Source organism: Lissotriton vulgaris, chromosome 2_1 (genome assembly GCF_964263255.1).
Source record: "Lissotriton vulgaris chromosome 2_1, aLisVul1.2, whole genome shotgun sequence".
Taxonomy (NCBI): Eukaryota; Metazoa; Chordata; class Amphibia; order Caudata; family Salamandridae; genus Lissotriton; species Lissotriton vulgaris.
This window is the reverse complement of record NC_141687.1, coordinates 106,679,580-106,823,758: the sequence shown is the minus strand read 5'-3', so window position 1 is coordinate 106,823,758 and position 144,179 is coordinate 106,679,580.

Sequence of the window (144,179 nt, the reverse complement as noted above, 5' to 3'; positions counted from 1 at the left end):
GCCACAGTGGCGGACGCATCCCGCATTTTTGACATTGCGGCGGGCGTTGCTGAAAGCACCGCCCACCGCAATGCCAAAAATGGATGTACCATGTTACAACGCATACCATTACAACTACCTACTATTACAACGCGACCATTACAACGCATACCATTACAACGCATAGCGCTTTGAGGTGCTGGATAGTGGTAAGTATAATTTACAATTCTAACTCCAGTCCCCGTGGACACTAGGGAAGGTTTTGGATAGTAAATTATACTTATTCCCTATCCTAGAGCGCCCCCCAGCGCAATGCGTTGTAATGGTATGCGTTGTAAAAGTTGCGTTGTAATAGTAGGTAGTTGTAAAAGTTGCGTTGTAACAGGTGTATACCGCCAAAAATTCATGTTGTGCTTTTCAATGCACAATGTGACAGGCACCGCGGGGTGCCTGCAACATTGTACATTGAAATGCACGGGGGTACCATAGGTTCCCCCAATGTGCACACACCACCCCCCAGAGTCCCTAGGGGCCCGCAACGGGCCCCAGCAAGAGATTCCTGCATGCCTTTCTGTGGCAGCAATGCCATGTTCCCGCCCACATCTTAATATGGCTGGTGGTGTCTAACAGACTTGTTGACCGGGCGGAAAAGCAGCAGACGGTCTTTCCTTCCGCCGCGTGAAGGACTGGGTTATTTAAGACCCAGCGGTGCCAGGGGACAACACCTGAAACCTTCGTGGGTAACCTGCTCCGGCGTACAAGTGACAGAGACACGGGACACTTCCTTCGGCGTCAAAGATTCGAGCTTTATTCACTGCAGGGAACACAGAAGTCACGGCAAGTACAACGCGTGCTACTTGTGGAGACTGCTTCGAATTGCTACAAGTGGGTCGCTCCTTTTATACAAGTTTCTTCCATAGGGTTACATGGCACACAAAGGTTTATGGCTTGGTTCCCATAGTTATCCCCGAGAGGGGTCGCTTTGGTCACTTTGATACATTCAAGGTCCGGAACATAAGTGCGGAAACATTTGGCGGTTCCCAACTGCAGAAACCCATCTTCCCACCATTAGTACATTCCATTCAGCAATAAAACAGATCGAAGAAGGAACAAGGACAGGTGCGGAGGAAGATGGAGACAGTGGGGAATTGGAAAGGGTGTAATAGAGGAGGTGTCGGGGAAACACGAGCTACAGGCATCAAAGGGACGTGCCTAATGAGATGCACGGCTGAGACAATAAACCGGCACGGCAAGATGAGCCTCGAGCGGGGCCATTTGCCTTACAGTATCATCCCCCTCGTCATAAAGACATTTTCAAAGAACATGTGTCTTCCGTAGATATCTTGGGAATCCCAGGGTCGCGAAGCGGACAACGTCCGTTCGCTGGCTACTTGAGGGCAAGAGACAAAATGGATGCCATATCTAAGATGGAACCCGTGGGTACAGATAGAATAACCCACGTAACAGACGAACGGTTTAGGTTAGCACAGCGAAACTGCATATACCCACTAAGCTCGTCATTTGCGGTTCATAGATACCAGACTCGACCATATTCGTGCGAGTCGAAAACACCACTTACAATTGTCACGGAACCTCAGACGCTCCTTTTGCCCTCATGTAGGCAAGCACTAGTCGGAATCATACTCGATATTCATCAGACCATCTAGATGTTGCTGTAACATAGCTCTGTCCAATCGAGCTTCTTTGGTAACAGGCGGCTGTCTTATACACGTTGTAGCACAGAGGCCACATAAGGCAGGACCACACTGCACGCAAAGGCAACACGTGAACAGGAATGCCACAACAACTCCGATAATCATCAGAATCTTCCAACCCCAAGTCGACATCAGGCCCCAAAACCACCCAAGTAGCGTCCAATCCCCTACGTCCACGTGTATGGACTCAGAGATCTTATGCAACTTTGAGATGGCTTGATAGACGGTCGGAGCGTTATCTGGAATGAAAATACAGCAGCTCGAATGGATCACCTTGCATACCCCACCTCGATCTGCTAAGATCACGTCTAAAACCATACGGTTTTGTAACGTCATAAGTCTATCCGCCTGCAGTTCTGTGGTAATATTACCAAGGGCACTGGCAGTAATATTAGCTGTCGATTCTACCACTCGAGTCAATTGCCTCAGGTTCCTACTATTAACCATAGGCCCCCAGTATCCTCTTCGCTAATTACGCCTCTCACAACTCTAGTCTTGTGATAGTCTGCATCTACAGTGAACGTCGGAGGCAACAGAGTTGCGATAAAACATGAGCCCGCAAAGTCGGAGGGCAACCATGCATACGCACGATCATGGCAGACAAAGTATGTACCCTTGGCAGCCAGAAACACAGGGGATGAGATCATCGGCAGAATGTAATTCTCAGTGCAGGCACTCGCTCCGAGTCGAGCTTTCGATCTTCGGCCACAACCCATTAAACAAAAATTACCAATGTGGGGTACGACCCATATCGGAGGTGAGCTTTTAAGCTGTTTATCACTCGTGAGCGCACTATATTCAACCTTACTCAGGACCCTATAGGCTTGTACCTCTTCCTCCGGAATGAGCGACGGCTCATAGATATCCCTATCTAAGTCTTCTATCGCTATAGACAAAGGCTTGTGATACGAGCCAGGGCCAGAGTAGGGAGAACGTGGCTCTCGACTGGGGTAAGAATCTAGTGCGCTTCGAAACATTGTTTGAAATGCTCGAGCGGAACCCTGGGAACTGTACGGTAAAACCAGATATGGAATTCCCCTATCCGTGGTATGTGGCATCAACCCACACACCCAACAATTAGTAGTATTAACCACTAACTGGTGCTGGTGAAGGAGCTGGATAAAGGAATTATTACGGAATTCTACACGTCTAGCCTGCTCGTGTTCGGGTAAGATATGAAAAGAATGAGGGGATGCAGTGGAGGTAAGTTTAGGATCAGAAGTAGGAGTAGGTATGGCAGAAGGTAAGAAGTACGACATCATATAGTACACCCCACCCGCCAATAATGCAGAAACAGTCAAAAGCAATACAGATGTCTGAAACATAAAACATTTCGTACGGCTAAGTTGTTGTAGCTCAAATCTTTGTGCCTGTGCTTTTTCCAAGTCCATCAGCTTTGAAAACGCCATCCCCTATGACCGTCCGCAACGTTTCTTGACGCACTTCGTTCTGTGTAGCAATAGTCAATCCCTAGGAGTTCCCAGGAACCGACGGTCTTTAACCTAGCATCAAGACCTACTAACCAGAAGGAAGTACGCGCGCGGCCCTACGTCCTTTATTTACAACATATATGCAAATGTCTCTCAGCTATGGAAGCAAAAATACATAGAAAAGGAACCTTCAACATATACAAAAATAATTGCAATGATACAAGTGTTCAGACTGATCGAGGAAAACGGGATAATGCAATTGCCAAGGGGCAAAACAAAACTTTATTTGTCCTTAGTGCTGAATCGCAAAAAGTATCGAGTTTTCCCAGGACGTGTCTGTTCATCAAACAAAGGATCCGTTGAAGAAACAGAGTTTTGTTGATCAGTCGAATGTTCTGGTCTCGAATCTTTTGATGACAAATGTTCAACAGTATCTTTCTGCTGCACTGGGGATTCTCCGACAGGTTGTGCGTCGCTGAAAGGTACAAACGCCGGCAATCCTTCGGATTCAGCTGAAGCAATGCCCCTCCTCACCCACGAGTCTGCCGGTAACGGAATAGGAACTTTCTTCGTATGGGTGGCATGCACCCAATTTTTCCGGCCCTCTAAACGAACGGCAGTTCTCGTGGCAAGGAGGACCTGGTAGGGTCCGGTGAACCTGGGCTCCAAGTTCTTCTTACGAGCAAAATTTCTGGTGACCACCCAGTCTCCGGGCTGGAGCTGGTGGCCTGGACCCTCCGTCTGCGTCGGCAATGCTTCGTAAACCTGTTGGTGAATTAACCTCAGTTTAGCAGTCAGATCATGAAGATAGTCAATCAACATTGGGTACTCAAGATCGCGGAACACACCTGGTCTAGGGACCCCCCACACATTCGCAGGGCGACCGAACACTATTTCATAGGGACTAAGCCCTACTCGGGAGTGTACGGTTGCCCTTGTTGACAGTAAAGCTAAGGGTAAAGCGTCAGGCCACGAAAACCAGTCGTAGCCTGAATCTTCACTAGTTTTAGTTTAAGGGTGCCGTTATACCCTTCAACCAAACCAGCTGACTGGGGATGATTGGCGCTGTGGAATTTTTGATTAATTCCGAGGCCTTTGCACACACTCTTCATCACACTCCCCACAAACTCACTTCCGTTATCAGACCATACAACCCGAGGCATTCCGTACCGAGGAAAGTATTCCTTTAGTAGGATTTTTGCCGTTGACAAAGCAGTGTTGTCCTTGAGAGGATAGGCTTCAATCCATCGGGAGAATGCGCAAACCACAACTAAAACGTATTTCAGGTTATTGCATCGCTCCATATGGATGAAGTCTAATTGAATCACCTCAAAGGGACACGAAGGGGGAGCAAAACTACCAGGAGGAGTTGGGGTTCCCTTACCAGGATTGTACAACATACATACCATACAATTCTTAACCAAACGCTCAGCACATTTCGTGATACCATCATTCTTCCACACAGGGGACAGCAACTTGCAAATACCTTTCACGCTAATATGTGCTAACCCATGTGCCATTGTCACAATAGCCAGCACATACGCATCTGGCAACATCCATCTCTTATGTTCCGACAAGTCTACCCAACAACCATTCGCATCCAACTTTCCCGTACTTTCATTCCACTTCTTCTTTTCAGTCTCGGTGGCTTCATTTTGTATCGCCTTCACACTCTCGATAGTGTCCTCACACATACTAGTCTCCGCAGGCCACCTAACCGAACTTGCCACATACATTCGAGTGCTAAGGTTCCGGGCAGTCTCCTTAGCAGTCTCGTCTGCAAACGCATTACCGCGTTCAACATCATCCGCCACCTTACGATGCGCACTACATTTAACAATCGCTACCTGCTTAGGCAACGTGAGTGCATCCAAAAGATCATTCACAAGCTGGCCATGCTGAATCTTCGTACCATGCGACGTCATAAAACCTCTCTCTCTCCACAATCGTCCAAAACTATGGGCGACGCCAAACGCATATTGACTGTCGGTAAACACATTCACACGTTTCCCTTTTGCTAACACACACGCTCTAGTAAGCGCAATCAGTTCCGCAGCCTGGGCAGAATTCTGATTCAATCTTGCAGCTTCAACAACAGTATTCAACGTCACAACAGCATACGCAGTGGTGACATCGCCATTCGGCAATTTAAAACACGAGCCATCCACATACAACGTTCCATCTGGATCTTCTAAAGGGGTGTTTTTAAGGTCCACTCGACCTTTTGTTTCCTTTTCGGTCCTCAAATAACAGTCATGTTCTGTTATTTCACCTGACTCTGTACTAATTGGTAACAAGGTTGCCGGGTTCAGAACATTGCAACGTTTTATCTGAATATGACTTGCCAGCAGCGTCAACTCGTACCCAGACAACCTCGCACTCGTCAAGTGCTGAGTTTTCGTACGATTCAAAAGAGTATCGACTGCATGCGGAACCATCACCGTAAGCATATTGTCCATGACCAATCCTGCTGATTGTCGGATGGACACCGCAGCTGCCGCTGTTGCTCTCAGGCAACTCGGCAATGCTCTAGCTACCGGGTCCAAGGTCGAGGAAAAATATGCACATGGACGTTGCTTACCACCAAAAGGTTGCGTTAAGACACTCAAAGCACAACCTTCCCTCTCGTGAACATATAATGTGAACGGCTTACTATAGTCAGGAGTACCTAACACAGGAGCCGAACACAATGAATCACGTAATTCAGAAAAACTCTTCTGACATTCCTCCGTCCATGGTAAAGGAGTTGAAACATCCTTGCACGTAAGAGCCACCAATGGTTTTGCTAGCAATGAAAAATTCGGGATCCACTGTCTGCAGTACGACGTGATACCTAGAAAGGCACGCACATCTCTTTGTGTTGTTGGCACAGTCATTCGCGCAATTGCTGCAATTCTCTCTGGGGTCAACCGCCTTCCCTCCTTTGACAATAAGTGACCTAGATAGGTTACTTCTTGACAACAATATTGGAGTTTAGAAGGTGACACCTTGTGATGTAAGTCACAGAGATGTTGCAGCAACGACACCGTAGCAATTTTGCAAATGTCCTGAGTTTCCGCAGCTACCAATAAGTCATCGACATATTGGATTAAGGCCGCACCAGCCGGCAACGTAAACGCATCCAGTTGACCCTTCAAGGCTTGACTGTAAATCGATGGACTCTCACAGTAGCCTTGAGGAGCGCGTTTAAACCGGAAGCTGCGTCCACCAAGAGAGAAACCGAAAAGGTCTCTGCTCTCTTCCGCAATCGGGATACTGAAGAACGCATTCTTCAGATCGATCACCGAAAACCAAGACGCAGAAGCTGGAATCAGAGTCAGTAGCGCTGTGATGTCAGGCACAACAGGAAACTGAGGAATCACAATTTTATTTACCTCCCGTAAATCGATAACAAAACGATAAACAGGTGGTTTCGAAGGATCAGTACGTTTTAAAATAGGCAGTACGGGGCTGTTGCACACGTTTCCCCGAGTCTCTTCAATAACGTCTTTGTCGATCAAATCATAGATGATCGCTAACAATGCTCGTTCACCATCAAGAGAGATACGATACTGGGGAATACGTGGCAATCGCACATTGGATTTCAACTGAACAACATAAGGGGAGATGTCAAGCAGGCCCACATCATTGGGACCTGTTGCCCATAGAGATGCAGGAAGAGAACTCAATTCCGGTGGAAGCTTGTCGAGAGACAAGTACATAGGAGAGACAACCCTCTCTCCTAACGTAAGCCTTACACCCGCAGGAGAACAATACAGAGTTGCGTACAAACGTTTTAGCAAATCCAGACCCAAGAGATTTTCACCACAACCAGTAGTCAAAATCAACGGAGCTTCAAGCTCACGTGGCCCAATTGTAAGAGGCAAAGGGCGTGAAACTGTATTGCTAACGGGGGCGCCAGAGAATCCAACGGAAACATTTGTTAAGCCAGACAAAGGTGCGCCAGGGAGTTTCGAATGCATAATGGACCTTTTCGCTGCACCAGTGTCCAACAGAAAAGGCTCAACGACGCCCGATGTAGCAACTGCGACGTAAGGCCCTCTCTGATCAACCGGAACTGATACCACTCCCTCTCCTTGTCTATGGCTGTCCTAGTAATTACTGTCGTCAGTTCCCTGATCGACGTAATAATCGTCTACATTGTACTGCGCAGATCGTCCTTGCGATGATCCACGTTGATCGAAACAATTATTAGAATTTGATGAGTTGTCTGAGCGGTCATTTTGAGCACCACGACCTCTACCACGTGATGTCTGCTGAGAACCACCACGACCTCCTTTAGATGAGTTACCGCTATTACGATCGTTTAGGACAGGACAATTGAATTTTAAATGACCCTCCTGTCTACAATAGGCACACTGATTGTACCCTAACGAAGATCTTTGAGAAGAGGAGTCATTTTGAGATTGTGATCGCTTAGACTGCGACTGTGATCTATTTTGCTGTGAGGCATTCTGATTCGAACGCGGAGGATACGCTTGCTGTAACAACACTTTAGTTTTAAGTTCTTTCGTCTTTTTATCAGCGCGGTCGTTCTCCTCTTTCTCTCTATTCTCATAATACTGTGCTGTAGCCAATATTTGAGCCGAGGTAGAAACGGCCCACGCACTTTCAGAGTTTTTCAACTTACTGCCCAAATCAGGCAACAAGTTAGAGACAAATTTATCCACGAACAACCGTTGACCACCCTCAGTGCCCATATCCTGCCCACTATGATCGATGAATGCCTCCTCAAATCTCGTAAAGAAGTCGGAGACACTCTCATCCTTTTTCTGCTTACAAGCTGACAATTTGTCCCAATTCACCCTCGTAGCCGGCATAAGAGTTTTCATTAGTGTAATTATTCTCTGAGGGAGAGCAGCAATCAACTGTTCGGGTTTAGCACCACCAGTTTGCAACCCATCCGCCGCTATAAGGGCAGCCCAATCACCGCCTAATTCGTTAGGATGGTTTTCCTGACGAATCTTAGCCCATACCGGTTGCGGTACTACATTGCCAAACAGCATATCAATATCGGCAAGATTCATTATCGTAGCGTCTACGAGCTGTGACAATTCCTTATAATACCCTGCAGGATTTTTGCAAGGGTCAGGCAAAGACTGCTTCACCTGTAACACTTCCGATCGTTTCCATGGGAGATGTATCCATACTCTCTGGAAGTGCGCCACAATCGGTGGCTGAGCTTGAGGGTTAGCTGGCATCCATACTGGAGGGACTTCCCGCATGGGAAACTGGCTGGATGCATCTAACTGTCTCTCAACGTCCTCAACAAACAAGGCTTGAGGTATAGGAGTGGGACGGAAAGATAACAACCGCTCAACAGCACGTCGAACGTTGGTATCCACTATCAGTCCGTTCGAGAACTGAAGCTGTAGATCAGACAAAGCGGTCAACACCTCGTCAGGTGCATCGGCCGATATCTGATCGCCCAAAACTTTGCACATTTCTTCGAAAACAAATCTTTGTGTCGGTACATTGAATTGACAGAACGTATCAAGTACAACACATGGAGGATTTCTAAGAGGATGCGTCATCCAACCCATCGCCATGTTGTACAGCGAAGCGCGTTCCCTATTACCGGGAAGCTGACTACGTCTCTGAGGACCATCTGAACCGGCGGACCCAAAGACAGGTCCAAGAGAATGAAAGAAGTTAGCCGCAAACGGAGAAGTACGACTACGAGTAGCTGAAGAAGTATAGCACAAGGGACTAACAAGAGAAGGAGTAGAAACAGAAGTAACAACAGGAGAGCAGGAACAGTAGCGGGAGCAGGAGTATGCGGAAGTGGAGGAGCAGTGGGAATAGCAGCAGGCAAAGGAGCAGGAACAGTCGGAAGAACGGGTGCAGGTTGAGGAACAGGCTGAAGAACAGGTGGAGGAACAGGTACAGGGGGAACCACTGGAGCGGCGGTACCCTGTACATACGGAGGTGGCGATTTCAGAAGATAAGACATTAGAGGATCCTCAACTGGTTCTTCCTTCTTATCCGACTCCGTAGGCAAAGCAGGATAGCATTTATCTATGGACATACGCTGTAGCCTATCAAACACTTCCTTTTCCTTATCCTCCTTATCACGCTGAAACTGCTCTGCTTTCTTTACAATGGTAGCAACACCATCTCTCTGATTACGTTTAGTCTGTCTGATCTCTTTCTGTCGGGCTTCTTTACGCCACAACCGAAAGGCATCAAACATGGCCGGCCTTGACTTCTTCGCAAATAACTTAGCCTCTAGATTATCTAAGATTGGAGTCTCAAAGCTACCATGAGGTGGCCAACTAAGGACACCATCCTTCTTAGTATACCGAATCCAATAGTCATTAAAAGTAATCGGGCCTAGCCCATGCTTACTGTAGAGCTCATAAGTGGGAGTTCCAACCGGAGGTATCGGACACGAGTCCTCCAGTCGGGAATCCGTACCACAACGTCTGAAACAACTAAACTAAGCAAAGTACAGCGACCAGGCATCTTGCACACTAGCCCTGTTTCACAAACTTCAAGGGTTACGGGACTTACCAAGTCCCAGCAAAGAGCAAAACCCCTCGGTTTTTGGCGTCTGCAGTCGTCAAATATCACAACAAAGTACCAAGAACCACAAATGCAATGGAACCATGCAACAACTAAGTAACCACAACCAAGAACTCTGGGAGCGACCCACAAATACTTAACTCAAAGATCGATGGCGTCACCAGGAAGGCCCGTCAATCGTCTCGCTATACCAAGGTCTACGCCAGGCGCCAAAACAGGTCTACAGTCAGGGCAGCAGTCCGTCGCAGCCGTCAGGAGGCGGGAATCTTCGCGGGAAAAGTCTTCGGGCCACTTATTTCGACAACAGGATCGATGAAGCGGAGTGCACCTTCCCTCGGAGATTTCACACGAAGTTCCTCACGATCGTCAGGCTTGGACCGGTACCACTGATGCAGCCCCACGTTGGGCGCCAACTGAAGGACTGGGTTATTTAAGACCCAGCGGTGCCAGGGGACAACACCTGAAACCTTCGTGGGTAACCTGCTCCGGTGTACAAGTGACAGAGACACGGGACACTTCCTTCGGCGTCAAAGATTCGAGCTTTATTTACTGCAGGGAACACAGAAGTCACGGCAAGTACAACGCGTGCTACTTGTGGAGACTGCTTCGAATTGCTACAAGTGGGTCGCTCCTTTTATACAAGTTTCTTCCATAGGGTTACATGGCACACAAAGGTTTATGGCTTGGTTCCCATAGTTATCCCAGAGAGGGGTCGCTTTGGTCACTTTGATACATTCAAGGTCCGGAACATAAGTGCGGAAACATTTGGCGGTTCCTAACTGCAGAAACCCATCTTCCCACCATTAGTACATTCCATTCAGCAATAAAACAGATCGAAGAAGGAACAAGGACAGGTGCGGAGGAAGATGGAGACAGTGGGGAATTGGAAAGGGTGTAAAAGAGGAGGTGTCGGGGAAACACGAGCTACAGGCATCAAAGGGACGTGCCTAATGAGATGCACGGCTGAGACAATAAACCGGCACGGCAAGATGAGCCTCAAGCGGGGCCATTTGCCTTACAGTATCATCCCCCTCGTCATAAAGACATTTTCAAAGAACATGTGTCTTCCGTAGATATCTTGGGAATCCCAGGGTCGCGAAGCGGACAACGTCCGTTCGCTGGCTACTTGAGGGCAAGAGACAAAATGGATGCCATATCTAAGATGGAACCCGTGGGTACAGATAGAATAACTCACGTAACAGACGAACGGTTTAGGTTAGCACAGCGAAACTGCATATACCCACTAAACTCGTCATTTGCGGTTCATAGATGCCAGACTCGACCATATTCGTGCGAGTCGAAAACACCACTTACAATTGTCACGGAACCTCACGCGGACCCCCAAGCCATAGGAATATGGCGGGGGGTCTTTGCAGCAAGGATGGCGGGCGCATCGCCCCCGCCAGGCCGGCGGTGGCTCACGCCGACCCGGCGGGGGCGATCCGCCTGCCATCCTAATGGGGCCCCAAATTATTTACAAAGATATTTAGGATTCAAAAATGTTGTACTTACCTCTTTGTAGATATGAATTCGATATTTTGTCACTCGATATTTTCTCATCGATATTCTGGCAGCTCGATATTATGCTCCTCGATATTGTGTCAGTGATCCAACTTTCAGCTGGTGGGTGTGTGTGAGAAACTGGGTTGTTGGTTGATGAGGGTGAGATCCCTGCTCAATCAACAGCCACTGTCTCTGTCAGGGTAAAACACAAAAGTCACCAAATTAAACTGTGCTTAACCCTCTGGAAGTGTGCACAAATTCAGTCATGTTTAGCTTAGAGGCTAAGCATAAACTATTCATGCAGCACACAACCAGTAATGAAGTAAAACACAACACAATTAAAACCCCAAACCAATGTAGAATATGGAGCAAGTTTAATCAATAAAATGATACCAACACAACAAGAATCAGATCAGATCATGTTTTACATTTTAGGTAGCTATGGCGCTTAAAGCACAAGTGCCACTCATGGTCATCTGGTCATGTTAGAGCGAAGAAAGTAACATGTTCAAGCCGACCAATGTGAAGTATGGAATGGATACTGGGATGAGGTTAGTCCTGCTGTAAAAGTTACCTTCTCAAAGTCCGGTGCAAAGATTTCTGTTTACAGTGGAGGAGACCGTGATGAGCAGGGAGAGCGTTGTGGGTGGTCATCACTGTATAGTGAAGAGCAGGCCAGTTGTTAGAGATGTTCGTCGCCGTAGTGCAATGATCTGGTCAATCAGGTATTGAGGATGATCATTGCTGGAGCTTTGCATTTGTGGTCACCGTGAGCTGTCATTGCTGTAGCACAAAGTGTAGACCTCAAGATTCCGTGTGTCGCTGGGAGTCATGAAGAGGTGGATTCACCTAAACTTTCTGTTGGAGGTCATCATGGGCAGCAAAGTTATGCTGCAAACAGGGCCAAAACTACAGGATTTCACCTTTCTTCACAGTAGCAGTTCAACTGATGCCAGCAAAGGATTCAGGACCTGGGTAGGCGCATCTTGGGAATCAGGAACTCATTCCAGCAGAAATCAGAGAGGTCTAGTTGCAGATCCAGGCAGGTCCAGTGCAGCAGTTTAGATGGGCAGTTTTAGGGTGGCTCTGGAGCTTGTTGTGTCGCTGTGGCTGAGACAGATCAGCCAGCTAACCCTTGGGGTCACTCGGGAAGCCTTGGATGAAGGGAGCAGGTCCAGTCTCCCTTCCCAGAGAACAGGTCAGCTCCCAAGCATGAGGGCAGCCCGCTGGGGGTCAAGCAGACCTCAGGCAGGAAGACAATTCTCTGGTGAGAGTAAGGCATTCCTCTGCAGAACAAGACAGGCCACAAGCAGAAGGACAATCCTCTGGGGATCAAGGTAGTCCTTCTTCTTTAATGTCCACGGGTCAGGAGTGTACTGATGAGGTACTCTGGAAATATTTATATCTGGTGCCAGCCTTCGAAGCAGGAGATTCCTTATACTACCCCGAGGTGAAAAAGACTAAAGTAACGTTCATTTGTGTGAGCTGGAGGCAAGTGCCTTTGTAGTATAAGTGGGGCAAGACAGAGCTCTGCACCCTCGCTGTCCTGGCAGGTTGGACCACCCTGTCCGCACTGATTTCTCTTTTGTGTCACCATATGGAAGGAATACAAACATTCCAACAACAGAGCTCTTCACAGTCATTTGACTCAGGACACTGCAGAAGGCACAAATGGTTAGGACAAGAAGATGGCAACTTCCTAAAAGTGGCATGTTCAGAAGTGTGAATTAAAATCAATCTTTACTATTGAAGAGGATTTTGAAATACAATTTATTTGAGTGCAAATATCATATCTCTCTGCCCCAATCAAAAGTTAAAACTAATTAACTGTAATAATTGTTAGTCAATGGGAGAGATAGGCCTTAGAGTAGTGTATAAGGACTTTAGGAGTGTTTCACTACCAGGACATGTAAAACTTAAGCCCACATGTCCTACATTTTAATTACATGCCACCCTGCGCTTTGAGCCTTTAGGGCCTCCCTTAGGCGTGACCCTATATCTATTGAATAGGGAAGGTTTAATCTTCGCAAAAGGTTTGTTTTGCCTGGGCAAAATGGTAGTGCAAATCTGTACAACAGGTTACAGTGGCAGGCTTGAGACATGTTTTAAAATGCTACTTTAGCGGGTGGAACAATGAGTGAAGCCAGCCCAGTAGTATAATTTAATTTACATGCTCTGTGTACATGCAGTGCAATTTTCTAGAGTTGTGTAAGTAAATCAAATGTGCCAGTTAGGTGTAGGCCAGTGTTATCATGTTTGAAGAAGAGAGCGCAAGCACTTTAGAAAAGGTTAGCAGTGGTAAAATATACGGTGTCCGAATGGCAACAAAAAATAATTTGTCAAAACCACTCTAAGGATGTCCGGTCTAACACCGAAGTTACAACTCCGTTATTTTGTGCCGTGCACCTCTGTCACCTTGCAATCAGCACAAGGTTCCCTTGCAGTTGTAAGCAATAACACACTGTTGGACTTGGCCCTCTCTTCAGCCACAAACTTTTTGACTGCACACCTCCCATTTTTTAGAATTTGCTATTGTTGACCATAACCCTGTGGACTTTACTACTGCTAACCTGTGCTAAAGAGCTTTTGCTCACTCCCTAAAATATGGTAACATATCCTTGGATGTTATTGCCATATTTAATGTATTTTTGAGTCCCTAGTAAAGTGATATACCTTATACTCGTGGCATATAAATTAAATGCTACTTGTGGGCCTGCAGCAGTTATTGGACCACCCACTTAAGTAGCCCTTTGAAACATGTCTCAGGCCAGTCATTGCAGTCAGCCAGTAGTTTTAAATTGCCAATTTGACTTGGCAAAATAACCCCCTTGTCAGGTCTAAAACTCCATATTTATTTCATATGTCATTCCTAAGCTAGTCCCTAAGCAGCCCACAGGATGTGGTACATTGTGTTTAAAAGGTTGGACATGTACTTTTAAGCTGTACATGTCTTGGTAGTGCAAAATTCACAAATGTGTTTGTCACTCCTGTGAGGCCTACCTCTCCTATAGGATAACATCAGATTTACTCATTGCATTTAAAACATGCTAGATTTTGATTGGGACAAAATGCAGAAATAGGTTCTGCATTGGGAGCAGATAGGAAAGTCAAGTTTGGTGTCTGAGGAATTGTAAATTAAAATCTTCGACAATGGTAAAATCAGATTTTAAGTCACAATTCAGAAAATGCCACTTTTAAAAAACTGGCATTTTTTTTGTCCTAACCATTTATATGCCACATAATTACACTGCGCTCAACGCAACATACACTCCAAATACCACCCAGTGCCACATAATTACACGCCACATAATTACACTACACTCAATGTAACATACACTCCAAATACCACTCAGTGCCACATAATTATACGCCACATATTTACACTGCACTCTATGCAACATACACTCCAAATACCACTCAGTGCCACATAATTATACGCTACATAATTACAATGCACTCAATGCAACATACACTCCAGAAAATACCAGTCAGTGCCACATAATTACATGCCACACAAGTACACTCTACTGAATACAACATACACTCCACACAATACCACTCAGTGCCACATAATTATATGCTACATAATTACACTATACTCAATACAACATACACTCCAAATACCATTCAGTGCCACATAGTTACATGCCACATAATTACACTTCACTCAATGCAACATACACTCCAAATATCACTCAGTGCCACATAATTACACGCCACATAATTACACTGCACTCAATACAACATACACTCCAAATTCCACTCAGTGCCACATAGTTACACGCCGATCCATTTTTCCTTTCACTCACTTACCCACCCTTTCACGTTAAAATATGAGGCTTTGTCCGCTGAGCTGCAGACAGAGGATCACCATCAAGAACCCCCCCTGAAGCTGCTAGAGCAAAGGGTTCATGAATGTCAAACAGATGAGACAAAGTAAACTATTGCTTACTCTGCACTCAATGCATCAGACAATCCAAATACCACTAAGATCACGCACTAGTTCTCCGTGCATGATATGTACTCCATGCGAAGTCAAAAACCCACGCTCTTTCCAGAGTAGGCCAAAATCATGCGCTACTGCGAAGGTGTACCGGCTGTCTGTGTAGATGTTCACACATAAGCCAGCACTCAATTCGCAGGCTCTTGTCAAGGCTATTAGCTCCGCTGCTTGGGCCGATTTCTGTGGTATTCGTGCTGTTTCTACCACTATCTTTAGTGTCGTGATCGCATATGCTGCAGAAGTTGTACCATCTGACAGCCTTTAACACGATCCATCAACCCACAGTTCCCCATCCACATCTGGAAGTGGCGTATCCTGTAAGTCGACACGACCCTTTGTTTGCTCTTCGGTCAGGAAAACACAATCATGGTGTTCTTCCTCCTGGCCCTCAGCAACCGGATACGGCAATAGGGTGGCAGGGTTCAGGGTAGCACATCTCTTTAGTGTGATGTGTGGCGCCAACAGTGTGAGCTCATATCCTGTTAAACGTGCACTCGTCTTCGTTTGATTTAACAAAGCATCTACCGCATGGGGAACTAACACCAACAATTTGTGTGACAAAACTATTCCCTCACTCTGCCGTATAGCCACTGCTGTTGCTGCAACTGCTCAAAAACACCCAGGTAATCCTCGTGCCACAGGATCAAGTATTGCCGAAAAGTATGCGCAGGGCCTCTGCTTATCCCCGTGTGCCTGCACTAACACCGACAATGCACAGCCATCTTTCTCGTGTACGTACAACGTGAAAATCTTTGTGTAATCTGGTGTACCTAACACTGGTGCAGAACAAAGGGCTTGTCTCAATTGTTCAAAAGCAGTCTGACATTAATTTGTCCATTCAAGGGGCATTGGTGTGGTTTTGGACTATAATGCTAACAAAGGTTTTATAATGTGTGAAAACCCCATTATCCACTGTCTACAAAAGGACGTTAAACCTATGAAGGCACGCACATCTCTCTGAGTACGGGGGGACTGGTGTATCTAAAATTGCTTGAATTCGATCAGATGTTAATGCACGTCCCTCCTTAGACAAAAAATGACCGAGGTAGGTCACCTTTGGTCTACAATATTGTAATTTTTTCCTAGACACTTTGTGATTGTTCTGAGCAAGAAAGGAGAGCAAAGCAAGAGTACTCTCCTCACACTGTGCATATGTGTCTGCAGCCAGTAAAATATCATCAACATACTGGATAAGAGCTACTCCAAACTGCAAATCGAAAGAATCAAGCTGTCTTTTTAAAGCCTGGCTATAGATGCTAGGACTTTCTGTATAGCCTTGAGGAACTCGGCAAAATCTATTCGATTTATTATTAAATGTGAAGCCAAATAGATATCTACTATCGGGATGGATGGGAATGGAAAAGAAAGCATTTTTAAGGTCAATTACAGAAAACGTGGTAGCAGTGGGGGGGACCAAAGTAAGTAAGGTGGTGATATCAGACACCACCGGGTACTGGGGCACTACAATTTTGTTGATTTCCCTCAGATCAAAAATTAATCGATAGACTTTGTCATCAGTGTCTTTCTTTAGGATTGGAAGAATCGGGCTATTACAGACATTGTAGGGAACTTCCTCCACTACTCCTGCAATAATCAAATCCTGAACAATGTGCGTCAGGGCAATTTCACCTTCCCTAGATATTTTATACTGGGGTACACGTGGCAAGGACACTCCCTCCTTAACAGTTATTCGAATAAGCGGGATGAGCATCTGTCCCACATCCGTGTCTGATGTAGCCCATAACGTGTGTGGGAGAGAGGCTAATGCTTTAATTTCTTGCATAGTGCATAGTCTTCCTACATCCGGATAATTGTCATTCAAAATAACCTGCACTCCTTCAGGAGCGCAGCGTATTGTTGCTCGAAATATGTAAGCAAATCTATGCCCATAATATTGTCTGGGGTATTCGGCGACAATAAGAATGGGCACGGGCCAAAGAATCTGTCAATATAAAACGTAAGAGGTTGTGACAGTGGGCTAGGAGAGGGTGTTCCATCGAACCCTATGCATGTAATCGTTTTGCCAGACAGGGGAGCCCTTGGAACCAAGTTTTTAGACAGAGCACTACGAGTAGCTCCTGTATCAACCAAAAACTGATCAGTAGAACCCGCTGATACATATGGACCTCTTTGATCTACTGGCACTTCAACAGATTCCACACCCCATCCTACGCAATCCTATGCGTGCACATAGTCCTGAGACTCCACGTTCTCACCCTCCGATATCTGGTACTGATTCCGTCGATCAAAAGTATTATGATCGTCCTGACCACGACCCCTCGCCTCAAACCTACCACGATCACTTGCTCCACCTCTCGCTCCCGAATAACTATTCCGTGTCCTTCCACCTCCTCGACCACGCTGATTACGTTGTTCACGAATCACTGGACAATCTGAAGCCCAATGTCCAAACTCTTTACAGTATGCACATTTATCCTCAGCAATGTCGGTACGACCATAAGACGTACCATACCCTCCTCCCCTGCCTCTATCATTCCCTCTTGGCTGCGTAGCACGAACCTGGGCCAACATCACCTTTGTTTTTAACTCCTTCTTATCAATACTTTCTTTAGCCTCGAATTCCTGTCGCTCGTAATACTGAGCCATAGTCAACACGGACGCAGGGGTCGCTGTGGTCCAGGAACTTTCACTAGTTTTCAAAGTTTTGCAATCTCCGGCAGGAGATTAGCCACATACTTATCAACAAACAAATGCCTACCCGTATCATCCGTTAATAATTGCCCGCTGTAATCATGAAACGCTTCTTCGAAACGTGAAAAGAAGTCAGATACCGACTCATCCTGTTTCTGTTTGCAGGAGGCTAACATAGTCCAATCAATCTTTTTAGGGGGAACAAGCATTTTTAATTTATTCAAAATAGCTGTTGGGAGATCTAGAATTAATTGGCAAGGCTTACATGCAGGCTCCCTATCTAAATCAGCTTGGGCTATAGCTTTCCAATCCGCTCCCAAAATCGCTTGGTCATCAAACTTACGAATCGCTCTCCACATATCGGGGGGCAGTATTAACCCAAAGAAAAGATCGATATCAACTAACGTCATAACACATGAAGAAATAGCCCCCTCCACTCCTTCATAGAAAGCTGTCGGATTTTTACGGGGATCAGGTAAAGCATTTTTCAATGCCATAACATCTGCCCTATTCCAAGGCGTATACACCCAATTAAATATGAAATACCCTTTTGCATCCCGGACGATTTATCATCACTGGTACCTTGCCCATTAGGGGGAACATACAAAGGTGCGGCTTCACGCATAGGCATAACATGAACTGTAGAACGCTTATCTGTTCCAAACATAGAACACTGTTTGGATGACTCCGTCGACCCAGGCGCAGGCACGTCTGCTGCTTTTTGTGCTTCCCGCAATCTGGGCGCCTCATCCCGTAGGTGGACCAATCGTCGGAAAAACTCATCCGCATCTGTAATAACAAATAAACCTTTACTCATATTCTCATGATGGACTGATATATCCTTAGGCTCTAAATCGGTTGAATATTTCCTAAATCGTTCTACAACTTCATCTCCGAGAGCGCTTAAAAAATACAACTGTTCTCGTTCTGACCACTTACTCATTTCATTTTTAATCTCGGACATAGTTATTTTGTTCAAATTAAGTTTGCGAGCAAAACTGCGCAACTCCGCAGCTACACCAGCACTTAACCTCATACTCTTACTCCCGTACTCCTCTTTGTCCGAGTCCTCGTCCGGGGCCGTAGGCGAAACGTACGGAGGTGGGCACCGATCTAGTAATGAAAAATCATCAACCTCATTAGTAAGGACAGGATAAAGCAGACGCCGAATAGGAAATTGACCACTCGTTTGCAAATTACGTTCCCGTGCCTCCCTCTCTTTCTTTTCCTGCAACTCCTTCTCCTCCAGCTGTAAAGCCTTATCTCGAGCAGACTTACGCTGCTCTTTTTCCGCCAAGGCTATTTCACACTTCATTCGTTCACACACTGCTTTCTCCCACATTTGTACACAATCAAACATATCTTGTCTAGACCTGCGCTGAAACAAACATTGCTCCACAAACGGAACCTTTCGTAAATCAAACGACCCATGTAGTGGCCATTGCAACTCGGGATCAGATCTGGTGTACTTATTCCATAATTTACTGTAAAATATAGGGGGAAGGCCGAATTTTACGTACATCTCCCGATTGGGAGTCCCCTCTGGGGGAGCCGGCTGAGATTCATTTAATCAATATGTGGTACCATTTCCAAGACAGCACATTCCTCGAAGTGTGCTTAAAACAGGCATGTTCAAAAAGTATCACGGAAACGTGATACCACAAAAATGGCACTTAATATACTTCACACAAATGTGCCGTTCAAACACAAACAAATTTAGAGAAATATCTCTACATGCCTGCCTATGTGAAGTGCACTGCACATATAGTTCAAATCATAGGATCAAATGTTAGCTAACTCAAAACATATTCATAGAACCACAGTAAGCGTCCGTAGACTACCTTACCAATCACAAGCTTACCAAATTCTCAGATATCCAGATTCCAACTGCCAAGGTCTTTGATCAAATCAGCCAAACCGGCACTGTACGACAACTCGAACGAACAGGATCTCAGTCGAGGACCGGCGCCACCTGGAAGGTCAGATCAGAAGGAAAGGAAGAAAACACCGTGGGTGCCAAGACTCGGGTCACTCAGTGGCAGCGTACGCGTCCATGGCGAGTTTCCAATTCTTCGTCACAACCTCTCCTTCGGGCATCCGAGTCGCCGATGAGTCCCTTCGTGGTCGCCAATTTGTGGTATTGGGTTCTCCAGGCCTACATACTCCATAGAATACCCTCTACACCATACCAGATGTTGGCACGGAAACTAGAAAATGCAAAAGACAAGTTTATTAAGACCCCATGGGGTGGTGGTACATTCCTACAGCACCCTTCGGTAATGCAAGAAGTATCACACCGAACATCGGTGTAAATCCTTCTTTTATACAGTTTACAGTAATAAAAATGTAGGCGGAATACAATTACAGAGTTTTAGGTACATATATGGTCATTTTTGGAACACAGCCAACTCATGGGAGGAGCTATAACACCACTGGTCAGTTTGGCGAAACATTCCTAAGTGATGACTGTTCAATCTAAACTGCGCATGTGTGAGCTTGACCAATACTAAAAATAGCCTGTTGCTGGGCAAACTCGAGTGGTCAGTGGTACAGAGGAAGGACAAAAGGGCATGCTGACCACGAGGCAGCGCATTCATCTAAAATGGCTGCCGACACATACAAAATGGCTTCCGACAACCATAGTCAAGTTAAGGGGAAATACTTGTAGCAAAGCTTAACGCTAACCCGATCACCGTCAAATTACGACAACTCAGTGCAACATAGTTACATGCCACATAATTACACTGCACTCAATGCAACATACACTCCAAATACCACTCAGTGCCACATAATTACACACAATATAATTACATTCTACTGAATGCAACACACACTCCACACAATAACACTCAGGGCCTCATATTTATATGCTAAATATTTACACTGCACTCAATGCAACATACACTCCAAACAATAGAACTCAGTGCCACATAATCACACGTCACACAATTACACTCTACTGAATACAACATACACTCCAGACAATACCACTCAGTGCCACATAATTATATGCTACATAATTACACTGGCTCAACGCAACATACACTCCAAATACCACTCAGTGCCACATAATTACACGTCACATATTACACTGCACTCAATGCAACATACACTTCAAATACCACTCAGTGCCACATAATTACCCACCACATAATTACACAGGACTCAATGCAACATACACTCCAAATACCACTCAGTGCCACATAGTTACATACCACATAATTACACTGCACTCAATGCAACATACACTCCAAATACCACTCAGTGCCACATAATTACACGCCACATGATTACACTGCACTCAATGCAACATACCGTCCAAATACCACTCAGTGCCACATACCACTCAGTTACATGCCACATAATTACACTGCACTCAATGCAACATACCCTCCAAATACCACTCAAGCTACATAATTACATGCCACATATTTACACTCTACTGCATGCAACACACACTCCACACAATTCCACTCAGTGCCACATAATTATATGCTTCCTAATTACACTGCACTCAATCCAAACAATACCAGTTAGTGCCACATAATTACATGCCACACAATTACACTCTACTGAATAAAACATACACTCCACACAATACTACTCAGTGCCACATAATTATATGCTACATAATTACACTGCGCTCAACGCAACATACACTCCAAATACCACTCAGTGCCACATAATTAAACACCACATATTACACTGCACTCAATGCAACATACACTCCAAATACCACTCAGTGCCACATAATTACACACCACATATTTACACTGCACTCTATGCAACATACACTCCAAATACCACTCAGTGTCACCTAATTACATGCCACATAATTACACTGCACTCAATGCAACATACACTCCAAATACCACTCAGTGCCTCATATTTACACCCCACATAATTACATTGAACTCAATGCAACATACACTCCAAATCCCACTCAGTGCCACATAGTTACCCGCCACATAATTGCACAGCACTCAATGCAACATACTCTCCAAATACCACTCAGTGCCACATAGTTACTTGCCACATATTTACAATGCACTCAATGCAATATACACTCCAAATACTACTCAGTGCCACATAATTACACACCACATAATTACATTGCACTAAATGCAACATACACTCCAAATCCCACTCAGTGCCACATAGTTACACCTCCCATAATTACACAGCACTCAATGCAACATACACTCTAAATACCACTCAGTGCCACATAGTTACATGCCACATAATTAAAATGCGCTCAATGTAACACACACTCCAAATACCACTCAGTGCCACATAATTACATGCCACATGATTACACTGCACTCAATGCAACATACACTCCAAATACCAATCAGTGCCACATAATTACATGCCACACAATTACACTCTACTGAATACAACATACACTCCACACAATACCACTAAGTGCCACATATTTATATGCTACATAATGACACTGCGCTCAACGCAACATACACTCCAAATACCACCCAGTGCCACATAATTACACACCACATAATTACACTACACTCGATGTAACATACACTCCAAATACCACTCAGTTGCCACATAATTACACGCCACATATTTACACTGCCCTCTATGCAACATACACTCCAAATACCACTCAGAGCCATATAATGACACGCCACATAATACCACTGCACTCAATGCAACATACACTCCAAATACCACTCAGTGCCACATAGTTAAACCCCACATAATTACACAGCACTCAATGCAACATACACTCCAAATACCACTCAGTGCCACATAGTTACATGCCACATAATTACAATGCACTCAATGCAACATACACTCCTAATCCCACTCAGTGCCACATAATCACACGCCACATGATTACACTGGACTCAATGCAACATACACTCCAAATACCACTCAGTGCCACATAATTACACGCCACATAATTACACTCTATTGAATGCAACACACCCTCCACACAATACCACTCAGTGCCACATAATTATATGCTACATAAATACAATGCACTCAATGCAACATACACTTGAAATACCATTCAGTGCCATATAGTTACATGCCACATAATTACACTGCACTCAATGCAACATACACTCCAAATACCACTCAGTGCCACATAATTACACGCCACATAATTACACTGCACTCAATGCAACATACACTCGAAATACCATTCAGTGCCACATAGTTACATGCCACATAATTACACTGCACTCAATGCAACATACACTCCAAATACCACTCAGAGCCATATAATGACACGCCACATAATACCACTGCACTCAATGCAACATACACTCCAAATACCCCTCAGTGCCACATAATTACACACCACATAATTACATTGCACTCAATGCAACATACACTCCAAATACCACTCAGTGCCACATAGTTACACCCCACATAATTACACAGCACTCAATGCAACATACACTCCAAATACCACTCAGTGCCACATAGTTACATGCCACATAATTACAATGCACTCAATGCAACATACACTCCTAATCCCACTCAGTGCCACATAATCACACGCCACATGATTACACTGCACTCAATGCAACATACACTCCAAATACCACTCAGTGCCACATAATTACACACCACATAATTACACTCTATTGAATGCAACACACCCTCCACACAATACCACTCAGTGCCACATAATTTTATGCAACATAAATACAATGCACTCAATGCAACATACACTCGAATTACCACTCAGTGCAACATAGTTACACGCCACATAATTACACTGCACTCAAAGCAACATACACTCCAAATACCACTCAGTGCCACATAATTACGCGCCACATAATTACACTGCACTCAATGCAACATACACTCCAAATACCACTCAGTGCTACATAATTACACACCACATAATTACACTCTACTCAATGCAACACACACTCCACACAATACCACTCAGTGCCGCATAATTATATGCTACATATTTACACTGCACTCAATGCAACATACACTCCAAACAATACCACTCAGTGCTACATAATTACAAGCGACACTCTACTGAATACAACAGACACTCCCCATAATACCAATCAGTGCCACATAATTACACGCCACATAATTACACTTTACTCAATGCAACATAAATACACTCCACATAATACCACTCAGTGCCATATAATTACACGCCTCATACTTACACTCTACTCAATGCAACATAAATACATTCTACATAATACCACACAGTGCCACATACTTATATGCTACATAATTACACTGCACTCAATGTAAGATACACTCCAAGTACCACATCTGAGCCGCATAATTGCACACCACATAATTACACTCTACTGAATGCAACAAACATTCCACACAATACCATTCAGTGCCACATAATTATATGCTACACAATTACACTGCGCTTAATGCAAAATGCACTCCACACCATGACACAATTTTACTAACCATATTTCAAAGAACACCACAGTTCCAGGCCACACAATTCAACTCCACACATTTCCAATACACACCACATAATTACACACCGAACAACATATTTCAACTCCAAAACGCCACAATCCACAACGTACCTCTAATCCACACCACAGAGTGTCACCATGTGAGCACCAAACATCATTCACCACCACCATTTTGCATCAGTGCACCACCAAAGCATCATATCAGTCTGCCTTTGGATTCTGGCATCTGTTGATTCTCCCCTAGTGTCAGTCCGCTGCTTTTGTTCTAATTAAATTACTGTTTTCAAACATCCAATTCCCCGTTATTTATGTCCCACTCCCCCATAACAACAAAATTATAACAAACATGCAAGAGAACAGGCAGGAAGTAGGTGCCAGCAGTGCAAGCACAAAAAAGTAGAAGACAATTTTTATGTTAAAATTCTTTTTTTAATCAGGTTTTTCAGTTGCATATAATGTTGCCTTTGTTTGTATAAAGGTAACAAAAATGCTTAACACTTTTTATTATACGTTTTTAACATAATGCACAGCAGCCACAATGCTCTACAACATAGCCAAAAGCTATGGCTAAACACATAAGGTCCCAAAGGTGGGACCTATTGGCTATGCCATCGCTTGTTTTTGTTAGGCATGGGGAGATTAAATGATTTGCCCAGAATCACAGGATGTGTTTAGTGTCATTACCAAGTTATCCAGGTCCGAGGTCAAGCGCCCTAGCCGTTAGGCCAACTTTCTGCTCTATGTCTGCTCTTTCTCACACTGGATAAACTGAATTAAATGGCGAACAAGGGGATCATTTGCAATACTTATTTTACTTCGTAAACGGCGTGTATGTGTCTATTGAATACATTGCACTGAATCAAACTGTGAGAATAAAGCAAAATCAACTATTTTAAAGGCATAAGAGGACACAAAACAAATAGAGGAACAAATAAAAGAACAATGATGTCACATGCAGCTTGTATATATTATGTTCCAAACAAGATTATATGGACTGTTTTAAGGGGTAAAAGAAAAGCAATGCACACTCATCTGTACTGTGTGCAGGTTATACATAATGTTTTACGGACCATTGTTTGACAGATGTGTGACAAATCTACGCTTGCTTTGAGACTAGTCCATAGAATGAATTGTTAGGACCTTGAATATGTCCCCTTGTTGGTTGATTTATGAAGTTGTGGAATCTTTGTCACTGTTTCGGCTCTTAGGGGTCTATTAGTATAGTGGGTGGATCCGGTGGTGGCGATCTGCCCGCCAATTCACACCGCCCGCCTCCCATTTTCCTCCTGCAATTTTACGATGGCGGGGACCGTCTGCCGGTTTTCCGCCCGTCGATAAGTTTACCGGGCGGAAAAGGGGCTGAACATGGTGGCGGTGTCTACAAGACGCCACCATCCATATTATTATGCAGGCGGAGATGTGGCTTTCCATGGTGGAGTGTCTGCATGTGGGGGCCCGTTGCGGGCTCCCGGTGTGTTGGGGGTGGGAGGTGCACATGGGGGGTACCTATGGTACCCCCTGAATTTGCATGCACAATGTGACAGGCGCAGCATGGTGTCTTCCACATTGTGCATGCAAATGCACAACATGCCCTTTTTACATTGTGGCGGGAGCTGCTGAAAGCACCGCCTGCCGCAATGTACAAAATGCGGGATGCACCCACCAGTGTGGCAGGCGCATCCTAATCTGCATCACAGGACCGCCACACATATGGCGGGCGGTCCCTTTTGCCATTACGGTGGCGGGCGGACTTTGTCCACCCATCATCGTAATAGACCCCTTGGTGTACTAAATAAGCAAGGCCATCCTCAGGACTGATTGCAGATGGGGTGAGTTGAAGAATCGTACTTATGTTCATCCTCCTCAGAAAGGTTGGCCAATGATTGTTTAATTGTATTGATTGTAAGGCCAAGCAGTTAAAAGTCCCTTGACAATTGCTACAAAATATGCCTTGCTTGGTTACCGGATTGCTGCAAAAATGTAAATCAAGTACAGTGGCTCAAAGTTCTTGTTGCAATATAATGCTGTCCACCCACACACAGAGCTCCACCTTGTTCCTAAATTCCACTAAGTTCCTCACTGTGACTGCATATGTCGCAACCATCCTCCATGGCATGAGATGTATTTGCATTCCTCTTTATTTGCCTTTTTTTCTCAAAAACATGAAGAATACATCATTATATACAAATACATTTTGAGTAGGTGGATAGTAAATGACAAAGGCCATGATTTACAAAGATTTTAAATCTGCACAGCCTCGTCGTTAAATCCATGTTGGAAATTACCACTTTATCTTGCGTTGTAGAGAAATTACATGGACGGAGCTTTGTCGTTCCCATTAATCCACTCAGGTACTTTGACACAAACCCATAATTACTAAAGTCAGTAAACAGGGGTTTGCACCAAAATGGTGTGCATACCCAAGGATTGGGTAATGAGGAGAAATAACTTTAGGTTTCCTTGTTACTTCTTCTTTACAGTTGTGCTGCGTTCCGCAGCACCCATGCAAAGAGCAATAGGCATCTTAGAATATAGAATAGTTTTTGTGCAGAAATGTATCCCCTCCTCCACCAAAACTATTCTGACCACAACCTTGGTGTAATGGTGCAGAGGTTGCAGCATTGGCACCAGGCTGCCATAAGTGTGGCAGTGCTATCAGGTGAGCAACGCTCATAGGGCTCAAAGGGCTTCAGCCTCCCCACCCCGACGTGTGTGTCAGCTGGGCTGAGATAGCTTCCCGGGCACACACACAGACAGTTTTTGAGCTGCTGTAGGCTGGCTGGTCTGCAGAGCCGGACTGGTTTTCTATTATCACCGTCTATCGCTGGTTTACATCGCTGTGTTAGCGGCGTATTAGCAACGCTTTGCATAGAGGCGATGTCAAATCCAGCAGTAGACGGCGATAAGCAGTAATATCGTGTGAAATCCTGCGAAGATCATGCATCGCTAATGTAAACCTTGATAATAGGCATGTGTGTACTTAACCATTTAATCCACCTCTCATTCACATGATGCCTAAGTCAAGTTTCAAACAGATGTTAGATTCCTGAGATAAACTCGCTTAGCGCAAGTTTTCCTATCGCTTTGCGGGACTGGGCCTGCATTGTGAATAGGTCGAAGTCGTGTTTGGGACTGTTACCATGAAGTTTAGGTGAGGAACGCCTACTTTGCATGTCATTAGCGATAAATATTGCTGACATGCAAAGTAGAAAAAAAATGGCAGGACTCCCAAGGAAGCAAGCGCTAATGCATGTTAGCGAGTCCTTGTAAATAGTGCGTTGGAAAATTTGCCGCTTTTTCTGCGAATGTCGCCAAAAAAGCTGCGAAGAATCTCTTGATAATATGCCCCACAATTTGATATAAAAAGAGCAGAAACAACCACCCTTCTATTGCCTAGGTAGACAATTGATGACTGCATGATTGTATATGGCACATGAACAGTGTCAAAAGGAGGCGCGAACAACCGGGCGTTTGTGCCTTTGTGCACACCAGGGATAGCACAATAAGCCATCTCGGGACTCTGCGGTGATGTGCGCCGAGTGTTCAGACGGCGGAGGGTTGTCACGTCAGGCGTCACAGCTCAGACAAGGCAATTTTTCAAGCAGTGATGGTGTCGCGCGGCGTCCATTAGCGCCAGCAGGCACAACAAGTAGGGACGCGCATCAGTATTCCAGTGGCAGGCCCGCCATGACTCACAAAACACATGCTGAGCTAATTGCAGTCTCTGGCGAGAGGCAGACGGGAGAAATGCAGAATGAGGCAGATTGCAGGCGGATAATCCCGCGCTAATAGCTGAAAAAGCACCGTGGCCAGAAATGAGAGAGAATCAACCCAGAGAGTCGCGGCTTCACTTCAAATGTCCCACGGATCCCTTTGTGCTGCCAGGTTTCTGAGCACTGAAATCAAATGATGCCTATCTGACAAGAGTCTTAAGCTGCACACGTTTGATCTGAAAGACCTCACAGACAAAGACAGCGCGTTATTCATAAATTGCTGTGTAATGTTCAGGATTTGTGAGTCAGCGATTAGCTCGGGTTAGTTTTAGTGTGAGGGAAGGCCCAGAGTTGTCCACACCAAAATAAACAATAATGCAGCCTGTTTTTCTGATTTTTTTTTCATGTAATTGTATGTGTGCTCTTCTTGGAGCTTTATGGCTAAGAATATTCTTTTCTGCATTATAAATGCCTTGTTTTGTCTGAAATTAGCATTTCTATGAAAGATATTAGTTGTTCCTATCAGCCACTTAATGAGCCCTCAATTTGTGTGCAGGTCACACCAGTTGCCAGCAGCTAACTTTCAGAACCATCTTGCCAGCATTTTTAATGGAACACCGAATTCTGTACTCTCTTGTGCTAACCAAAAGTTTCAGAAAAATATTGTTAACCTTTTTGTTTCCCTTTTCGGTCTTTGAATGATCTAATCCAATCCATTTCCGACTCAGAGAAGGGCCCGCTGTGGAATAAACTTACCATGCAGCTATATGGCGCGGTGGCAAAGAATGACAAACACTTCATTGTCCTTCAACTTGGGAGAGGAACACTAGTGTAAGGTAGTTGCTATCTCCAGAAATAATGTTCATGGCCTCAAGTGTGTTGATCTCAGTAGACTATCAATTAAGGGGAGGTTTAGGGGCTAATTTAGCATAAATTGGTTGGCTCTTCAGGTTTAAAGTGGCCTCGTTCGAACTCCCCAAATGAGGACCAACTAAAATACACAAGATCTACGTGCTGGAAGATTATCTAAAGAAACATTGTTATTTTTATTACACATGTAAATATCTCCACAGAACAATTAAAAAATACAAATAATGACTGTTCTAAAATCAACAACTTAATACAGAATGCACTAATAACAAATAAAATTTGACTTTTACATTTACAATTATGACCCGCATAATTGGAAAGACAGACAGAAAAATGTAAAACATAATATTTGTTCAATACAGCATGTACATTCAAAGTCCTATGTCTTCACTATAGTCATATACAATGAAGTAATCTGCATTGAGACACAAGTGCTGGAGTCTTGAATTGTACTTTTGAAAGTGCGTAGACGCGTTTCGATGGATACAATAATTTAAACCATCTTTGTCAAGACCTATGATACTCTGTCATGTCGGGGGGTCAATGGATATTATACCCTAAAACAAATATATATATACAATTAGTATGATACAATTGTTATACAAACAAACAATTTAATCATCCCCTTTGTTCTCATTTCCTAGATGGATACCCTATCCATATGCTAATATTCTAGTGGGTTTAGAGGACAGGATTCGAGACACATATATGCATTGATGCTGGATGTCCCTATATAGTTCCTTACATAGGTTTATCTATATGCACTCCTATTTACACTGGTTATCAATTATAAAAAAACATATATTATTAAAATGTTTCCCCCATACTTATATTAATACTTTATGTGGGGGGAGACATCATACCTAGAATTGGTCACTATCTCAAACTAAGAATTACATTTAACAATTGCTTACCCTTGGTACTACTGCACCTCTTAGTGAGAGAAAGTGGATTTCAGGTAACGTTAACATTTTTGGCCGTTCAAGTGGCTCTCTCTATCTTGTGAGGCGCTGAAACGATATTAAAAGAAAATGATCTTTTAGAAGAGAACCAACCTAATTGATAATTGGCTACTCCTTCCTCCCAGGCTCTTTTTATGATGATAGATCGCGTCAATGCGAAAAATAAGGGCCAACAGTATAACAGACCTGTTGGATATAATTATGCCACAAATCGCACATATACGTCCTATTGCGGGGATCAATCAATAAAAGGGCTTCCGCTGTGTTACTTCCTATTAAGGGCATTCACAACCTCACGGATCTATTGAGGGAATATGGATACTATAAGATTTATGTCTACAACCTAAGCTGTATCTACAGATCTAATAACAAATAACCTAAACGTTCTACATGAAAAACTGCAGCTGGATAAAAGTCCCCCCGTAAATACCGATTCGGTAAATACTGAATCTTACCGATTCAGTAATGTTTACTGATTTTTTTTGCTACATAGCATTTACTGATTCTAAAATATCGAATCGGTAAAATGCGGTATTTTAGAACCTGTAAATGTACTTTACCTACATCTGTCCCCTTGTGATTTTAGGCAAATCGGCTAGTCTCCCTTTACTTTATAAAAATAAGTTTGACCTTGTGTAATATAACCTATTGCTCGTGTAAAGCTCCAACGCCCTTGGGCTGAGTGTCCACTATATAAAACAGGACGCCTTGTTTTTTTCTCACTTGCTGACACCACTGTTTGGCAGATGTAATCATTAAGTATCACATATAAAGTTACTGCAAGGGAAGAATTCATTCTCCGCAGACAGTCATTAAGACCCTGGTAGAAGGATCCTAAGTCTGCAACTGTCCGGGTTCACTCAGTCATACAGTGCAGTTATTAGCAATACTACGACAGGGGTATAGCGTAAGACAATTGACTGCACTACGTCCACTATCTCCTGGTATAGTTACGTTTGTGGGTGCCAGAAACCTGAAGCCACATACCCCTAGGCTTCCAAAGCTAATGCCCAAAGGCACTTTTTGCAATACAACACAATGGTTCAGCACACCATAGAATATACAATAACAATATTAATCAAATTAATGATATCAGTAGGCCATAGAATTTTCCTGAAGAAGTCCTTTGGACGAAACGCGTTGGCTACTTGTGTGTGAAGATTTTGGAATAAAAGCAAGAAAGAAAATTCTATGGCCTACTGATATCAGTAATTTGATTAACTCACATCGCTCAACCTAAACCCTCCCGCCCTCTCCTCGGACCCAAACCAAGCTGACACCAAACTCAAACAATGGATCACTTACAGCGTTGAAGAATTAGCACCCTTGAAAAACCACCAAACCAAACAGGGTAGCAAAACGGCCCCCTGGTTCAACGACGACCTTAAGAAATCCAAGAAACTTTACCGTACTCTCGAGAAAACATGGAGAAAAAACCCAACCACTGACAACTTGGCCACCTTTAAGAACGCCACCCGCAAACACCACCAACTGATCCGTTCCACCAAGAAATCAGCACTCAAGGATCGACTAAACAACAACGCCCATAACAGCAAGGAACTATTCAACATCGTCAAAGAATTCACCAACCCCACAGCAGCCTCAAACGACATTACTCCCTCCCAAGACCTCTGCGACTCATTATCCTCCTTCTTCTACAACAAAATTGCCGACATACATAACAGCTTCGAGAGCATTTCCAAAGAACAATCCTCTCCACCCACCTCCGAACCTATACCGCCCTCCAACAACCTCAACGCCTGGAACACAATCACCACCGAAGACACCATCCACCTAATGAACTCCATCCATTCTGGCTCGCCAACCGACCCCTGTCCCCATCACATCTTCAACAAAGCAGACTCCATCATCGCATCCCATCTCCGTGATGTCATCAACTGCTCCTTCAACTCCGCTACCTTCCCAGAAAGCTGGAAACACGCCAAACTCAGCGCCCTCCTGAAAAAACCCACAGCAGACCCTTCTGAACTTAAGAACTACCGCCCCATTTCCCTCCTCCCATTCCCTGCCAAAGTCATTGAGAAAGCCGTTAATAGCCAGCTCGCCGCCTTCCTTGAATCCAACAACTTCCTCGACCCATCACAGTCCGGCTTTCGAGCCAAACACAGCACCGAAACCGCCCTCATTGCAGCAACAGACGACATCCGAACACTACTGGACAACAGAGAAACAGTGGCCCTCATCCTACTCGACCTCGCCGCCGCCTTCGACACAGTTTGCCATAGCACCCTCATACAACGCCTCAGCAACATCGGCTTACAAGGAAAAGCCCTTGACTGGATCATCTCATTCCTCGCCGGGAGAACCAAAAGAGTCCGACTTCCCCCATTCAAATCAGAGGCCACCGAAGTCATCTGCGGAGTACCACAAGGATCTTCACTCAGTCCCACCCTCTTCAACGTTTACATGAGTCCACTCGCATCCATTGCGCGTCAACATAACCTTAACATCATCTCCTACGCCGATGACACCCAGCTGATCCTCTCCCTCACCAAAGACCCTAACACCGCCAAAACCAATCTTCACGAAGGCATGAAAGAAATAGCCGAATGGATGAAAAACAGCCGCCTAAAACTTAATTCAGACAAAACGGTAGTCCTCATCCTAGGATCATCCCCCTCTGCCTGGGACGACTCATGGTGGACCTCGGCTCTGGGCACAGCACCCATACCCACAGACCACGCACGTAACCTCGGCTTCATTCTGGACTCCTCACTTTCGATGACCAGACAAGTCAACGCCGTCTCATCCTCCTGCTTCAACGTACTTCGCATGCTCAAAAAAATCTTCAGTTGGATCCCCTCCGAGACAAGAAAGACTGTCACCCACGCACTGGTCACGAGTCGACTGGACTATGGAAACACCCTCTATGCCGAAATCACAGCCAAACTACAAAAAAAACTCCAACGTATCCAAAACGCATCAGCGAGACTCATATTGGACATCCCTTGCCAAGATCACATTACCGGTCACTTGAAAGACCTCCACTGGCTTCCCGTCAACAAGAGAATAACGTGCCGTCTCCTCACTCACGCACACAAGGCCCTCTACAAAATAGGACTCGAATGCCCCAACACTCGACTGTCCTTCTACACACCCACCCGCCAACTAAGATCCTCCAATCAAGCCCTCGCCGCAGTTCCGCGCATCCAAAGATCCACCATGGGAGGAAGATCCTTCTCCTACTTGGTGGCCAAACCCTGGAATTCACTCCCCACTCACCTCCGCCTTACTCAGAACCACATATCCTTCAGAAAAGAACTTAAAACCTGGCTATTCGATAAATAATGAACCCCCTCCCTTAGCGCCTTGAGACCCTCTGGGTGAGTAGTGCGCTATATAAATTCCTGAACTTGAACTTGAACTTAATATTGTTACTGTATATTGTATGGTGTGCTGAACCATTGTGTTGTAATACAGTGCAGTTATACCTGCATGCAAACACACAGATCTGACTGTACTGCCACCTTGTTCTAGCATACTGTTGGTGTGTTCCATCACTCTTAAAGTTACAATCGTTCTCTATAGCTCGGTATTCCCTGAGAGGAAACACCACTGGGAAAATATTTGAACAGTTAAACCAATTAAAATGAATATGGCTGCCCCTCCATTTTGAGTTTTAGTGTATGCTAACTGGTACCATGTGTTACCCATGTATAGAATATCAATGTTTTATATTTGGTGGAACTCCATGCAAATTACAATATATGGATAGAATTGTTTTTGAAGTTGTGTTTTAGCACAGATTTGTTGAGAATGTTTTAAGGTTTGGGGAGTCAGAAAGTAGAGACAAATGAATGGTTTTGTCAGGGATTTATCCCAAAAAGAGTTGTCAAACCTAATTTGACGATTACCAAGAAACTGAACTCTAAATTATCACTGCATCATGTTGATAACTTGGTTCAGAATACACTGGATAGTAAGGCTATGTATGTTCCTATACTGTTCCAGAAGTGGCCAGTAAGGGCCGGATTTAGAAATAGGCAGCCAGGTGCTTCATCCTAGGCTTGACTGACATCCGCAGTACAGTGGGATAAAATGCACTTGTAATAAAGTGGGTGGGATATCTGTTGGAGTAGCCATCCACCAAGCTATAGATTGAGTCCTAAAACTAGATGTGCTCATATCCTTAACGCCCTTTCCTAGGTGTTTTCCAACACTATAAATGTCAAACCTCTTCCAATCTAGGCACAGCCACATCTTTTACCATCTCCCTGTTTTCCTGAAAGAATTTCAAAAACTTTGTAGATGTTTCCACCCAATGAAGCTAAATCAACCTCTTTATTAGACAACAGCGATTGATTTATCCCTAACCTCATATAAATCAAGTGCGTCTAATACTGAAGAGAGATCCTGGAGTTGTGAACAGGCACATGTGTTAGAGTAGGGCTCAGACAAAGAATGGCAAGTGATTCAGATGGTCCATGGTGGGTGCTTTGTGAGTTGGGAGGGTAGTGGTCGAGTAGTCATTTGCATCTTCTCATGGATGAGAAAGCACTTGATTTATATGAGGTTGGGAATACATCAATCACTGTAATTAACAGATGTGGTAAAGTCCACATTTCCTGCTAAATTTTGGCAAGTCAAACCTACAGGGTAAAATACCTGGTAAATACCAGGACAAGCAGATTTTAGATTAGAATGTAATAAAACCAATGTTTTATTTTCCATTTTAGGGTTAAAGTCGTAACAGGTACTTTGAATTCCACCTGTTAAATTTCCCAGCTTGAGAATATTGTTTTATAACTGTCCGATAAATATTGCCTGCAGTCACCTGCACTTGTAATCGAGGCCTAAGTATCATTTTCACTTAAAACATCAGGTTATAGGAGACTTGTATGAGTAAAAAAATGCAGGTATGTTAACTCATACTCATATATATATTCTCGCAGAGCTGGTGTGAGAGAAGGACACATCATCTAGATGGAGCAAGGGAGTTGAGTCGAGTGCAAATGGGAATACTGGGGCATATTATCAAGGACCGGTGTTAAAATTATCACTGTTTTATCGTCAGGAAACTGCCGATAAGACTGCGATAATGGGCTTGATAATATGCCCTTGTTAATTCCCATAGAAGCCCTTTTTCCAATGTTAACATGGGCTTCTATGGGAATTAACAAGGGCGTATTATCAAGCCCATTATTGCCGTTTTATCTGTAGTTTTCTGCCGATAAAACAGCGTTCATTTTAACACCGGTCCTTGATAATATGCCCCGTAGTACCAAAGGAGAAGGAGCAAAGGGACTGGGGAACAGCGTCAGTGCTGGTGGGGTGAGTGTTGGGGAGGGGGTGGGTTTACAGCCATTCTATGGTGGCTTGAAAATTCCAAAATCCAGTCTTTGTGTTATTGAGTGTTATAGTGTGAAACGAGCAATGCTTAAGGCTCCTTTTCAGAAGTCCAATGCATGAAAGTGGCAGCGATACTGAAACGTTGAAATGCATAGAGTTAGTCGAGCCACTGACAGCTCTGCCAGGCTCTAACTAGAGTCCTGGCTCTGGCTCAGCTCGAGGTCCTCTTGCTTTCTCGAGCCCAAAATGACCCGAGCTTTCATGTGGTTTCTGCCTGCAAAGACATTTGAAAATCATGAAAAATAAAGCATAAACCTTTGATGGTCACTGAGGGAAAAGAATAGCCATCTAGTGGCTGAAATTTCAAATGTAAAAATAGAAAACCCAAATTCACTCCTGGCTTCTCTGCTTGACTAAATTGTTTATTTATTTATTTATTTATTTTATTTATTTAGGAAGTTTTCTATAGCGCTGTCAAAACCCGGAGGTAGCAGAGCGCTTTACAGTAATAGAATGACAAAAATCTGTATAAACATATACATAACATAAACATAAACATAAACATAACATATCTAAGGTATAAGCATTCAATGAGTGACATGGTAGGCGGAACATGGGTGAGTTGCCGAGCTTCTTTGGTTATGGGATTCACTGTAGTCACATAGTTCAGGGGTTGCTTGCTGACCCCGGTTTTCCACAGCCAAGGGAGCGGATCAGGAACAAGGATTTGAGTTGCCTTTTGAATTCCACAAAAGAAAGGATAGTTCTGATGTGCGGGGGGATGGAGTTCCAGATTTTGGGGGCATTTCCAGTGAAAGAGCAGGCCGCTGTTCTTTTCTTTCTAGTTTTGGGTAGGATGAGCAGGAAGGAGTTAGAGCTTCTCAGATTCCTGGCTTGACCTGCTTTTTTGAGTTTATTTCCCAGGTATTCGGGTTTGCCAGTATGGAGGGCTTTGTGGGTTAGGCAGGCCGTTCTGAAGTTGCTACGCATTTCTACTGGGAGCCATTTGAGTTCTGGGGAGATGTGATCCGATTTTTTGATGCCGGTAATCATTCTAGCTGCAGCATGTAGTGTTGTTTTGATCGGTGCCAAGTTCGATTTCGGGATGCCTGTTAGGATTGCGTTCCCATAGTCTAGTCTTGACAGTACCAGAGATTGAGTGGCCAGTTTGAGATCCTTGTTAGGAATGTAGGGTTTGATCTTGTTCAACAATCTGAGGTTAAAGAAAGCACCTTTGGCTGCATTCTTGATGTGTTTTACCATGTTTAGTTTGGGGTCTATGATGATGCCAAGAGATTTAACAGAGTCGGCTAGAGTAAGATTTCCTTTAAGCGCATCGATTGCTTTTAGCCATTCGGTGATTTGAGGGTTGTCTTCCTTGTTCGAGATGAGGAGTGTCTCAGTTTTGTCTGGATTCAGTTTCAAGTGATTGTTTGTCAGCCATTGTTGAACATCTTTCAGGATATCATTTAGTCTATGTATGTCATTGAGAGAGGAAGTTTCCAGATAGATTTGTGTATCGTCCGCGTAGAGGTGAAAGCGGATGTTGGCTTTTCTGAGTAGCTTGGAAAGTGGTTCCATATAGATGTTAAAAAGCTTTGCGAGAGCACCGAACCTTGGGGGATGCCCTTATTGACCTGTTGGATTTCAGAGGTGAAATTCTTGATTTTTATTATTTGTTTTCGGTTGTGTATGAATGAGGAGAACCATTTGAGAACTACTTCGCCGAGGCCAGCTCTTTCTTGAAGAGCCTTGGTGAGGAGTTTGATGTCCACCATATCGAATGCTGCAGAAAAGTCAAGGAGAATGAGGAGGCAACATTTGTCTGAATCCAGAGATCCGTGAATATCGTCTATGATGTTCAGCATCACTGTTTCTGTGCTGCATCCTTGTCTGAAGCCAGACTGGAGGGGATCTAGGAGATTGATGTTGTCCAGATGATGAGTTAGTTGCAGGAGTACACAGCGTTCCAATGTTTTGGCTGGTAGAGGGAGGTTAGATATTGGTCTGAAGTTGTTCTGGTCTGTTGAGTCAAGACCTGTTTTTTTCAGCAGGGGGGTAACTTGCCCAATTTTTAGGCAGTCAGGGACCACTCCGTTTTTTAGGGAGCTGTTAATGATGTTGCCCCATATAGTTGCAAGAGAGTGTTTCATTTTCATGATTAGTGAGGGATGAATGGGGTCAGAGATATGAGCTGATGGTTTGGAGGACGAGATCAGCAAGATTATTTCTGTGTCTGGGACGGGGCGGAAGCTAAGCCAGTGGGTGCTCAAAGAGCCGGGAGAGAGAGCCTGATGTGCAGCCGAACTGGTCTTCTTGGGGTGTGAATTGTTGGGGTCAAGTGAAAGTTCAATTTTTGTGATCTTTTCTTTGAAGAAGTGGGCAAAATTGTCGGCAAGATCTTGGGACACTAGCACAGAAGAAGACAGTGGTTTGGACGTTTGTTGCCTGATGATGCTGTAAAGCTCCTTCGGTCTATTTTTGGCTTTGACCAGTACCTCGCGGAAGAAGCTGGATTTTTTGTTTTTGATGTGGTTGTTGTATTTCCTTCGGGCAGCTTTCAGTTGATCACAAAGGATGGCCGTTGGGTTGTTTCTCCACTTTCTTTCCTTGGCTCTTAGAGTTCTCCTTTCTGCGTTGAGGTCAGCGTTGAACCACGTTCTGGAAGGGATAACTCTGCTTCTTTTGAGCTTTAGTGGCGTAAGTTTGACGAGTATGGACACTAGCTCGGAGTTGTAGGGGAGAGACTTCCAGATAACGCCGAAGCAGAGGAATTAAATTGCCCAGCCGTCTTGCCAGCGGGGTGATTGTTGCCATCGCTGGGAGCACGCCGGGGAGAGCTTCATCAGGGCATCTGGTCCCCCCCGCTGCCGCCTACAAACTGCGGCCGCCACGCGGGGTGACTACAGCCCACACAATCCATCCAGGCACCGCCCATTGACGCTACCACCGGCGCCCGGAGGTGCACAAAAAGAGCGAAGCTCCGCTAAGAAGCGGGAGAGACTTCCAGATAACGCCGAAGCAGAGGAATTAAATTGCCCAGCCGTCTTGCCAGCGGGGTGATTGTTGCCATCGCTGGGAGCATGCCGGGGAGAGCTGCATCAGGGCATCTGGTCCCCCCCGCTGCCGCCTACAAACCGCGGCTGCCGAGCGGGGGGACTACAGCCCCCAGAATCCTTCCAGGCCCCGCCCATTGACGCTACCACTCGCGCCCGGAGGCGCACAGAAAGAGCGAAGCTCCTCCCGCTTCGTGGGACACGCGCGGGACGGTGCCGGGCTGAGCCCGGGCAGAGGGCGGGCCGTCTGTGCCGTCAGTAGCCGAAGGAGGCCGGGCTTGGCCCACTCCCTAAATCTCATGCTCATTTAAAGATCGCTCTGCAGGACATTTTAAAAACTGTGAGTAATCATCCTCACCTTATATAATGTCTTTGAGTCCCATTAAAGGAGTTGTGCCCTCGAAAAGAGGAGGGTGTAGGAGAACACTTGATAGCTATTTTTTAAGGGCAGATAAAGACGTGCATGTTGTAAAAGAGTCTATGTTGGCAGAACGTCGGGCAGAGCGGCGACGCTCAGTGGAGTCTATTAAAAATAAACACTCGTCCCTGGGTCTAGTGCAGTCTGCTAGCTCATTGTCCACGAGCCACCATTCTGACATAGAGGTCTCGGACACTGCATGCAGTGATAGCATCCCACTGCTCTTGAGGGATACTATCGCTTTCTCACTCCTTGAAGGGTCTAATGAGGAAACGCCTATAATCATCCCTCCCTCTCCTCGTAATGTGAGCATAGTAGCCGAGGTCCTAGTTGATTTACAGGTACCTGTAGTAGAGGTCATACAAAACAAGGTCATAAGCGCTAATCGATCCTGAGCAAAAGGCTCACCACCTAGAAAAAGGAGAAGGATGGGGAAAGTCTCATCAAATAAAAAGGTCAGCCATGCTGACTTTGGCAAATCTTCCGATAATAACCTGTCACATTCAGTCATACCTTCTGGTTCGGTTATTTTAGAACAGGGCACCACATCAGAGATATCTAGTACCGGGATAGTGGGAACCCTTGAACAGCTGCTTAGATCCTTTACACTACCACTGATCGAGGGATTAAAGAGAATTGAAACCTGGCTAGGGATCTTAGAACAGGTAATAGGCAAAAATACACGGCTAATTGAGAGCATGGCTAAGTCTGCCCAAGCGCCCCCAGTTGCTTTAATAGCTGTAGTACCATCTTCTACGGGTATAGCTCAAAAAGATACAAAAGTTAATAATTTAACTACAGCCTAACCCCAGAAGCAGCCGCCTTCTAATATCCACAGCATCCTACTAAAAATAAGGTCAGTAAGCCGCAGGGTGGGGAGAAACAACCACATTCAGCTAAGGGTCTAACTAAACTGGGGAGTAAAAGTCCAGGTAGGGCGGTAAAACCCATGAGGTGTCCAGATCTACCTCCAGAAGCTATTCCGTTGGTGGTGGTTTTAAGGGGAGTCCCCATTCAAGAAGAGGGTAAGAGAGAAGGATACTTCCAACTAAAAAATAAAGTCACATATTGGCTTAACCAAAACCGACCCTTACCCCCTAATATAAACGGCGAAATCCTTCATGTGCCCCCTGGATGGGTAACCGAAAAAAGGACATCAAGGGGGACATCATTATAATTAACTTTAGGGACCCCAGAGCAGTTACACACATTCTAGAATGGCCCCCCGAGCATGGCACCAGCCCTTTAATAGCCTGCGAGTTGACCTACTTTAACCTAAGACCCTCCACGCTTCCTATAGTCAATCCCAGACCCCTAATGGATAACTGGGACTATCGTCCCGTTGCTCTTAGAAATCGCTACGAGGCCTGGAGGGTGTGGACTGACTTCACCTTAAGGGCACTGATTTGGTCAGAGGCAAGAGCGTGATTGACTCACTCCACTCTAACTCCGAGCAGAATCCTATTTACAATAGTCTGGAGCCCCCTCCCAATAACCCTCTGTCAGAAATTATAGCTACTGACCAGTTGGAGAATTGCCCCCGGGATATATGGTCACCGTCTGTTGCTGCTTCTGCCTCTGCACAGAATTCATCCTGTGTGCAGATTACCACAAAGCACATTGGGACCGAGGGTCGTAAGAGTAAGGAACACCATACCGATTATGTAATGGTAGACAGTAAAGGAATGCAGGATAAGTTACTAGCTCCACCGATTACAAAAGGCAAACAGACAGGGATAGGTATAAGGGTTTCCTTCTGGAACATAGATCCGTGCAAAGACCAATAATTGCATCTGGGTAGAATTTATCAAATATATAGACATTTTGTGCCTTCAAGAGACTTGGTCCCATGAGGAAATCCATCTAGATGGTTTCATAACCTACCATGTGCCTGCAGATCCCTCAAGTCACGGGAGGTGTAAGGGGGGGCTTTGTGTATATGTGTCTAATCTTCTTGAGATAGTAACAATTGGCATGGTGCGATCGTGCAGCCAATACCAAATTGTTGTAATACAAGTCTCCCCTAAGGTGCAGATAACCATTGTTAATATGTATAACAGTTCAGACAAGGGTAAAGTAAATGAAATAGTACACTCCATTAATGTGGCGATCAGGAATATTGCGGCTAAATCAGGGATGTATTCGATCCTTATCTGGGGAGGCGACTTGAATCATAATCTTTGCCAACACTTCCAGAGTGGATGTGGTGACTACGCTGAAGTCGAAACTGAGTTTCAACCAAACTTTGCCCACCATAACAGGGGCGACGCGCTCAATGAGATGATGGCTACCCACAACTTGGGCTTTGCCAACTTGCTTTGTGTACCCCCAGTGGAGTTCAGCCCCACTTTTGTGGGAAGAGGTCACAGTACTTTGATCGATTTTATAACAATCTCTAATTCCTATGCAACCTGGTTCGCAGACTTTGCAACCAACATTATTGGAATTAGTGACCATCTCCCGCTCAGCTTTAGAATTTTACTTCCTAAGGAAAAAGATTGTTCACTGGTGGAAAGGCTGGCTTGGACCACTGGTTGCACATTGGCTAGTCAAAATGGTTACGCCTTGAGATGGGCATAATTCAATCCTGAGGTAATTAACTCAAAAATTATAGAGCAAGCTATAGTACCTATTACTAAATGTTTGCATGATGAGGTCTCATATCTGGACATGTTAGACTCTTTTGCCGACATAACCAGGATAATACAAGTAAATCTTCTGCGACCCACAAGAAAGAAGAAACCTGGCACTATCAGGTGGTTTGACGCGTCCGGCACAAAGACTAATTTACAACTGTTAAAGGCACTGCATAAAACCCCAAGAAATAAGGCAGATATAATAAGGTGCAGGAAGGAATATAATCTAGCAAGGAAGGCACGTAAACTTGGGTGAATTTACACGAAGCCTCAAAAAAAAGGGATACTTCCGCGTTCTGGGCAGCAGTCCGGGCACCGTTTTTTAACCCAGGAGACCTGGCAAAAATTGAAGTGGCAATACCCGAAAAGTCCTGGATTATCTTTTTCTCAGAAGTATACAATCCGGGGGTGGTAAACAATATTGTGGACACCGGGGCATTGATAGGGAGGAATCAGGATAGCTTTTCCCCCATGTCCTTATCTATTACTGCCAAAGAAATCACAGAGGTTATTAATCAAAGCAAGGGAGGTAAAGCCCCGGGGGCGGATGGTATACCCATCGATTTATTCAAATTTAAGAATGAGTTATGGTCCCCGCTCCTTACACGTGTGCTTGAGGCCAGTTGCAATCTGGGTTTTATTGACACATGGTCAGATTCAATAATTATTCCTATTTTCAAAAAGGGCGACTGAAATAACCCTTCCTGCTATCGCCCTATATCGCTCCTGGACTCTTTTATGAAAATAACTGGGAGAGTAATCTGGAATCGGCTGCGGCAATGGGCAGAAGAAGCAGAAATTCTGTCGCCAATCCAATATGGTGTTAGGGAAGGTCGGGGCACAGTTGAACAAGTCCTTAATTTCTCATTACTCCTAGGAAAATACACTCAGGCAAGGGAGGGTAGAATCTACTCTGTATTTGCAGACCTAAGCGCTGCTTTCGACTGTGTTAATCACAGTCATTTATGGAAGATCCTTAAGGAGATGAAGGTGGACGAGGTCCTAATTTCCTTCCTTAGGCAGCTTTATGTGGAAGCCAGGGCAAAAGTTAGATTTGGTACTAATGTCGAATGCACTAGGCCGTTCTATGTCCGGCGGGGAGTCAGGCAAGGATGTGTTCTCGCCCCTTTTCTTTTCAATTTATACACCAATGATTTAGAGAAAGAGCTGAAGGCCAAGGTGCGCGATTCCTCCCAGGTCAAACATAATCAAATCGTTTCACTCCAGTATGTCGATGACGCTGTGGTTATGGCCAGAACCCAAAGAGGGCTCCAAACGGCCTTAAATACATATATGAACTTCATGGACATGAGGGGGTTGAAACTCAATGTAAATAAGACTTTTGTAATGACCTGTGGTAGATGTAGGAATGGAGAGTGTCGTCTGTTTGCAGGGAAAGAGAAGATCGCCCCTTCCAAAACTTTTTCCTACCTGGGCATTGTATTAGATGATACGGGTAGTTGGGGGCCTGCAATTAGATCCAGGTCTCTGATGTTTAAACGAGCAACATCCGCCTTGATGATATTCCCCAAAAAAATGGGGAAAAGACCCGCAGACATATTGCTGAAAATGTATCAAGCAAAGTGTATTAGCACAGCTACTTATGGGGCGGGAGTCTGGGGAATATCCGACACAACACTCATGCAGAGGATAGAAAATGCATTTTTTAAATTTATTCTGGCTGTTCCCCAAAGTACATCTAATTTTAACTGTCCTGCAGAGTTGGGCATTCGGCATATAAGTGACCTTATTAGCATGCAACCGCTATTGCTGTGGCACCGAGTATGGACCTCACCCTATCTCAGCCTGAACAGAGACATTGTCACTGACTGTATGAGCCTAGATTGGGCTACTAGAATCCCCTGGTTGACCTATATACGCAAGTTCGCCAATGATTTAGGGAGACCTGAGTTTTATCATACTCCTGAATCACAGTGTAATATTACCAGGAAGGACTTGAAGCTGCTCTGTTGGAACCATTTGGAAACCCTAAGGGCAGGAGTAGAACTGGTCAAGAAATCTGTGACTCTTCATCAAGTCACGCCAGTGACATACTCTATTCAACCTTATTTAAACTGGTGTAAATGGTTTTGATTTATATTTACTGACAAGATTTAGGTTTAACATCTTTTTTTGTTTAATAACTTTCCCAAATATGAACAACTGGGACAGAAAGTTATGCAGTTGTCCGTGTGACAATATGTCAGTTCAATCAACCTTGCACGCTATCTGCTTTTGTAAATTTTATGTTGAGGAAAGGTTGAGGTGGATTAAACCACTTTTAAAAAAGTATGGAACATGGAGACATTGCAGGCCGGCCCTACAGTTTCTTTTATCTCTTAATGATGTACAAACTGTGGCCGTAATGACAGGTTTTTTAAAAAGTGTACTAAAAAAAGGAAAAGCTTAAATATTCTTTAAATGTAATTGTACCTTTTAATCATTCTTAATGTATTTACATGAACTATTGTATGTGCTAAATTGAATCTGTTGCTTTTATGATTTTATGTATTTTAAAATCGAATAAAGCTTTTTCATTCATTCATTCATTTATTGTAGCAGTTGATGAGCTCATTGGTGGAAAGGTGCACTTTATTGGCCGGTAGAAGAGAGCTTAACTGATCATCCAGGATATCCAGGGGTTTTTGAGAGAGGTCTCTTGTCCATTTGGGGGGTCTTGGGGAGGTTTATGTGAGGTAATTGTGTAATTGATATGAAAGAGGATCATGTGGTGGTCTGACCAGTCGACGGAAAGGATGTGGTTGATCGTGATTGATTTCTTTTGTGAGATGATAGCATCCAGTGTGGCTCCTTTGTAATGAGTCTCCTCGGTGCAATGTTATTGCAGGTTGTTAACATGAAGGAGGCTGGATAACGATTGGATTAGGGGATTTTGTGTCTCGTTCCAGCGAAGATTCAGATCCCTAAGAATTAAGTTATTGGAGTCACTGAGTGCGCCTTGTGCAATCAGGTCGGAAAGTTGTTCTCCAAAAGGGTTGTTTTTACCTGGGGGGAGGTAGAGCAGGTGACCCCGTAGAGAGTTTGTCATTGGTCTTGATGATGGTGGATAAGCATTCGAATGAATCGTAGTCAAAAGAGGTGGTTTCCGAGATGCCCAGGCTGTCCTTGTGGATGATAGCCACCCCTCCTCCCCTATGCTCTATCCTGTCTTTGGTAATGATCGAGAAGCCAGGTTGTACCAACAAGTCAAGGCAGGGAGGGGATATCTTATTTAGCCAGGTCTCTGTGAGGAACGCAATGTCAATATCGTGAGTGAGGATGGCTTCAGCTAGTTCTGTTGCGTGCAGTGAGGCCGCAATCAGGAGCAATTGGAGAATTGCTCCTGATTGCTGGCCGATTTATCTTTGATCTCCCTTGGTATGGCGGTGAGGACCGGTTATCTCTGAGGTTTAGTGCTGAGAGGGACTTTCCGGTGACCTGTGATTACTTGGATTTTGGATTTGGGAGAATCTAAGGCGGGGGTGTTATATGTGGCGGCTAGTAGGGCTGCTTCGCTGTCTGACATAGGTGCTGCTGATCTTAAAGGCCTTGCAGTCAAGTGTTTTGTGTCTGATAGGGGGTTTGGAGGAGTGTGGGAAGGTGTATGAGTCTTGGACCTAAGGAAGAGGTCTCCGTTTTTTGCAGTCTGCTGTAGGCACGATTCCGAGATCTTGAGGGGGGATAGTGAACCTGGGTACTAGAGGTTTCGGTGGGCCTAGGAGAGCTGTTAGCGTTGCCGGAGTGGGCCGTCAGCTGGGGGCATTTGGAGGGTCTGCGGGCTATACCTAGGTTAGAGAGGATCTCCAGTAGGCCCTGGGTGATTGTGACAATCTGGTTTTTGAGAGCCGCAAGGCGTTGTGACACTGAGTTGAGGGACGGGATCTGGGGTAGTGCCAGGTGTGTTGTGGTTTGGGTTGGGGGGTTGAGGGGTCTGGGGAGAGGACGGGGGAAGGGGAGGGGAAGGAACAGGGGAGGACTTTGAGTGACTGTGAGCTGGGATGGGACTCGAGGGGAGGGGGTTCCTGAAGGTGGAGGAAGGGGAGGGGCAGGGACAGGGGGAGGCTTTGAATGACTGTGAGCTGGGATGAGGCTCATGGGAACAGGTTGAGGGATCAGGGTGCGGTTGATGGGATCAGGTTGAGGGATCAGGGGAGAAGGCGGGGGAAGGGGAGGGGAAGGGATAGGGGAGGGCTTTGAGTGACTGTGAGCAGGGATGAGACTCGAGGGGAGGGGGGTTACTGAAGACGAAGGACGGGGAGGGGAAGGGACAGGGGGAGGCTTTGAGTGACTGTGAGTTGGGATGAAGCTCGTGGGGCGTGAGGTTCCTGGAGGCGAGGAAGTATTGTCAGTAGGGGGATGAGGGAGGCGGTAACTGGGGGAGGTGTGGATGTTGGAAGAGAGGATTGAAGGAGGGGATGGAGTTTCCTGTTGTGGCTGATTGGTAGTAAATGCCCGTTGGGAGACAACCAGGCGAGGGGGGGCGTAGCAGGCAGGAAAGATATCACGGAGGAGAGGATCATAGTCTTCTCTGTTAGTAGTGAGGGAGGGCAGAGAGGGGGTTGCGGCATGGTGAGGTAGGGTTGGGGAGGTTGATCTTAATGTGGGGAAAAGGGAGTCGAAGGCTTCAAGGTTCTCGTTATTGGCCTGGATAAGGACCGTGCCGTTGGTGTAGATGGTCAACGTAGTGTAGCCTCTACCGACCGATCTAAAAGGGAGTATAGTGGTAAGTTTGCAACTATGGGGAGTGGATGTGGTTTTGGCGATAAATAGTTGCGTTCTGATCACGGAGATCCAGTAATCAGGTCTCTCAGTATGGAATATAAGGTCCATCTTAGTCGGACCATTTGCAGACGAGTGGTAGATGTCTGTGATTAGGGTTTCCCTATGTTGAAGGATAAGTTTCTGTTTGAAAGAGCGTCTCGATTTAGTAGAGAGGAGGGGGGGAAGTTGATGGTGAAGGAGTTACGGCTGTGGGGTTTCAGGTGGATAGATAATACTTGAGGGGAGGGGGAAGGTCGGTCTCGAGCCATCCTGAAGGTAGTGAAGGGCGTGAGAGTACCTAGTTTAGTTACGGTGTTGTGCTAGGTGACGCGACTCACCAAGGTTATATCTGGTGTGCCGGAGAGTCCTTGAAGACAGCCAAATTGTAGACGATCCAGCATCAACTTGAGGATTGCGGGGAGGGCGATGTTGACGGCTGAAGGTAGCTCCGGTACCTGTAAGTTTCGCTCTGGAGGTGTCCTGGGGTCACGGGAAGGCAGGGGAGTGTCGATCACGATAACATGTGATCGGGCGGACAGTCCCTGCTTTCCGTTAGCTTGAGTCAGGCTGCACTTCCTTGCTTAGAGGTAGGCTAGAAGGTATGGAGCTGAGGCGCCAGCTTTGTTAGAGGGCAGAGTTTGAGCATTTAAAGCAGTCATAGTGCCCGAGTTGGGCCATAGATTGTGGAAAGGCTAGCGTTACTTCTTTGTTGACTGTTCGACTGGCTACGGTGCCGCCCTACCGCGTCTCTCGTATCTAACATGAGCACATGTTCGACTCGTACAAGGAGCGCGCCGGGCCTTTCGGGGCAGTATGATCCTCATGGTTGGGTCTGGGCAGGATGACCTGTACCTCCTTGGTGCGCTGCAGGTAGGGGGGGGGGTAACTGGGGTGCCGGGTGTACTATAGATAGGAAGGCTGGAATCTGGGAGGTCGGGTGTACCAGGGGTGAAATGGACAATGTACTCACTGTTGCAGGAGAGACTGGAGCACAAAGGGGAAATAACACTTTGCGGGCCCGAGCCCGGTGTAGGATCCTCAAAAGTGCTTCAGTTTCTTTAGGGGTTTGACGAGGCTTTGGAGAAATAACACGTTGCAGGCCCCTAGCCCGGTGTAGGGTTTAGGCTAGGAGGTGAAAGTATGAGTGCAGCTGAATGTTTTCATCGAACAGTGATTAGGCTACATGAATCTGGGAGGTCAGGTGTACCAGGGGTGAAACGAACAATGTACTCACTGTTGCAGGAGAGACTGGAGCGCAAAGGGGAAATAACACGTTGCGGGCCCCTAGCCCGGTGTAGGATCCTCAAAAGTGCTTCAGTTTCTTTAGGGGTTTGCTGAGGCTTTGAGGAAATTGTGTGATCTCAGGCAAGTATTTTATTTCACTGAACATCCTTTGAACTCCTTATCACACAAACGAACATATTCAAATATATGAGTTCAGGGTGTACGATTTACAATAACCTCTTGTGTTTGATATAATAACATTGAATGTTGATCTATGTATAGTAGGAAATTAGACTTATATCAATGGTACAGATGACAACAGGTTTGCCTGTTAGTTCACTAATGATATTCTCCTCTGGGTGGGGAGCATAAATGTTTCTAAGTTTTTTGTTTATACATCATCACTTCTAATAATCACCTCTCAGTACATTGATACGAGCTGATGTACCACAGCAAAGCGCTACTGAATGTTAAACAAATGCACTTGGGAATTTTGAACAGATTTTTTGAATTTTTTTTTGTGATGTTTGTTGTATGATTAATGCAGCAACTGTTTATAGGGCTTGGCTCGTGCAGGGCTCTTAGAGCCAAGCCAGACAGTCGGCTCGTCTCTCCCTGTTAATCTTTTGGCTCATCCAACTCTACACACGCAAGCCCCATTGCGGCGGTATGGTGAAGCATTAGCTCCATGGCGGTTGTGGTACCAGAGCATGCGAACATGGGGGCATATTATCAAGAACGTCGATAAAATTATCGCCGCTTTAGCGGCAGGAAACTGCCGCTAAAGCGGCGATAATGGTCTTGATAATATGCCCTTGTGAATTCCCATAGCAGCTCAGTTTAACACCAGAACCTGGGCTTCTATGGGAATTCACAAGAACATATTATCAAGACCATTATCGCCGCTTTAGCGGCAGTTTCCTGCCGCTAAAGCAGCGATAATTTTGTCGGCGTTCTTGATAATATACCCCATAATCCCCGTGACTGGTATGATATCGGTCCGGAACCTACAAATGTAAGCGTCCTTGCTGCGATAGTGGAAGGTACACAGGTTAGCGCCTTGACAGTTACTGTGCAGCTGCATGCAAACGTAAGCCCGAGCACAGATAGAAACGTAAAACCCATGGCGGCGGCCATACTTGAGCCAACAAACATAAGCCCCATGACGGCGGCGGCGATATTAGAGCTTACAAACTTAAGTCTCATTGAACTGGAACGTTCATGCCACCTTTTGACTAGAAAGGAGTTTGAAAAACATAGGGGAAATGAATTTTCCTCATGGGTGTACATTGAATTAGATGCAATTTAGATAGCTAAAAAAATAAAAATGTTGGTTAAAAAAATCGTGAATTTTCCGTCTGAATCGGGTCAATTGGCATGTTATGCCGCAGTCTACCATAGATGAAGCCAGCAATGTTTGAATTGGATCAGCTTTCTCTTTGCAGAGTGCGTGTGTTTTTCTCCCCTCACTGCCTGGGATTTCATGTCGAAGGGCTGATGAATTAAACGAGACATTGCACGTGAGTAAGACGGATGACAAGCTTCCGCTCCATCTCCTTAACAAGCGGATGATCAGTGTATTTTTACCCGGAGGATCCGCGCGCGAGGCCGTTACTCACGGCCCGGCTCGCTTCTTTATTCGGGATTAAGTGCTGAACATTGCCAATAGAGGTGCGCGCGTGGCCGAGCTTCGATTTCTTGTTGTTATTATTTACTGGGCTGCTTCGGATACGAACAAGCAGCGCCTTCGCGCCGGCTCAGGGGTATATTGGCTGTGCTGCGAGACACACGGCGCTCTCTCAGGTTCAATGCTGATGAAACGCTCCAAGGGAGGAACATTCCTTTACCTCACGCTGGATATTTAAAAAATACAACTACGGCACGCAATAAGCTGATTGGAACCTTGTAAAGCACATTCATGGAAAGTATGCATCTAAAGACCTTTCAGATGCTGGACCCTCCCGCTCTGTGCCAAGCCAGTCCAGCTCAGCCTGTGTGCGCCTGGACACATACCTTTCACAGCAAACCCCATACAAACCACAGCATTATGACCAGAAGCTGAATTGCAGTTCCATCCGTGGACTCTGTTTTTTTTGCGTGCTAGCAACGCCAGAGATATCTGCATTTATTGTTCATGTGAGTTTCAAGGTGCCCCGTTTCACTTACTTTCACCAGACCAGCCCAGTGGTGATCCACTCCCTGTCATGAAATGCTCAATGCAGCATACGATCACATTTCAGTTGCTTCTCCATAGTTTGCACTGACTTGTAGAGATTCCATTATTCTGTAAGAGGTATGAGCATCTTAAGGCCTACTGTCCTAGAGCACAACGAAAGGCAAAGTCAATAGGAACAGGAAGTGGAGATTTAGTACCAAGAAGGTACCGCAGTGCAAAATGATGAGGTGTAGCCACACTTTCACCAACCCACCAGACACCTACGCTCTGCCTCACTCTCACTCGCACTCATCCGCAAAAGCAAAACTGGGGATCGCTCATTCTCCTACATCGCTGCCAAGGCATGGAACGACCTCCCTCAACATATCAGAGCCTTCTCCTCACTTATTGAGCTCAGCTCCTCAAGAAGCTGAAGACCTGGCTCGTCATATAAGTACTTATGGACCACACACCTTGCCCAGGTACCTGGATACCCTCTCGGATGATTAGTTCCCCTATACAAATCTACATAGCATAACATATGTATGTGCAACACAGACTGCAGCTGTGCTTCTTATGTTAGCTCCTTTATCACTCGCTCTATCGTGTCCCAGAAGGGAAGTAACAGCAACACTGCTCTAACGAGTGTGCCCCTTATATTTGACACAGAGGAGATATACCACTTCAACTGTGACAAAGTACCACAGATCAATAAGGAAACCGAAAACAGCAACTATAAAACTCATAAAAGAATGTGGAGTAATGAGGCAACTGCCTCGGTATCCAAAACACACAACTGTCAGAAGCCATCTGACAGACGAAGAGAAGACCCAGACCGAGGAGATGTACCTGTAGAGTGAACACTTCATATACTTCTTGACTGGCCCCTCACTTTATTTATGAATTGATAAACAGTGTGGACCCTATCACAGATTTGTATAGGTACTTTTAATTGATGGTCAGTAAGTGCCTTATAGGAGAAGCTCTTCCAAAAAGCGGAATTAATTGTAAATGAGAAATCGGTTTGTCGGCTCTAAATGTAGCGAAACTCATGTTTATGAAAATGAGCAAGATTCACATTTATCAGCTGTTTGGCCATGAAGTTGGCCAACCCAGGTTCATCGATAGTGATGTTGAATGCTGAGAGGCACTAATGGCTCACTATGATCTAGAACAGGAATCAGCAACAGTGGGGGATAGCACTGAATGTGTTTGTGCAACAACAGTAACTTAGTACAACAACAGTAACACCGAAAGTAAAAACAACCTGAGGGTTAAAACAGGGTTGCGTGCTGGCACCCATGTTGTTTAATTTGTATACAGCAGATCTAGGGATGGCTCTGGAGGGCTGTAGCTTGGTCCCCCCTAATCTAAGTTCAGTTTGATTACAAATACTCCGATACGCCGATGATATTGTGGTCATGGATCATACCAAGTCAGGGTTGCAAGGACTTTAAATACTTTGGGAAGGTATAAAAAGGCGAACCATTTATTGGTTAATCAGTCTAGATCTAAAGTCCTGATATTCAGGAGTTACCGTAGGAAGAAGTTGGCAACCTGGCAGTTGGAAGGTCAGACCTTCACCACGGCAAGGTATTATACATTGCTGGGCATGTGGTTTAATTTATTTGTTGGTTTATATAGCTCTTGAATCCACTCCTGCAGGAGTATCTCTGCGCTTTTTGGAACCGGTAAAACAGCAGACATGGTATGGAGATGGAATTAAATTTCATTTTTAAACAAAACAGTTTTTAGGAGTTTACGGAATGTTAGATGTTCTTTACATTGTCTTAAAGCCAGAGGAAGTTTATTCCACAGCTTGGGACCAGTGGTGGACAGGGCTCTACCTCCGTGTCTGACCTTTTTGACACGGGGGACCACAAGGAGATCGTTTCTTGATCTGAGGGATCGTACTGGAACATAAGGAACAAATTTCCGCCCAAGATAGATCGGCCCCTGTCCATTCAAGCACTTATGGATCAGACAGCATATTTTAAATTTTGCTCTTTGTCGGATTGGAAGCCAATGTAATTGTTTAAGGAGGGGCTTGGAGGTAGTTCTCGGAGGAGCATTCAGAACAAGGCGGGCTGCCGTGTTCTGAATGACTTGTAACTTAGCCAACACTCCTTCGTTCGCAGAAAGTAACAAACCGTTACAATAATCGATCCGACTAAGGATCAGTGCTTGAACAAGTGTTTTCCTAACATAGTCAGGTAGAAGTGGGAAAATTTTGCGGAGCAGACTGATGGTATGGAAGCATATCCCTGAAATTTAGCTGGTGTGTTGTTTTAGTGACAGGTCGTGATCGAGCCGAATTCCCAAATTCTTCACGACCTGTTTAGGTTCAGGGACTGCTCCTAGTTCTGATGGCCACCATTCCGGAGTCCACAGTATTTTAGCCTCCCCAAACAACATGACCTCCGTTTTGCTGACATTACATGGAGATAGTTAGTAGACATCCATTTTGCCACTTCTTTCCTGCCTGAAGAGAAAGAGTTCCTAACCTCAGCGGAAAGAGTTTTGAAGGGAAAGAGGAGCTGTGTATCATCTGCGTATGATACAGGGATAAAGCCGTACCTACGCAATACTCCTGCCAGGGGTGCCACATAGATATTAAAAAGAGTGGGGCTCAAACATGAGCCCTGTGGCACCCCCTTAGAAATCTCTATTCCCGCTGAGCGATACGCACCCATGGTGACTCTCTGGGTGCGATCAGATAGGAAACTCTTTAACCAGTCAAGGGCTTTGTTCTTAATGCCAGCGTTCGACAACCGTTGAGTCAAGATGGTATGAGACACGGTGTCGAACGCTGCCGATAGATCTAATAGAACCAAGATGACTGAGAGGCTTTTGTCCTGGTAAACGTGGAGGTCATCAGTAACAGACAGTAGGGTGGATTCTGTACTGTATTTGGGGCGGAATCCTGATTGGGAGTCATCCAGAGCCTTTGCAAGTTCAATATGTCCGGATAGGTGGCGATTCACATGCTTTTCTATAAGTTTCCCTAAAAATGGTAATAGGGAAATAGGTCTTAAATTAGTTAGGTCAGACCACGGTAAAGCAGTGTTTTTTCTTATAGGTCTGACAAGAGCTCGCTTCCATTCCTTAGGGACAATGCCTGCGATAAGTGAAAGATTTACCAATTCAGTGATCGTTGGGCATAGTTGTTCATCCAATGCAGGCATTAGCCTGGCGGGGATAGTATCCTCTGGACTCCCACTTTTAATCTGTTTTATGAAATTAGATGTTTCTTGTAACAAAATAAGGGGAAAGATGTCTAGAGAGTGTGCATCTCATATAGATTCTGCGAGATTCAGGGGGGGTACTAAGTTTGAAGGTGTAGCCAGATTGGTGCACACTATTTTATCATAGATTTTATTAACTTTATCAGTGAAAAAGCAGGAACTTTCATCACAAAGCTGTTGGGATGACATGTCAGGGGCTTCGCATGCAGTGTGTTTAGCGAATGTTTGCAAAATTTGAAAATGAATCTGGTTCTGCAGCAGTCCTAGTTAAAGATATTAATAAGAAAGTGGCAGCCATTACTTACGGAATTGGCCATCTGAATCATCTATTAAGTAGCACTTCCGCTTCACCTATTTCAATAGTTACAAAGGCAACCTTACTCCCAGCTTTGTACTACAGGCATCTTATCTATACAGGAGCTCTGGATGAAGCATTTGAGCTATGTCTTATTAGAGAATATAAAAAAATATTTCATCAACCGCGACATGTCCGACGCTCCAGGCTAAGACTTGAGATGGGGGTTAATAACTCAATCAATAGATTGTAAGACTTTCTTGTTAAAAATTACATCAAGTTATAAGGGCCCCCAAGCATTCCTTAAAAAATTATTTGCTCTTGATCTATGAACAATTGGGTAATCCTTGGTCCAGCCAACTTTAAGAGGCAATACCCAAGATGAAGGAGTCCGCTTTGGGGGTCGGTGCCATCCCTTATTGGGTATGGAAAACAGCTATCACTAAACAAGTGAAGGAGCCCTCCTGGGAACAGGATATACGGTCTGTTGAGAGTCAAGGATGGGCTCTGCCCCTCGCGGATTCCTATCTTGTTGGGAAGCCACAAAACTATTTCTCGGATCTCATTAACATAAATATTTGGGACCAAATCCTATATATGAGAGTGGTTGCATTACCCATAAGATATTTTAACCCGCGTTGGGCAGTTGGCGGGGTGACTTTATGTGTAGGCTATGTAACAATTATCGGGAAATATGGTGTAATTTGTTATGCTGTTGCCAGACCTTAGATCAACCAAGGAGACTACTGCTAAAACCTATTCTTTTAGCAGAGAGTGTTTGCTCTTGCGCACAGGCATCTGACCTTTGCTTCAGCTGCAGCTCTCCTGGTCGGCTGGGGAGATGTGTTAAATTTGTGAATATTTAAAACAAATATTGTTGAATACTAGAGCAAGAGCAGTGCCTCCGAAATAACCTCTTTGTCGCTTTGCAGATGTGTACGTTCGAGCTGAGCTTGGATACATTGGACATTTAGGACGGATAGGGCCGGGTGTTGAGGTTACTTCTCCCTAGACTGAATTTTGGGAGGCACGACTCACAAAAGAAGTATAAGTAGCTCTAAGCATGGGAGGCTACACACATATCATCCTTTAGATTGAATTGCCCCATCGGCCCTCAAGGAAAGGCTATGGCATTACTTTAATTGAGCCCAAGAAATTATAATCTAGTGTGGTGTACATACAGCTGACTATGTTTTTGGATTACATTATATAGTACATGTATTTTAGTGTTAATGAGATTATATTAATCTGATTGATGGAGCTGATGTCGGCTGGGTTAGAATGAGGCAATTGGTATTTTAATAAGGGTGCTCTATAGGTTATTTAAATAATGGAATAATGTGATTACAGTATTTATTGATCTTAGATGATGAAGTGATTCATATTGTTTTATTTTAAAGATTTTATGCACATTTCTTATGGTTTTAATAAACTATAAAATAAACATTATTGCTTACTTACGAATGTGTTTGTCCCCTTCACTTTTTCCTTTTTCAGTACAGAGGTTGTTGTTTAGGTAGATCAACCTGCATATTGGTAGGTCTATTGTTGTTTAACTTATTTTTTAACCTCCTTTTTAGTGTTAAGGATGTGACCTTATGTCTTCCAGACTACACTTACAGGCGTAAATTTCACTCAGGGCTGGGAATAGTGATTGCCTTGTAGGACTTCCCCCCAAGACTGCAGGGATCAAGTTTCCTTTGCAGCCCAAGCTACACAATTTCTGTTTTCAGTTACAATCAGGACACCACATGCTCTGATACCGAAGAATGAGAAACTGAAGCAGCCTGAGCCTTAAGCCTCTGGCTCCTATTTGTTTGATTGGTGCCCTGGGGCAAGGATCAGCCTACTAACCAGATTGTGCTATAGAGGTTCCATAGAAAATAGGAAATTCTCCCCTCACCAATATTACTGCACTGTAGTGAATTTCTTCTCAGGGTTAGCTGCAGGAAGGAAATCCACTCCACTAATTCACCAGGATATCATCAGAGGCAAAGTGTCCTTTCCAGTTTGGGTTAACGCTCTGTCAAATACCAGGGGCCTTAACAGTATATTTGCTTTACCTCCATCTGACTGTCCAGTTGGGCAGAAAGTCAAATAATATACCAGTTTTCTTTTTAAGAAATGCTGCAGGTATAAGCCAATCTTGTCGTCAAGCAACTCCCCAATTCCATCGGCTCCATGCAGTTTTTCTGCCATTCTCAGGGCACAGTGGGGAGTTTAACCTAAGTCTGCCTGTTCCAAGACGCCAGAAAGCATAGACACATGGGGTTGCAACCCATGTCGCATTGGACTGTTTCCTTGACCCTGAACTCCCTGGATAATCTTTCTACAATTGACATCGAGGACACTTCAATTCATTGGGCCTTAGACAGTCTTTAAGTCTCCATACTGTAGGAACCGGGCTCTGTATATACTATACCAAAATGAGGTATAGTGTGCACAGAGTCGAGCAGTAAGGCTTTATCAGAGGGTAGTGTTAAGCATTTGTTGTACACACTCAGGCAGCAAATGATCTCACACACTCAAAGACTGAACTCAAACCAATTTGTCTGTATCAAAAATAATATTAAGTTATTTTATTTCTTAGAACCAAGCCAAGCCTGGTGAAGGTAAGTGAAATAAAATCTTTGTAAAATCGTATGCAATGTTTACAATTGAATACAGGTTCAAATGGGAGACGCTAGATTGGCGAGTTTTGCATCCAGACAGGTATCCAGTAGCCACCAGAGAGCGCCAAAGAGCCAGAGTGCAGCAGCAGCAGCAGCGTGAAGCAGGACGCCGGGATCACCGGAACCGCGAGCCAGAGCCCAGCAGCAGCCTACCGCAGCCTGCCGCAGCACACTGCAGCTCACCCCGCCACAGTCCACCACAACTGGGTGGGGCAGCGGTAAGCGGTAGGCGATAAGCGATAAGCGAGCACCGATTCCCAGGCATTCCCGCCGCCGCCACCTCCGCCCTCCGCCCTCCCGCTATCTGTCATTCACAGCCGCGGCTTCACCCGCGGCTTCACCCGCTACAGTGGCGGCTGGCAATAAAGCGGCGAAATAGCGGTGAACTCCAAAAGGAGCGGCGAATTTAAAAGGACACAAGTGAAGCAGCGGACGGCACAAGACCGCACAAGGCACAAGGCACAAGGTACAGAAAAGCAGCAAGTAAACCGCTAAGCAAGCGGCATCACAGCCCCTGGCCCACAGGCACTCACCGTCTTATTGCCTGTACTACCCCTGCCCCCCCCGCCCCAGAGGGCGCTGCCGAACCAGCAGACTTTGCTACAGGTCTGTGCACAGGGGGAAGAGCGCCTTGGGTGGGCCATGACCGCTTCCAGAGGCCAGGGTTGCCGTGCAGAACGGATTTTGCCGGCGCCACCTTCAAAATTCCCCACAACCCTCCACAGGGCCCGGAGGCCAGGGCCAAGCCAAGCCTAGCGCTGCCGCATCAACGGGGGTCACGGGCGTGACGGGAGTACAGCACCCAGCAGCAGGCCAGAGCCAGAGCCCCGAGCCTCCAAACCACAACTCCCCGCAAAAGCACCGGCTGGCCTACAGCAGAACCATAACCAGAGCTCAGAGCCGCAGAACATCATTCAGCCGAAGTTTAACAACGCTCTCCCTGTGGCCAGGGGGCCGCCACAGTTTTGGCATACAGCTTGGTCCTTCCCCAGGGCAACAAGCGCTTGCCTACCAGCATAAGCACAAGCACCGGATCTTGCAGCAGTAGGAGAGGACAGGGCACCTTTCAACCCAGCAGGAGTTTCCAGGAGATCCCAGGAAGCTCCCACAGATTCTTTTACCACTTGGGTTCCACCAACCAAGTAGCAGCTGCCGGGACCCGGCAAGCCACCCAAAACCAATCGCAAAATGAGGACCAAAAACTCCACCCTAATCCAATCCCAGGACAGGCCCCGGCCAATAAGCATGGGCGGAAAATCCGTTACGCTCGCGGATTTTGCGGATTTTTGGGAAATTCGCAATCCGCGAGATTTGCGAATTTCCCGCAAAGTCCGCAAATTCGCACGCAGCGGATTTTTTTTGCGGCTCGCGTAGTTGGTGATACAATTTTTGCGGCGCGCGGCGTTTATCATCGTTTGCCGAGTTGTTTTTCTCGATATTTTGCGAGTGCTGCGCCATTTTGGATCTTGCTGTGTGATCCCGCGGGAATTTGGCGAGCGCGATTACGTCATCGCGGCTTGCCAACTTGCACGGCGAGAGTTTGTCAACGCGAGTACGGCGAGATCACGTCTCGCGGTACTTCGCAATTGCGAGATTTGAGATGCGGCGAGCAGCATCAATCTCGCACAAGCGAAAATATGAAATTTGCAATTCTGCACAAGAAATCCACCAGCAAGCAGCATAAACCTTCTTGAAATGATGATTTTTATCTGAATAACTCCTTAGGTTGACATTTGCCTGCACTTTTTTAGCGAGGAGTCCATTTTGGGGAGGGGGGGAGGGGGGTGGGATTGGAAGGAAGTGCCCCACAGTCTTCAACTTCCTGTTCCTGTCCAGCAGGCTCCTCCCAGTGCTTTGTCCATCTCCTGGTCACTTTTCATTTGGATCTGGAGCTGGAAGGATTACTTTTTGTGGATGCTGCTGGATATTTGGATTTGAGGCCTTTTTGACTTTCTTTGGATCACTGTTGGATTAGAAATTTTACAAGTAAGTTTGTTTGGGGCATTACAGTTGCTGCAACTAAAATTTTGGAATTTTCGATTTTTGGGCTGTTTTGGGGCCTTTTTCCCAGGGGTACTCAGTGGTGGGTGGACTGAGTCTTTCCGTGGGTTGTCTTGAATTTAAACATCATGGAGGGCATGGATGGATTGGGATTGTGCTGATGTTTCAGTGATTTTTGTTTTTTGGGGCTGTACTTGTGGCCTTTTCACCAGGGGTATTTGAGTCAAGCATGGGCCTAGTCTTTCTGTGGGCTGTCTTGAACTTAAACATCATGGAGGCCATGGATGGAATGGGATTGTGCTGATTTTTCTGTGATTTTCGTTTTTTGGGGCTGTACTTGTGGCCTTTTCACCAGGGGTATTTGAGTCTAGCATGGGCCTAGTCTTTCTGTGGGCTGTCTTGAACTTAAACATGATGGAGGGCATGGATGGAATGGGATTGTGCTGATTTTGCAGTGTTTTTCGATTTTTGGGGGTGTTCATGGGGAGGGACAGGCCATGTGGCTGGTGGCCATTTTGAGTGCTGCTACAGGCACTGGCCATGTGCTGGGAGAGTCAAGTGGCCATTTTGAATGCAGGCTTTGTTGTTAGGCCTGCAACCATTTTGCCTACTTTTCAACCTTTATGCCCAGGGGTAGTGAGTCTTGCATGGGCCTAGTCTTTCTGTGGGTTGTCTTGAATTTAAACATCATGGAGGGCATGGATGGATTGGGATTGTGCTGATTTTTCAGTGATTTTCGTTTTTTGGGGCTGTACTTGTGGCCTTTTCACCAGGGGTATTTGAGTCTAGCATGGGCCTAGTCTTTCTGTGGGCTGTCTTGAACTTAAACATCATGGAGGGCATGGATGGACTGGGATTGTGGAGATTTTGCAGTGTTTTTCGATTTTTGGGGGTGTTCATGGGGAGGGACAGGCCATGTGGCTGGTGGCCATTTTGAGTGCTGCTACAGGCACTGGCCATGTGCTGGGAGGCGAGTGGCCATTTTGAATGCAGGCTTTGTTGTTAGGCCTGCAACCATTTTGCCTACTTTTCAACCTTTATGCCCAGGGGTAGTGAGTCTTGCATGGGCCTAGTCTTTCTGTGGGTTGTCTTGAATTTAAACATCATGGAGGGCATGGATGGATTGGGATTGTGCTGATTTTTCAGTGATTTTCGTTTTTTGGGGCTGTACTTGTGGCCTTTTCACCAGGGGTATTTGAGTCTAGCATGGGCCTAGTCTTTCTGTGGGCTGTCTTGAACTTAAACATCATGGAGGCCATGGATGGAATGGGATTGTGCTGATTTTTCAGTGATTTTCGTTTTTTGGGGCTGTACTTGTGGCCTTTTCACCAGGGGTATTTGAGTCTAGCATGGGCCTAGTCTTTCTGTGGGCTGTCTTGAACTTAAAAACATCATGGAGGGCATGGATGGAATGGGATTGTGCTGATTTTGCAGTGTTTTTCGATTTTTGGGGGTGTTCATGGGGAGGGACAGGCCATGTGGCTGGTGGCCATTTTGAGTGCTGCTACAGGCACTGGCCATGTGCTGGGAGAGGCAAGTGGCCATTTTGAATGCAGGCTTTGTTGTTAGGCCTGCAACCATTTTGCCTACTTTTCAACCTTTATGCCCAGGGGTAGTGAGTCTTGCATGGGCCTAGTCTTTCTGTGGGTTGTCTTGAATTTAAACATCATGGAGGGCATGGATGAATTGGGATTGTGCTGATTTTTCAGTGATTTTCGTTTTTTGGGGCTGTACTTGTGGCCTTTTCACCAGGGGTATTTGAGTCTAGCATGGGCCTAGTCTTTCTGTGGGCTGTCTTGAACTTAAACATCATGGAGGGCATGGATGGACTGGGATTGTGGTGATTTTGCAGTGTTTTTTGATTTTTGGGGGTGTTCATGGGGAGGGACAGGCCATGTGGCTGGTGGCCATTTTGAGTGCTGCTACAGGCACTGGCCATGTGCTGGGAGGCAAGTGGCCATTTTGAATGCAGGCTTTGTTGTTAGGCCTGCAACCATTTTGCCTACTTTTCAACCTTTATGCCCAGGGGTAGTGAGTCTTGCATGGGCCTAGTCTTTCTGTGGGTTGTCTTGAATTTAAACATCATGGAGGGCATGGATGGATTGGGATTGTGCTGATTTTTCAGTGATTTTCGTTTTTTGGGGCTGTACTTGTGGCCTTTTCACTGCTCCCAGTGACCACTTGAAGGCTTCTCATCCAGGGACTTATCATCTCGCGGCTGGATTTCAGCAATGCGCTATTCCTGGGCGCACCCGAATCTACCCTGAACAGACTGCAGCAAGTGCAGAACGCGGCTGCCAGGCTTTTGACGGGTCTCCCTAGGCGTCAATCTGCCCGCCCGGCGTTGAGGGCACTGCACTGGCTCCCTGTGAGGGACAGGGTGAAATTCAAGTCACTCTGCATCGCCCACAAAGTTCTGCACGGGGTAGGTCCACCTATTCTGGAGGAGATGGTCCAGCCTTACAAGGCCTCTCGTTCTCTTCGCTCTGACCACCAACATCTCCTTCAGGTTGGCAGGGTGAAAAAGGCAAGAACCGGTGGCAGAAGGTTTTCAATAAATGTGGCCTCCTTGTGGAACTCATTGCCCCTACAACTGCGCTCGGAAGCTAGTCTTCTTCGGTTCCGTAAACTTTTAAAAACTTTTTTGTTCTCCGTTTAATCCCTGTATTCTTTTAGTAGTGTTATGTTCTGGTAAGCGCTGGGATGCCTATTGGTAACCAGGCGCTATACAAAACTCAGAATAATAATAATAATAATAATAATAATAATAATAATAATTTGAGTCTTGCATGGGCCTAGTCTTTCTGTGGGCTGTCTTGAACTTAAACATCATGGAGGGCATGGATGGATTGGGATTGTGCTGATTTTTCAGTGATTTTCGTTTTTTGGGGCTGTACTTGTGGCCTTTTCACCAGGGGTATTTGAGTCTAGCATGGGCCTAGTCTTTCTGTGGGCTGTCTTGAACTTAAACATCATGGAGGCCATGGATGGAATGGGATTGTGCTGATTTTGCAGTGTTTTTCGATTTTTGGGGGTGTTCATGGGGAGGGACAGGCCATGTGGCTGGTGGCCATTTTGAGTGCTGCTACAGGCACTGGCCATGTGCTGGGAGAGGCAAGTGGCCATTTTGAATGCAGGCTTTGTTGTTAGGCCTGCAACCATTTTGCCTACTTTTCAACCTTTATGCCCAGGGGTAGTGAGTCTTGCATGGGCCTAGTCTTTCTGTGGGTTGTCTTGAATTTAAGCATCATGGAGGCCATGGATGGATTGGGATTGCGCTGATTTTTCAGTGATTTTCGTTTTTTGGGGCTGTACTTGTGGCCTTTTCACCAGGGGTATTTGAGTCTAGCATGGGCCTAGTCTTTCTGTGGGCTGTCTTGAACTTAAACATCATGGACGGCATGGATGGATTGGGATTGTGCTGATTTTTCAGTGATTTTCGTTTTTTGGGGCTGTACTTGTGGCCTTTTCACCAGGGGTATTTGAGTCTAGCATGGGCCTAGTCTTTCTATGGGCTGTCTTGAACTTAAACATCATGGAGGGCATGGATAGAATGGGATTGTGCTGATTTTGCAGTGTTTTTCCGATTTTTGGGGGTGTTCATGGGGAGGGACAGGCCATGTGGCTGGTGGCCATTTTGAGTGCTGCTACAGGCACTGGCCATGTGCTGAGAGAGGCAAGTGGCCATTTTGAATGCAGGCTTTGTTGTTAGGCCTGCAACCATTTTGCCTACTTTTCAACCTTTATGCCCAGGGGTAGTGAGTCTTGCATGGGCCTAGTCTTTCTGTGGGTTGTCTTGAATTTAAACATCATGGAGGGCATGGATGGATTGGGATTGTGCTGATTTTTCAGTGATTTTCGTTTTTTGGGGCTGTACTTGTGGCCTTTTCACCAGGGGTATTTGAGTCTAGCATGGGCCTAGTCTTTCTGTGGGCTGTCTTGAACTTAAACATCATGGAGGGCATGGATGGATTGGGATTGTGCTGATTTTTCAGTGATTTTCGTTTTTTGGGGCTGTACTTGTGGCCTTTTCACCAGGGGTATTTGAGTCTAGCATGGGCCTAGTCTTTCTGTGGGCTGTCTTGAACTTAAACATCATGGAGGGCATGGATGGAATGGGATTGTGCTGATTTTTCTGTTTTTTTTCTGATTTTTTTTGTGGTGTATAACTGAACTGATGTTCCTCTGTCTTCCATTGTTTTTAGGTGCACAAGACTCAAGAGAACCACCAGTGCCAGGAGGAAGTCCTGCAGCGGTGTGTGTGTGCAGCATAACGTCACGCGACGTCACGTCTGGCCTCAGACAACTCTACAATTCGTGCAACTGCGGCCTGCTGTCTGACCTGCTCTGAAGAAGATGGCCCCAAAAAAAAGTTCTCCGTAGCTCCTCTAGCAAGAAAGTTGCTAGTAAGGAGCAGAAGAAGCAAGTTACCAAGGAGGCTGGTGTGCCAACCGCCACGTTTTTTGGGAGCAGAAAAAAAAGTACGCCTGCAGCAGCAGCAGGATCTGCTGGGGACCAAGCTGGGAGCAGCACCCCTGCTCCATTGGGTTCAGTGCCTCCACCACCACGCCAACTTAAGTCAAAGCCCTTGAGTGCTTCAGAGGCAGTCAGTGTACTTCTCCAATCACCATCGACCAGTGATGTTGGCTCATCGCAAGAAAGTAGCAGCAATGTCCCTGAATCAACACAGGTTGTGGTAACTCATCTGACAAGTGTTGAACAACCACAGCCGCAACAACAACACCATGTGCAAGTACATGCCCAAGTACATGTGGAAGGAGAGGCAGCAAAAGGAGAGCGCAAGCAGAGGTGCATGGAGGGTCACAAGTGCCCACAATAGTTGTTCCTCCCGAAGTAGGGGCACATCAGGAAATCGACAAAGAAGCCGAGGTATCATTGGAAGCCACTCCTCCTGATGATCATTCATTGTCTTCCACATCCCTAGCAAGGAAAAGATCAAGGGGGGTGTCTACATCTTCTTCAAGCCCACCTCCTTCTGATGCAAGTGATCTGTCTTGGGAACCACCACTGCGGTCTGACAGTGAGGCACACCATGATCTGACAAAGGTACCTAAGCGTAAAAGGAAGGTCGTCGAAAAACTCATAGCTATGGATTGTGATGAGGCTCAACAAGAAGTGACAGATACTGCTGGTGATGAAGCCTCTCACGATGACGACGAGCCAGTCATCACAAAGGTCACTGCAGCCCCACCGGGCATGCAGCAAAGAGACATTTTGACCCTATCCCGAGAAGCTGCTGAGCGTGATGATGATGTCGACGAGGAGGCAATGGAAATGGAAACACAACAATCATTAGATTTGGAGTCAAGTAGTACACCAACACCTGCCGCTTCCATATTTCTTCCTCGCAAGAAGGTACCCACCTCGACCTCAATTCGTGGTGGTGAAAGTGCAAAACGTACTGAAGTTCGGCAATCCACATCCTCCACTTCATCTGGCATTAGCAGCAGGACCACCACCACCAGTATCGCCGCCTCCTCCGGCCCCCAAAGACATTTCAAGTCTCCAGTTTGGGACTTCTTTAGTGTTTGCCCAAAAATGGAAAACGTAGCCATTTGTAGCATTTGTAAGCTTCGAGTTAGTCGTGGTAAGCTTGGTTCTAACTATGGTACCGGAGGCCAGAGAGGTCATCTTGAGAGAGCGCACCCTGTCCAATGGTTTCCGCACCTAGAGGCGGTCAAGAAAGCCGGAATTGCACGTAATGAAAACGTTGATTTTTCATCTGATGATGACGAGGAGGAAGAAGACGATTCAAACACTTCACTTACACCCAGTACCCCTGTCAGCAGCACACCCCATGTGAGGCACACTAAGAGTGTGGGAGAGAGTGAGACATCAATGCGGAAAAGTTCATCAGCGAGCGTAACTGGGTCGAAGATATCATCATCATCCCGTAAATCCTTGGTCCAGGGCAACATTAAAAAGATGTTGTTTACAGAAGCGCAATATGAACGCAACCACCCACTGACGCGTCTGTATAACACTAAGCTGGCTAAAATGCTAGCTCTGGACCTTCTCCCTTTTTCTTTTTTGGAGGGGTTGGTTTTCTAGAATTAGTGGCAGCGCTCTGCCCTAAATGGAAGGTTCCTAGCCGGTTCTATTTTGCCCGAGTTGCGGTTCCAGCACTAAATGAAGATGTTCTGAAGGTGATTGGGGCAGCTTTGCAGAAGAGTGCTGTTCACACTATACATATGACAACAGACATGTGGACCAGTGGCGCAGGCGCTGATTACATGTGCATCACTGCACACTGGGTCTCTTTTTCAGGGGCTAAAGCAAAGCTAAACACAGGTGTTGACACGGACATTGTTTTTAAAGCTGCTCGGAAACATGCAACACTAGCCATGCTTGGTTTGGAGAAACGTCACACAGCAGAAAACATTTTGGAACGCCAGGTTGGTTATGTTTCCACGGACAATGGCGCCAATATAGTTAAGGCCATGAGGGACGGTAACTATTTCAGAGTGCCGTGTTTGGCGCACTGTATAAACCTGGTTGTCCAAAAATTCTTGGGTAATAAAGGCAGTGCAGCGTACAGCGTATTGGACACCTGCCAAAAAATGTGCAAGCATTTCAGCCATTCTTTTAAGGCCCGGAAGCAGCTGAGGAGCCTGCTATATCAACGTAAAATGCCAGTGAAAGCACTCATCCAGGAGGTGGTAACACGTTGGAACTCAACCTTCTACATGCTTGAGCGTCTGTATGAGCAGTATACGGAACTCAATCAATATTTCCTTACAGAGGGTACAGAGGAGCTGAGGATGGGTGCGGCGCAATGGAACATAGTTCAAAGCCTGACACGCATGCTTCGTCCTTTTGAGTTCTTCACGCGTGCAGTCAGCAAGGAGGACTGTAATTTGGGAAAAGCTATCCCATTGTTGTACATGCTGGAGGACCAACTGAAGGAGCTGTGTTCTGTGTTTGAAAAAGATGTAAAAAACCAAGACTCTTTTCTTCTGGCTGAGAAATTATTAGAGCTCCTACAAGGTGATGAACGCCTTAAAAAGATCCACTCAGAAGAGCATTACATTTGTGCTACTATTCTGGATCCACGCTACAAAAAGGCGCTGGCAGGCCAAGCATTCTTTCCTTTTGATGATGAACATGTTCTAAAGTACAAACATTGGCTAGCCTTGTCAGCCAAGAGGTTTGAAAGAGAACGGCTGGAAATTGAAGGAAATGGCAGTACATCAGTAGGCCATCCCCAGTCAAAACAATCCACTTCTGCACCTGTGGCTGTGGCACAAGTGACCTCTCAGCCGTTAAAGACACCGGCAACCGGATCATCTGCACGAGACACAACAGAAACATTGGAGGCTGAAGAGGATTGGCTAGCTCTGCGTGGGTTTGGTTCTCAAAAGGTCAGAGGCACAGCAAGAGCTAAGCAAAGTGGAGGAACCTTGGATGAGGAGGACCTTGAGTCGATGGTGAAGGACTATCTGAATGACTCAACAGAGGTCTATGTTAATTCTGAACCATTGGCGTATTGGCATGGGAAAAAAGAATTGTGGCCACAGCTCACCAACCTGGCTTTAAACTACTTGTCTTGCCCACTCGCAAGCGTGTCTTCTGAACGGGTTTTCAGTGCTGCTGGTGGCATTGTAACTCCCAAACGGAGCCGCCTCTCGCCCAAAAATGTGGAGAGGTTAACAATGATCAAGATGAATCAGCACCTCATACCACCAGATTTCAGAGTACGAGAAAGTGTGCCGGATAAAGAGGAGGTGGCCAGCAACATAGATGAGGGAATTTCTACTCTGTCAGGTGACACTGAGCTCACCCTGCCTGAATTCGCAGAGTATGATGACGAAGCCTTATTCTCATTCCTGGACCGTGATACCGAGCCCTGAAAATGAGACAACGAATCAATAACTTTCTTTTTCGTCCTTATTCACTTTTATTCCTGTGTGTCTGTCTTTCTTTGTTGTGCACAGTTAATATATTTCAAACTTTAATCAGATAATCACAAAAACAAGCCCATCAGCAGAACTGTCTTCACTGGTTTACTAATTGATTTGAAGTTACCGCAGTCTGCATTCCTCAGGTTCACAAGTTCAGAAGAACATGCTCCTCTATCCTCCTCCTCCAGACTCCTATTTCCATCAAACCAGAGGGCTGGTTTACGCCCAATGAAGAAAGACTCAGCACTTGTGGGGGTGTTGTTGTACCTCTTTGCAGGTGAGTTGACGGCTCTGGGGCCATTGCTGGGAAGCTCTAATACCGGATAAAAGTGGTTTGGACCAAATCCCAGGCGGAAATTTTTTTGTGTTTTTGATTACTTGCTTGCCTTTGAGGTGCTCTTAGGGGGGGTTCCGTCTGTTTGTGGGTGAGTTTCGTGGTCTGGGAGCACTGCTGGGACACTCTAATCTTGATTGCATTCGCTTTTCAGGAAATCCGTGGTGGCAACCCGGACTTATGGCCTAGCTACGCAGCGCGTTTGGACCGAAGACCGAGAAATATTGCAAGTATGAGATTTTGCTTTTGGCCTGTTTGGGGGTGTTATGCTTCTTGGCGGGTGGGTTGGCGGGTCTTGGGGCATTCCTGGGAAGGTCCAATACCGGGTAGAAGTGGTTGGGACAAAATCCAGGCCGATTTTTTTTGTGGCTATTTCTGTCATTTTGCTCAATGTAGCGTTTTCGGGGGCCTGTTTGGGGGGCTTCCTGGTGTTTGTGGGTGGGTTTCGGGGTCTGGGCGCACTGCTGGCTATATATACTTTACTTTGCAAGAGGGTTGAAGCAAATCCATGGTGGCAGAGGGGAGTTAGGGCCTAGCTGCAGAGCGCGCGCGGAGTGATTTGGGAAATTTGGGAAAAACTGACAAAGTCCCCATTTTTGTACTTTTGCTCTTTGGCTGTTTGGGGGTCTTCTAGTCGTTTTCTCCTGGGTTGACGGCTCTGGGGCCATTGCTGGGAAGCTCTAATACCGGATAAAAGTGGTTTGGACCAAATCCCAGGCGGAATTTTTTTTGTGTTTTTGATGACTTGCTTGCCTTTGAGGTGCTCTTAGGGGGGGTTCCGTCTGTTTGTGGGTGAGTTTCGTGGTCTGGGAGCACTGCTGGGACACTCTAATCTTGATTGCATTTGCTTTTCAGGAGATCCGTGGTGGCAACCCCGACTTATGGCCTAGCTACGCAGCGCGTTTGGACCGAAGGCCGAGAAATATTGCAAGTATGAGATTTTGCTTTTGGCCTGTTTGGGGGTGTTATGCTTCTTGGCGGGTGGGTTGGCGGGTCTTGGGGCATTCCTGGGAAGGTCTAATACCGGGTAGAAGTGGTTGGGACAAAATCCAGGCCAATTTTTTTTTGGGCTATTTCTGACATTTTGCTCAATGTAGCGTTTTCGGGGGCCTGTTTGGGGGGCTTCCTGGTGTTTGTGGGTGTGTTTCGGGGTCTGGGCGCACTGCTGGCTATATATACTTTACTTTGCAAGAGGTTTGAAGCAAATCCATGGTGGCAGAGGGGAGGTAGGGCCTAGCTGCAGAGCGCGCGCGGAGTGATTTGGGAAATTTGGGAAAAACTGACAAAGTCCCCATTTTTGTAATTTTGCTCTTTGGCTGTTTGGGGGTCTTCTACTCGTTTTCTCCTGGGTTGACGGCTCTGGGGCCATTGCTGGGAAGCTCTAATACCGGATAAAAGTGGTTTGGACCAAATCCCAGGCGGAAAATTTTTTGTGTTTTTGATGACTTGCTTGCCTTTGAGGTGCTCTTAGGGGAGGTTCCGTCTGTTTGTGGGTGAGTTTCGTGGTCTGGGAGCACTGCAGGGACACTCTAATCTTGATTGCATTTGCTTTTCAGGAAATCCGTGGTGGCAACCCCGACTTATGGCCTAGCTACGCAGCGCATTTGGACCGAAGGCCGAGAAATATTGCAAGTATGAGATTTTGCTTTTGGCCTGTTTGGGGGTGTTATGCTTCTTGGCGGGTGGGTTGGCGGGTCTTGGGGCATTCCTGGGAAGGTCTAATACCGGGTAGAAGTGGTTGGGACAAAATCCTCGCGGAAAAGCCTTTTGGCACTTTTTGTAACTTAGGGTTCGTTAGGGTTAGCCCTAGTAGCAGGATTGCATGTGTTTCGGGGTGTTCTAGATTTTTGCAACTGAGTTCTGGGGTCTTAGAGCACTCGTGAGAATGTGTAATTTTGGTTGCAAGTCATTTGAAGAAAATCCATGGTGAGAAAGGGGGGATTTGGCATAGTTAAAGAAAGCCTTTGCCACTATTCTTAACTTAGGGTTCGTTAGGGTTAGCAGTATTTCTATTGCATGTGTTTGAGTGGGGGGGATTTCGAGTCTTGGAGCGATGCTGGCTATGGATACTTTTACTTGGTTGCTTGCAAGTGGTTTGAATGCAATCCACAGTGGGTAAGGGGTAATTAGGAAGGGGGTACTTCGGCCTACTTTTACTTTCAAAGTAAGTTTTGTCACCAGTTTTCTGCTAGGCCTCGTTTTTTGAGATTTGATTGGGGGTCTTCTACATTTTTGCGACTGGCTTTAGTAAGGGTCTGGGTGGGAGCACTGGTAGGAAGATCTAATTTTGTTCTAAAACACAGTTTACAGTACACCTAGCTTGAGGGGAAAGATCTGCTACATTAATTTGCCCCTAATTATTTATCCTTCAAAAGGTGACTCAGACAGAGTACGCACTTTCAAAAATATTGTACTGTCTACTAGGAAAATCAAATTGTGACTTTTTGCACTCCACAGCCTACATACCTTTAATTTATTTATCAGTGGTGTTGTAATATTATATCACTTCCTGTTTTTCGTTGAATAATTACAGGCCGGGTTTCAGTCTCTGCAATGGGGAAAAAAGGATGGAGTCAGGCTTAACATTAGCGAGCCACAATTCAGCATCAGGCAGGCAGTGGACAGGGTGTCTTCTGGCGACCAACATCGATGGACGAAGCGTCGGCTGCAATGGAGGAGTGCCGCTAATAAGAGGATTTTTTTTCTGCAGGCTACTTACTTACCACTTCCAACAGGACAACTGCAACAACATAGATACAGTATCCCTTGCCTTTTTCTCTGACTGTGACTGCATTTCTTGGATCTCTCTCTGCTTCTAAATTGATCCCTTAACACATCACTTAGTCCACTCCACTATCACATCTGCACCACACATAGTCATTTGTAAGTGCTCCTACGTAATTAGCAAGTCGCAGCATGCCCCAGCCCGTAGAGGACTGGGATGGCCCCAATGATGAAGCATGTCACCAAGGGGCAACCCTGGTGAGTGAGGGGACACCTAGAAAAAAAGAAATTTCTCCTTTTCTATCTACTATACCTTCCAGACCAACCCCATTGAGTGTTGTTGTGAATGGATTTATGGTGACCAGCAAGGCTCTCAGGTATCTGGCTACAGAGACCTTATGTTGAATATAGTTATCAATAATTCCACACACGCCCTGTACTGTTGCATTCTTTCTTCCACAGTTGTTGAACGTACTACTTACTTTTCACTGACATGCATGCAGTAGTGCATGCACTTTCAAAGATTGATGGATAGGTTTGTACCCAAAGAATTGTTTATGTTCAATTGTTTGTCTATGCTGTGCTTTTGTTACAGGGTGTCTTCTGGTGACCAACATCGATGGAAGAAGCGTCGGCTGCAATGGAGGAGTGCCGCTAATAAGAGGATTTTATTTCTGCAGGCAACTTACTTACCACTTCCAACAGGACAACTACAACAACATAGATACAGTATCCCTTGCCTTTTTCTCTGACTGTGACTGCATTTCTTGGATCTCTCTCTGCTTCTAAATTGATCCCTTAACACATCACTTAGTCCACTCCACTATCACATCTGCACCACACATAGTCATTTGTAAGTGCTCCTACGTAATTCGCAAGTCGCAGCACGCCCCAGCCCGTAGAGGACTGGGATGGCCCCAATGATGAAGCATGTCACCAAGGGGCAACCCTGGTGAGTGAGGGGACACCTAGAAAAAAAGCAATTTCTCCTTTTCTATCTACTATACCTTCCAGACCAACCCCATTGAGTGTTGTTGTGAATGGATTTATAGTGACCAGCAAGGCTCTCAGGTATCTGGCTACAGAGACCTTATGTTGAATATAGTTATCAATATTTCCACCCACGCCCTGTACTGTCGCATTCTTTCTTCCACAGTTGTCGAAAGTACTACTTACTTTTCACTGACATGCATGCAGTAGTGCATGCACTTTCAAAGATTGATGGATAGGTTTGTACCCAAAGATTTGTTTATGTTCACAATTGTTTGTCCATGCTGTGCTATTTTTTCTTGTCTCCCAAAACCTTTCCCAAAAACCCCCGTACCCATCCATTTTTCAAACCCTAACCCTCTTCCCCCGGGCTGTGTGGTTTTGATTGATGTGTGACTAAATTACAGCAATAAATCCACACACTTGCTGGGGAGGATAAGGTGATAGCAACAGGCTGGTGAAGAAATCCGAGGATATATTCTTACTCTGCTTGACAAAGACCCATGGCTAATGTCAAAGAACAACAAAATTAGTTATACTTTAACATTTGTTAGGCTACAATGTGGCACTGTTCTAGTGTACTTCTGTCACCTGCTATATTCTCTATTGTACCGTTGTATTGCTCAGGAGGACAAACCAGATTTCATTTTCTTTTTTTTCATAGGCAAGCAACTGCCACTGTGTCACACCACTAGTACCACCGCTATGAGGAAATTTTATCCGCCCAGGATTGCCAACCTTATTTGCTGTTTCCCGTGGAGCCAGCCCTGGGCCTAGCCCTACTTGCAAACAGAAATTACAGGTAAGATAGGCGTTTGGTTGGAGGTAGTATAATGGAGTATTAGGAGAGACGAGAGATTTGATTGACGGTAGTACTACTAAAGTCCTAGGACTATTCAGGAAAACAAACTTACTGTTATGTTAAACCCCCACCCACCAGACTCAAAAGCAGTAAAAAACAGGTATGGTCAGATAAAGTTTCAAAAAGTATATTTTTATAGCCCTAACAAAAGAATCTCCCGCAAGACCCTCCCTAACCCCAACGATTGTCCTTCAAAAGTCCCCAAAAATCCCAACTCCCAATTCCCACCCCCCAAAAGTATCTAAAAAAGGGGCAAGGGACACTATGGCAGGGTGCTGTTGGAATTAGCAGCCAGGGCATCATGCTCCTTGCGGAGGGTGGCAAGTTCGAAGCGGAGGCCCTCCACCACGTTCTTATAGTTATGGACCTTCTGCTCCAGGTAGGACAGTCTGAGGGATAAGCGGCGCCGGTGTGCCTTGCAAATCCTGTGAGGGGCAGCTGCTTTCTTTGCTGCTGGGCAGTGGCGTTTGGCTTTGGTAGCCCGGCTCCGTACCGCTGGAGCACTGCGCTGGCTGGCAGCCCGCACGGAGGAGGATGCAGCTGTCCCAGTGGACGTTGTTGTTGTACCAGACTGCGTCTCCTCCTCCTCCAGGGCCACCAGCCGCCGATATTCAGTGACAGTGGCATCCAGCCTCCGTTGCCGGGCCATTCGAGCCAGCTCCTTCCTCCTTGATGGTGTCTTGGATTTGGAAGGAGCAACTACATGAAAAAAGAAAGACATAGTCTGTAACCAATGCTCCTTAAGATTAACACAAAATGATTGAGCAGAAAGTTGTCACAGTACAAATAGCAAATTGAAAGCAAAGTACATAACTATTGAGGACAGTATCTATGTAACCTCCGACTTCTTCATCCTTGCTTTAACATTAGTGGGAGTTTAAGGAACCAATTCTACGAGCACTATGGACTTCTATTACAGTCGACTATGACAGTACACCACTCTTATTCTTCTTCTTCTCTCTTGTTTAGGAAAATTGGTACGTTATCTTATGCAAGCCGGCATAATGCCAGCGCAGTGAACTTGCACCCAAGAAAAACAGACGCACACCATGGTGAGTGAGACAGACTTGCGTTACTGTACCGGTCCAGTACATGCAGGTGGTGAAGCTCTTACTTTTCTATTACAGGTGGCACTGAGAATACTCTGTTAAAAGGGCTACTGCCTAATTAATTTAGCTTTCACCCTACAGTGCAAATGAGTATTAGAAAAGGAAAATGAAGAAGCTAAATTATCTGATTATCTATCACTTCATATGGGATGTATTTGATGACATATGGGATGACTTTAGGTGCTTTGCTTATTATTGAGTGAACAGTGATACCCCCACACATGAATGACGTACTACTACTAAACTAAAGTTATTAAGGGAGGTAGGGAGTGTCCACCGTAATAGCCGGATATATGCTGTGCTTGCAGTTGCAATACAAACTACTGCTACTATTCATGGTAGTCTTTGGACAACGTTACAACTTCTTTTCCTTGCCTTTCCTACACTGGAACGGACGTGCGGGTGCGGTGTTACATGCTCTTCAAAGTAACACTTAGTTCATCCAGTGACAGTCTACTCTCTCTAGATGCACATATGCTATCTAAGAGTCAGATAGTACCATGGATGATCCAGGCATCCATCCATTCAAAGTATATTGCACACATACAGTTTCTGTCTCACCCACCCAGGCTGTTCTCCTTCCACCCATCCTTGCTTCATCATTCACCCAGCCATGCACCATACCATTTCTTACCTTCCCAGCCACCTCGGGGACCAAGCAAACACATATCATTCTTCTTTGCCAGTCATCATTACATTTCTCGTGCTTCCACACTTACTTACACCCTTCTTTCGCTTTTCGTTCATCCCATCCATCAAGTTCACCTCAGATCTGATTGGGATTCTTCTCGCCAAAAACTTCACAGCTAAGTCGAAGTACATTTAGAGGAGGCTACTACCTGCTTTTTTTATAATACACCCGTGCAGAAAGCACACTCTGCAGTCTTCAATCTCAATGACTAAGGAATGTATAGCTTACCTCTGCCCGCCACCACCGTGTGAACCCTCACAGGCATGTCCTTGTCCGGCACTTGCACCGCCTCCTCCCCAGAGTTGTCCTCCTCGTCCAATGCCACCACCACCTCCGCGCTGGCCCCGTCTCCAGATGTTCCACCTACAAAGTACATTTAATAATGTTAGAATACACCACTCACTACTATATAATATTTGGTCTAGGAGGAAGAAAGAAATGTGAAAAAAAGTGTACAATTTAATAATTTATGACTGTGTACTCTAGAGTAAAAATGTCCCTTTTTCCAGGGAAGGCTGTTGTCTTGCTGCACTTTTTGGCACAACTGATGAATGTTTGCGTTTTACTTTTTAACACGCACCACTTTTTCTCCTAACAGACAGAACCTTGACTTCTAAGAACACGAGCAGGATCAAGTTCAAACCAGGTGAGAGCTCGGCTCGACCACAAGAAATGTGTCCAATTAATCGTCAGCACTAAGCACTTTTCCATTTTCAGTTACACGTTCACTTTTATGACAAACTTGATTTTAATAAATGTGTTTACTTTTAATAAAGCTTTTAAACTTAAATAGACTCTGTGGTTTTTGGTCCTCCAGACTAGAGTGGATGAGCTAAAGGTTTTCGAATTTTTGCAAGCATGAGTCCGTGCCTCTGCCATCGGTGACTTTGGGAGCTAAATGACTCTGCCACACTATCTAGTCAGTAAGGAGATTGGGGGTTCAACTACAAAGTCTGTTATCACTGAGGTATGTGGAAAGTCTAACAGTTACAGCACCTATTATAATTGATAAGCTAAGCGATGCATTATTTAGTGTCCATAGTTCTGTTTGTGCAGATTTGTCCCTGCAACAGTAGTAGAATGGGTTGTCCTCCTATCCAAACCAAAAGTAAAGTAGTATCTTATTCTTTCTTGGTGGTGGTCATTCACCTTTTTATTGTTGGCAATGGTCAAAGCATAAACATTTAGAATACTTGAAAAGACATTATGGACAATCCCAGAGGACTGCACTCAGTGCATAGAGCTATTGCTGACTAGAATGGGAGTCCAATGGAAATGCCAAATGTGCAATCTTAGTTAGCTACACAGACAGACTAATAAGAATAATCTAGTAATACCACATGGAGTCATAGTCGAGGCAGGATAAGAATTTAGATCCTGTCTACAAGAAGATCAAAGACGATTTAGAAAAAATCGAATGAGGAACGCTAGGAAAAAATAAGTACTCTATATTAAAATTAAAACTTACTGGGGCCAGCAAAGGAGCCCTCGACTGCCCGGTCCTGGCCTGCATCGACAACAGCACCCTCCTCCTCCTCCTCCTGTGTCCTCCTCTTGCCCCTGGGGGAAGCTGATGTACAACATGAAAGAAAGAAAAACAGAAAACATGGATGATATTTCTCAACCAAATCAAACATTTCAAAAGAACTAACAAAGTAACAAAATATTTTTGCGAAATAGCAAATAGGGAACGACTCCACGGGATATATTATTGACCAATCTCATGTGGTCGACTACGTCATTACTTTAGTATTGCTTGATTTGCGGACCGTCGAATTGGAAACTACCCTATGTAACTCACTAAACAAAGTACTAAAAAGGTTTGCCTAGGATTGGCAGGCAGCAGTCCGCAGCACGCAAAGTGACAGCCAAAGTCCATCGTGATTGAAGATCAGCGACAACACTAAAGTTTCCTACTACATTCACCAGTCATTAAAATACTCAAACTATTAATCCACCACCACTATTTCTTCTTATCGCCATGTGTACAAAGGAAGGACTGGACTTGAGTCTGTAGGGGCTGATTTAGAAGGCCCTTGCGGCTCTTTTTCTCCATTGTTGCGTGACTTTTGTGACGTAGCTACAGCACAAAAGAGGCGCAATGGTGCGGCGTATATTAACAACGTGACGCATATGGGAGATGCATCACGTTGTAAAGCCCTGCGCCAATAGGGGGCGTTCCGGCGCAAGGGAGGGCGTTCCTGCGCAGGAACGCATCCTAAAAGTGGCTGAGGGAAATCTACAAGATTTCAATCAGTCACTTTGAGGACAATGATGCGTGACTCAAACCCTGCGCCTGCTTGAAGCAGACGTACGGCTTGACGCAGCATTGGGGAGATAGGGCACCCCAGAGCATTGATGGAGCTGCACCATCGTTGCGACGCAACTCCAGCAATGCGCCGCCTTTACGGCACAGATGCGTAACGCTTTGGTGACGTTTTGGGCCCATGGCGCGCCGCATTGTAAATACGGCGCACCATGGGTGATGGTGGCGTGACGCACAATTACTGGCGCATCCCTGCAACTTTGCAGGGATGCGCCGGTAATTAAAAATCTGAACCTTAGTGTGTAGCATTACGCAGTTCTTTCAACTACACTCATACATAATTTCACAGGACAATGAAATAAACACAAAATCTAAAACAAATAAGCATAGTAGCAACACTACTGAGAAGAAGGAGAGCAGTGTACCTGAAATGCACAGAAGATTTTGAAATAAAATTTACCTACAATGTAATGAGCAGCATTATTGCTCTTGGTAAAAAACAAAAATTTGCAATATAATAACACAGCAGGAGAAAACATAGTAGTAAAGACATAGCTACTACTACTCACCAAGCCCGGGGATCTCAAGGCCAAGGAGGTCGAGCAGATCTCGCTCACGGGTCAGGACATCCGTCCAGCGGTGGGTGGCCTGGTTGTAGGTGCGCCAGACCCGAGAGTGGGGGTAAATGGCCTGGCACACCTTTTCCCACCGCTTCCGGCGCTCCCGGGCCCCATACCCGGCACTGATCTTGCCACCTCCCATGATGGTCCTGGGGAGGCGGCGCTGAACATAAAAAACGAGTTGGGCCACCTCCTCCGGGGTAAAGATCTCCCGTGGCATCACTAGCTCCCCCCTCAAACGCCCGCACGGGAGCCGGACACGGGGTGCGGGACCCTTCCCCTTCTCGGGATGCTTCCCGGCTCCCTTCACCATGGTCTGGGCGGAAAGGAATAAAGAAAATAGAATAGGGAAGAGAAGAAAAGAAAAGAGTTTACAAAAGTAGTTTAAAATTAACCAAAAGTAGCAGTAAACACAAAAATATAGGGCTAGAAAAATAGAGGGATAGATAATAAGTAAAATAGATCAAAAAAAACTTCAAACAAGCAAAGGATGGCAGAGATTGACAGAGGATACAAAGACCATGCCCAGAACCATAGCAATGAATGAGAAACAAGATGGCCGCGCCCGTTCACGACCGCGCGGGTAAGTTCGTGCGAGATTTTCCTTGCGAACACGCTCGAGACTGTACTGGCAAGCCGCGGACTTTGCGAGATTACACTTCGCGCCCGGAAACGGAAATACGTCAGGCAAACAAGATGGCTGCGCCCTTGAACGACCGCGAGGGTAACTTCGCGCCTTGCGCTACGAGCGGCTTGCAAAAACGCACAAAACCTTGCCAACTAACACGCCGCAAAAAAACAAATTGCATATTCGCACGAATTTGCGGCATCCGAATCCGATCTCGCGCGTGTTCGCGCCCCGCGAACCCCGCGAAATTGCAGAAAAACGAGTTTTTCAAAACTGAAAGCACTCGGCAGGGGCAAGAGTTCAAACTCATCATTAGTAACAATTCCCGGTAGTGCTTCCTGACTGGGGCCCCTCCAGAATTCAGTTGCTAGTTGCAACAATTGTATGACCCTGCTCTGACCCTCACAGCAGGCTCATACAATAGCTACAAGTAGGCCACAAAGGTCCTGGGGAAAAAAAATGCACTGCAACAGAAAGCAAAATTACAGATAAGGAAGCAGGTGCCAGACTGGAATTTTAAAACAGTGACACATTAATAAACTAACCCCAAATTAATTCATCTCAGTTGAAGCAGGGCTGGTGTGCTTGCTTTCCCCCCCCATAATCTACAGTAATGATGAACCAGAGGGTGGCATTGATGTAACAGAGGGTTGCAGTGGTGAAACAGAGGGTGCTGGGAACCTGTGATGATGAACCAGACGTAGAAACAACATAATTTGCGACCGTTGCGCGCCGAAATGTAAGTTCGCAATTGCAAACTGGTACGAAACCCTCGCGAACTGGCAGAAATCCTTGCAAACACAAAAAAAATCCGCAAATTCGCAAGAATTCGCGGATTTTGCGGATTGCGAGTTCGCAAATCTGCAAAATTCGCGAACGCGAGATTCGCAAAATTCGCCCATACTTACCGGCCACACAGCTCTGCCAAGAGACGGAAGGCGAAGCTATTTTATCCTCCAGTATTAGAACTAGGGGGGACTTACCAAGGCCAAGGGCCCCGGGATGGGGAACACTCAGGATCAACGGGTGCGACTGGAGCAACTCCAACCTTCCCGGGACCCCACATTGATTTCACCGTGGAACCGCCCGCTCACTCCCTCATAGCTCAACCCCCGACTGACATTACGGGGAAGCCTTATAGCCCCCCAAAGTTAAATGCGCACAAGCCCAGGCTCAGCACTAAAGAACGCTCAAATTGCGCCGCTGGAAACAGAGACATGAGAAGCTTTTTGAGCCCCAAAACAACCTCCCCTCCCACCTGTCCTAGGACTTTGAACAGATCACCTACCACGCAAGCAAGGGAGGAAGGGCCGAGTCCAACATTCGCAAGTCCTCGGGCCAACAGGATTCCCCTCTCACCAACAGTCCTTACCCTCAGGGGCGGAATACCTCCTAAACTTATGACACCAGATAGGGTGGTGCTCGGGCCCATCCAATCAAACACAACGGCCCTGATTCTTCCTACACCAGAGGACTGCCAGTGGAGTATCCCTCCCTCAATCAATGCTAATAAGTTTGACACCTCAGACAGCACTTATGTTGACAAGAAAGGAGCAACTTCCCCCATCATAGCGATGCACTCAGGCCTGGCCTACGGCACCCCTCTACAAAGGGAGGAGCAACTAGACAACCCCTCGCCAGGACCCTAAACCAGCTATTGAAGTCGCCAAGACCGGGTTCCCCGGAACACGATTAAACGGCCCTGCCCCCGCTCTCTGATAGCGGCTCTGCAAACACAAATCATCTATTACTGATCAGCGAAGCCCTCCTCTCAATGACAGGTGCAGCGATAATGCACGCGGACAAGCTTGATGTCCAGATCAATATACTACAAAAAGTGGCAAACTTGATCTCTGGGATAGACTCAGAACTGGAAAACTTGAACGCTCTGATACGCAGAGCGCAGGACAGTACACAATTCAAGTCAGAGTCATGTAGTTGCAGTCCGATCCTGCACAGCCTAGAAAAACTCCCAAACATCATGACCACATTAATAGAGGACCTTAAGGGCGAAGCAAACAAAAAAATCTGCCAGACGAGCTTGCCTTTAATCACACAGGGTTCCACACAGGCACACTCTATGGACAATGGCCCAGCAATCTTCTGCCCAAGCAGTCCGGAAAAGACTGCTTCCATGGCCTCGACCACAACGCCCACCGCTCATGGAACAAGAATTACCCTGACCAAGGCTGAAAAACAAGTCCTTCAACAAACCCTTAAACCGACCAGCCCAGAGTCGCAAAATCTGTCAAGGAAAAACAAGAAAAAATTAAGAAAACTCAACAAGGAGAAGAAAAGCAATGCATATGCCACCAGCGTTATTCATAATTGGTTACGGCCCAATAAGCAGCCTCCCGGTAACACCATAACAGTTGGAACACCCAACCTGGCAGCCACCATGCACATTGCAGAAGTAATCGTACCAACTACGGGAAATCCACACATTGTTACCTCAGCACCGGATCTAAGCTCGCCAGCCCTCCTTTTGGCCCCTCAACCCGCTACAGCTCCGATAAGAGAAAAATACGTGCATGAATCACAGGCACACAACCATGATGAAGCAAACAAACCTACGCCACACGAGCGGGAGTCCCACCAAACAAGCTATGAGCACTCTGCGCAAACTCAGTGCACACCGAGCGGAGCACTAGACTCTGACAACATAAAAACCCCCAATGACATCACTGGAGACCTTCAGAGGGCCCCCCCCGGTTCAACATGCCTTAAACTGGAGCACGCTGTGAACAGGCTATGGAAGAACAGCCCACCCTGCTCAATGCCCACTGAGGCGCCACAACCCACAACAGGGCTAAAACATCAGACAAACTCTCACCAGCCCGGTCCGACACCGCTACTTCCAACCGGTACTCAGGGTAAAACTCGGCCCAACGAGGCTAGCGTAAGCTTTGCAAGTCAAGAAAGCGCGAATGAACGGAAAATACTGCTACACCCAGATTATACCTCGCAAGGAAAATGGGACATCCTCAACTGCAGCAATCTCTTAACACTCTGCGCAAACATCCCGGGACTCGAAGGCATAAAAACCACAGATATCGAAACCATCTCTTTCCTGCCCCCGGATGCTGAGGAAAAAAACGAAACAACGGAACTAACTTTCATCAGCCCAGCCCTGGCGGAGGCACTGAGGAGCCAACACTTTCTACTGGAAAGCTGGGGCATAAAGATAAAGGAAAAGCCGGCACAAAAATATCCCTCAATTTTAAAAACCTTGATGTCACACTCTAAGCTGGACAACCAGGAACAGGGCGTGGCAGGAATCACACGTGTGAATGCTTCCTCCAACTACAGGCCAAAAGTTGTGTCCGTTCTCCAGGGATGTAAAAGCAGCATAAATACTAGTTCATTAATGGAACCCCAATCAAGATTACAACTAATCCCAGCCAAGGAAACCGATTGTGCATAACCAGGGGCCATGCAAGCAATGATTGGTCCTGGCTGTCATCAGCACTAAATTCCAGCACCTAACACACTCTGTCCTGCAAATGTAGCCCGATCTTACCAACACACTCCCATTGAGCGAGTAAAAACTTTAGACAAAAAGAGAATTATCGAGAGCTTAAAAATATTAACGTGGAACGTATCAGGCCTCAAAAAACTGCTACTGAATCAAGCCGTAGTGAAATTTTTGGAGGAAGCAGACATCATATGCATGCAGGAAACTTGGCTGACCCAACTGCTGTCGCTAAGAGGATATGCAGAATATGGCAAAGCAGCAAAAAAGAACAACATATTTGGAAGACCTTCAGGGGAGACCTGTGTCTACATTAAACACTCGTTGAATATAGAATTTATGGAACTTCATAACCAACCAGACACCCTTCAGGCAGGCATTCTGAAATTCCCCCACTCCAACAACGGCACTGCTCCAATATTACTAATCAACATCTATCATAACACACAGGAGAACACAGCTTATTCGCTCACACTTGCAAAACAATTAGAATCCTTACTGCTACACCATTCATCATTAGACTGTATTATCCTCGGCGACTTCAACATCCACAACATAGGGGTCCCTTCTGAGCAAAATCAACAGCGCGGGGCCGCCAAAGCACTGCATGAACTTTTAAAATCCTACAATCTGGTGACGGCGCACACAGTGCTCTTAAAGAACACCCCGGGAGCCTTGGTCGGTCCTACGTACAACAAACAAACGACGATCGACTACATCATCCTAAGCGATAAACTGCAAGCCCAAATGACAAACTTCATTGTACACCAACTCAATGACAGCGACCATGCAGCTCTAACAATCACCATGAATTTATCAGTGAATCCACGACATAGGCCCGTATTCATCGGGGAAACGGACGGCCAAGAATTAATAAAGCTGCCCAGAAGAATTAAATGGGGACAAGTAGCCACCGCAACTTTTAACAACTGGGCAAACTCATGGGCAGGTTGGCCACCGCGCATACACAGCCATGATGCAAAAGCGATATGGGATGGAATCACCGTCACCTTAGCGGCAATACTTCGGGGATGCGGGGACAAACAAACGACAATCTACTGGCATCCCCCGATGGCCTTTGGATTTAATGCAGAAATCAAAACAAGTGCAAAGGACTTAAACAAAAACCGAAAAGCCCTCAGTAAAAACCGCTCAATCACAAACAAAATACAACTGCAGGAGGCGGCAAAGAGCCCCTCCAAATAAGTGTGGGCCGCAAAGCGTAACCATTGTGAGGCTCAGTGGCTGAAAATCTTCGATTTGTTGAGCCCCGGGAAATCACAGGAGTTCTGGAGTTACGTAAGCCACCTTGGTCGAGGCACAAATCACAAAGAAAACTCCCTTGAGGCATCAGCCTGGGTCTCCCACGTAAAAGCGCTCTACAACGAAGATCGACCAATCACTCAGCCACACGACACGCCCCCACTAAGAGAGAACCCGGCTTTAATCATCGAAACATCGCCCCCTCCCGGAAAATCTCTAGTGTCCAAAATGTTAAAAAAAATCAGACCAAACGGCGCACCGGGCCCCAATGGCCACCCAGGCCACTTGTTCAAATCAAACATTGAATTCTGGTCCGAAAATCTGACCCACCTATACACTGATTGCTGGCTAACGGGGGATGTGCCGGACTCATGGCGAGGCTCGCTCTTGCACCCAATCCATAAGAAAGGGACTAAATCGGATCCAACCAACTACTGCATGATCGCTCTCTTGGACATCGAGGGCAAAGCCTACGACAGTGCCATCCTGAAGGACAGTGAAGAATGTGATTCCAGTGGGTCACTGGGACCATCCTCTTGGGAACACTATTAACTCCTCTTGTGGAGAGAGGATTCCACACAGTTAGTTCAGTTTATAACTTCATTTATTTGACAATGTTCACTTTTTTCAATGAATATTGGTTAAAGCATATTCAATGTCTTATGATTTCGCATTTTTTCATCAATGAGGCATCGTTATAGTACATAAAATCTAATCAAGATTGGATGCAGGGAAGAGCTGCTGTCAGTGTTATTCCCTGATGAAGGGCTCAAAATGCAGCCCGAAAACGCATTGGATTTTATGTACTATAACAATGCCTCATTGATGAAAAATAGTGTTCCCAAGGGGATGGTCCCAGTGACCCACTGGAATCACATTCTTCACTGTTATTTGAAGGCGTTTTAGGGGTATTAACGCCACCCACGGAGAACCTAACCTTGACTAACTCTGAACTAAACAGCTGTACATCCACCCTAGACCTTTCTGTTCGCAATTTCCATCCTGAAGGACCTCACAGACTGGGCAAGCGAAGAAAATCTCCTGCCATTCTGTCAAACCGGCTTTAGACCAGGGTCCTCGACCGTAGACAATATCATTGCACTTTCCTACCTAGCCAACCAAGCGCGGGCGCGTAAAAGCCTCCCATTATTCGCTTGCTTCATCGATTACTCAGCTGCGTTCGATGGAGTAGATCGCACCATCCTATGGAGAAAGCTGGTCCACTGGAACATGGACCCCTCTATGTTAAGAGCGATACAATCCTTATATCAAAACACCTGGGTAAGAATCAAACTTTCAAGCGATTCTGCAACCGACACGATTGAAACGAACCGTGGCTTAAAACAAGGGTGCGTGTTGGCACTTGGTAATTTATATACAGCAGACATGGAGATAGCCCTGCCTTAGCAACACCAAAGATCTGGGCAACCAAAATTCATTTTATGCAATACGTGGATGACCTCGTAATTCTGGATCACACAAAAATAGGGCTTCAAAAGGCACTCACCGTCCTGGCAACATACAACAACAAAAACAGGCTGGTAGCAAACCCGACCAAGTCAAAAATAGTCATCTTCGGGCACTACCCCAAAAAAACAAGAGCAAAATGGAGCCTCGGCCACTTGACCTTGGACAGCACACAGAAATACACATACCTGGGGGTCTCCTTTCACAAATCGGGGTTGTGTGGCACCCACCTAAAGAAAATTCAGGGCAAAGGGAAGACCATCACCTTCGCCCTATGTAAACTACAAGCCTCTTTACACAGCCCATCATCAACTGCCATTCAAAGAGTCCTCAAGGCCAAGTTAATGTCGGCCCTCAATTACGCACAACAGGCGTACCCAGGAAAACTGAACAAGGAGTTGGAAAAAATTCACTGCGGGGCATACAAGAGACTGTATCATTTACCAAAATTTACAAGAAACACTCTAATTCGCCTGGAATTTTCACTCAACCAACAAAATCTGGAAGAGATGGCAGCCCTAAGCAAATATTACTACTTAACAACAGCGGCACGCGACAACACACTGAAGGCTGTCTTGAAACATATCTTCATGTTACCCGGGAACCCCTGGTCAGCTACCATTGAAATGGCAAAAACCCAACTTAACCTGGCGATCGAGTCGTGGAATCCAGACCTTGTCAACTACACGACCATCAAACACGCAATAAAAAAGCAAGTGCGTGCCCGCTCTCGGGACTTGGACCTTGAGTCTCTCGCGAAAAGAGCCTTTCATGAGTCTCTATGCTTGCCGCACACTGCGTACAACCCTCGAAACCATCTCATGCAGGCCGTGGGTCTCCCAGCCCTCCAAAAGATCCTAGCCTACAGACTGCACCCCCTCCCGCTCAAAGAACTATACCATCCGGGAAATGCGGGCACGGGAGCTCGGGAATGCAGACTCTGTAACTACAAACGTGAGTCATTGGCCCACTTACTATTCTGCTGCCCTGCCCTACGTGCACCCCGTACCCTCTACCTCAGGCCCATCCTTAGGGACGCGGGGACACGTACAGCTAAGGAGGCAATCCACCATTTATACTCCCTGAGCATAGTAAAACAGATGGCCTCGTTCGGAAAATTTATACAACAGACCCGGTCCGAGCTGATGGCAGCCAAGGGCGCACAGGATTAGAGACATTGTTGCGGGACACTGGGTGGCCCTTACAGGTCCCCGACTGCGTGTGCCATTTTGAACTCCGGGAACTTTTCATAAATGCTTGCCCGCAGAAACATTTTTGGTTTTAACTTTTGTAATTTTATATTCTGGTCTTAATGTAATGGTTTTAAGTAACCACACAATAAAGTTATTCATTCATTCATTCATTCATTCATTCATTCATACATTCCTACAGGTTCAAATGCAGTTGATTGAATTACAGGTAAGTCAATATTTTGAAATTGCTTTTCAGTTACTTTACAGATTACTTTGTATATTACTTTTTAGATTACTTTTTAAGTTACTTTTTCCACTCAGTGTGATATGCCTAGATATGACACTGGGACATTTCGTAGAGAAAAGGTAGGTAAATCAGTTTTTGTACATTTGCAGGTTTTCAGTGTTCCATACAAACCAACTCCACACAGAATAATTTTCAAGGAAAAGCAGTCAATGTATTCTTATGGAGAAAAATGAAGTTAACGTTTTGCAGGTAAGTACAAGTTTTTGGGAGTTGGTATTCTGGGGTTAGAATCAAGGTTCCCCAAGGGTCAAGGATGCACACTTGAAACACCCTCAGCGGCACTAGGGCGGCCTTGTGCAGAGTGCTGATGCCCACATTTTATCCAATGGGGGCAAGGGGGCCTCCCGATTGTGGCTGCTCACACGGTTGAAGCGCAAAGCCCCTGGTGTTAGGCTCTTGGCAAAGGGGGAAACGAGTTAGTACCCAAAGTACATCCGCAGTGGTGGCTGGGTGCAGGGTGCTGTTTTGGCATCAAGTGCCCTGTTGATTTCAATTGAGATTCTCCGGTTGCAACAAAGACTGCAGGCTCATGGACAAAGAGCTTCTGGAGGTGACCATCGGTTGGAGATGTAAGTTGGGATGCCTGGGGATGCTGAGACACTGTCAGTTGGACCACCCAAGGCTGTGGGACGTCGGGTCAGGAGTGTCTTTAGGCTTCAGGTTTTCTTACCAGCTCCAGTCAGGGACGTGGGGGTCCTCCAGAAAGAGACTGCAGGCATTGTTTGGAGAGTTGAGGCAGGTCAGAGATCACCAGGTCTCAGGCCAGGACCAGTGGGGAGACCACCTCGTTGTGTTGGGACACTCAAACTCGGGCCCTAGGCATTGAGTGCAGAGTGGTGCAGACTCCTGGTTTTGGTTGGGACCAGAATCTGCTGGTGAGCAAATTCGCTGGTCACAGGAGACAAAGTTTAGGGTTTGAAAGGCTGGGCAGGTCCTTTGGGTTTTTGAGGCTGCTGGCTGCAGGACATATTGGGATTTCGCTGGAGCAGTTTTGACATGGAGTAAGGCGGGCAGGGCTGGGGCCAAGTCATATGGCGTCCTCCTCTTCTTAGTTTCAGCACTGCTTCTTCGGTCCTTCTTCTTTTCTTCAGGTCAGTTCTTGTCCGAGGAGGCAAGGTTCAGGGTTGCCCCTAAATACTACATTTAGGGGCGTTACAGCTAAGTTAAGGTTGGGGCCAATGGGTCCGTTCCTTGGATTGGATACACCCCCTATTATGCCACCCTCCAGTGGGAGGGGGCATATGCCTATCTCTGGATGGCTGGGTCCCCCCATATGCAAGAAGGCGGGGATTGAGAGTTGTGCTTTACCTCACCCCCCACTCGAGGGGTGGGGCTGTCAAAGGTGCACACACCTACCTTACTCACTTGGCTTTCCTGCCAATTTTCCAGCCCAGAAGTGCGGGTCAAAACCAGTGGGGGCCAGTTGCTGGAAGCAGCAAAGGCCTGGGGTAGCTCACAAAAGAGGCAAGCCTTTGAAGCTTCCCTATTGTGGACCCTGCCCATCCTGGGGGAGTAAGCTTGGCATCTCGTCCCAGGATGTGCATTGTTTCAGACCCCAAAGAGCAGAAGGCACTTGACCCGGGGGTCTATAAACATGTACGGTGGTGGCAGCTGGCGAGCAGCCACTCAGCCTGGACACTAGTATTAGGTCGTTTTTCAGGGGGTATCTCTAAGATGCTCTCTGATTGCATTTTTCACTAAATCCTACACTGGCATCAGTGTGAGTTCAATATTCAGTAAAGCCATTATGGTACTGTGGAGTTTGTAATGACAAATTCACCGCACAATATACTGGTAATGGCAAAACTGCACTTACTATGTCTAAGAATTGACTTTGACACTGTAGGGGTAATGGTCTCATGCACCTGTACTCTCACCGCTGTTATAGTGCACCCAGCTAGAGGGGTGGCTGACCTATGCTAGGGTTTGTAGTCATGCCACATAGAGAAGTGTGCCATGTTGACTCTTCACTGTGTTCTGTACCAAAACACGCGGCCTGCAATGGAAGGATGTGTGTAAAGGTACAGCACCTCTAAGGGTGGCACAATAAGTGCTGCAGCCCTTAGAGGTCTTCCCTGGCCACAGTGCCCTTAGTACCTATGGTACTATTTACAATGGACCGACCTGTGGCCAAAGAGTGCCAATTGGTTTTTTTTTGTAATGCAGTTTAGAGAAAGAACATAGGCCCTGGGTACCTGTTTAGCAGGAACCCAGGGCACACTCAGACAAAGTACATCAGCAGTTTGGCTAAAAGTGGGGCAACCATGCAAAAAGAGGGCACTTTCTTACACCCACAATGATAGTTTGGGGGTTATCCACAGCTGATCCACTTCAACAAGTAGGAAATAGCACTAGAAATCAGGGAATGGTTTCAAAATGGAGTGCAGTGGGAGAATGGCCTGTTCCTACATCAGACTGGACACCATACCTAGGTCACCACTCATTCAGCTCCTCTGGTGTAGCAGAATGTGAGTGTACACCATCTCTGTCAAAACATTCTTCTAATGTTTCATGGATGCAGCATTTGGACTTTCTTCTGGGTCCCAGTAGACCCTACCAACTCTAGGCATTTCTGAAAACTGTGGGGCAATTACCTTTCAAGCAGAATGTCATGCCAATGTCAGAACTATGCCTAAGCTACACAATCACTCACGGTTTCCAATAGAAAGGCCCTCACTATTTGAGCAGGGGCTGACTGTTACCAATTTAACTCTTTTAAGTGCAAGGTACTTCTGAAAAGCATAGAACTAGGAGAAGGAATCCATTTTGATGTGCATCTAGTATGTCCTGAAGTCATTAACACTATCTATAAAATACATGAATTGCTCATCACTTTTAAAAGGAGGATGGCTGCAGTATTTAGGCATAGGGACATATGAGACTCACAGAATACATCCAGCCCTTAGCATATCCAAAACCTAGAAACCTAGCAATATCCAGGGCAGTGCAACTTGTTTGATGCTAGCATGTCTTACCCAGAATGTCCTTAAACAATATAAACTATTCATGTACAATAAATACAATAAAAACTATAAGTACAATTTAATTTCACTTTTCAAAGTGAAGGTTTCAGTATTTGGACCCTGTGACGGTCGGAACAGAGGTAACTCTAGAGAGCCAGCCCCTTGTAAAAACTGGAGATGCATGAGAAAGCAAGGTGGTGTGATGTGTGTTTCCCAACACACTGTCCTTCCCTGAACGCCTTGCACACATCAAAGTATGAAAAAACAGATACGGCTGGCAGCACTGTTAAGTTAGAGGGTACATTTGTTAGAGTATATAATGCTCAAAAACTAATTATTACTTCTTGGTCCAAAACAGTGTAGGAAATTAGGTTACTGACTGTGGGGGGTAAAACCCTATTCAAGTTGTGTTAGAACTGGGGTCACCAATTCCACTGCGGTAGCTTGGCGCGAGCAGGAAGGCACCCGAAGGCTAGGTGTAAAGCAGAAGTGCAGCAAACACTCACACTGAGACAGGGAGGCACACACAATAAAATGACACTACACCAGATAGTTGTTTAAAATAAGATTCTTTATCTAGACATTCTTCATTGCAGGTAAGTAACTCACTGTTATGTACTAGGCATCAATTCAGGTACTGAGCATTTCTTTAAACATCAGTCAACATTTCTGTAAATACCTTGCTACTTTTTAGGTCAGGTTAGGCAATAACATTTGTCATACGCAGGTTCATTATGACAACATTTCATAGGACCAGCTTCAAGGTAAAACATTTTTTAGGCATGTGGATCATTAGAAGGTTATATCCCTCTTTTGAAATGGCACATCAAAAAACAGGAACACAGTTCCCTGCTGCAGGACAGGTTGCACGGGACACTCCCATAGCCAGGGGTTAACTTTAATGCACAGAAACAGCCAACAATTACGGCTAATTCCCAGTTCAGGGTGTCCCTAGTCACTCTTAGCCTGTTTCCAGGCCCTGGGGCAAACCAGGCCCTTGCTGCATTACCTAGGGCCACCACGGGGTTAATCAGGGCTAACAGGGCCCAACTGCAGTCTCCTGCGGGGAGGGGCGGTCACGGGGCTGCCTCTCTATCCACTCGGGGCTCCACGGCAGCCCCCCGCTTTCTTCTGGGACCTTCAGCCTCCCCCAGGGGTATTACCTTCTCCTTTGGCCCTCCGGGGGGGGGGCCCTTGCGACGTGCGGCAGCTTTTTGTGAAGGGGGGGCTCGCGCTTTCGTGGGAGCCCCCTCGCCGGTGTTACCGGTCTCCTTGTGGTGTCGCTGCCGACCGGGGCTTGTTCTGGCTGATGGTGAGGGGGCTCTCACTCTCCCTGAACCCTGCGCTTGCTACGGAACCCGGTCCCGGGCCTCCAGGTGCTTCCTGGGCCCTGAACCAATCAGAAGGTGGTGCAGGAGGTGCGTGCCCGCAGCCGCCAATGACAGCGTGGCTTGCGGGGGCACGACAGCCTTCTCCAGTGGCTGCACGGCGTTGGCAGGGGCATGGCCTCTGATGCTGCCTATGCCCCCGTCACATGACGGTGGTGCAAGAGATTCAAAGACCCAGCGCGGCCTACAGAAATCCCGCCACGGCCATCCCCAGGCTTGGGGGGCTGCGGCGGTGAGTTACGGGCCCTAGGCGTGCTTTCCAGCAGTGCCTCAGGACAGTTCAGGCCAATCCGAGCTGCGGCGGTGATCGTTGCTAGGCAGCGTCGAATCACAGGTACACAGGGTACAGTGGTAATCGGAAAACAGCGCTTTCCAGGGCACATCGCTGTTCCGGTACCAGGCTGCGGCGGTGATTGGCAACAGCGCTTTTCAGGGGCACAGCGCTTAGGGGCACATTATGTGGACACACACAGTTCTGGGCAGGATAGCGCCTAGGGATCACAGCGTTATGGGGCAGACAGTCTTGGGCAGTCCAGCGCCTAGGGGGAGCACATCACTGGGAGGATCAAAGCACCAGCAGCACAGTTCTGTCAGGGGGAGGTGCTTGGATGGTGTGGTGCTCTTAACTGGTTGTTCCCCCAGCAGTCCTCCCAGCAGGCCGGTTCTTCCTTACAGCGCGTGTTGGTTCCAGCACCATTTTAGTGTAGTTTCTTGGGGGGGAAGCAGGGGGGTTAAGTTGGTGGCTTCAGAGGCAGGATGGTTCCCCTTGGCACACTGGAGGTGGTTCCATGGGTTTCCCAACGCCGGGCCAGATCAGCAGGCTGGCAGAGTCCCTCACCTAACTTAGAAGAGCAGTGCCTAGGCCCAGTCAGTTCCAGTGGTGTAAGTTCCTCCCCTAGGCCCAACCGCCTAAACTCCTGCAGAGGTTCCCCCAGGTCAAGTGGTGCCCCAACTGACAGGCAGGTTTCCCTCCTTTCCCCTTATACCCCTAGGTCAGGTGACCACTCTCTAAAGGCGACAAAGCATAACCCCTCCCCTATTCTGGAAGGTTCCAGGAGCATCTACGTTCTAGGCTATGGATTAAAAAGGCGGGATGGAAGTGTTACTGTATCCTAATGTTCCAGCCTGCTCCTGACTACTAGTGCGTGTCTACAGAGGTCACTCGGCAGTAGCAGGGGCCTGTGGCAGCCATGTTGTTGGGAGAGAGCACCTGCACCTCAGCACTGTTTAGCAGTGATAAGACGCCCAGAGACGTAGGTCCAACAAAATGATGGTGAAAAAACAAGGCAAAGGGCAAAAAAACGGGGTAAGACCACCCTAGGGCTGACAGATCTAACATGCGCCCCCCCCCCAGTCAAAAGTGGGAAGAGCTACCGAACCTCTAGGGAGTTCTCAACACTAAGGCAGAAAAACTGTGAGAGACCGTCAGCGTAGGCGTGGTCTACTCAGGGCCGATGTTCCACCCGAAAGTCCATACCCTGGAGAGAAATGAACCACCTTAGCTATTTGGGGTTTTCACCTCTCATTTGCATGAGCCAGTGAAGGGGTCGGTGGTCGGTCTGAATGAGGAAGTAAGAGCCAAAGAGGTATGGCCTCAACTTCTTCAGGGCCCAAACCACGGCGAAGGTTTCATGCTCTATCATAATCCACCGTTGTTCCCTGGGGAGTAGCCTTCGGGAAATAAAGGCCACCAACTGGTCTTGGCCTTCATTGTTTAGTTGAGAGAGCACGGCTCCTATGCCTTGCTCAGAGGCGTCTGTCTGCACGATAAATTCCTTGGAGAAATCGGGAGTTGTAAGCAACGGAGCGTTGCACATCGTGTGCTTCAGGGTGTCAAATGCCTCTTGACAGGCAGCCGTCCAGATGACTTTTCGTGGCTGCTTTTTGGACGTCAATTCAGTCAGGGGTGCTACGATGGATTCATACCCCTTGACAAACCGGTGGTAATATTCAGTGAGGCTGAGGAAAGCTCTGACCTCTGTTTGGGTTTTGGGGGGCTCGAAGACCAGGATGGTTTCAATTTTGGCCTGGAGAGGTCGTACCTTACCCTCGCCCAGCAGGTGACCCAGGTAGACGACAGATCCCTGTCCAATCTGACACTTGCTAGCCTTGATGGTTAGGCCAGCCCGCTGTAGAGCCTGTAGCACCTCCTGGAGATGTTGCAGATGGTCCTCCCAGCTGCTGCTGAAGACAGCTATGTCGTCCAGGTACGCAGCTGATAAGGCCTCTAGGCTAAGCATGGGCGGAAAATCCGTTTCGCTCGCGGATTTTGCGGATTTTCGGTAAATTCGCAATCCGCGAGATTCGCGAATCTCCCGCAAAATCCGCAAATCCGCGAGCAGCGGATTTTATGGCTTGCTCGCACTGTTCGCGTGAGTTCGCGGCTTCCCAGTACAACTTCGCGCCCCGCGAATAAGTGCAAAATTGTAGAAATACGATCTTAGCAAAACTGAAACTACTTACCAGGTTCAAAAGTTCAGGCTCATCATTAGTAGCCATTTCCTGTAGTGCTTCCTGAGGGGCCCCTCCAGAGTTCAGTTGCCAGTTGCAACTATTATGTGACCCTGCTCTGAACGTCAGAATAGTTACACATATGCCACAAAGGTCCTGAATTACAGCTAAGGGAGACAAGCAGGAGCCAGGCTGGAAGTTCAAATCCATTAATCAGCCCCTAATTCATTATTGTCAGTTGGGGCAGGGCAGGTGTTGTAACTAATTTTGCAACAATGAAAGCACTTAGCAAGTGCAAAAGATCACTAATCAGGAAGCACTAAGGAAGCAGGTGACAGCTAAAAAAATATTCTGTGACACATTAATCAGCCCCAAATTAATTCAGGTCACTTGAGGCAGGGAAGGTGTGCTTGCGTTGCCACAATAATGTACACTGACTGGACAACCAGAGGGTGCTGTGATGAAACAGAGGGTGGCATGGGTGGGCCAGAGGGTGGCATGAGTAGTCAGAGAGTGGCAGTGGTGACAGAGAGTGGCAGTGATGAAGAAGAGTGTCCCAAACAGGCTGGACACGTAGAAACAACAAGTTCGCGAAACTTGCGACCTGACAGGTAAGTTCGCAATTTGCGAAATTGTACAAAACCCTCGCGAACTGGCAGAAACCCGCGCAAACACACAAAAAAAAATCCGCAAATTCGCGAGAATTCGCGGATTTTGCGGAATGCGAGTTCGAAATCCGCAAAATTCGCGAACGCGAGATTTGCAAAATTCGCCCATGCTTACTCTAGGCTAGAAAGCACCTGTTAACCAAACGCTGGAAAGTGGCCGGAGCATTCTTGAGCCCGAAGGGCACCACCCAAAATTGAAAGTGGCCCTTGGAGGTGGAGAACGCAGTCTTCTCCTTTGCTCCCTCCGCCATGGCAATCTGCCAATATGCTGACGTCAGGTCGATGGTACTTAGATACTGAGCTGCTTCCAGTTGGTCAATCAGCTTATCCGCCCGAGGGATCGGGTGAGCATCCGTCTTGGTCACGGAGTTCAGACCACGGTAGTCCACACAGAACCAAAGTTCTGGAATGGTGCCCGGTGGGGCCACTTTCGTCACCAACACAACCGGACTAGCCCAAGGGATGCTGGAAGGCTCAATCACCTCCAGCTCCAACACCTGGGCCACCTCACTCTGTATGCTGGTCTTGATCTTGTCGGACAGCCGGTAAGACTTGGTTTTCATGGGTGGGCTGTCCCCTGTGTCCAAGTCATGGGTACACAGAGGCGTGATTCCAGGAGTGAGGGAGAACAAACCTCCAATACCTGGCGGTAGTCCCTCTGTTGCTCATGGGTCAAGGACTGGGAGAGGACCACTCCCTCCACCGATCCATCCTTCTCTTGGGCCGCCACAAGGTCTGGAAGAAGCTTGCTCTCTTCCTCTTCGCTCCCATCCGTCACCATAAGGAGATCAAGCTCAGATCGCTCATTGTGCGGTTTCAGGCGGTTGATGTGGAACACCCTATGGGGTTGTTGGGGGGTCTCTAGGTCGACAACGTAAGTGGACTGGCCTAATTTCTCCACGATCTCGTATGGTCCAGTCCACCGGTCCTGGAGGGTGCTAAGCTCTCCGGGCTCCATGACCCACACCTGCTGTCCAGCATCCAACTCCACCGTCCGAGCGTTGCGGTCATACCACTCCTTCATGACGGCTTGACTAGCCTCCAGGTTGTCTAAGGCTTCCTTCCGCAGCTTGACCATCTGCCTGCGGAATGCCAGCATGTATCTGACCACGTCACGGGGAAGCTTCTTTGAAGACTTCTACCACCCCTCCTTCACAAGGCTGAAGGGCCCCCTAACGGGGTGGCCATAGAGCAGCGCAAAGGGGCTGAACCCGACTCCCTTCTGCGGCACCTCTCGGTACAAAAATAGCAGGCAGGGTAAGAGGACGTCCCACTTCCATCTCAAGTCCTCTGGCAGGCTCCGGATCATCCCCTTCAGGGTTGTATTGAAGCGCTCTACGAGCCTGTTAATCTGGGGGTGGTAAAGAGTGGAGAAATAGTAGGTCACTCCGCACTCCTTCCACATGGCCTGCATGTAGGCCGCTATGAAGTTCGTGCCCCTATCTTACACCACAACTTTGGGGAATCCCACACGGGTCAAAATTCCCATCAAGGCCAGCGCCACCACAGGTGCCGTGAAGGTCATCAGAGGGATGGCCTCTGGGTAACGGGTGGCGTGATCCACCAACACCAAGATGAACCAATGTCCAGAAGAAGTCGGCGGATCCATTAGCCCGACAATATCAATGCCTACCCGCTCAAAAGGGGTACCGACAACCGGGAGCGGTTCCAAGAGGACCTTCAACTTAGTCTCAGTCTTGCCACTTGCCTGGCAAGTCTTACAGGTCTTGCAAAAGGTGTCAGAGGCAACTCGCATTCTGGGGCAGTAAAAATGTGGGACCATCCATGCAAATGTTTTTCCCTGACCCAGGTGTCCAGCTAGTGGTATCTCGTGTGCCAATTCTAGCAGGAAGGCTCGGTAGCATTCGGGGACCATTAAGGCCCTTGATGATCCATGCACCGGAGTCTTAGGCTCACTGTAGAGGAGGCTATTCTCCCAGTAAATTTTGTAATTGCCGGTCTCTTGGTTGGTCGCTTGGGCTTCGGCCTTCAGCCACATGCATTCAAGCATGGGGCACTCTCTCTGCGCCCGACAGAATTCCTCCCGGGTAGGCCCTCCTTCCACCTGCCAATCTGCAGGGTCGGCAAGTCCCCCACGGGAACAACATCCACCTCCGCGGACTCCGGGGTTACCTCCATGGGCTCCCCATCCTTCTCACAGGGCGTGTCCTCCACAATTTCCTCTTCTTGACCAGCTTTGGGCTGGGCCATTGTTCCAGGCCCCAACCCAGGTTAAGGTCCTTGCGAGGCAGCCATGGACCTCATAACCACACAAGTCCATCCTGATAACCCAAGCATTTCTGTGTGGGCTTGGAACTCCACCTCCTTCGAGGCGGTATACTCTAGATTGTTTCCGAGCAGACACTCAACTGGCAAAGCAGGGCTTACAGCAACTCTCAACTTGCCTGAGACTCCTCCTCACTCAAAGGGAACCTGAGCCACAGGGTAGTGACTCACACTGCCATCAGCCAATACAGCCGGATGGAATACGTCAGGGATCACCTGCTCCGGGGACACCAACCGCCTCAGTACCATAGTCATGCTGGCACCTGTGTCCCTCAGAGCCTCCACCTCCTCCTTTTTATCCTGCACCCTCTGCCGGTATTTGGCAGTGTTCGAGAGTAACTGCGTCACTGGGACCATCTTTCTATCCCCGAGTGAGACCAGGGTCAAGCCTGTCCACATCCCTCCCTCATCTAGGGACAACTCCTCCCCCAGCGCTACACTAGCCACCCCGGGGCTCTTACCTCCTGTGGGGGCTGGGGACCTCTTACGACACTGGGGATCCCCTTTAAGTGTCCAACCTCTCCATACTCGTAGCACCGGACAGTTCTGGGCTGCTGACTCTTGTCAGGGTAAGTGAGTTTCTGGAATCCAGATTGGGGTGGAGAACAAACCCCTTTCCCAGGTGGACTATTTTGTGGGCTTCTAGAGAACTCCATCCTTTTATCTCCCCCCGCTCTCTACTTGTGGGACACCCGAGTGCTAACCGAGGTATCCCCCTCCTCCGCAAGTTCCCGAGGGTCAGTCAGCTTGCGGTCCACCAGGGGTTGGCACAGGTCCGGAAAACATTTATGTAGAAGGTGCTCCCTTAAAAACAAATTGTACAGCCCTTCATAATCGCTCACTTCACTGCCAAGCATCCAACCATCTAAGGCCTTTCTTGCATAATCAAAGAAATCCACCCAATTTTGGGTATGCAGCTTATGGCTGTTGTGGAACCTCTGGCGATACTTCTCTGGGGTGAGGCTAAACTTCCTAAGCAGCGCCTCCTTCATGACAGGGTAGTTGGTTCGGTCCGCTTTCTCTAAAGTCAGGCGTGTGTCCCTTAACACTGGAGGTATGTGCCGATACAGGCCACCCCCCCCAGTAACTCTCGGGCACCCCATGGGCTACCAAGGACACCTCATACACCGCCAACCACTTGTCAATGTCATCCCACACACTGAAACTGGCCATCACCTCCTTCAGTAGATAGAACTTAGGCTCTCGTGGAACCTCTGGTACGCTGCCACCATTCATATTGGCTTGTGCACCTATCTGCATTGCTCGCAGCTCCAATTCTTTTAGGCTAAGCTCGTGTGCAAGCTTCCTCTCCTCCATGTCTAGTCTTTTTTACTCTCTCTCCTTCTCCAGCTCCAATCGCAATTGCCTCTCCCCCATTCTGTCCTCATACTCCTCTGGTGATGCACTCCTCCTCCACACCATTCTGCTTGCACAGGAACGCCTTCCTGGCAACACATTCTCACTAATGTCAATGTGCAGTAGGTCTAACTCTCCCTGAGTGCCCGCCTCCTCCTGTCCCTCATCCACTCTCCCCTCCTGGTGGGCCATTAGCCATGCACTCAAGGTTTATGGAAGCTCCTCTCTCTTGGCGCCTCGCCTGACGGACACCCCCATCTGCCACCGTATACACTTCTAGGTTGGCCAGCTCAAACTCCATCTTGACAGGTGGGGACCCAGACAATTTAAAGGAAAGAACACTAGGACGTAGGTAACAGGTCTAAAACAGGAGTCTGCACAATCAATTAGACAGTGGAGGTCAACTTGTTAGGCTTGCACACAACAGGTGTCTAATTACGGTGCACACTTAATCACTGGAGGGTGTTGCACAACCACAGGTCCTTATCCCGCCGCTGAACACCAGTGTTAGAACTGGGGTCACCAATTCCACTGTGGTAGCTTGGCGCGAGCAGGAAGGCACCCAAAGGCTAGGTGTACAGCAGTAGTGCAGTACACCCTCACACTGAGACAGGGAGTCACACACAATAAAATGACACCACACCAGCTAGTTGTTTAAAACAATATTCTTTATCTAGACTTTCTTCATTGAAGGTAAGTAACTCACTGTTAGGTACTAGGCATAAATTCAGGCAACATTTTAGTAAATACCTTGCTACTATTTAGGACAGGCTAGGCAATAACATTTGTCATAAGCAGGTGCATTATAACACCATTTCATATGACCAGCTTCAAGGTAAAACATTTCTTAGGCATGTGGATCATCAGAATGTATATCCCTCTGCTAAAATGGCACATCAAAAACAGGAACACAGTTCCCTGCTGCAGGGCAGGTTGCAAAGGAAACTCCCCTAGCAAGGGACTACCTTTAGGCACAGAAACAGTCAACAATTACGGCTAATGTCCAGATCAGGGGGGCCCCTAGTCTCTCTTAGCCTGATTCCAGGGCCTGGGGCCTACCAGGCACTAGCTCCATTACCTAGGGCCACCATGAGGTCAATCAAGACTAACAGGGCCCAATTGCAGTCTCCGGCGGGGAGGGGCGGTCATGGGGCTGCCTCTCTATCCACTCGAGGCTCCACGGCAGTCCCCGCTTTCTTCTGGGACCTCTGTCTTCCCCCAGGGGTATTACCTTCACCTTTGGCCCCCCAGGGGAGCCTTGCGACGTGCGGCAGATTTGGGTGAAGAGGGGGCTCGCGTTATCGTGGAAGCCCCCAACCGGTGTTCCTAGCCTTTTCGTGGTGTTGCTGCCACCCAGGGCTTGTGGTGGTTGGTGCTCCCACTCTCCCTGAGCCCAGCGCTTGCTACGGACCCGGTCCTGGGCCTCCAGGTGCTTCCTGGGCCCAGAACCAATCAGAAGGCGGTGCAGGAGGAGCACACCTACAGCTGGCATTGACAGTGCGGCTTGCGGGGCGCTGCAGCCTCCTTCAGTGGCTAAGCGGCATTGGCGGGGGTGTTACATATGACGTGGCCGACGCCCCATCATATGACGGTGGTACAGGAGCTTCCAAGGCCCAGCGCGGCCTACAGAAATCCCGCGGTGGCCCTCCCCAGGCTTAGGGGGCCGCAGCGGTGAGTTACGGGCCCTAGGCACGATTTCTAGCAGCACCACAGGACAGTTCAGGCCAATCGGGGTTGCGGCGGTGATCGGTGCAAGGCAGCACCGATTAAGCAGCTACACAGGGGCCGCAGCAGTAATCGGAAAACAGCGCTTTCCAGAGCACAGAGCTGATCAGGTACCAGGCGGCGGTGGTGATTGGCAACAGGGCTTTTCAGGGGCACCGCACTTAGGGGCACATTATGTGGGCCCGCACAGTTCTGGGCTGGATAGCGCCTAGGGATCACGGCGCTTTGGGGCAGACAGTCTTGGGCAGTCCAGTGCCTTGGGGGAGCACAGCACAGGGAGGATCACAGCGCCAGTAGCACAGTTCAGTCGGGGGGGGGGGCGCTTGGATGGTGCGGCGCTGTAACCTGGTTGATCCCCCCGCATTCCTCCCTGCATGTAGGTTCTTCCTTACAGCTCGTGATGGAACCAGCGCCCTTTTAGTGTCGTTTCTTGGGGGTTGGAAGAAGGGGGGTTGAGTTGGTGGCTACAGAGGCAGGATGATTCCTCTTGGCACACTGGAGGTGGTTCCCTGAGTTCCCCAACGCTGGGCCAGATCAGCAGGCTGGCAGAGTCCCTCACCTAACTTAGAAGAGCAGTGCCTAGGCCCAGTCAGTTCTAGTGGTGTAGGTTCCTCCCTTAGGCCCAACTGCCTAAACTCCTGCAGACATTCCGACAGGTCCAGTTGTGCCCCAACTGACAAGCAGGTTTCCCTCCTTTCCCTTTATACCCCTAGGTGAGGTGACCACTCTCTAAAGGCGGCAAAGTTCAACCCCTCCCCTATTCTGGAAGGTTCCAGGAGCTTCTACATTCTAGGCTATGACTAAAAAGGCGGGATGGCAGTGTTACTCTATCCTAATGTCCCAGCCTGCTCCTGACTACTAGTGCGTGTCTACAGAGGCCACTCCGCAGTAGCAGGGGCCTGTGGCAGCCATGTTGATGGGCGAGAGCACCTGCACCTCAGCACTGTTTGGCAGTGGTAAGGCACCCAGAGACCTAGGTCCAATAAATAGATGGTGGAATAAACAAGGCAAAGGGCAAAAAAAAACAGGGTAAGACCACCCTAGGGCTGACAGGTCTAACAAGTAGCTACTACAATTTTTAGGGTAAAACACAAGCAAACCCTAAATTACCCTGTGCTCCTCCCTCTTGTAGTTTGGCACAAAAGTAAGCATGCTTGACTTAGAGGCAATGTGTAAAGAATGTATGCAGCATTCAAACTGTAGCAAAGTGAAAACACAACACAAGAAATAAATATCCCACACCAATTTTAGAAAAGTATAATAAGATTCAATTAATTATTTTACACCAAATCGACAAAAATGCACTCAGTAGGACTGGAGAAATGCAATTTTAGATGGTTTTGGTAGCGCTTAAAAGGACAAAGTGCCAACTGTGGCTATCTGGTTGAGCTTGAACGTAACAAAGTTACAAGTTCAGGCTGACGGTGATGGAGCATGGGCTAGATACAGGAACCAAGTTAGACCAGCTGAACAAAGTACCCGAAATTCTGGTTGCCAGCGCTGTGAGGTCCAGGGTCGAGAAGGAGTCGCACAGCAGGCCCAACGCTGGGCCAGATCAGCAGGCTAGCAGAGTCCCTCAAATAACTAAAGAAGAGCAGTGTCTAGGCTCCTCCCTTAGGCCCAACCGCCTAAACTCCTGCAGACGTTCCGCCAGGTCCAGTGGTGCCCCAACTGACAGGCAGGTTTCCCTCCTTTCCCCTGATACCCCTAGGTCAGGTGACCACTCTCTAAAGGCGGCAAAGTGTAACCCCTCCCCTATTCTGGAAGGTTCCAGGAGCTTCTAAATTCTAGGCTATGGACTAAAAATGCGGGATGGCAGTGTTACTGTGGAGCTGTAGGCTGCTTTGCGAGGTCCTGCATTGAGGATGTGCTGTGCAGCAGCAATTGTAAGGAGCAGTAGGGTTGCGATGTCAGGTCCTATGTTGAGAATGTGTAGTGTAGCAACGGTTCGGAGGAGCTGCAGCTACAGAGATGCAATGCATGGTCTCTCATCAGGGATGTGTTGTGCAGCGGCTCTTCCAATGCAGAGCTGCAAAGCTGTGTGTCACACTGCATCTGTTCTTCTAGGACCACCGTTGGGCTGGCAGAGAACTTTCAGTCCCACTTCCAAGGTTCCAGGACTGGGGTGGCACTACTTAGGAGGTAGGACTCATAGCAGGCAGAGTGCAGGTGCAGGGTAGTTTGAGCCTTTTCTTTTGTGAAGGATCTGATCAGGAGGCCAGCCACCAAGCCCTTGGAGTCACTATGGTGGTCTTGGGTCCAAGGTGCAGGTCCAGTCCTTCACACGCATGCAGTAGGGTAGCATGCCAGCTAAGCATGGGCAAATTTTGAGAATTCGCGATCCGCGAATTTGCGGATTTGCGAATTCGCAATCCGCAAAATTCACGAATTTGTGCGAATTTGCGGATTTTTGTTTTTTTGCGTGTTCGCGGGGTTTTTTGCATGTTCGCGGGGCTTTTTGCGTCTTCGCGAGCCGCTTGCATAGCGAAGTTACCCATGCAGTCGTTTATGGGAGAGGGAGAGAGAGATAGATAGATAGATAGATAGATAGATAGATAGATAGATAGATAGAGAGAAAGAGAGGGAAAGAGAGAGGGAGAGAGAGAACGAGAGAAAGAAAGAGAGGCTGGATCTCTAAAGGGCCAGATTCCTGAGTTGCCCCTACAGAACATACAGCTTTTTATTTTTAGCAAAATGCATATGAAAATTGTGCTGTAAAGGTCTCTTTTAGTTTAACCCCTCCTGACAACTCAAAATGGGTGTATTTGTCATGCTCTCCCTTCTTCCTGTTTTTTATATCTGTAAGTGCTTCCTGATGAGGTTTAATTCCTTGGACAGGTGCCTCGTTGCCTACTTGTAACTATTCTCTGACCCAGCTTCAAGGGTCAGAGCAGGGTCAGAGAATAGTTGAAAGTAGGCAAGGAGGCGCCAGAAAGCAATTAGCAGCAGGAGTCCAAGTTGAAGTTAATTTGTTTGTAACCCTTTTGTAAAAGGTTACAAAGAAATTAGGTTCAACTTTTGCACCTGCTGCTGTAACCCTTGCTTGGCTGAAAATTCGTCCCCGCTGATTCGCGAATTTTACCGCGATTTCGCGAGATTCGCGGATCGCGAAATCGCGGAAAATCCGCAAATTCGCCCGCGAAACTGATTTTACGTCCACCCTTAATGCCAGCAGAGCATTAGTCCTTATTGCAGCAGACTTTATCCTTCTTTTGAGTCTTCCACAGGTCTAAAAGAGTTGGGTCTGAGAGTCCAATATCTATACCTGGTGCCCACCTTGAAGTGGGAGCCACTTGTAGAGTCCTCCCCCTACGGAGGTTTCTGGAATTTCATTCCTCCCTACCCTGGCCCTAGCTTGTCTGGAGAGCACATCCTAGTGCTTAGGCAGTATCTTTTTGATGTGCAAGCATGGTAGGTGACAGCTCCTCCCCCTCATACTGACCTAGGTGGCCCATCCTACCAGCACCTACTCCCCTTATGTCTCACTGTCTCTGTGAGTAATATCCTAGGGGTGGGTGTAAATGGTGGCGTTATTCTCTCTAGTGTAATTACAGAAAAATTACTCGGAATTACATTAGAAGCATAATACAGCATTAAGCAGTGTTTCCTTAGGGCAAAATGCACTCTTGTATCCATAATTGGCCTGAGGATGCATTTTGTGCTAGGAATATAGTAGGCCTGGGAAGTAAATTCTGTTCCGCTCACGGAATTTGCGGTATTTGGGTAATTTCGCTTTCTGCGGAGAACGCGAAATTGCCCAAAATTCTGCGTTCCGCGACTTCACGAGATTTTTTGCTTGTTCACGTTCACAAAATGCGTTTTTAGTGAGATATTTATAACTGAGCACGCAAACAGCGATTGCGAGCAGTAAAAAAGCATTGCGAAGAAGCAATTCCGCGTGCTTGCGGAATTTCTGCGTGTTCGCGGAGATTTTTTACAGTTTAGCGGAGATTTACATTACACGATTGCGCAAATTCCGCCCACCCCTAGAATATAGCACTAAGTGTTACAAAACATTAATAGAAGTCAACAGTAGCTGCTCGCTCTCTCTTAGATTGTTGTTCTTATGCTCCTGCAGTAGGATTTTCTCCCCAAATTACTGTTACCTTCTCAAGCTGGTGTAATCACTTAAGTTCTGTAATTTTGAAACACAAGAGTATTGCGTAGTTACTGAAATTACTCCAATTACTCTGGCGTAATAAACATTTTGCCCAGGCCTATAATACAAGAAGATCAACTACCAGTTACACCTAGTCATGTGCCCCAGTATACAGGCACCAAATGATTAGGATAAGTGGGATTTTCAAAAGGATTACTTAAAATCCATTTTACCATTAAAGAGGATTTAGATTATCATTCTTTAGAGACCAAACTCGACATTCTTTCTGCTCCTAATCAAAAGTTAACACTTACTAAATATAAAAAGGAAGCCCAATGTTATCGTACGGGAGAGAAAAGCTTTGCTGTAGTGAAAAACAAATGTAAGAATTTTTCACTACTAGGTCATGTAAAAATCAGAAATACATGTCCAACTTTTTAAATCCAGGGCACCCTGCACTACGGGCTGTTTTGGCCCCATACTAGGGGTGGCAAAAGTTTTAATTTATTAGGTTGAAATGGCAGTTTAAAACTGCGCACACAGGCTACAATGGCAGGTATGTTTAAAAAGGGTAAATAAATGGGTGACACAATAAGTGCTGCAGGCCCACTCATAGCAATTATTTACTCACCCTGGGAACACTTTAATAGTGACTTACAAGTAGTGGTCGGTGGAATTTCCGGAGTAGGATTTATTGAAATCATGCAGAATTTCATTAAAATTTCGTTAGATTCGCCGGAAATCCGTGACAGGGCGAAATCGGCATTTGGCGCTCTTTTTTTATTGTAAAATGCACCCATGCATCCAAAAATGGATACAAGGTAAACAGTGCAGCCAAATACCACTAACTCCCTTGCATACTCTGCAGGGCACAACGTGGTATGCATTGGTTTATAAACTGCATAACATTCTGCGCCCTTAATACTCTGCAGTGACTAAAAGCTTTAATCACGGCAGAGTGTGTAAGGGTGTGGGAGGTATTTAGTGGTTTCTAAACTTTAGAAACCACTACATACCTGTTGGCACATGCCCCTTAAATACTCTGCAGTAATAAAATGTTTCATCGCTGCACAGTATGCAAGGGTGGTGAGTGGTATATTCTAAATGTTTAGAAACCACTGCTTATCACTCGGCACTCATATATACTCTACAGTGATTACAAGTTTTAATTATTCCAGAGTAATGGAGGACGCTGAATAGTATTCAGTGGTTTTAGAAACCAGTGCATAGTTTTAAATTACACCGGCGGGGCAGCTAATTTTTTATTTATAGGTATACTGCTTTATGAGTGTTGTCAAGTACCTGAGTTCCAACGATGGTTTCCGCAGGAGCCGATGCTAATCCTCTAACCCCCACACCCCGATACCAAAATCATATAGATTCTGACAGCAAGGAGGGGGGAAAGGGGAAGTGGAATGAGAGAGAGAAACATGCCACGTCTTCTGCCTGAAGGGGATTCTGCTTCTGCCATTTTCTTCTTCCTGTCAAGAGAGTTATTATGCAGCCATGTACATTCATATAATAATATGCATTCTCTAATTCTTCCTATGGTTAAACTCTAAACCTTTTCTATCTATGTTACCTTAACCTTCAGGGTGGCTAGCGGTTCTCTACTGAGTTCTTGTAATGGTTCGGTCTCACATACTGCAGTGTTGAACCTGAAACATAAGACTTCTGATTATTCTCCACTCAATTTTACTGTGGACAAGACCTAGGGTTTTTTTCTGAATCTGGTTACCTTAACCTTAGTCTCACAGTCTTTACTCTGGAACCTTATAAATCCAATACTTTGAAGTTTTGAAGAAGATGAGTCTTCTCTAAAGGTGGTAAGTATCTTTATATATATATATATATATATATATATATATATATATATATATATATATATATATATATATATATATATATATATATATATATATATATATATATATATATATATATTCACTGAAAAAACCATAGGTTATAGACCATATATAGTTAGGGATTAGCATTTACAAAACCTTATTTTACTCGCACAAAACCATTGAAATTCGCATATATAGTTAGTTGCACTAACTATATATCGCGCACCCGCAATCCACTGCTGATGATGTCACATATTACATCATTCATGACATGGTCAGTGACATCACTGATGACATCACTGATAACATCTCAAATGACATCACTGATGACATCACTGATGACATCTCAAATGACATCACTGATGACATCACTGATGACATCTCAAATGACATCACTGATGACATCACTGTTGACAACTCAAATGACATCACTGATCACATCACTGATGACATCACTCATGTGATAATACAATGAACCTCTTCAGACTCTAATATAACCTTAGATACACTCAGTGTTAGCAGACACTCACAGACTGTCACTCATCCATGGAGTTACTCACACACCTAGTCAGTCATGCAAAGAATCATTCACACCTCCATTTCCTCAACTATACAGTTATACACACCTTACTTATTCAAACATATACTAACACATATTTACTCTCTTATACAATCCCTGATACAAGCTCACAATGATCCATACAGCCACTCACACATTCACTGGCTCTTATGCACAGTTATTTATAGATGTCAACTCTCACATGTACTGTGTTTTACATATATACTTACTTTGACATGTAGCACTGAGATATCCATTCACTCACCAATACACTCATGCACACAGTCAACCGCCCATACAGCTGTTTTCACCTGCACTTTTGAACCCATACATCTAGTGAATCAACTGCTCACACATCTATGCACAGAGTCATACACCTCCCAGCCACCCACACACATACTCAGTCTCCCATACAAATACTTGGGCAACCAATCAATAACCCATATAGTTACTCATATAGCTACTGATTTAAACATGCAGCAGTTTACAGAACAACAGACATAATGATGCACAAATTAAGACAGTTTAGTCACTAACCCATGCCCTCAGTGAGACACATTTAATTATTCTCTCATACAGTCAGTCATGCACCTACTAAATCCTTCATCCAGACACTTATATATCCACTCATTCTTCAATATGTAAGACATAATTTACCTTACAGAAACATACAGTCACTGGATGATGTCATCAGTGATGTCATCAGTGATGTCATTTGAGATGTCATCAGTGATGTCATCAGTGATGTCACTGACCATGTCATGAATGATGTAATATGTGACATCATCAGCAGTGGATTGCGGGTGCGCGATATATAGTTAGTGCAACTAACTATATATGCGAATTTCAATGGTTTTGTGCGAGTAAAATGAGGTTTTGTAAATGCTAATCCCTAACTATATATGGTCTATAACCTATGGTTTTTTCAGTGAATTTTCAAGGTTTTGTAAATGCTAATTCCTAACTATATATGGTCTATAACCTATGGTTTTTTCAGTGAATTTCAATGGTTTTTTAATAGCAAATATCAAAAGATGTAAAATGTATTCTTTTTTTTTTCTTCACCAAAGTACGCTCCCCGGTTAGCTTACCGGTGCGCGTACTGAGCGCTCCCCCCGCACATTTAAAAAAAAAAAAAATTCTTAATTTTTGCATGTATCAGCATCCTAATCCTCCCTCCGAAAACCTAGAGGGTCACAACGTGTCTACCGTGCCCCCTTCTACCCATTCCGTACATTGTTTGTCCTCCATCTTATGTCTCAATTCTACCAATACACAAAATGGAGGACTCCCGTAACGCTGCTGGTTCGCGTACCGGGGAGCGCACCGCTAAGCGCTCGATAAAAAAAGGTGGGAAAGTAATTTACAGAAAAACCACTACAGACACTTTCATCAAATATAGAATAGCCCCTACTACATAGCAGTCCCTACCATTTCCCCAAATTTGATGGAATTTCATTGTGAAAATTATGCTGTAAGCCTGTTTAAATATCCTGAGGTAAATTACCTAACCAAAACACTTATGAAGTGTTAGAATTGACAACCAATAAAAATGCTACTTTCAATATCTTCTATTATTTTATGACATTTGATTGGTTATGAACCTGAATATATATAAAGAAAGAGAGAGAAACACAGCCATTTTGACTACTACTTCTTGAAGTACATATCAAGTACATTTCAACTGATAACCTAAACTTCTATTTGAAAGGTAAGATGTTATTTTAAAAACTGAAGTATGTTCTGTACTGTAAGCTAATTAGGAAAACATTTTCTGATAGTTATATACTATCCCTCTGTAATACTTATAGAATAAAATAGACTTCTCTGTTTTAGTTATGGATGGAGTTAGACTTGTCTTGTATAATTAAGAATTGACTTAGAGTTTATTTCATAAATTTTTTGATATTTCTACTTCCTGTTTGATACCATACACTGCCCAACGAAAAAATCACTGTTTAAAAAACCAAGCTACCTGTCTGTACTTAAAACCAACAGTGTCCTATCTGTACTGATATATTTTTTTAAAGTTCATTTTACAGCATACAAAATGGAAGGAGAGCAGAAAAATAACATGGAAATTGCAGAATGCCACCAAGACAAAGAAAATGATTCAGTAATTCTTTGATGAATCAATGGACATAGAACTTCTGCAATGTGTTGAAGCTGTGGATTTCTTAATTGAAAATGAGTCAAAATCTGACCAAGAATTATTAGAAGTTCTTTTTAATTTTGAAAATAAATCAGAATAATAAATTTATATATAATAATTCAAAAATTGTTTGAGACATTATTCATTTTTATATGTATTTTTTAAACTAGTAGCAAATTGATTTTAATGTAAAATCAGACTTTAAATATACTGTGCAACTTTAAGTTTGCTCATTGTTACTTCCTTTCTTCCACTATATCATCTCCAATGTGTATTTAACATCTCTTTATCATCTCCTGCCTCCATGGTGTTTCTGCTTTCCTGACAGACTACGCTATGAATTCCATATACCTCAATAACTTCTGAAACAACCTGCAAGATATCTACAAAGGAAACAATGTATTTTTATTTTTAGACTCTGCATAGGTACCTACATGTTGGTACTTAAATAAAATAAATAAAAAAAAAAAAATAACAATCAATAAACATACAATATTTGAACATTCTTTCATCCTATTTTCCCAATATTACGCTTTCCGGACCGCTTCCCGGTGCGCGTACTGAGCGCTCCCCCCGCAAAAAAAACGATATAAGAATTATTATTTTTTAACCCCGCAAGGCCCTTTTAAAGCCCCCTCATCAAACCTAGGGGGTCAGGGAGGATGTACTCTGTCCCCTTATGCTCATTTCCCACTTTGTTTTTCCCGCCTCTTGTGTATCGATCCTACCGAGACACAAGATGGCGGCCGCTCTTGACTGTTTAGAATGTTTACAGACACCGGAAAGCCAATCAGCTTCGCTTCGCGAAGTTCCGTTACGCGTCAGGTACGTGAACCGGAGCGCTAACCGGAGCGCTGTCACAGATATATCTGTTTTTTAAAACGTTAATTTCTCAAAATCCTCTGGAGCACATATATTGAGACATAGCAAAGGCACGTCGGGCAAACCATATCTACAATTTTTCCAAGTTTCATGTAAATCCATTCAGCCGTTCGAGCAAGCTAAAAGTGAGTCCAACCGCCCTATGGAAAACTCAATGTTAAAAACGCGTTTTGGGACCCCCCTTTTTTCTCGGCCCCCCCTTGACGAAACCCCCCCAAATTTTCAAGGGCTGCTCAGAAACAAAATCAGCCAATTCCGTCCACAAACGCCAAAGTTATTCGACATAGAATTTTCAAAAATCCCATAGGAAAAAAATCCTAACTATATATACCTACTGGCGACCGCCAGTAGGTAATATATATAATGCACACCTACTTGCAGATATCACTATAGTTGACTTGTACCTTCTCTGTATGCCGACTCACACTTGAGTAAGAAGTCTTTTACCGTGGTTTTTAAAGATAATTATACAGTTCAGGAATTTCTGGAATTAGCCTTTTAGAACTGGTCTTCGGACATCTCTAAGTTATATCGTCACTAGAAATTGAGTTCTTAAACCAGTTGGCTTGTGACGAACTGTCACTTTCCTTGACGAAGAAAATTATACAAAAAATATCCACTGAAAGAAGTGTTCGGAATAACTCACCACAGAAGCGGTAAGCTGGAATATGAATGCGAGTGGATTTCTACTCACGAACTGCCACAAATCCGAAAACTGAAGCGCCACAGGAACAAGAGCAGCCGCTTCGTGAAAACGAACCGTTGAAGTGCGCAGTTTACAATCAGTAAGCGCGCGACAACAGCTGCGGTGATTTACTGGCAAACAGCTAGACCGGCAACCGATTTGGTAACATCGGCGGCCATCTTGGATTCCCCGCAAATACATCATAAAAGATTCCTATGCACCAGTTGGGACCAGCGCTTGGCAAGAGTTGGAATGGTATGCCAAAAACCATGTCGCTGCAGACTTGAAAGGACCATTACCATTCCTGAAACATCCTGTGGATTAGCAGATCTAAAGGTTTTGGAGAGACCAGTGGGGACGACCCTGACAGTACCCCCCACCAAAACTCCTCCCTCAACTTTCTTGGGTTTCAATGGGTGTCTTTTATGAAATTCCCTTAGCAATCTGGGCAAATTAATATTGTCCACTGGTTCCCATGTTCTCTCTTCTGGACCAAAACCTTTCCAATCCACTAGGTAAAACAACTTATCCTTCCTAATCTTGGAGTCTAGGATCTGTTTAATCTCATATTATTCTTCGGACTGAATCTACAATGGACTTGGCGGGTCTTTCTATCTCGAATTGGGAGGGCTTTTCCTTAACAAGGAAACATAGAAAACTGAATGAATCTTAAATTTTGGGGGAAGCTGTAATTTCACACTGACAGGATTTATTACTTTTTCTACCGAGAAGGGGCCTATGAACCTTGGCTGAAACTTCCTATTCCCCTTTAATCTCAAATTACGTGTAGAAACCCAAACCTGATCTCCTGGTTCATAACTAGGACTTGGGCGTCTTTTCTTATCAGCATATTTTTTATAGGAAGCCTTTGCCTTATTTAAATTAACTGTGGCTTGTTTAGACACTTGTTTTAAATTTTGTATCACTTCCTCAACTGCAGGAACATCATTGTCTTGTCTTTCTATCATGGTATTGGGCTGCCTACCAGAATTTAGGTAAAAAGGGGAAAATCCAGTACTGGCATGAACCGCATTGTTATATGCGAACTCAGCCGCCCAAAGGATATCTGGTTACTCGGTTTCATGGTCCATCAGAAACAAGCGCAAATACTACTACAATTCCTGATTTACCCGTTTCGTTTGACCGTCAGTCTCCGGATGGAAACTGGAAGACAAATGAGAATCAATGTTCAGTTTTTTCAAAAAGGATCTCCAAAATCGAGATACAAATTGTGGCCCCCTGTCAGATATAACCACTCTAGGAATACCATGCGCTCTCACAATGTGTTGTGTGAAAAGTTCAGCTAATTGAGGATTATTTGGAAGGGAATGCAAAGGCACAAAATGACTCATTTTGGTGAAATGATCAACCACCACCCAGATGACCCAATAACCATGACTAGAGGGAAGTTCTACATTAAAATACATGGATACAGTGTGCCAAGGATATGGGACAGATGGCAATCGCATCAATAATCCCTGAGGGGCCTGCCGGGTAGTTTTTCCCTTAAAACATTGTTCGCAAGAGGCCACATATTGTCCCACCTGAGCTTCCATTGATGGCCACCAAAAATCTGGTCAAATCAATTCCAAAGTCTTTTTGGTACTTTTATGACCAGACAACAGTTCATCATGAAAATGTTGAATAATCAAGGTTTGTAGTTCTTCAGTTGGAACAAAAAGTTTTCCTTGAACAAATGGTCGACCTTCCTTTATCTCATAGTTATCACTCTGCTGTACCCATTCTGCATGATTTAGAGAGGCATATTCTCGATTCAGACGCTCTTCAAGATCCGCAAATTGAACCAAACCAATGATCTTTTCTCTGGGAATGATTAACTCGGTCTGTAGCACAGACGCAGCTTCCTTGATATCCAGACGCGACAAGGCATCCGCCTTACCGTTACTAGAGCCAGGCTTATAAGTGAGAATGAAATTATAGTCAGCAAAGAAAAGTGACCATCGCACCTGTCTTGGCGTCAAAGTTCGAGCTGACTTAAAAAACTGCAGATTTCGATGATCCGTATATACAGTTACCTCATGCCTGGCTCCCAATAGATAATGTCTCCACTCACGGAACGCATCCTGAACTGCCAAGAGTTCCTTGTCTGCAATTGAATAATTTAACTCTGCAGGAGTCAACTTGCGAGAGCGAAAGGCTACGGGATGAAGCTGTCTGTCATGAAAAACTGAACATTGATATGTTACATTGTCTGTTCCTCTTGAAATGCATTCTGATTAACATTCAAAAGAACAGTTGGTTTTGGAAATGCTTGTTGGGGTTCAGCGTTCGTTGCCTGCTTTGGAACTGTTGTCAGGTTATGAATATTCATAAGGCACACGTTGAGCAGGTGCACTAAACGGACGCTTCCTCACACGTGCAATGAAGCCTATAAAAGCCTTACAGACTGGAGGTTAAACGCTTCGCTTCAGAGCAGACAGAGCGTCACGCGAAGAGCTCCAGATTCCTCTCTCGCCCAGCCCCGCCCTTTGGTTTCCATCGGAGCTGCAGCCTGGGAACCTCCGTTCTACTCCTCACCTGCTTCACCTTGTGGGATCCTGCGAGCCTCGGAGAGACAGCGATCGGAGGACTCCCTCTCCCTTGTTCTTCCTGAGCCCTCCACAGTGAGTCTTCCGACTTCCGGTTTCCGACGGAGCGCTTTTCTCGTCGGACCAGTCGGTTCCACACCCTTTCCGGTCCCCGTTCCTTAAGCGCTGTCGTCCAGGATCAAGTAAGACTATTTAAAGTTGACTTTGAAAGGTGAAACGACCCTTGTTAAAAAAATGTTGTCGAAGAATTCATTTAATGCCAAAACGAAATGCAATTGTGAAATTGTTTGATTTATAACCAAGGAACAGCAGTGACTAAAACTGCAGGGTCTGTAAAATATATGTTACGAAGGTTTTACAAGTACAAAAAACCTAGGAGAGTAGATTGGGTTCTTGTTTGTGTTTTTCTTCTCATTTAATCTACAGAACCCCGTGTACAGATTCAAGTTTAGAGAAACAAGGTAAGGCAGAAGTTCTGCATGCAAGTTTTAGCTGTGTGTTACTAACCCAGTTGAAACCAGTTGAAGAAGTAAGAATCAAAACCCTGAGATGTGAATTGTCTAATTTGATTTCTTACTTGCTAGGAAGTTCAGAAGCACAGTTCATAAAGAAGTGCCTTAATCCTTGTCTAAAGAAGTATTAGAATGGGCTTAGCTCTTGTTGGTATGTATATTCCTTAACCAGTGGTGACTTAATAGGGAGTCTGATAATCAGGTGCCTACAACCAGGATGTTTATGATTGTCATTGTATTTTTTCTGAATACTGTTTAGCCTACACTAAGATATCGCAACTCATTCAAGCCCAGAATACTTCCAGAGAAACAGTCAAGCATCTCAGAAGAGATCCAGTGTTGTGTTTCTCTCTCACTTTCCTACCCCCATCCACTACCCTTCCCCTTCCCCACTTCCCTGTCCCTCTGGGGGCCAATTGGTTGTGTCAAGTGTCCTAATTCCTTGTCACGCTAGTTGGGTCTTGGAGGTATTGGGATTAGTCATCGTCAAGAAGGAAACTCCTGGACTCGAGCTGTGGCACTCCTGACAATGTCCTGTAGACTTGTCTCTTTGAGAAAGGATTCCACCTAGAGCAGAATTTGAAGCATCGGTTTCCACAAAAAAGGCTCTTCAGGGTTGGGGTGTCATAGTATCGGAGCTGAGATAAACATTCCCTTTAGATTCTTAAAGGCATTCTCGGCTTCCTCAGTCCAAACAAATTTTGCTCCTTTTTTCAACAACTTTGTCAAAGGGGCAACCTTCTCCGAGAATCCTTCAATGAAACGACGGCAAAAATTAGCAAAGGCAATAAAACTCTGCACCTGTTTTACCGAGAGAGGGGACGGCCAATTCTCCACCGCGTTCACCTTAGATTCATCCATGGCGATGCCATCAGGAGAGAATACAAATCCCAAGAATTCCACCTTTTGAGCATTGAACACACACTTCTCCAATTTGACAAATAACTGGTGCTCCAATAATTTCCTCAATATCCAACGAACATGTTCAATATGATCCTGAAGATTCTCAGAGAAAATCAGAATGTCGTCAATGTCAATGACCGCAAAACGGTCCGAACACTCACGAAATGCTGAAAGGCCGCGGGAGCAATACAGAGTCCAAAAGGCATGACTTGATATTTGAAAAGCCCCAGTTGGGTGCGGAAGGCAGTCTTCCATTCATCTCCTTCTGCGACGCGGACCAGATGGTAAGCACCACGCAGATCTAATTTAGTGTAATATTTGGCCCCTTTTACTTGATCTAGTAGCTCAGAGATCAAAGGCAATGGATACCGGTTCTTTTTCGTTGCTGTATTCAGTGCTCGATAATCAATGCAAGTTCTTAAATTGCCATCCTTTCTTGGAATTAAAAATAATGGAGATGAAACCGGTGAAGTGGAGGGTATGATAAAACCGTTGGCCAGGTATTGATCGATATACTCTTTTAAATGTTGATTTTCTCTTTCAGTGAGTGCGTAGATACGACTACAGAGTAATGAAGCTCCCGGTTCAAGCTCAATTTCACAATCATAGCCACGAAGAGGTGGCAACTTATTAGCTTCTACTTCATCAAAAACCGCTGACAAGTCAGTGTATTCAACTGGTATTTCTTGAGTTGAAACAGAGCAAATGGAAGAAGCCGAACTGGCTAGCAAGCAATAGGAGGACATTGTAACCTCCTCAGTCTTCACATGCTCGCAATTCTTTATGCAATATTCCGAATCCATTTGGATAGTTCTCTTTGCCCAGTCAATCTTCGGATTGTGTTCTGTTAACCATGGTAGACCCAAAATAAATTGAAATTGCGGAGCGTCAATGAGACTGAAATTCAAAACACTCACATGTTCCCCTGGACCAAATAAATGAATCTCCTCTGTATGATAAGCAATTAGTCCCGAGGACAAACTTGTGCCATCGACTGCTCGAACAGGTTCAGGTCTCTCTTTCTTGATGAATTGAATTCGTAATTCTTTTGCAAAACCAATATCTCAGAAATTTCCCGTAGCTCCGGAATCTATCATTACCGAAATGCCTTCCTGACCTTTTCCCCCATACTCAATTTTGCTCAGCACAATTAAATGGGGAGCTGCCGATTGCAATGTGTTCGCTGCCGATTGTATCTCTGGAGTTGACTCTTCTTTCGCTTCCACCAGGGCACCCCCTTTTACTGGTGGAGCCTGTCTTTTACCGGCATATGAATCTTGGGTTTCTTCTGACAATCTTTCAAGAAATGACCCGGATCTCCACAATATAAACATAACTTCCCAGCCCGCCTTCCTTCTCTTTTTTCTTTAGAAAGTGGTCCGCGAACTGAACTAATCTGCATAGGCTCTTCCTCTGACTGAACTTCCTTGGTCCTTGAACCTTCAAACTTGCTCCGATCAAAACGAGGGGTAAAGGTTCTACCTTCTTTCCGTTTTTCTCCTTTACGTCCACTCTGTCGCTGGTCAATCTGCAAAACCAAGTCGATCAACTCTGAAACCTCCGTAGGTCTACTGGGAATTTGAGCCAAACAGTCCTTAAGTTCATCTTTGAGGCCGCGATAGAAAATGGAGGCTCGCTTTGCTTCCTGACAATTTGTCTCCACAATAAGCTTATTATATTTTGCCAGGTAGGCGACCAAATCTCTATTTCCCTGTTTGAGTTCCAACAACTCGTTGTCAGTGGTTTGCGATACTGACCGACGATCAAAAAGTCTAAAAAATTTCTTCTTAAAGTTATCAAAGTTATAAAAAATTGGATCATCCCTATTTACTATAAGCATGGGCGAATTTTGCGGATCTCGCGTTCGCGGATTTTGCGGATTTGCGAACTCGCAATCCGCAAAATCCGCGAATTCTCACGAATTTGCGGATTTTTTTTTTTTATGTTCGCACGGGTTTCTGCAAGTTCGCGAGGGTTTTGTACAATTTCGCAAATTGCGAAATTGTACAAAACGTGTGCGAACTTGCAGCAACCCGTGCGAACACAATAATATGAAGAGAAAGAAGCTCCTGGTCACAGGAACAGCACGGGGATTGCGCTCATGAAAGTCAAGGATGCAAAGGCCTCTACCCAGCATCACAGCTGACTTTCCACGGTAGATTTGGGAAGAGGCACACCTGTCCAGCCTCGAAGACGCTCATGATTGTTTTTGGGCTAATGAATGAGTCACTGAATTTGAGCATCAACTAGTTCGAGCGACCATGTGTGTGTTACTATGCAATCGCCCCGAAGGGCGCAGGGGTCCCTTGAGTGAGCTGTCCATCATAGTGGGTGAATGGCGGGAAGACGGGGCCAAACGTGCGGGGCTTCCATGCGAGTTCACATGCCTCTTGTGTGCATAAAAGGTCAGAGAAAGATCAGTTCAGCAGATGAAGAGTCACAGGAAGGGCATGTTGTAAATATTTTAGGATGGCGCCGGCAAGCTGCCAGTGCCATCCTAAAATACTTACTAAATTAGCTTCAACAGGAAGCTCTAATAGATAAAATAAAGCAGGTGCACTTTTGCCCCCGGAAAAATCCGCCGCTCGCGGATTTGCGGATTTTCGGTAAATTCGCGGGAGTTCACAGATTGCGAATTTACCGAAAATCCGCAAAATCCGCGAGCGGAACGGATTTTCCGCCCATGCTTAATTTACTAGCGGCATTGACCAGGACGCTGCATGTAATGTAATGTAATGTAAATTGATACTTGTATAGCGCACTACTCACCCGCAAGGGTCTCAAGGCGCTTGTAGGAATACCGCTGTGGAACCCATCCTGGCTTTCCCTGTGAGGCGTCCACTCCTGGGCACCCCCAAGGTGGAGGCCAGGCATCCTTAGCGTTGTGGGGGCCGTTGTGGAGATTAAGCAAGCTATTGCCCAGAGTTGCAGAGTGGGACTCCATGATTGGAAAAGGCACTGAGGCGAGAATTATCAGGTCCGTGGAATTTTGAGCCCAAGACCCGCCGAGGTGGGGAATTGAACCCTGGTCCCGGGCTAGACCTCTGCATCTGGGTCTGCTCCTCTTATCATTGAGCCACACTTCTCCACGCTCACCGCTCAGGTAGGACAACATGAAAGCCACCTTTGACTGGTCTTCCTTAAATATGACTGGTTTACAAAGAAAATGCAAAGAGCACTGTGTAAGAAAAATCTGGGCCTTATGAGGATCCCCATTGAACCACTCTGGAGCAGCCAAAGGTATGGTGGGGACATTGCATGGATTACCTGAGTGGTTAACTCTGTAGCTGATGGGGCTGGGGCAAAAGTTTGAGCTCTACTTCCCTTATTACCCACTACAGATGCTGACGATAATTCATCTACTCTTTTTCGCAAAAACTGAGTTTCCTGATTTGACATCTTTATATCTTCCTTTAGAACTTGATTTTCTAACATGGTGTCACTCAGTTGCGCCTGAATACCATCTAAAATTGTGGCTAACGACTTTAGGTCAATTCCTTCAGCCATCCTGCTCAAGCGGAAATTGGTCTCGGCACTTCAATCTGTCAAGTACCTGAGTTCCAACGATGGTTTCTGCAGGAGCCGATGCTAATCCTCTAACCCCCACACCCCAATGCCAAAATCATATAGATTCTGACAGCAAGAAGGGGGGAAAGGGGAAGTGGAATGAGAGAGAGAAACACTCCACGTCTTCTGCCTGAAGGGGATTCTGCTTCTGCTATTTTCTTCTTCCTGTCAAGAGAGTTATTATGCAGCCATGTACATTCATATAATAATATGCATTCTCTATTTCTTCCTATGGTTAAACTCTAAACCTTTTCTATCTATGTTACCTTAACCTTCAGGGTGGCTAGCGGTTCTCTACTGAGTTCTTGTAATGGTTCGGTCTCACTTACTGCAGTGTTGAACCTGAAACATAAGACTTCTGATTATTTCTGAATAACTCACCACAGAAGCGGTAAGCTGGAATATGAATGCGAGTGGATTTCTCCTCACGAACTGCCACAAATCTGAAAACTGAAGCGCCACAGGAACAAGAGCAGCCGCTTCGTGAAAACGAACAGTTGAAGTGCGCAGTTTACAATCAGTAAGCCCGCGACAACACCTGCGGTGATTTACTGGCAAACAGCTAGACCGGCAACCGATTTGGTAACATCGGCAGCCATCTTGGAATCCCTGCAAATACATCGTAAAAGATTCCTATGCACCAGTTGGGATCAGCGCTTGGCAAGAGTTGGAATGGTATGCCCAAAACCATGTCGCTGCAGACTTGAAAGGACCATTACCATTCCTGAAACATCCTGTGGATTACCAGATCTAAAGGTTTCGGAGAGACCAGTGGGGACGCCCTGACAAGTGTAATGCGGGGGGTGCCAAATTTTCTATTTTATCATTGGGCAGCACTATTGCAGCACATGGGAATACTAGTGACTGGAAATACGGCTGAGTCAGAGGCTGTTAGCCTCACCATATATGAATTGCTTTTCGGAGACAAAGCTAGGCAAAGGTTAGTGAAAATTCTGGAACCAAGCTACTATAAGAAGACAAAATTCAAAATAGTGCAATCAGCTTATTCAGTCTGGAAGAAGATTCAACGTAGATTTATGATACCCAACAATAATGCATATACCCCTTTTTCAGCGAGTGGTTTCCTACCAACTATATTTCAGGATAGAATTACAGTATCAAATCAAAAGGGGGAGAAGGAAGAGGTTGTAATCCATTCAGCTTCCTTGTTTTAATCGTCAAAAAATCAATGGGGGAACGGATCACTTGTCCTGAGTCACCAGGGTTTATTAGTTTTTCGTATCTTGTACTGATAAAAAACCCTCAATCACGTGCCAAGGCCCGGGTGGCGGTATATCTTGGTTCTCTGCCTCTCTTTCAGGTATGTCAGAGTTTTTGTAACAAGGGTGTCGCATATTTATCTCAATACCTTGCCATATATAATGGAGAGAAGGGACCCCAAGTTGGTGATGGTTGTCAGAGTATTTTGTAAAGAGGGTGTTGCAAATTTATCTCCTTGTATTCACAATCTTGATTAAATTAAGGTAGGGGAGTGTCTTCCAGAGGTAGTCGAGATACCAGTAGGGTCCAACTTAATAAGTTGACAAGGGGTAACAAGAGGATGTTCGTTAAGCTTAATTTCATTGTTTCTCAGATAGCCAACATATCACTAGATTTAAGAGGAGGCTCGGCATTATCCAGTTATGTGCTGTTCAGTGAATGTTCGTATTTGTGTCAGACAGAGTCTCTTTAGTGGTTAAGACTGAACCACGGAATGTAGTCATTGAGCCCGCATTCATTTGTTCATAAGCGTTAGACCCATCTCTGTCCCTTCTCGAATAGGACCGTCTCTGCATTGTGGTTTTTTGCGCCCACGATTTCCAGAATTACCCATCTCTTTTTTTTTAAAAACAGTTTTTATTGTAAACAGGCTGACAGAGAGAGAAAAAAAAAAAAGCCAATACATATAAATGTCCGGGACATGGAGAATATTAAGAGAGAATTGTCACGATATACAAATCAAATACGTAGGAAATAAGTACTAAGGTTATCATTAATAAAGCACTAAATTTACATACAAATACATCAAACACCAGAAAGAAAGTAGCTAGTATATTTTGTGATAAATCAGATAAGGATAAAGCTTGAAAAGGTCATATCAAGTCAAACAAAAAGATCCCCATTTTCTTTCAAATTTGACCAAAGAGCGTCCTCCCCTTGTATTTGCTAAAGCAAGTTCCATGGAATATATTTCCATTACTAAAGCCCACCAATCCCAAACAGTGGGTGGATCCGTAGCAATCCAAGCTCTTGCAATAGTTAGTTTAGCACAAGAAATTAATATAGTTGCCAAAGAAGATTGAGGGATTAGGGAGGTATTGCAATCTAGCAGAATTAAGGGAGCGGAAAGTATGGGCAGCCCAATCTTCTTTAATCTGCATGTATCTTGAACCTTATCCCAAAAAGACTTAAGCTTGGGGCAAGAGAATAACATATGTACTAGGTTAGCAGCTACTTCAAGACATTTAGGGCATTTTGTGCGATCTGTAAAGTCAGGGTTAGGGGACCACCTAGATATTCTTGCCGGAGTGTAATATAGCATACAAGTTGTAACCTAAGGCTGGAAGATCTGACTAACTTATTAATGTTAGACAGCGAGTTCTCTATTTGCTTCATAGTGACATTCAAGCCAGGTTGAGCCCCCCATTTTTCCATTATTTTAGACAGATCATTTGTTTTATATTTTACAAGTAGCTTATACGCCCCACTAATAACTGATTTGGTTTTTTTAGAATACAAACTAGTCCATATGTCACATTCTGTAATATTTCGTATCTTGTTTTTATTAATTAAAAAATCATTAATCTGTAAATACTTGTATCTGGAATATTCTGGTAAATCATATATTGTTTTAAGCGTATTAAAGTCAGCAAACCCCTGTGGGCCATATAAATCAGCCAGAGTATTAATTCCCTTCTCAGCCCAAATGTTATTAGTAATGTCGGAAAATAAGCTTGGAAGACCTGGGTTGCCCCAAAGCGGTAGCTTTGGATGGAAAAATGAAGTCCTGCTATAAGTCAATATGTTTTTCCATATCTTTACTATATCCCTGGCTGTCTTGAACCTTACCCTCTTGAAGTAGTTTGGGTCATTTACTCTAAACAAAAACATGTTTGACTCTTGTGTCAACATAAATTGATGAAAAAAATTGCTTTCCCCTTTAAGAAGTAAAGAACGTAATCGTAGGACAAATGAAGACCAAAAGTACAACTTAAAGTCAGGAAAATTAAGCCCTCCCTCGTTCGTGGTATTTTTCAAGTATTTCAGTGATCTTCTTGCTTTTTTGTAGCCCCATATAAAGCTATTAAAAATACAGTCTAATTGTTGAAAAAACCGGTTATTCAATGCTATCGGGATCGATCTAAATAGATATAGGAATTTGGGTAAAACCTTCATCTTAATAAGATTAATTCTACCTATAATATTCAGAGGTAGCCTATGCCATTTCTTTAAAATTAAAGCCGTGGATTTGATTAATTCGTTGTAGTTGATATGATAAATTTCTTGTATTTTGGCCGTAATCTTAACGCCAAGATAGGTAGCTACCTTACAGATCCCTAAGGTAGCCGTAGATGGTGAGTAATTGGCAAATACTTGAGTCTTTTGTATATTAAGCCTATAGCCCGACACTCCCCAAATTTAGTTGCTTCTATTTTAATTCCTCTTAAAGCCTGATTTATATCGTGTGTATAAACAGCAATATCGTCAGCATAAGCGGTCAGTTTAAGCTTCTTTGAGCCGGAGCTAAACGGAACAATCAAGTTTTGAGAGTTGAGGGCCATTAAAAAAGGTTCTAGAGAGAGAGCAAATAAAAGAGGTGAGAGAGGGAAGCCTTGGCGTGTACCCCGCAGAATTGGGAAATCTAAGGAAGTTAAACCATTATAGCTTGTACAGGCAATGGGGTTATTATATAAAGCCTGTACCCCCTCAGAAAGCTTCCCCTTAGACCTATTTTTGACAGCACACTCCAGAGATAGTTCCACCCCACTCGATCAAATGCTTTTTCTGCATCTAATAAGATCATGCCTAGTGGGGTGGACTCTATCTCCGCAACGTCGAACGCCGTGATAGCCATGTTTACATGTGAAGTGGTATCTCTCCCGAAAATAAATCCGTGCTGTTGTGTGTTAACTAATTGGGGCATAACAGTTGCCAGTCTGTGTGTAAGAATTTTAGCAAAAAGTTTAGCGTCAGTGTTAATCAATGAGATTGGTCGGTATGACCCCATCTCTTCTTTTGGTTTATCTTTTTTTTTTTTTAAATATTATTTTCGCCTTATTCGATGATTTAGGTGCAATCCCGTTCGTTCCTACTGACAGCCTAACTTCTAATAATAGTGAATCTAGTTCAGGCAAACAGGCCTTATATAACTCTAGCGGGGTGGTGTCTTCTCCTGCTGCTTTGCCCCCGGGCAAAGAATTGATAGCCTGGTGTAGCTCTGTCATTGTTAAGTCGTCAGACAGATGCTCAAATCTGGCCTGTCTTCATACCTCGGTGTATTTTTATCTATATAGTCCCGTATAAGATCTAAATCCGGTTGATTTTCTGGGGTGTATAGGGTTTTGTAGAAGCTAGCAAATTGTTCTAAAACTTCCTGTGGTTTATTATAAATGTTGTTATCGGATCCCCGAATGTTATAGATTAAGGAGCCTGCTCTAGCTTCCGCCACTTTGTAAGCCAAAATACGGCCAATTTTGTCCCCTCCCTCATATTGGGCTATTTTATATTTATGAATATTAGTACTGTATTTCCGGTAGAGATCTTTCTTTGCATCATTTTTTAATTTACTGAGCTTAAGATTAATATCCATACAGGTAGGCAAATTATGTCGTAATGCTAGAGCTAATTGCTCTTCTTGGTTAATTATTTGAGAGGTTACCCGCGCTTGACTTTGTTTAAGTTCAGCATTCTGCCTGAACACATAGGCCTGTGTGAAGCCCCTGATACTTGCCTTGCAGGCATCCCATACTATATGACATGAGGTCGAGTTCTTGTTGATGTTAATAAATTCAGCAAGATGGGCTTTCAGCTGCGAAGTATAGCATTGATCTGAGATAAGATATCTAGGAAAGGAAAACATTCTGAGGGGGGCTACACTATGTGGTGTGGAAAATGATATGATTATGGCATTGTGATCAGATGAGATACGAGGGCAGAGGGTCATAGAGCAAGTCTTTAATATATTATCGCTCACCAAGGCCATATCCAGTCTGGAGCATAGTTTATGGGGGTGCCGAGTAGTATGTATACCCAGGTCGATTAGCGTAGAGGTAACACCAGGCATCTTTAATGTTATGTAAGTGGCAGATATCTAGTATAGCTGTCCTCGTCTTATGCATCCGTTGATGGCTATTTGGTCTAGTTGTATCCACTTTATAATCCATGATGCAATTAAAGTCACCCATAATTATAAGTTCTCCAGCCCAGTCCAACAGTTTAATGTTCAATTGATCGAAGACCCTTGGCTCATCTATATTTGATCCATATACCACACATAGTACAAATATATTATTCTCATACTTAAACTGGACTATTGCGCATCTACCGTCTTTATCATGAGCAGTCTGCATCACTTCTAACCTAACTCGCCGGTCTTTAAGTATAGCCACCCCTCTTATTGATGTACCAGCAGAAGAGCAAACCATGATTTCATATCCTAGTTGATTAAGTAGTTTCCTATCTTTCCAAATAAGATGTGTTTCTGATAATAAACAAAAATGTGGCTTATATAATTTCAGCTCTTCGGAGACCAGAGATCTTTTGCCTTTGCTATTCAAACCCGCTATATTCCAGGCGAGGCATTTTATTTCATGCATTAAAATTTTTTAACCAATACATCGATCCCCATTCCCAGAAGCCAATTAGTCATTTGTGGTTGTATATGCAAGAAAGCAAAAAAGACAACAAAAACTTTATAAATTCTTGATTCCACAGCAAAGTGATACATCATCTAAAACAATTCTCATTCAATACCATAACATCCATGTCTAGTCCATCTTCAGATAAGTCTTTGTCAGCCTGTAAACTGATTTTTACTATTCTCCCCTCACCCACCCCCCACCCAACATGACCTGCGGAGAAGGTCCCTCCCCCCTTACCCCCCCTGGTGCCTACCCCAGCCGGGGTGGAACCGCCCTTCAGCTTTGGCTGCCGTTGGTGAGGCAGCTCGTGTAGATGGTCGTCACTATGGGCTCCCTGTCCCCCCCTTCCCTATAGTAAACCATTATAAACCTGCGCATAATCTGATTACTTCATCAAAAACTATGCTAGAAAGACTAGAAAAATTCCCTACATAGCTCTTCTATAAATTTAGTTTAACTTTTGTCTGAGTTTATATTGGCTAGAAAAGCTTTGGCCTCCTTAGGATCTTTAAGATAATGTGTGCGCCCATTCTTAATAACTTTAAGGTGAGCTGGCTCTTGTAGAAATATCTGGGCGCCGCAAGCTTTAATGGGATCAATCAATTTTCTGAGATGCCACCGCATGTCCATTGTTTCCTTACTTAAGTCTGAGCGAGTGAAAAGTGACATCTCCCCAACCCGGATTGGTGAATTAGGATGTGCTCTCTGCCAAACAGCCTGGCGTAAAAGAAAATTCCCAAAATAAATTATAAATGGACGAGGAAACTGTGAATTTTTGTTTTTCTGAAATAGTGGCGGACGATGGGCTCGTTGAATCTGTGAATCCCAGTCCCAATCAGACAGGTCAGGTAGGGCCTTTTGGAGAATACCGACAATATAGGCTCTTGAATCTGACCCCTCTGACTTTTCTGGGATCCCAAAAAGTCTCAGATTAGAGCGTCTTTGTCTATTTTCCAAATCCTCAACTTTCTTAAGGAGCCCAGAAATCTGATCTTCATGTTTCTCAGATGACGCAGCCATTTTGGTAGTGGTCTCCTCCACCTCCGCGACCCGCTGTTGGAGCTCTATTGTTTCTTGTGATATTCCACCTATTTTAGCTGAAAGTTCAGAGAGAGAAGATTGCATCCCTCAATTGAAGGTAATATTCTTGTGCCTCCGCTCGTTGGTTACTTAGTATTTGTACAATCTCATCTAGTGGCGATTGGTTAGTCAATGTAGTTCCCGAAGTTGAGCCAGGTGACACTTCAAAGTCAGTGCCTTCAAAAGTCATTTTAGTCGATGATGCAGTTCTCGACTCGGTGGCTGGTATCTGATGTCTACTAGTAGTGTCACTATTAGCCGTGCCTCCTACTGCTGTAGGTGTCAGCGCCAGTGTGTTAGAGGTGGTAGGGCCCCCATTTCCCTTTGGTGTCAGTTCCAAAATCTGCTCCATTGACTGTGAGCTATTATTGCTAGATAAAACACTTGTGGGAGTAGTTTCAGTTGAGGAGGGATCTAAGACCATAGGGTCTGAGGGGCTCCCCCCTGAAAGTCTTAGTGCTAGGGTTTTAACTATGCCCTTTGCCTCTATCCATTTTCTCAACGGGCTCTTAACTTGTAAGAGTTTTTTTTGCGTCTGCACTAATTTATTGCTGTTTTTGGGTCTTATTGGAGTTTTACAAACCTTGCCCTTTTTTTTTAAAGCTTTCTGCTTGTTTTTGGCCTTACAAATGCCCCCCCCCCTCCCGAAGAATAGAGCAGTTGGCTTTGGGGTCCCTGGCTTCATCAGATTCAGCCTCATAATCCTCGTAGGAGTCCAGGTCGATATCCGTGTCAATGTTAATATCACCTATTCCATCTGTTTCCTCCAAGTGCGTGGAGGTCACTGATTGTTTAACTAGGTGAGAATTCTCCTTGTTTCTGGATGATATGCACTCTTCTGGTTCATTCAAGGATAGGGGAGCAGTACTACTATCTTCAGCTAGTATAGGCGGCAAATTAATGTCTGAATCATTTCTCTTATCTGAGGTCGTCACCCCTTGCCGCGCTCCCCCTTGTAATGTCGGGATATCGAAAACTTTAGATGTGAGGGGGTGCCCTTCTTGAGCAAGGTTTAAAGGCAAAGTAGATGGAGTGCACTCTTTCCCCAGATTGGCGATATTTAAACCCGGACCCCCTCCATTGCCTTCAGCTGAGGGGCCCATTTTAGCCGTTAGTTTATCCCCACCTTTAACAGCTTTAGTCTGTGTGTTTTTAATGTCTTTGCCCACTATAGGCGGTTTCTGTACCTGTTTGCCTTTACTTAGTGCTTGGTCTCCAGTCCGGGTTTGTTTTCCACCAGCTGTAGGTGTTGATTGTGCAGGTAATGTCACCTTATCTCTTGCCATATTTCTTGCCCTTTCCTTCTCTCCCCTATTATCGTTGCCGCCACCGTCATAGGCAATCTCCATCCCCTCAGCATTATGATTTATTGCAGCTGACTCCTCACTGATCTGTGCCGGTATGTTTAGCATATTAGCAACAGGCGCGGCCACAGGAGCTGTTGCCAGAGTCGATGAGGTAGCTTGTTTGCTACTCCTGGTGGTTCGTGGGAGATTTGGACCCTTGGGAGCCATCCTGCTCCGCCACAGCCAGCCGCTGGTAGTAGCAACTTTGAGCCTCAGGCCAGTCCAGCCGAGCCCCGAGCCACCGATCCAGAACCGAAACACCCATCGAAGAAGTCCGGTCGGACCAGAGAAGCCGATCATTGGCATCCGGACGCCCTGCAGCACATCTCAAATCCGAAAACACGTCCGTCCTGTGCGGTGGCGGGAACGCCCCAAGGTAAGCAGAAGTCAAAGATAGCAAAACAATGTTTCCTATTTAGTTTCTCAGCCCTTGAAACAGTCCGCCGCTGCCGGCGAGCCAAAAGTAGCGGTTTCCGCGCTCACTCTAAACAAAGCAAAGCTTCATTGTATCCTCGTAGTATCTCCTTGAATCTTGAGTCATAGTAGCAATTTCGCCGTTCGCTCGAGCAGCCCGTTCCTCGGATTGTAGATTATAGCCCCATGCAGGCTTCTACCACGAGTAGATAGAGGGAAGGGAGGGAGAAACTCAGAACCTCTCGGACGAGCCGCTACAGCAGACCCTCACTCCGCCATCTTGGGTCCCTCCAGAATTACCCATCTCAAGTCATTTACTGTGTGCTTGTCCTCTATGTAATGATTGCTCATTTTTGTTGTGTTCCTTTGGCACTTGACGTTGCTCCTGTGTTCTACTATCCGTTGCTTCACTTTGCGACATGTCATCCCGATGTAGCGTAAATTACACGCGGGCAGGTGATCATATAGATTGCATGGGTAGTGTTACAATTTGTGTGGTACCTGATGGTCCATTTAAACTTCGGTAGAAGTTGCAGAGTCTTCCTTAATGTAGTCAAATTACATACGGAACAGGAGCCACATGGGTAATGTCCCACCACTGGGGCATTGTTCCATAGTTGAGGTATTAGTTCGCCTCATTTTGCATGACAGGCACCAAACCAGGAACGAGCACGACAGCCTCATTTTCAACTTAACAGACCAAACCATAACCATGGAACAAACCAAGATCCTCAATAAAGGATTGGGTTTTGTCCCCACACCTACATTGGACATTTTTAAACTCCAATGTGAAATGGCTGAGTTCTGCCGGAAGCTGAAACTAAAAGCCTTCTTTCACAACCAAGAAGATTATACCACAGATGGAGACACCGCATTACGCTGTAAATCGAAATTCTGCCCTATGAATCACCAAATTACAATCGCAATATTAAACTTCGAACAGGCAGTGATGAAAGAAATAGACGACCTGAAAAACCAGGCAATCCAACCCTTCAGAAATATCACAAATGCCGAACAAAAAGCACTTGATGAAGTATGGAAAAATGCCAACATTGTGATCAAACCCGCGGACAAAGGCGGAGGCCTCTTCCTTCTCAGTAAAGAGGGATACGACTTACAATGCATAGAACTAATCTCTGACCAGAAATTCTACAGGAGGATCACAACTGACCCAACAGAACGTCTACAAAGGACAATCAAACTTATGGAGGATGTAGCGGAGGTGAATGATTGGATTACCCAAAATACGGCCTAGTTCCTCCAAGCAATCACTCCCAGAATCCCATGCTTCTATTCACTCCCCAAGACTCACAAAAACCGGAGACCACCACCTGGCAGACCCATCATCTCAGGTATAGATTCGGTATTAGAACCACTATCCCAGTTTGCAGACCAATACTTGAAACCATTGGTCCAGAACACTCCGACTTACCTGAAGGACACTAGGGATTTATTGAACCTCCTAGCAGAAAAAACATACTCAGAGGAAAACATGCTACTCGTAGGACTTGACATAGAGAGCCTTTATACGAGTCATCCCCAACAGAAGACCCTGGATTCCCTGGAGAGACTACTCTTCAACATACAGTGGGACTGCAAGACACCAAGGCACTCTGTCTTGGAATGTTACAGGCTTGCCCTGACCGAGAAAGCACATTTGCCCCGAGCATGGCAGGGCTCTATGTTAGTGATTTTGAAGAGACCCATATACAGAATATTGTGAATCCCTACCAACAGAAGATCCTGTTTTTGAAGCACTATATTGACAATATCATCGTGATATGGGAAGTCGACAGAGCAAGCTTGGAAGAATTTCACAGGTGGTTGAGCACCAGAGATGAAGGCTCAAATTCACCTATACAGCTGACAACAAGAGTCTAGATTTCCTAGACATAACCATCTATGCTGAGAATGGAACCTTGCAGACCCTAACCTTTTTTAAACCAAACAGCAAAGAATAGTCTGCTCTCCTACAAGAGCTTCCATCCCCGCCCTTTGAGGGAAAACCTCCCTTACAGCCAATTTGTACGTCTGTGACGCAACTGTAGCAAAACACATGAACAAGAGACAAGACCTATGTACCAAACTAAGATACTGAGAATATCCAGAAAGGACCATTAAAAAATGAAAGAAAAGGGCTATAAATCAACCCAGAGAAAGCCTTCTTGATACCACCCCGAGTACCAGAAAAAGACTTAATTACCTGTGTAACCACCTACAATGCAGCATTAAACAAAGTAAAGAAAATAATTAACAAAAATTGCAGAATCATCACATCAGGAGCTTTATCTGGCCGAAACCAAGTGTCGCTAATAAAAGAACGAGAAACCTCAAAGACATTCTGGTTCGGCAGACCACCACCACCAAATCGAGGCAACCTAACACCTCAACTATGGAACAATCCCCCAGTGGTAGGACATTACCCATGTGGCTCCTGTTCCGTATGTAAATTGACTACAGTAACGAAGACTCTGCAACTTCTACCAAACTTTAAATGGACCATCAGGTACCACACGAATTGTAACACTACCCATGCAATTACATGATCACCTGCCCGTGTAATTTATGCTACATTGGGATGACATGTCGCAAAGTGAAGCAACGGATAGTAGAACACAGGAGCAACGTCAAGTGCCATAGGCACATGACAAAAATGAGCAATCATTACATAGAGGCCAAGTACACAGTAAATGTCTTGAGATGGGTAATTCTGGAAACCCTAACCACAAAAAACCACAATGCAGAGAAAGGTCCTATTCGAGAAGGAACAGAGATGGGTCCACCGCTTACGAACAAATGATTGCGGGCTCAACAACAACATTCCGTGGTTAAGTCTTAACCATTAAAGAGACTGTCTGACACAAATACGAACATTCACGGAAGAGCAACTAACTGGATAATGCCGAGCCACCTCTTAAATCCAGTTCTATGTTGGCTATCTGAGGAACAATGAAATTAAGCATAATGAACATCCTCTTCTTACCCCTTATCAACTTATTAAGTTGGACCCTACTGGTATCCCGACTACCTCTGGAAGACATTCCCCTACCTTTATTTAATCAAGATTGTGAATACAAGGAAATACATTTGCAACACCCTCTTTACTAAAAACTTTGACAACTTTCACCAACTTGGGATCCCTTTTCTCCATTATATATGGCAAGGTCTTAGGATAAATATGCAACACCATTGTTACAAAAACTCTGACATTCGTCACCAACTTAGGGTCCATTCTCTCCATCATTTATGGCAATGTCTAAAGATAACAGAAAAAAAGCCCCTGGCAGAGTCAGCACAAGTTGTGCACTCGATATTCCTTCTAACACAAATTAATAGCAATCTTTCATGAAAGATACTCCACTACTTTAATCCTTTTTTTGAAAACAAAAATACAGAGTTAATTTTGAAGTAACCCTTTTTTTATTAAAACCCAGTCCACTTTCACTGACGTAGGGGTGCAGTCTTTTTTCCACTGCAATCGCCATCACTTAAAAAGAACAGGAATAAATCCCCTACCAGAACCGGGTACCAAGAGGCAGAGCCAGCACAAGTTGTGCAACTCCCACACAAGAGGTAGAATCGGCGTCACCAAGAAGCATCTCCATGCAACCGTAACGTATTACTTTACCCAGATTGTAATTAGCTGTGCATGTATGTTGTTTCTTCAGCAGGAACCAACCTCTCCGGATCGCCCGAGGATGCCTTAATCTAAACACCTACAAGGTACGCATTATCGGGGCGTGGCGGGGAGAGATAATACCCACACAAATGTTAACCACCATTATGACTGTCACTAAGCGTTAGCTTCCATATCTTTGTAAACCTTCACAAGCCATATAAACTGATACCGCCATTTTCATGTGAAGCTACTGTGGCCGTAGGCAATACTCACACGCATCGTAATTTCTAATACGAAGGTTACTAACCTTGACCTCCTGATCACTGAAACCCTTACAAGCCACGTACCTCTTTATACGCAATGCTCGTACTGCGCACCCTTCGAGCAATAGGGCCCAAGCCTTAAGGGTGAACGATAAATTCAATTGAGCAAAGCCTGCTTCCATGCAATATAGTATCAAGGGGTTGTAGAGAGCCAGGCGGGCTCTACCATACAATGTAGCAACACTCACGCATCCACTCCACCCCTCAGGGCGGGCACGCCCCGAGGGTATAATAAACCCCGGTAAAGATCGCTCGTGGTCTTCCCGGCAACCTGATCCCAGAGTGTCTGTCCAGTCATTTCACGCTAAGGCCCCCATGTTATAAGGCCCTGACCCCATCACCACATTGGCGACGAGGCCGGACTGCCCTGCGCGTGCTGGATACGACGAGGAGTGACGGCGCATCACGGAGCCCGCTCCCGCTCTGCTCCGGTCCGCGGCCTGCCCACGCGCCTTCCCGTCGGAAGCGCTTTCAGCTGGCAGGGCCGGGACCGCGGAGCGCCCAGGGTGAGTGCGCGATCATTGCCCCCCCTGCGAGCGCCTCTTGGCCTACCTGGCTGGTTGTCCGGGCGACGGCTGCCTGTGTCGAGGCATACGCCGGACCGTGAATCCGGCTGCTGAGGCCGGTGAGGCTCCGCGCCACGCCTCCGACCCGCCTCATGTGCACCACGCACCTGTAAGTGCGTCAGGCAACGCACACCACGCTCCTGAGCCTCTCCCTCAGGCGACGCTCCCCCGCCTCATGGGCACCACGCACCTTTAAGTGCGTCAGGCGACGCTCACCACGCTCCTGTGCATCTCCCTCAGGCGACGCTCTTCTCCGGAGTCGCTCCTCTTGTCAGCTGCCCCAGGCCCAGCGCGGAGAGCGCGAAGAGCGCGAACGAGCGCGAGGCGGCCCCCGGTGGCTGCCAGTGGTACTGCACGCGTCACCATCTCTAAGGAACGGCGCGAGGAGCGCGACCGTGCTTATCTACCCCACACCAGGTGCTTACTGAGCCCCAATGGGTGTCACAGATAGCCAATAAAGCTCCTATTAGCACACATAGCCAAATAAAAAGTGGAAAGAAAAAAAAAAGTAATAAATTGAAAAAAATACAATAATAAATAAATAAAGGACGCACCATGTCCCTGGAGGAGGGAGCCCCAGCGTTGCAGGATGGGGCACCAGCACAGGCTGCACAGCCTTCACCACCTGTCCAAGCAGGACACATCCCAGCACAGGCCCAAGCCGCAACACCCGGCCCGCAGACTGGCCATCATACCCATTCAGGCGCGGCGCCGTTGCCGCCGTTCAGTGAAGCGTCTGACCCGGCCACTGCGGCAGTGAGATGGAAGGCGTGGGTTCGCAGGCTGAACCATTATTTCAAGGGCACCAGGGAGACAGATGGCGAGGTCAAGAGGTCCCTTTTGATCCTATACGGCGGAGCAGAGATAGACGAGCTCTTTGAGACGCTCCCCAACACAGGAGGTGACAGCGACTACGAGGCCGCGGTGGCCGCACTAAACAAACACTTTGACCCCCAGCTAAACAACGATTTCGAAAAGTTTAAATTCAAACGGGCGTGGCAAACGGGCTCCGAGTCGGTAGACATGTTCTACGCACGGCTACGCCGGCTGGCGAACACCTGCCCGTTCACGGACCCGCGTGAGGAAATTCGGGATCAAATCATTGTGGGGTGCCGTTCAAAGCTGCTCAGGAAACTAATCCTGCGCCAACCAGGGATTTCGCTCGATGAGATCCTGATTCTCGCAAGGTCACATGAGCTGTCAGACGTGAGGGCTGAGGAGATGGAGGCGGCGCTATACACCCCGGTAGCTACCCCCGCACAGACCAAGCCAGTGCAGATCAAAACAGAGAGAGTGGAAGCAATCCACCGGAAACCTGCGGCGAGTCGGCCGCATCAGGTGACTACGACAAGGAATCAGTGCGGGTACTGTGGAGAGGCCCACTCCGCCACCGCAGCGTGTGCAGCAAAAGGGCGCACGTGCTCCAAATGCGGCAGGATGAACCACTTCGCGAAGGTATGCCGAGGGGGAAAATACAGGCCGGCAGGGACAAGGCCGAGAAACATACAGAGGAGAGTTCATCAAATGTCGCTTGAAGAGGATGCCGACCCGCCACCAGACAGCCATGCTCAAGAACGGCCTCAGTGGTACGAGGATGATGAAGACGACGAAGTCTACGTCGTCTCATACGTAGGCAGAGCATCCGCAGCGTCCACAAGGAGAAGACCCCCACCGATGTGTTCAGTCAAGGTGGATGGCACAACAGTACAAGCACTCATAGACACTGGGGCATCCGTGAATGTTATGGACTCCGAGCAGTACAACCAGATGATGCCGAGGCCCGAACTGATACCGTCCCAAGCGAGAATATACACGTATGGAGGAACAGAGCCCATGCCGCTGCGCGGAGTGATCACGACAACAATCAGACAAGGGGAATACTCCACTGTAGCTAAGTTCCACGTCACGGAAGGAAGGAAAGGCACGCTACTAAGCTGCCACACCGCCGAGGACCTCGGATTAGTGTTTTTCGCTAATCAGGTGCACCAGTCACATGCAGAGTTCTTGATGGAGGAGTTTCCAGAACTGTTCCGAGGACTAGGGAAACTCAAGAACAAGAAGTTCAAACTACACATAGACAAGTCTGTGCGACCGACAGCCCTAAGGCACCGGCGTGTCCCGTTCAATCTGCGGCCGCAGGTGGAGGAAGAGCTGAGGAAGCTTGAAGAACTCGGTGTAATCGAGAAGGTGACCGGGCCCACACCGTGGGTCTCTCCACTCGTCGTGGCGCCCAAGCCCAAGCAACCTGGAGCTATACGGCTGTGCGTGGATATGCGTCTGCCAAATGTAGCGGTGAAGAGGGAAAGGCATATCACCCCTACCATGGATGACATCATAGCGGACCTCAACGGTGCCAAATGGTTCTCCAAACTCGATTTAAACGCAGGTTACCACCAGCTGGAGCTTGAGCCAGACAGCCGCTACATTACAACCTTCTCCACACACGTCGGGCTGAGGAGGTACAAACGACTAAGCTTCGGAGTGTCCTCGGCAGCTGAAGTCTTTCAAAATGCAATCAGAGAGGTGCTATCCGGACTGAGTGGGGTCATCAACTTGAGTGACGACATCCTGGTGTACTCTGGATCGCTTGAAGAGCATCACGTACACCTGAGAGCGACCCTCAAAAGGCTATCAGAACAAGGCCTGACACTTCACAAATCCAAATGTGCCTTCTACCAGGACTCAGTGGACTTCTTCGGTTACATCTTCACCCGAGAAGGCCTGAAGGTTGACCCCAGGAAGGCCGAGGCCATCCGGGCTGCCAGCACCCCGCAAAACCCCACGGAAGTCAGGAGTTTCCTCGGGATGGCAACGTATTGCGGGAGGTTCATCCCCAACCTTGCAGACCTGGCCGAGCCACTGAGGCTACTCACCCGCCATGACCATAAGTGGGACTGGACAGTGGCGGCGAACACGGCGTTCCAAGCTATCAAGAACAGCCTCCTGGACACCACAGTGATGGCGTATTTCCAGCCAAAGAGGAAGACTGAACTAGTGGTCGACGCAAGCCCGGTGGGCCTGGGAGCGGTGCTCCTTCAAGAATACGGAGCTGATGTCTGGAAACCGGTGGCGTACGCCAGCAAGGCTCTCTCGGACACCGAGACCCGCTATGCACAGATCGAAAGAGAAGCCCTGGCCATCAAATGGGCGTGTCAGCACTTTCACTTGTACCTATGCGGCCAGGAATTCCGGGTGATAACGGACCACAAGCCCCTTGTGCCCCTATTTGCAGGATCAGCGAGGCTGGCCCCTCCAAGGATCGAGAGGTGGGCCGTCCAGCTACAGGGCTACAACTTCCAAGTCATCTTCCGCCCGGGGGTCAACAACCCAGCGGACTACCTGTCGAGACACCCGGACTGCACCAAACCAGCCACTAGACTAGAGGAAAGTCAAGAAGCGGACGCCTTTGTGCACTGGATCTCAGAAAACGCGTGTCCAGAGACAATGACACTGAAAGAAATTGGGGAAGCAACGGAAAGAGATGAAACACTATGCCGAGTCAAGCACGCGCTCAGGGGGAACCAATGGGCGCACTTCCTGGATGGAATACATGGGCTCAGGCCGGAGGTCAGTCATGCCCGCCATCAAATGTGGCAGATTAAGAATGAACTGAGTGTCGGGGATGAAGGTGTGGTCCTTCGAGGGCATCTAATAGTGATACCGGAAGACCTCCATCCCAGGATTCTGTCCCTCGCTCACGTCGGGCATCAGGGAATGGCCAAAACAAAGGCCAGGCTGCGGTGCCGAGTCTGGTTCCCGGCGATGGACCTCAAAGTAGAAGAGATGGTGAGGGCCTGCCACGCGTGTCTAATCACCGGAGGAGATCCCGCCCCGGCCCCTGTCATAACGGAGCCCTCCCCGACGCTGCCCTGGACCAACCTGAGCCTGGACTTCGGGAGTTTCCCGGAAGGTCGCCATACCCTGGTACTAGTGGACTCTTTCTCCAAGTTCCCGGTGGTGGAGGTGATCCCCTCCACAGCTTTTCCCTAAGTCAAACGGAATCTAGACAAGATCTTCGCGACCATGGGATTGCCGGAGGAAATTAAAACAGACAACGGTCCTCCCTTTCAAGGCCGAGACTTCCAAGCCTACTTGGACGCCCTCCAAATCAAACATCGGAAAATCACCCCCTTGTGGCCGCAGGCCAATGGAGAGGTGGAGAGACTTATGAGGACCATTAACAGAGCCCTGAGGATTGCCGTAAGTCAAGGAGAAGATCCGGAATCAGCTCTAGACCGATTCCTGGGAGCCTACCGACAAACGCCCCACTGCACAACCAAGTGTGCCCCGGCCCATTTACTGTTCAAAAAGGCCCCCAGGGACATCATCCCGTCCGCAAGTTCGTGGACACCACCTGAGCGAGATGGGGACGCCATTCAGTCCAGAAGAGATGTAACCAACCAGAAGGCCAGTGCGGCCAGACGTGCGAAGACATCAAATCTACAGGAAGGAGACACAGTAGTGGTCCATGACCGACACCCCGGATGGAAGTATAGGACCCCCTATGAACCGGACTTGTGGACCGTTGAAAGGATCAGAGGAACCATGGTGACTGTCAAGAAAGGTGAACAAAGAGTCACGCGAAATGTGTCATGCTTTAAACCGGCAAGGGGAGGAACAGAGGACCAAGGCGAGGAAGAAGAGGTCGGGCCACGACAAGCCGGTCTGTCTCCAACAGCCTCATCATCAGCGAGAGGGTCTGATGATCAAACGTCGGTCGAAGACCAGAGGAGAAGCCAAGACCCGTTGCCGTTGCCGTGCGTATTGGCCGACAATTCCCCGACCTGCAGAGCGCAAGGAGAAGTGTCCCCGGCTGGGGACACTCAATCACCAAAGGGCCGAAGCCAAAGATACAACCTTCGGCCAAACCCTGGCCCAAGCCACAAGTTACGGGACTTTGTGTGTACCTCCCCCTGAAGACCAAGAACTGGTGATGAAGCAGACTGAAATGAAGGAGGGATGTAGAGAGCCAGGCGGGCTCTACCATACAATGTAGCAACACTCACGCATCCACTCCACCCCTCAGGGCGGGCACGCCCCGAGGGTATAATAAACCCCGGTAAAGATCGCTCGTGGTCTTCCCGGCAACCTGATCCCAGAGTGTCTGTCCAGTCATTTCACGCTAAGGCCCCCATGTTATAAGGCCCTGACCCCATCACCACAGGGGTGACCAGATACATGCTAATAGCGCAATACATAGGTCATACATAGACAACCTCCCGATGGTGGAACGCTTGCCAACCTATAGGAGAGGATGCACTTAAACCACTGATAGTACATTACCAGAAGAACAAACAGGCTAGCAACCATACGTCCTCTATTAACAAGTTGAACCGCACCATTTAACAGCTGATGTGATAGTTTTCAGCTTGATGTGAACAATGAGAGAACCTTTGCCATAGGGAATAAATGAACATTTTGTCATTTGTACAAGAAAAGAATTGCCATTTTTTAGTTTCTTTAATTTATTTTTTATATTGGTACAAGCACAGCACCTATCATAAGTACCGCACCATTAACGCCATCTATATATGTTTGTTTGTCTTGTCATCCTCTTTACTTAGAGGTACTACCAGGCCTTATCAGAGTCAGGCTAATATACCTAGACCCATCCATACCCTCAAAATACAAGGCTCCATTACTTATTCACTATGTTTTTCCAGGTCCTGAAGAAAGGCTGCTTGACCCCTCCTGGGCAAATTAAAGGCTGCAACATGTCAACCTTTTTATGGACACAAAATAGTGCGCAAAACTCTTAACTCCACTTCCTACGCACGCCAAAGTTTTTTTAAATAGGCCTGAACCCAGACCTAATAAAATTTCCTTCAGTCTGGCCACTCAAGCTGTTTTATCACAACATTTTTTCACTCACATTGTTATCCACAAATCACTGATCACTACTGTACCAACCAGTGGTTTCCCTTCGGGTGGAGAAAGCATAAAAACTAACGCAATGATGATGCTGTCACGTACCTGAAAGAGAGGTGGAGAACCAAGATATACTGCCACCCGAGCCTTGGCACGTGATTGAGGGTTTTTTATCGGTACACGAAACGAAAATGTAATAAACCCTGTGACGCAGGACAAGTGATTTGTTTCCCCATTGGTTTTTTGAGTATAGAATTACATTCAGCTGGAGCAATGCAGGAATTGCTGTCCTAGGGGACCTATGCCATGAAGGACAATTAGTCTCATTTATGTTTTTACAAGAGAAGTCCGGTCTCTCTAAGGGGGACTTTTTCAAGGTTTTACAGATTCAGAGTTTCCTAGGCTCTTGCTTGCTAGGGACAAATGGTAGCTTGGGCACCATTGGTCTAATAGAACTGCTGCAGAAACAATCACGGATTGGGGGAATTTATCAGGCGTTATTGGCAGAGTTCCCTGATGATCTAATATCTCAAAATGCTAGCTGGGAGAGGAGGCTAGGAACAACAGGTATAAATATGGAGACACACAATAAACAAATGGAGAGAGTAAAGGGAATTAATCCACGTAAGTGGACGGAAAGTACTCCTGGTCCCATAGGCTAGGTATCTATATAACAAAAAAGAGGAGTACCACCATAAAAGGCTCAAAAAGCGATTTTGGTAGAATGGTTTTCTAGTGGAAAAAGAAGAAAGTCCTTCTTTGGTTTTAATAAACCCCTCACTCACCGACCTAGTCCGTGACATGCTTCATCATTGGGGTCCACCTTGACAGCCGAGTGCCATCAAGGTGTGCTGCGACACCTGGAATACAGTGGAGCTGGTATATGAATGATGAGTGCAAGAAAAAAGTAAGTGTGTTAAAAATTGTCTTTGTATGACTTGTAGGAGAAATATTTTATTCTTAAGACTACTGGACAATATTAAAAACGTGTGTGTAGATACAATAATAGGTTAATTATGAACGTGTGTATCTGTAGATAAGTGAAAGGTCTCCATGTTTCAAACCGTATTGGAAATTACCGTTTTTTCGCCAGGACCAAAAAAGGGAATGGGTGGTCAAGGCACACTAACGCCCTGCCATACCTGCATTCCTTTGTAACCTGTTAACAAAATCTGTTACAGGGCGAAAAAGCTGTAACCCGGGTGTGGTTACGCTGAAAGTAAAAAAGACTTCTAAATCAGGGTCATTAGGCTGCACGGGATTAGAGGGAAGGGTGGCCACTGTTGGAAAACATATTCGTTTTCAAGTGGTACGGTCAAGCGGTATACCTAGTTTGCCCCTCCACGGGCGCATGGAGGGGCAAACTAGGTATACCGCTTGACCGTACCACTTGAAAATATGCTTTTTAAGGTACAGGCTAGGTCTGTTGCCGTGCATTCAGCATCTCCCACACTGGCTAAAAGAGAAAGTAGGCACGTATTGCCGACTATGTGGTGCCATGAAAGAAGATATGCTCCATCTGCTATGCTACAGTGAGAAAATGCTAGAGGAGCGGAAACTCCTTTTGAGATGCCATTTTATCCGACATGAGACACGCACACGAAGGAGCGCAGTTCTCACCTGTTTTTCATCTCAGGACCCTCAGCTGAGCTGCAGCCTTGTAAAATTTTTAAAGGCAGTGGAGAAAAAAATGCCCTGACTTGATTTTTGAACTGACCTGATTTTATCTTGTTTTAAAACAGGAACTATATTTACTGTCTATTTAATACCTGTGTGATAAATGAAAGGCCAACACGTTTTTATAATTAGGACGAACAAAACAGCAATACCCACGCTATGCTGGTTTTAAAATATATGTTATTTATTTATTTTTTATTGTGTTTTATGCCAATTCATATTTGTATTGTATTGCATTGGTTTTAATTAACTGTGCAAACATAAATTACTTACTTACTTACTTCTTCTGTTCCAGGTCTAGAAATTGATTTGCTAAACTGTGTGTGTGTGCTGCAACCTTTGTAAGATTTACTATCTGCAGAGTGGAGGGGAGTGAGTGGATATCTGCTAATCAATAAGGAGAAATTTACCTGGCCAGGCCGTCCCACTTTTGCAGCACATCCTGTTATCTTTTCTGTAAAAAATCTCACTTTGCACCATTGTAAGGAATGTCTAAAATGATGCAGGCCTTTTGCCCCTAAAGGGAGTCTGTGAGCCATTCAGTGGTATGTCTAGGGAAATGAGCAGTCCCCTCCTCCTCAACTACAACAAACAAGATCTGATACTTGCCCCCATTACCACTGAGCTGGTGACCAATCAGCTACAGAGGGCCATTTCTAAGGCTTTCCCTTTCAATTGACTGTGAATGGACAGATCTCGCCGATGTACATTTGAATTAAATAGGAATTCTAAACCCATCTAGCTGCTGTTCCAGGTCTAACAGCTGGCACATAACTCACCCATCCCTTCATGTTACCCCAATGAAGACAGTGTCTCTGCAGTGTGAGCAGTTTTCATACGTCATTACCATCAAGCTCTAGCAAGGGCAGCTGCTGTCAAGATAATGCAAATTACCCTTCAGGAGCTTCAGGCAGGGAAAAAATTACTTTCTAATAGTTACTTTTCCTAAATATATATACAAACATCTTACTTAATTATTGAATTGGTTGTTAATATATATATATATTTAAAATACTGGTTGAACCTCTTCTCTAGCTTCTTTCAAACATAAGTTAGGAAAATGTATATAAAATCCACACTCTAGTTTTACTCATAGGACATCCAGAGCCTGCCACAGTGAAAACCGCTTTTAGGGGTGTTATAACTGTGCAGCCATACCAATATTAAATTCCTACATATCACTCTTAAATTCTAGGAACCATACCTGGTGGGCTACAAAGCATACATAGAGGTGACCTACTAATAATTAAAATTAAGGTTTTTCTCCTGACTCAGTTACTCATCTTTCTCCTTCTGATTTGCTAAAAAATTTTGTGTTGCTCTTCATGCCCTTAATTGTCACTTCCGCTACCACCTTATTTATAATTTCTCCACTTCCTGAGCCCTGATTGGCTGTATCTGCAACAGGTCTCGTGATTAAGCGACCTTGAGTGCAAAATGTGCAAAATGTGATAAACACAGTCTGTACCAACTGTTTGGCCTATGCAGGTCTCATCTGCTTCCTGGAGGATCCTCAATACCTATACCATCTTAGGGGTAAGAACACATTCCAGCAAAGGCCACCAGAAGGGTCCAGTGGTCTTTAATTGCAGCTGGTCATCGGTCATTTCCTGTTTTTTTTTCTCCATGTTTAATAATTCACAAAAGTTGTTCGGCGACCACTTATCTTAATATATAAACAAATATTTTCATGCCAGTATCATCATCTCACTTGTGTGAAAGGCAACATTGCCGGTCAAGTCTAACCATCGCACACTGAGTATGTGGAACACAATTGAAATGCCAGAATACACACTTACAGCAGTGGGCTCAGTCAGTTTGCCATGCCAAGATACATAATCCCCATTAGTAACATCACTGTTTTAATTCTAATTGCTCCCAGTAATCACAGCATAATTCCCATGCCAGTATGTACATGTCTTATGAGACGAAAGTTTCACTGTTATGCCAAGATGCACATTTCTATTCAGTATGTAGTCAACAAATTTCATGCCTGATTTTTGCCTGTGAAGCTGTGTCCTCCTTTGTTCCTCGGCTTTGCCAGCCAGCCGAGTATGCACAACTTGGTCTGGATTGGGTATTGGGCTTGGATCTTGGAGAGGTAAATGCTGCCTGCTGTTCTTGTTCTGCACATTATACCCAAGTATGATTAAATCTGAATTGAGCATACCTTTCTCACACTCTTCCCTATGTTGCATCTGCTTAGGCCCCTGTCTTCAAAAGGCCCCAAATACACATTCACAATATTAGGTCCTAATTACAAAGGCCCAGGTATGGTAGTAATTTTTTATCACACCAATCAAATCTGACTCACGAGTATTTGTTCTCAAGGCTTAAAACTGTTCAAAATACAACTGCCAAACTTGTTTGCAATGTAAAAAAAGGGAGCTCAGCATCTGCCTGCCTCAACCAGCTTCATTTGCTACCAGTTTGTAAATGAGTTATCTTTAGTTTACTGTGACACTCGCATAGAGCACTTAGGGCCAGATGTAGGTAGCCTAATACCGGTCGGTAATGGCCGAAAATCGGTATTTTCGGCCGTTACCGACCGGTATTTGGACATCGAGATGTAGCTCGCCCAAAATTTACCGATCCGGAAAAAATACCGAATCGGTAGATTACCGGCTCTGTAAATCATCCGAATCGGTAATATTTCCGAATCGGTAAAATTACCGAATTGGAAAATATACCGAGTCAGTAAATGTTCCGAATCGGTAAAATTACCGAATCGGAAATTAAGAAATGGAAAAACCAACACCATCGAGATGTAGGTGAGCCATAAATTACCGAATTCAACCAAAATTCGGTATTTATGAATCGGTATTTAACATGGATTTTAAGCAGGTGGTAATCAGGTGCAGCCTATAAAAAAGGGTCCCAAAATGCAACACTGGAACCAGAATGGCGGCTTTTTACGTCATAGCAAGACGGCTAAGGCTACAGGCAGCAGGTGAGAGGGTATGGAGAAGGGAGGAGCAGGTCTATAGGCAAAGGATTACACTCTTCCAATTGACAGAGCCAGAGATCTTGCAAAGATACAGACTGCACCCCCAAACCATCATGGACCTAATCAGGGACCTGCACCCACGCTGGACCACCCAAGACCAAGGGCCCACGCCATCCCACCCCATGTCCAGGTGCTCTGTAGCATACACCTCCTAGCATCTGGGAGCTACCAGAGTGTTGTTGCTGTGGTAGGTGGGGTGTCCCAGAGCTGCCTGTCGCGTTTTTTCAGAAAGTTCCTGGATGCCATGAAGCAAAAAATGGATCATTACACCCACTTCCCAGACACTGATGCGGGCTTGCTCAGGACCAAGACTGACTTTTACATCATGGCAAATTTCCCACATGTGATTGGCTGCATTGATGGGACCCACATCCCCATTTGCCCCCCAGCTGCCACTGAGCACATATACAGGAACAGGAAGTCATCACACACAATTAATGTACAAGCAATCTGTGATGCCGAGTACATCATCACCGATATAGTGGCAAGATACCCAGGAAGCACCCACGATTCATATATATTCCAAAACAGTGGGATCTATACCCGCCTGACAGCGGGTGAATTCGGGGAAGGATACCTGCTAGGTAAAAGAATGGGTGACACTCCCTTGATAGATGGAGCAGACGTATGTCAATGTGTGCCTCTGAGTAATGTATCTTTTTTTTCTTCCACATTAGGGTATAGTGCATATGCACTCCATTCCTTCGTCCTCACACCCTACCTCAACCCCACATTCCCCAGCCACAGACATTACAATGTGGCACATAAATCCACCCGGAACATCATTGAGCGCACCTTTGGGCTCCTGAAGAGCCGGTTCCGCTGCCTCCACAAAAGTGGGGGGGCACGGCAGCACTCACCTGTTAAATGCTGTAAGATCATTGCAACCTGTGCAATGTTGCACAACCTCGCAACTAAGAGGGGCACAGAGGTGGAATTGGAGGACTATGAAGACCATGACGATGAGCAGGCACTACCAGCAGCCAACACAGTAGGAGTACCAACACCCACAGACGGAAGACAGAGACGAGCAGAAATCACACACAACTACTTCTGAGTAAGTATAGAGACAAAACATGTGTTTTACTTCAATGCACGTAGTTTATTTAGCACTACGCTGAAATGACATGAGCCACAAATGACACATACTACTGTGCCTAGCACTACTGTGTGGACGGGGGTTACCTCACCCTCACATGTCCAACTGAATATGGCAGACTCACTGCTTGCGCCCATGAACAGCCTGTGGTTGGCTCAGTTCCAAGTCTGCTGTGCCAGCGCCGGCACTCTGGCATCTGCTGCTCCTCCTTACTTCAGGGACAGGGGTGCTGCCCCTGCTACTAGTGGTATCTGTGTCCCCGACACCTTCAGTTCCTGTGGTGCTGACTCGTTTGTCAGCATCACTTCCATTGCTGAAGTGACTCTCCCCACCCCCCATGTGAGATCAGTACAGCAGTGCACCAACGCCTCTTGCATCGCTACTGAACGGCGACACATCAGTGCAGTCGCAGTTGCAAGTTGGCGCGTGCCGCGTGTCTGCTGGTGCGTTCGATGGCTCTCCTTGCGCCTTCGTGCACGGTCCTCACCTAGTTCCTCACAGAGTGTCATCACACACTGAGACATGTCCCTGACTCCATCTGCCATGTCCCTCATGCTGTCTGCCATTGATGCTATTCCCTTGTTCATGTCAGTGAAATTTGTGTTCAAAAGGCGCATTTGTCTGTGTACTGCACTTATTCCTTTTGCCTGCAGGTGCTGCACCTTGACCATTGTGGTCTCAAGGCCTTGGAACACATCCTCATCACGGCGACTGATGCATGACTCCCGGACCCTACGACGTCTTGTTCCTCCGGATCGCCTGACAGGAGTGGATGTATGACCTGGTGCATTTCTCTCTATAGACTGTATTGTCTCCTCACACTCCCCTTCCTCATCGGAGGATGTTTGTAGGATCCTTTGCGGGGGACCCTCATGCCTCACGGGCATGCAGATGTCTGACACCTCTGTGTCTGCTGGTGTGTCTGGTTGTTGTGACTCATGTTGTGGGGAATCAAGGAGCACTGGAGATGCTTCAAGTAGCATGGTGTCGTCTGCCTCTGGTGTGTCAGCTGCTTGTGTGCAGGGTGCTGTAGGTCTTGCACTGCTGGGCCCTGCATCCCTGCCTTCTTGCTCACTCCTATCCCTTTGGGGATGTGTCTTCTCCCTCACCTGCAGTGACTTGCGTGATGTCTCCCCTGTGGACAGATATGGACAGTGTCTTAGTGGTGCTTTCACCGTGTACATCACTATTAAATAACATTTTCATATCACTATTTCCTGCTCCTCCCATGTCTCTGATTGTATTGTGTGGCATGCCTGATGACATTTCATGTTGACTGCTCATATGGGTATTCTTAAGACTACCACTCCCATAATGCATTGCAGGTGAATACTGAAGTCAGAACTGGATTACCTCAATACATTGCCACATTGGGGGAGGAACACAGGCAGGGGGTGTGGGATGATGGACATGTCCCTTACCTTTCTTAGCTGCAGCTCGGGATGAGCTGTCTGCATCACCAATCCCCACAACGCACTCTGGCTCCAGTGTGGACTCCACGAGCTCTTCCAGGTCCGTGAGAGCAGGTGCCCTGTTCTTCTCTCCACCTGTAAGATAGGCCTCCTTGCTTCTTGCTGCCTGTTTTTTCTTGGTGATGATCCTTAGATCGTACCATCGCTTCTTGAGGTTGCCCACTTCTTTGCTGGTCACTCATATGGCGTTTATTTTGGTCTGGATCCCTAGCCAGGTGTTCCTCTTGACAGCCTCTGGTACCTGCAGGGACTGCTTTCCAAAGATTTTTGGGTAGTGCTTTACGACCTCCTCCACCAGCACCTGAAGTTCACCAGTAATGAACTTCATCTTCCTCTTCCTCTCTGCACCTTCCCTCTGAGAGTCTTGGGGATCCATTTGTTTGTCCTGCAGGGCCCTCCTTCACAACAGCCTGTCTCTGTGTAGCTGCTCTCCTGTGTGATCAGGTACACTGCACCTGCATGGGTGTGGCCACTTCCTGGTTGTGGGGTGGGGTCGATGCACATGATTGGTCTATTGCTCTGTTGGTTGGCTGAGGGGCGGAGTGGAGGCAAGTGATTGGTTGATACTTCAATTGCCTGATATTTTGTATCACTGACTCGGTATTTACCTCCGGGCCCATAGGATTGCATGTGAATTACCGATTCTGTATTTACCGTATTGGTAAATACCGATTCGGTAAATACCGAGCCGGGTTTCCGAAATTTACCGTATTTTTTACCTAATTTTGACCTACATTTCGTTTCCCTTTTCTAAAATACTGATTCGGTAAAAATCGGTATTTTAGAGTCGGTAAAAATAAGTTGCCTACATCTGGCCCCTAATGGTAATGCCCCAAGGCTATTGTTAAATAAAGTCAACATTCACCAACCTACTCAGAATCTCAGATCAGCAAGCAAGGCCTTGATACTCTATAAAAGAATTTAAAAATCTTGGTTGCGTGGACGCTCTTTTGACTTATTAGCTGCCACTTATTGGAATAGGCTTCCTCATGATCTACTGACTTTTAAAAATACATTATAAATATGGCTATATCCACTTTAATCTTATTAACCAGGAACCAGTTTCTGACTCAGACTACCGCTGGGATTTTACTCTGAGGATGAGGTGTGCGCTTTACAAAGACAAATACCCTGAGATTCAAAAATTATAAATCACGTAAAATATCACATATTGCAAGGTTTCCCATAGCAATGGAGAGTAATATGAAGTTTGGTCATTAAAAAAACAAAGTAGTGGGCCTATTTTTCCTCGTAAATTCCAGATTGTTTGACCTCCCTAGATTTAACATGCATTGTGGACTTTATTGCACCCGATAATTACCAGCACCAATAAAGTCTGCATAGGTTATAATTCCTACCACTGCTCAAATCGGAGTATTCAAAGAAGTTGGAATTTTGTGACACAGAGGTAATCAGGACTACAGTGACCAGAAGGGTGAGAGTCTGTTCATGCAGCCGTCAGGTTGCAGGATACAGGAATCCAGCAAATCTGTGTGCATCCACAGGACTCCTCACTAGCTGGAGGACCTACAAGAGTGTTGCCCCCCTCTTCATCAATCAGCAGAAACTATGCACACATCCATTGAAGAATAGCAGACTTCATTTCGAGGTTAAAGTTAGGTCACTCATAATGGTGTGATCTGGCAGGCAAAACGAAGCCCTATACCATATGCATCAAGTGTGATACCTCAGTAGCTGGGATTACCAAACCACCATTGGGAGGTGCTGTCTGCAGCATATGATGCCTTTTGTCCAACCTATCTCTAGTTTTAGCAGGAGTCGGTGAGTGTTAGAAATTGGGTAGTTGATTGACTGGAGTGTGAACCTTAGTCATACAGCAACCACAATCCTAGTCAGGGTCAGGCAAACCCTAAATTAACCTGTGGTCAATTTTGGGTAACTTGGCACATATCAGTCAGACTTAATTTAGAGACAGTTTATATTGTATTTGTGTAACACTTCAAACACTAAAACCGTGAAAACACCACACAAAAAGATACCACGTCAGGTTAAAAAAATTAGAACCTGGGGGGATGGCCAACGAACATGGCTGCACAAACGTAAATCTGCGTGGAGAAGACTAAAAGTCAGATCAGATCACCTGGTGTTCAACTAAAAAGTGAAAGACGAGTGGAAGGAAGAAGGACGGGCGAGATTTAATATTTATGGCTGACAGACAGAAGGATACGTGTGATGCAAGCATGCAAATTGCCAAGGTGGCTGATAGTAAAGAATCTTATGCATGGTTGGTTGAATGCCTGAAAAAAATCCTGCAATTGTTAAAGCCCAATCAAGTTGGAGGATAGATAGTAGATACATAAGACGAATGTTATGTACTGTGCTTTATAGTGCTACCATGCCACTATGGGCCCGATGTAGGTAAATCTAATTTACCACTTCTAAAATACCGAATCATACCGATTCGGTATTTAAGAAGTGGTAAATTAGAGGGGGGAAAATGAAGGTAATTCTGATTCGGTAAATGCCGAATCTGTAAGATTCGGTATTTACTGATTCTGTAAATACCGAATCGGTATCCCCCATTGATTCCTATGGGCCTTAAATCCCATAGGAATCAATGTGGAATACCGAATCGGTATTTACCGATTCGGTAATTACCTATTCTTGCAAGGGTGCAGGGGGGTGTCAAAAGCACCCCAATTACAGGCTTATGTGCCATGTGGCACACATACATGCCCTAAGGGCATGTCTGTGTGTCACATGGCACAGGTGTGCATGCACAGATGTGCATGCACACCTGGATTCAGTATTTTACCACCCAATTGGATTGGGTGGTAAAATACCGACTCTTGAAGGCCTGTGGTACTCTTCAGAGTGCCACCTACATCTCTATTTACTGATTCTGTACATTTACCGAGTCAGTATTTTACCGAATCGGTAAATGTACAGAATCGGTAAAATTACCGATTTTGTACTTATGTAGCCCCTACATAAGGAAACCGTAATACAGGTCGGAAACGGCCGAATTCGGCCGTTTCCGACCGGTATTAGGGCACCTACATTGGGCCCTTAGTGTATAATTAACTTGTCTTACTGTTTTTCTAAGAGTATATTTTACAATTGTCTTTTTTTTCTTTTTGCTATACAGCTACTCCTTCCAAAGTTGATCGGAAGGAGTTGGCCACCAAGGCACGGCACCGCAAGCTGGAGGCAATCCAGCGTGAATATCGGCGGCTGGTGGTCTTGGCTGAGGAGGAGGAGGAGACTGCAGCACTTGAAGCCTCCTCCAGTGCCCCGGGCCCCAGGCACAGTCCTCCAGCGGTACGACGCCACTGCCAGGCGGCCTCAAGCCGCCGCCTTACCATCTCTGGTGCCCCCCCCCCCACTGTGGTTGCAACTGCCGCGCTCTCAAGCACCACGTCGCATGTCTAGAGGAGCAAATGCGTGTCGTCCTCCAATACCGCCACACATCATAGACTCCCTGTCTTTTGCCCCATTTGACCCTCGCTTGCTCATTTCACCTGAGGCGAAAGCCGGGTGTGAGTGACTTGTATAGCGCTGACATACTAGCGGTTTTAATAATATTGATGCACTTGTTTTTAACTTTTCCTTCACTTTGTGTTGTGATGCCATTTATGCACAGTCCTTAAAGCTGACTACTAGCTTCTGTGTGTTATTGCTATCTGCTCCGCACCTCGCACTTTCAGGCACCTGAGGCGGAAGCCGGGTGACCTTAGAGCTTTCTACACTTTTAAATATTTTTCTTCCTTACCTGCATCTCTTTACTTTCACGCCGTGCTAACCTGCCTGCAGCCTTCCCAGCCTTATTAAACGGCACATAGAGGTGCTTAGGGAGTCCCGGGGACCTGCTG